The sequence below is a fragment of the Coregonus clupeaformis genome, unplaced genomic scaffold, assembly GCF_020615455.1.
Source record: "Coregonus clupeaformis isolate EN_2021a unplaced genomic scaffold, ASM2061545v1 scaf1680, whole genome shotgun sequence".
Lineage (NCBI taxonomy): Eukaryota > Metazoa > Chordata > Actinopteri > Salmoniformes > Salmonidae > Coregonus > Coregonus clupeaformis.
The window spans coordinates 1-118,737 of NW_025535134.1; the positions used below are offsets into that span (position 1 = coordinate 1).

The 118,737-nt window shown below is 42.8% G+C and overlaps 12 protein-coding genes and 1 long non-coding RNA gene across 18 annotated transcripts; 9 read left to right on the forward strand and 4 right to left on the reverse strand.

Moving 5' to 3' along the window:
• Positions 1-43: 43 nt before the first annotated feature.
• On the forward strand, positions 44-3,313 carry LOC121568906 (TBC1 domain family member 10B-like; the record flags this gene model as incomplete). The annotated part of the gene is given in 9 exon segments (XM_045218609.1): positions 44-151; positions 741-847; positions 982-1,096; positions 1,232-1,297; positions 1,369-1,558; positions 1,637-1,791; positions 1,968-2,496; positions 2,499-2,722; positions 2,724-3,313. Coding segments are annotated over 9 exon segments (1,644 nt in total), but the record flags the coding sequence as incomplete, so codon positions are not given.
• A 3,008-nt stretch (positions 3,314-6,321) lies between these two features.
• On the reverse strand, positions 6,322-10,699 carry mylpfa (myosin light chain, phosphorylatable, fast skeletal muscle a). The gene is made up of 7 exons (XM_041879378.2): positions 10,591-10,699; positions 9,752-9,850; positions 8,136-8,211; positions 7,829-7,933; positions 7,559-7,637; positions 7,404-7,452; positions 6,322-7,287 (listed from the first exon to the last, which is right to left on the reverse strand). The coding sequence occupies exons 1-7, from the start codon at positions 10,591-10,593 to the stop codon at positions 7,183-7,185; spliced, it is 516 nt and encodes a 171-aa protein (XP_041735312.1). The 5' UTR covers positions 10,594-10,699; the 3' UTR covers positions 6,322-7,182.
• Positions 10,700-18,027: 7,328 nt separating this feature from the next.
• Positions 18,028-21,179, reverse strand: pheta2 (PH domain containing endocytic trafficking adaptor 2). Of its 2 annotated transcripts, none has more exons than XM_041879427.2 (4): positions 20,972-21,179; positions 20,608-20,716; positions 19,936-20,242; positions 18,028-19,829 (listed from the first exon to the last, which is right to left on the reverse strand). In XM_041879427.2, the coding sequence occupies exons 2-4, from the start codon at positions 20,686-20,688 to the stop codon at positions 19,390-19,392; spliced, it is 828 nt and encodes a 275-aa protein (XP_041735361.1). In that variant the 5' UTR covers positions 20,689-20,716; positions 20,972-21,179; the 3' UTR covers positions 18,028-19,389. The 2 variants fall into 2 exon arrangements, with proteins under 2 accessions (XP_041735361.1, XP_041735362.1); XM_041879428.2 differs by having other exon boundaries at positions 20,608-20,737.
• On the forward strand, positions 20,191-24,842 carry cd2bp2 (CD2 (cytoplasmic tail) binding protein 2). Its single transcript, XM_041879410.2, is given in 10 exon segments — positions 20,191-20,250; positions 22,532-22,613; positions 22,831-22,963; positions 23,310-23,425; positions 23,427-23,468; positions 23,554-23,997; positions 23,999-24,140; positions 24,260-24,345; positions 24,512-24,592; positions 24,594-24,842. Coding segments are annotated over 10 exon segments (1,161 nt in total). The 5' UTR covers positions 20,191-20,245; the 3' UTR covers positions 24,624-24,842.
• Positions 24,843-25,031: 189 nt separating this feature from the next.
• prr14 (proline rich 14) lies at positions 25,032-36,566 on the forward strand. Of its 3 annotated transcripts, XM_045218610.1 has the most exons (10): positions 25,032-25,381; positions 26,067-26,239; positions 26,394-26,535; positions 26,632-26,703; positions 28,234-28,277; positions 31,596-34,938; positions 35,037-35,186; positions 35,332-35,444; positions 35,603-35,671; positions 35,806-36,566. In XM_045218610.1, exons 5-6 carry the CDS (start codon positions 28,250-28,252, stop codon positions 32,855-32,857), a joined length of 1,290 nt encoding a protein of 429 aa, XP_045074545.1. In that variant the 5' UTR covers positions 25,032-25,381; positions 26,067-26,239; positions 26,394-26,535; positions 26,632-26,703; positions 28,234-28,249; the 3' UTR covers positions 32,858-34,938; positions 35,037-35,186; positions 35,332-35,444; positions 35,603-35,671; positions 35,806-36,566. The 3 variants fall into 3 exon arrangements, with proteins under 3 accessions (XP_045074545.1, XP_045074546.1, XP_045074547.1); XM_045218611.1 differs by having other exon boundaries at positions 26,394-26,703; XM_045218612.1 differs by lacking the exon at positions 26,067-26,239.
• Positions 36,567-38,982: 2,416 nt separating this feature from the next.
• Positions 38,983-41,626, reverse strand: LOC121568944. The gene is made up of 3 exons (XR_006001309.2): positions 41,343-41,626; positions 39,751-39,987; positions 38,983-39,576 (listed from the first exon to the last, which is right to left on the reverse strand). It is a non-coding gene; the product is annotated as an uncharacterized LOC121568944 (long non-coding RNA).
• A 1,144-nt stretch (positions 41,627-42,770) lies between these two features.
• rusf1 (RUS family member 1) lies at positions 42,771-60,398 on the forward strand. The gene is given in 17 exon segments (XM_045218607.1): positions 42,771-42,782; positions 42,866-42,964; positions 42,967-43,011; positions 52,288-52,365; positions 54,017-54,067; positions 54,069-54,132; positions 54,214-54,259; positions 54,340-54,372; positions 54,460-54,565; positions 54,769-54,870; positions 54,969-55,069; positions 55,185-55,369; positions 55,599-55,656; positions 57,090-57,154; positions 57,279-57,425; positions 57,523-57,588; positions 59,957-60,398. Coding segments are annotated over 17 exon segments (1,344 nt in total). The 3' UTR covers positions 60,043-60,398.
• Positions 60,399-69,637: 9,239 nt separating this feature from the next.
• LOC121569520 (circumsporozoite protein-like) lies at positions 69,638-78,105 on the forward strand. 2 transcript variants are annotated; one of them, XM_041880548.1, is made up of 9 exons: positions 69,638-69,802; positions 72,974-73,172; positions 73,787-73,822; positions 73,916-73,969; positions 74,178-74,411; positions 75,281-75,387; positions 75,468-75,633; positions 75,743-75,821; positions 76,747-78,105. In XM_041880548.1, exons 1-9 carry the CDS (start codon positions 69,729-69,731, stop codon positions 77,805-77,807), a joined length of 2,010 nt encoding a protein of 669 aa, XP_041736482.1. In that variant the 5' UTR covers positions 69,638-69,728; the 3' UTR covers positions 77,808-78,105. The 2 variants fall into 2 exon arrangements, with proteins under 2 accessions (XP_041736482.1, XP_041736483.1); XM_041880549.2 differs by lacking the exon at positions 72,974-73,172 and having other exon boundaries at positions 69,735-69,802.
• A 14,179-nt stretch (positions 78,106-92,284) lies between these two features.
• zgc:153292 (uncharacterized protein LOC100003014 homolog) lies at positions 92,285-99,592 on the forward strand. Of its 2 annotated transcripts, XM_045218606.1 has the most exons (13): positions 92,285-92,538; positions 92,828-93,030; positions 93,171-93,203; positions 93,427-93,530; positions 93,659-93,773; positions 93,887-93,925; positions 94,019-94,072; positions 94,247-94,480; positions 94,630-94,736; positions 94,817-94,982; positions 95,092-95,170; positions 98,337-98,780; positions 99,132-99,592. In XM_045218606.1, exons 2-13 carry the CDS (start codon positions 92,875-92,877, stop codon positions 99,257-99,259), a joined length of 1,659 nt encoding a protein of 552 aa, XP_045074541.1. In that variant the 5' UTR covers positions 92,285-92,538; positions 92,828-92,874; the 3' UTR covers positions 99,260-99,592. The 2 variants fall into 2 exon arrangements, with proteins under 2 accessions (XP_045074541.1, XP_041735375.2); XM_041879441.2 differs by having other exon boundaries at positions 92,288-92,538; positions 98,337-99,592.
• Positions 99,593-101,513: 1,921 nt separating this feature from the next.
• Positions 101,514-105,230, forward strand: elob (elongin B). Its single transcript, XM_041879443.2, has 4 exons — positions 101,514-101,620; positions 103,111-103,245; positions 103,594-103,702; positions 103,979-105,230. Exons 1-4 carry the CDS (start codon positions 101,618-101,620, stop codon positions 104,089-104,091), a joined length of 360 nt encoding a protein of 119 aa, XP_041735377.1. The 5' UTR covers positions 101,514-101,617; the 3' UTR covers positions 104,092-105,230.
• A 781-nt stretch (positions 105,231-106,011) lies between these two features.
• Positions 106,012-107,984, forward strand: LOC121568632. The gene is made up of 3 exons (XM_045218608.1): positions 106,012-106,405; positions 106,547-106,787; positions 107,180-107,984. Exons 1-3 carry the CDS (start codon positions 106,094-106,096, stop codon positions 107,899-107,901), a joined length of 1,275 nt encoding a protein of 424 aa, XP_045074543.1. The 5' UTR covers positions 106,012-106,093; the 3' UTR covers positions 107,902-107,984.
• Positions 107,985-110,451: 2,467 nt separating this feature from the next.
• On the forward strand, positions 110,452-116,045 carry armc5 (armadillo repeat containing 5; the record flags this gene model as incomplete). Its single annotated transcript, XM_041879445.2, is given in 9 exon segments — positions 110,452-110,712; positions 110,838-110,868; positions 110,956-111,066; positions 111,194-112,088; positions 112,200-112,954; positions 112,956-113,507; positions 113,611-113,743; positions 113,843-114,244; positions 114,247-116,045. Coding segments are annotated over 9 exon segments (4,227 nt in total), but the record flags the coding sequence as incomplete, so codon positions are not given.
• A 389-nt stretch (positions 116,046-116,434) lies between these two features.
• Positions 116,435-118,173, reverse strand: LOC121570528 (cytochrome c oxidase subunit 6A, mitochondrial). The gene is made up of 4 exons (XM_041881997.2): positions 118,067-118,173; positions 117,417-117,501; positions 116,865-117,007; positions 116,435-116,690 (listed from the first exon to the last, which is right to left on the reverse strand). The coding sequence occupies exons 2-4, from the start codon at positions 117,490-117,492 to the stop codon at positions 116,601-116,603; spliced, it is 309 nt and encodes a 102-aa protein (XP_041737931.1). The 5' UTR covers positions 117,493-117,501; positions 118,067-118,173; the 3' UTR covers positions 116,435-116,600.
• Positions 118,174-118,737: the final 564 nt, after the last annotated feature.

Sequence of the window (118,737 nt, forward strand, 5' to 3'; positions counted from 1 at the left end):
TGTGTATGTCATAACATAACAAGTGTGTGTGTGTTTGTTCCAGGTGAAGTTGCGCTGTAGGAAGGGGATCCCCTCCTCTCTCAGGGCTAAAGCCTGGCAGCTGCTCTCCAACAGCAAGGAGCTCCTGGACTCCAACCCCGGCAAGTTTGAGGTACTGCCGCTAACCCACACCCTTTCTCTCTTAATACTTTCACTATGCGAAACATGTCTATTGTGAAGCACACACTCAAAAAAGACACTCCTATGAACTCTTCACCCATTCAAACTCTGAGGCCATCATTCCTACAAACTCTATTTACGGTCATTGTAGTCAAAATGTCATTGTAATCAAAATAACAGATTTGAATACAGAAGTTCTTCAGTGAACTCTAGGTAGTTCAGACTAACTGGAACAGAAGTTCATGCGATGGGAAGGAGCTGTGGCTCGTTAGACCAATTAGAGCTCCAGGGGTGTTTATTAGGGGGTGCAGAGACCTCCCCAGCTCTAAGCCTCTTATCCTGGGCAGTGTTCCAGCCTGGCTGGGGCTGGGTCTACCTTCACAGGCCTGGGGGTCTGGACAGATCATATCAGAAAACCTTTTTTCCTTCCCTTTCTCTGCTTTCACTCTGACACACATGCTTTTTTAAAGGTCTAGTTATACTCAGTCCTGTTCCATATTATGCTGATCCATCTAGATATGTGCTTTACCATTGCTCATTTAGAAATGCTCTAAACTTTATTTCTCTCTTTATCTCTGTAGGAGTTAGAGAGAGAGCAGGGAGACCCTAAATGGTTGGACATTATAGAGAAGGACCTGCATAGACAGTTCCCCTTCCATGAGATGTTTGCTGCTCGTGGTGGACACGGGTAAATGGCCATGCTGTATTGACGTATAATATGATTTGTTCAGTCCATGTAGAGTACACTGACATGTACAATAAAAATGTACTTTATGAGTGCATGTGTGCTAATTCTCTGTTCTCTTCTGGTGCGGCCTCCAGGCAGCAGGATCTGTACCGGGTACTGAAGGCCTACACAGTGTACAGGCCTGAAGAGGGCTACTGCCAGGCCCAGGCCCCGGTGGCTGCTGTCCTGCTCATGCACATGCCTGCTGAGGTGAGGGGCTGCTGGGGGACACACAGAGAGAGGGAGGGGGACTGTGGAGGAGACTAGGAATTGGGAACAATGTTTGAGAATTATTAAGTAGGGGGATGAGGCCAGGTGTTTATAATGTTTATTCCCAACTTGCAGCATGCCTTCTGGTGTCTGGTGCAAATATGTGAGACGTACCTGCCTGGTTACTATAGCGCTGGATTGGTGAGTAAATGAATGAACACACATGTATCTTGTTCTTTGGTGTACATTGAGGCGACTCATCATTCTTTTAGGAAGCGATCCAGTTGGATGGAGAGATTTTCTTCTCTCTGCTACGTCGTGTCTGTCCCATGGCCTACCGTCACCTGAAGAAGTTTAAGATAGACCCCATTCTATACATGACAGAGTGGTTCATGTGTGTCTTCTCACGTACACTGCCATGGGCCAGTGTGCTACGTGTGTGGGACATGTTCTTCTGTGAGGGTAAGACACACTCACACACAAAACACAGTGCACTTGATGCTGTGGCTAACTGGTAGCTAACTCTGGGTTGTTTTGTAGGAGTCAAGATAGTGTTCCGTGTGGGCCTCGTGCTGCTAAAGCAGATGCTTGGTTCGGTGGATAAACTGCGGGAGGTCCAGGGCATGTACGAAACCATGGAGCGCCTCAGGAACATCCCCCCTGAGTCTGTCAGAGAGGACCTACTGGTGCAGGAGGTGAGCCTGTAAACAGTGTGTGTACACAGACATACGCACACACATACACGTGTTCTCTAAACATACTCCTATTCTGACTCATTGACACGAGTCAAATGAGTCAACTGACGTTTCACTGTCTGTAGTGTCTAGATCTGGTTTGATGACTTCCTCTGTCTGTCTCTGTCTGTGTGTAGGTGGTGTCCCTGGCGGTGTCTGAGGCTCTGATCGAGAGGGAGTGCAGTAATCAGGTAAGGAAGTGGAGGGAGTCCAGGGGGGAACTAAGCCACCAGCCTGTCCGAAGGCTCCACGGGACGCGGGACATCCACGAGCACAAGCGTCGGGCCTCCGCCATCAGCTCCGGGGGAAGCTTCTCCTTCCTGGGGTCCATCCCCCCTCCAGGGCCCCTCAGGGCCTCCTCCAGCCTGCTCTCCCTCCCTGGCTTCCGCAAGTCCAAAACCCCCTTCCGCTCTCACAAGAAGGGCTCCTTCTCTGGGGCCTCTGGAATGGAGGCCATGCAGCTACAGAACCCCTCAGCGGCAGCTTCAAGCCCACCCCGAGGCCCCGCCCACAAACCACCCATGTCTGGTGGCTCTGTAGCTAGGGCCCCGGCCTCTCAGAGTCCTCTGGTTGGGTCTGGTCCAGGCCCCTCTTCTGGCGCTGCCCAGACCTCAGCACAGAGCCAGCCTGGTGCATCGGCCCCAGCCCCGGTACACCATACACCACCTAACACCCTCTCCCCAAAGTCACCTCTGAGCAGATCACACCCACCATCCCCTCACCCACTGCCAACAACACCCCTCTGCCCCCGTTCCCAGACGGAGGGAGAGGAGGAGGAGGAGGAGATGGAGCAGTTACAGGAGGAGAGGAAGACCGGAAGAAGAAGAGGAGCAAGGAGGACAAGAAGAAAGAGAAGGAGGAGGAGAAGAGGAAAGAGAAGGAGAAGAAGGAGAAAGGAAAAAGCAGACAAGGAGAGCCAGAAGAAGGAGAAGGAGCGGGCCGAGAAAGAGAAGAAAAAGGAGAAAGGGGGGAAGAAAAAGGAGAAAGGGGGAGGAGAGGCGGAGGAGAAGAGTGGAGCCACAGCACCAAGAGATTGGGCCTAGTTTCTCCTGTTATTCCTTCAGAAAGAAAAGGGGGAAGGAAACAAAGACCCCCAGAAGTGGGAGGAGTGAGAGAAAATGAGATGCCTCCTGTATAGTGCATCTTGAGGACTACATATAGTCAGGATTATTTTGGAGACAACTGGATCATGGTTTTATTAGCACCCTAGGGCTGTAGCCCCCCCCCCCTACAACCCCCATGCTTTCTTCATCAATGAGTTTGAATAAGTAAGATGGGACATGTTTCCTTTTGCAACTGGAGCATGTGCTGTGTGGTTCTCAATGGATCTCCCAAGATCACACAACTGTTTTCTCATTTAGTTTTTTTGAATTCTTTTTTTATCAGACTAAAACTGGTGGAGAGACAAGCCGTTGGACATAGAGTAGGTTGGAGTGATAGATTGGGTGTCAAAGATTGTGTAAATAGAATATCCTAAGTCCATGTAGGATCCTTGAGTCGTGCCCAATAATGCCCTTACATGTCCTGTTTGTGTTCAGATGTCCATCTGGAATGCCTGCAGAAAAAACAGTAAACAGTTGAAACATTTCTCAAACACAGGCACTGAAGACCGTGATTGATGGTAGTACTATGGTTATTGGATGTCTGGGAGGACCTATTTATTGTAGTGTTAAGTGTTGTGTGAGTGTGTGCCTTAGTAGTGTAGTGAGCTGTGTTACCGTTCATTATTGCCACCCAGTTTCTCTGCTCTTTCTCTCATGTCTTTATCTTCCTTCTTTTTGAGATGCTTCTTTTCTCCCCCCTTTCTCTCATCTCTTGATCTCTAGTCCTCTGACCAGTGACAGAGGACTATAAACCTAACAGGTTAATGGAGAGCTGTACACTGCGATGGGGAGGGTTTGTAAGGAGAGGGAGAAATGAACATGCCATTCTGAGCCTTGACAGACAGACATGCATGGATCAGAATGGCTCCTGTCTAACAACACAGGGAGGGATTTTATTATAATTTATTTTCAAATTTAATTTTTAGAATTGTCTTTTCAAGTCTCTCTTGAGTATGTTTATAGTGGGAGGGTCCTTCTGCGTTCAATGACAACTCTGAATCGGCCCATCAGACCAAATGTCCATCAGATATTTTCTTTGCTTGTGAAAAATTAAATAATATATATTTTATTTAGCCAAATAATAATATGGGTGAGGCTTTCAGTAGATTAACCCATTGGAATGTGATGATCTATTTAGAGTGGTTTCAGAAACTAAAGTTGACCACTCCCGTTTGGTAGGTAGTTGAATCTCATCTGGATAGTTCATAGAGAATGATAGACGCCTCTAGTGGCCAAAAGGCTGTTTTAGCATGGGCTTCCACCATTTTAATGTAGTCAACTGGATGGGACTTCCAACTTCATTGGCCGATCCCTCCTGGTGACCCTGTTGGAGTCGTGCAACCGGGTCATCGGGAGGGATCAGCCAATTTCTGAAGAAGAAAATTGACTACTTCAAAATGGAGATGGCCTCAATGGCTCTGTCACAGATGGCATAATGGCACAAATACAATGAGGCCTCTTTCCATCTCTATGGGATAGTTTCACCTCTTACTCCTGCGCCTTTAGGACCCATAGGGAGCCACTCGGTGCTGGGCGGGTCAGGCGTGCCAATGTAGCATTCATCTCTGAACTCTGACCTTCGGGCTCTGATGTATTTATGTACAAAGTTCGTTAATTTAATCAGATATTATATATTATGTATTCTTTATTTTGGATCTGACTGCTATTTTTCTATGCGAGTAAAGGACACCTGGTTGACTGGAAGGATGGCCGGCTATGTGAGGCCCAGTTTAAGGAGGATCATGTTAAGTATATATTTTTTTTGATACTGGTATGGCTGTTTTGATTTCATTATTGCACATTTGTCCTCATCTTCGAAGACAACATCCTATGTATGTCATTTGTTATTTCAAGTTTACCTTGGTAGCTATGGGTAATGTTAGGTCCACAATTCTCCATTTACCTTATTACAGTATTAAATCTGACAGTGATTGAAGAACAGGGTTATGGCCATCAACCGATCAAATAAGAATCACATGAGTATTTCAGATTTGAAATAATCTGAGTGAGCCGAAGGTCATAAAGTACTGTATAAGATACTGGGAGGCATTTAGTCAACTCTGACAAGGTTTGTAATTGAAGATCTGAAGTTGTCTGTCTTTGTCACTCCAGTATGTTGTAACCAACCACCATAATGATGTATTGATATTGACTAACTCCCTAACCCACTCACACATAGTGTTATGTAACGTATGTATACATACTGTACATTAGATGTATAGTGCTGGTTAGTTACTGTAATGCCATTCCTTGGTGGAAACCATTGATTCTCTTAACACTGATTCTCTGTACTGTTTTTTCAGGGCAGGAGAAGAGGGTATTTAGTGTAATCGTATCCAAAATGTCCTTTGTGTTCACCATATGTCTTTTTTCCCCAACTCATGTTATTTTTTTAAGCCCCTGCTTTCCCCCCTCTTCCCCCACATTTAGCTTCCAGTCGTCTCAGAATCAACTTTGGATCAGAGTAGAGTTGGTGAAGATGACCTGAACATGTCTATGCAAACCTTACTGTTCATAAAGCATGTTGTCAAACAGCAGCACGGACAAACAGCAATGCAGTAGTTTTCATGGCAATAATTAGAAGTTGGAGAACCCTGAGAATGCTACAGAACCAATCAGGATAGAGCAATATTTCTCCAAGCAGGTCCTGGATTCATCCAATTTGGTAGGCTCCTTAAGGTCCTCAACTCTTTGTATTGAGGCATAAAGAGTCATGATAAAATCAACCTGTCATTGCTTCCTAATTTCATAATCTGGAATCAGAGTCCTCACTCCTGAAATAGCCAGGATGAGTCAACAGAGACACTTAGGTCCTGAGTGCATTTCTGCATTGGTCCTGAAATCCTTGCGCTTGATTGCTTTTAATCGGGAGCGTCCCACTGATTAGATTTTTTTTTAAGGTTGTTGCTTTTATGTTTTTCTATTTTGTCATGGTTTCTCTCCTACTGTATGTCTTTTGTTTAAGTTTACATGGAACTGTTATTGGTGAAAAATAAAATCATAGATAATGAAATTCATTCCTTAACTGCAGAAGAAAATCTACACATGATGTATTTAATTATTAATGATAATGACAGTTGTGATTAATAATAAACCATAATATATTAAAGAACCCTGCTCCGCTTTTGCATTCTTGTTTCACATTGATATAGCCCTCATTCTCCCAGTGAGCTGTGCATACACATATTTCAGACAGTGTCTATGGTCCAGCAGGGGGCAGTAAAGGTGTATAATCTGGTATGTTCGCTATCTTTTACAAATTAGTCTAGTCTGCGGATAAGATTTTGGTGGTGTCTCAGAGGTGCACAGCACATGAAATGCACCCACACCAGCCCTGTTGTTTCTCAATCCCACTCTCCCAGACCACTCATGAACAGAAACACTAGTGTACAAAAGATAAGAGCTTTTATTCACAGTTAGTCCCATTTATTCGTTACAGAGGAGTTTCTGACAGACTAAAGCTAGTCCAGGTGCAGAGAACAAGGGAGCTAATAGAAAACAGAGGTAGAAGTAAAGGAGGAAAGAGAGGGAAAGGAGGTGAAGACAAGTGTTTTCTTTGGGTCCTTTCTCTTCTCTCTTTAACAGCCTTTCTCACTTCTTGAGAAAAACGTAGCCGTCACTTTAAGGAGACCATGTTTTTCTCTAGCCTCATTCCTTCTTAGAATATCTCCTATTTTCCCACCTTATCTACAGTAGGTAACTTCTACAATATTTATAGAATGATATCCCTCTGTTTGGTTTATTTGCCCATCTGAGTGTTAAGGGGGAGTGAAAGGACTTCCAGGTCTAACCTCTGAGCTGTTGCAGCCGAGGCAAAGACTGGTGCTCCATTTCACCTTGGGGTTTACACATCCATACCACAGCAGTGGGATACAACTTGCTGTGTGCATTTCTTCTAACAGAGAGACTGGGGAAACAACCAACGATAGATAGGAGTAAGAGATGAAAAGGAGGAAGAGGGTTAAGGGAAGGGAAAGCGGATGAGAAAGAGATGGAGATGTTAAAAGATCATTTTTATTGAAAATAATCCGATATCCCCACGAACAAACATAGACAACCCATGAGCACCCGCTCTCTCACACTAATGTCTTGAGTAGAGACGAGTCATTTAGAGAATTTGTGTGAATGAGAGAGAGCACATGAGTACACATAAAGAGAAGGAAGGTAGGAGAGAATAACAGAGGAAGAAGAGCGGAGCAGGAAGGTAGCATGGCAAGGGAGGCTGTTTTCTTTTCTTCTATCTGTTTCATTACTCCTCCTCCTTTTCCTCTCCGTGTGTGATGACGTAGCAGATTTGCTTGTAGTCTACGTTGCCGGCCACATCTGGGGGAAAGGCGGCCCACAGGTTCTTCATCTGAGGTAAGGAGGGAAGAGGGGAAGAGGGGAGGAGAAGGGCGGTCAGCCACTCACCAAGTCAAGGGACAACGAGAGATCATGATATTGAAACTGAATGATTATAAATGTATTCACCTCCTCTGCAGAGAACCTGTCGCACTGAGTGGTCAGGAGCTCCTCAAGGCTAGAGAGAGAGGGAGACAAAGTCAGAAACATTCATGAAGCTGTGGATTCTGTTATGGAGTGCACTCATTACTACAACTGTAAAATAAGGAAGGAAATATTCTCACAATTCCTTCTTGATGAAACCGGTAGCCTCGGGGTCAAGGACCTTGAAAGCACTAACGATGACATCCTCGGGATCAGCACCTGAGACACACAGAGCGTCAGTCAGGCATGTTACACTGACAGCAAGACACATGCAATGTCCTCAGATATGGGAGTGTACTTAGAAAGCCACTATAACAAGTCAGACAGCGAGTCTAACAGAGTCAAACAAAGAAATGAGGAGATTGAGCAACAGATATAGAGCAGGTAAGTACAGCGAGTTATAGACCCACCCTTGAGCTTCTCTCCGAACATGGTGAGGAAGACGGTGAAGTTGATGGGGCCGCTGGCCTCCTTGACCATGGCTTCCAGCTCCTCATTCTTCACGTTCAACTGGCCTACAGAGCAGGGAGGGAGTGGAGGTTAGCTAGCACCATTATCTCTCTCTCTCTCACACACACACATACACACATATATATAGATATACAGTACATATAGGACTTTGTGGACATACCAAGGCACACTTTTAACAGAGACAAGTCAATCACATATTATGTCCTCTGAGAATCTTAAAAGGTCTTAAATTTGACCCTTGCTCACCCATTGAGGCCAGCACGTCCCTCAAGTCATCCTTGCTGATGATACCGTCTCTGTTCTGGTCAATGATTGTGAAAGCCTGAGAAGGCGGGAAGGAGGGAAGGAGGGAAGAAGAAGTGAGAAAGACAGAGAATGTCTGTCGTGACATGAACACCAGTCACCAGAGTCTGCCAAGTTGTCATCCACAGTGTGACAGATGGAGGAGGAGGGGATTCAGTCCAGCCACAGATCACCTGTGCGTAGTGGGACGTGAGTAGCATGTGCACTCCATACAATTTAGAGACACCTCTGTCAACTATGGTCATTTAAGTGCCAGGTGCTGCGTATTTATGGCACAATGCAATGTAACCCTTGTTAGGCGAGACCTAAAAAGAACAGAAGAAATTGAAAACCATTTTCTTACACGTTCATTTAGGGAGAGCTCATTAAGTTACACCTGTTAAATAAATCCTTCTTCCACTGTCCCAGCCTGTCTCTGGACCTCATCTCTTACTGTACGTCTATGAAACCCAAGATGACCCCTATGGTTGATCTTTAACTTAAAAAAGCAGCTGCTAATCCATTAAGACTGTCCCAATGATCATGTCAGACATTCCCCAAGTGACACTTAAGAAGTCTGTATCACTTACAGCAGCAAGAATTCCCTCCGTCAAGTCTGTGCTCATATCCCTTGTCAACACTTTTGAAAACACACACACCATCATATACAATCTCCCACCTACTGCCAGATCCCTATTCCCTGACCTCATCCATCCTTCCATACACTCCTTCCATTTTTTACCCTCCATCTTTCATCTACATACCGTTCACCTCTCTCCCCTTCCTCTCCTCAATAAACGGGTACACCAACCTGCCTTCCAAAATCTAGACCTTATCAGAAGCTCAAGAAGGACAAGGCTTTCCCCCTCTATTATTCCATATTGACCTCTCGTTTTGTCCCCCCGCCCCCTCTGTTCCCCCCTGTCCCCCCGCCCCCTCTGTCCCCACCTGTTCTCCCCCTGTTCCCCCTCCCCCTGTCCACCCCCAGTCCCCCCCGTTCTCCCCCGGCCCCCTGACTGCCCCTCCCCTCTCCTCTGTGTGCTGCGTGCCAGCCAGGGCCCAGTTGTCCTGCCATACTTAAACATGCAGCCCTCAGCAGCAGAGGACTTAAGATGAGAGGTTGAGTGACAGCTGAAGGCTCAGAGGAGGGGGAGGCCTGGAGAGCTTCAAAAGGTTACGGAAACTTCAGAGCTTCTCCTAATGACATTCTTTTCTTTAATAAGTTGGGAGAGAGAGGGGGACAGACAAAATAGCAACTGGACAGAAAATGTACCCATCAGAGAGCAGCCCCCTAAATCTAATTTGGGGTTCGCTCCATTAATGAAACAAGGAAAAACAGTAAACCATGATTGACTTAAGATTATAACAGTATCCATTTAGCCACTGTGCCTGTCTGGTTCAGCGTTAGCAACTATTTCAGACACTCTATAGCAGAAATAGGTTTCAATGAAACTGACTGGTGGCCAGACTAGAGTCACTCACTCTCAGCCCAGATAGGGAGTTGAAGAGAAATCTGTCCCATTGACATTTTAAGGTGTAAAAGTGATGAGGTGTTGTATTGTGTGTTAAGAAATCCTCACCTCCTTGTACTCCTGGATCTGGCTCTGCTCAAACATGGAGAACACGTTGGAGGAACCGCCCTCTGCTGCTGCTCCCCTCCTCTTGGCCTTCTTGGGTGCCTGAAGGACAAACACGTCAACTGCTTAACAATGCGACCTTCTAGGTCTGTTCACCCTGCAGCTGTAGCCCTCAGGAGGCCAATTAGTGACCTTTGACCTCAGTGTCAAGCTGTTCCTGGTCATGGACAGGTGAGTGGATGTCTTTCTCCTTGTGTGGAGGTCCAGTACAGTGTTCCCTCTGCCATCTACCGTTTCAGTCTTTGATCTGACCTGACTATCAGTGTGATGTGGGGTGAATATGTGTGGTCCACCATCATGTCTGTGGAAGTAAAAATCCTGCCACTATGTCTTAGATGTAGTTTAACATCCCTTACTACCTAGCACGTGAGAATTGCTCAGAAAAGTTCAGGAACAATCTTGCTCTGGCTCAGGACAGAGGAGGATGTTTTTGAATGTGGATGTATTAAAACATTCATTCTCTTCGGGTAGCTAACCTTTTAAAGCATATTTTATATAAATGTTGTTAATAAAGTGTCAACAAAATGTTTAGATCCTGTGAATGATATTGTATATCCAGGAACAGCTTTACACCAAAAATAAATAAAAATGTCACCCAAAAAAGTCAAAAGTACAGTTGAGTTTTAAAAGGTTGTTCCATCATTTTTTTATCTAGCAATAAAGCTTCAAATAGAAAAACAAGAAAATCTGGAAACGCTGTGTTATTCCTGGAGGTTCCCATCGACAGCACACAGAGTAGTGGACAGGTAAACAGGCAGAAAGTGAGGACCGGTGTTACTCACCATCTCGAGACGGTATGTATGGAGGTTTGGATGGTCAACAAGAGAAGAGACTGATGTGAAGCCGCATTAAACCCCTATCCTCGGGGGCTTATATACCTCTGTAGGCCGAGCTAACTTTAGCCACATCCTCAAGTTTGGATTTGTAGAGGCAGAGAGAGAGAAGAGAGAGGGAGGGATGAGTTCGTAGCAAAAGTTAAGCGACAGGCAGAATGAGGGACAAGCTATCACCTTACAGGAGATCAGAAATAGACCCAGGAGTCTTGGAATGAAGTGAACCCGATACAACAGGGACCAGGCCATACGTTTAGTGTCCCACGTGGACAAATATGGACATTCAGGACATAAAAGGCTTCATGGACTGCTGGCTGGACACATCTAGGCACCCTTCCATCCCTACATAGTCTCCATCACCATCACCCTTCAGTGTGGCACATCAACCTATCATTGACTTTAGTTTTTCCATTACAATATTAAAGACTTAAACAAACACATTTTGTGCTCTCAGCGACTTGAAATGTACGTTTTTATATTTACCCTGCATGAGCATGCATAGGTAGATATCTTTCACTGTCCACACTTTCTATATTCATATGTCCAGCTATTCCACAGGCAATTGAAACGGCCTTCTCACATTTTGCACTGTCCTGCATGCATGTGTAACGTCATGACATAAAATACTGTCACTGCATCAATATTTTCAATATTTGGGAACACTCTGGTACAGTGTTTATGTATATTAGACCATGTTTTATGTTGTAGGTAGTTCGATCTCCAATCCCCCTAGAGTCTAAGGGCCCGAGGCTGGGTTTCTACTAAGCTAACATATGGAGTTGTTGTAAGACAGTTATACCAAGGACCATTCAGCTATTTGATTTTGAATTTTAGGACCCCTGTAGTGGTATATATATGGGTTAATAGCAAAAGGCCAAATTAAATGTTTCATTAAATAACAATAATAATAAAATAAAAAATAAGAACATACAGTACCAGTCAAAAGCTTTAGAACACCTACTCATTCAAGGGTTTTTCTTCACTATGAAACCAAAAATCTCAAATTTGGACTCATCAGACCAATGGACAAATTTCCACCGTTCTAAATTCCATTGCCTGGGTTTCTTGGCCCAAGCAAGTCTCTTCTTCTTATTTGTGTCTTTTAGTAGTGGTTTCTTTGCAGCAATTCGACCATGAATGCCTGATTCACACAGTCTCCTCTGAACAGTTGATGTTGAGATGTGTCTTACTTGAACTCTGTGAAGCATTTATTTGGGCTGCAATTTCTGAGGCTGGTAACTCTAATGAACTTGTCCTCTGCAGCAGAGATAACTCTGGGTCTTCCTTTCCTGTGGCGGTCCTCATGAGAGCCAGTTTTATCATAGTGCTTGATGGTTTTTGCAACTGCACTTGAAGAAACGTTCAAAGTTCTTGAAATGTTCCATATTGACTGACCTTCATGTCTTAAAGTAATGATGGACTGTCGTTTCTCTCTGCTTATTTGAGCTGTTCTTGCCATAATATGGACTTGGTATTTTACCAAATAGGTCTATCTTCTGTATACCACCCCTACCTTGCCACAACACAGATGATTGGCTCAAACGCATTAAGAAGGAAAGAAATTCCACAAATTAACTTTTACCAAGGCACACCTGTTTGCATTCCAGGTGACTACCTCATGAAGCTGGTTGAGAGAATGCCAAGAGTGTGCAAAGATGTCATCAAAGCAAAGAGTGGCTACTTTGAAGAATCTAAAATATATTTTGATTTGTTTAACACTTTTTTGGTTACTACATGATTCCATATGTGAGTAGCTCAATTAGAGCGGGCATCCCGGACCACCCATATGTAAACTGGAAGTCTAAAGGCATTATTATTATTATTTCATAGTTGTCTTCACTATTATTAAACAATGTAGAAAATAGTCAAAATAAAGAAAAACCCTGGAACGAGTAGGTGTGTCCAAACTTTTGACTGGTACTGTATATATATTTATAAACTCAGCAAAAAAAGAAACGTCCTCTCACTGTCAACTGCGTTTATTTTCAGCAAACTTAACTATTGACAACAAGATTCAACAACTGAGACATAAACTGAACAAGTTCCACAGACATGTGACTAACAGAAATGGAATATTGTGTCCCTGAGGGGGGTCAAAATCAAAAGTAACAGTCAGTATCTGGTGTGGCCACCAGCTGCATTAAGTACTGCAGTGCATCTCCTCCTTATGGACTGCACCAGATTTGCCTGTTCTTGCTGTGAGATGTTACCCCACTCTTCCACCAAGGCACCTGCAGGTTCCCTGACATTTCTGGGGGTATGGCCCTAGCCCTCACCCTCCGATCCAAAGGTCCCAGACGTGCTCAATGGGATTGAGATCCGGGCTCTTCGCTGGCCATGGCAGAACACTGACATTCCTGTCTTGCAGGAAATCACGCACAGAACGAGCAGCATGGCTGGTGGCATTGTCATGCTGGAGGATCATGTCAGGATGAGCCTGCAGGAAGGGTACCACATGAGGGAGGAGGATGTCTTCCCTGTAACGCACAGCGTTGAGATTGCCTGCAATGACAACAAGCTCAGTCCGATGATGCTGTGACACACCGCCCCAGACCATGACGGACCCTCCACCTCCAAATCGATCCCGCTCCAGAGTACAGGCCTCGGTGTAACGCTCATTCCTTCGCTGTGTAAAGCTCATTCCTTCGACGATGAAACGCGAATCCGACCATCACCCCTGGTGAGACAAAACTGCGACTCGTTAGTGAAGAGCACTTTTTGCCAGTCCTGTCTGGTCCAGCGACGGTGGGTTTGTGCCAATAGGCGACGTTGTTGCGGGTGATGTCTGGTGAGGACCTGCCTTACAACAGGCCTACAAGCCCTCAGTTTAGCCTCTCTCAGCCTATTGTGGACAGTCTGAGCACTGATAGAGGAATTGTGCGTTCCTGGTGTAACTCTGGCAGTTGTAGTTGCCATCCTGTCCCCTGTCCCGCAGGTGTGATGTTTGGATGTACCAATCCTGTGCAGGTGTTGTTACACGTGTTCTGCCACTGCGAGGACGATCAGCTGTCGGTCCCATCTCCCTGTAGCGCTGTCTTAGGCGTCTCACAGTACGGACATTGCAATTTATTGCCCTGGCCACATCTGCAGTCCTCATGCCTCCTTGCAGCATGCCTAAGGCATGTTCACGCAGATGAGCAGGGACCCTGGGCATCTTTCTTTTGGTGTTTTTCAGAGTCAGTAGAAAGGCCTCTTTAGTGTCCTAAGTTTTTATAACTGTGACCTTAATTGCCTACCGTCTGTAAACTGTTAGTGTCTTAACGACCATTCCACAGGTGCATGTTCATTCATTGTTTATGGTTCATTGAACAAGCATGGGAAACAGTGTTTAAATCCTTTACAATGAAGATCTGTGAAGTTATTTGGATTTTTACGAATTATCTTTGAAAGACAGTGTCCTGAAAAAGGGACGTTTCTTTTTTTGCTGAGTTTATATACTGTATCACAGGAGGTTGGTGGAAACTTAATTGGGGAGGACGGGCTTGTGGTAATGTCTGGAGCGGAATAGGTGGAATGGTATCAAATACATCAAAGACATGGTTTGATGCCATTCCATTTGTGCCGTTCCAGCCATCCTCCCCTCAGCAGCCTTCTGTGTACTGTATATACAGTGGGGGAAAAAAGTATTTAGTCAGCCACCAATTGTGCAAGTTCTCCCACTTAAAAAGATGAGAGAGAAAATCCAGAAAATCACATTGTAGAGTTTTTAATGAATTTATTTGCAAATTATGGTGGAAAATAAGTATTTGGTCACCTACAAACAAGCAAGATTTCTGGCTCTCACAGACCTGTAACTTCTTCTTTAAGAGGCTCCTCTGTCCTCCACTCGTTACCTGTATTAATGGCACCTGTTTGAACTTGTTATCAGTATAAAAGACACCTGTCCACAACCTCAAACAGTTACACTTCAAACTCCACTATGGCCAAGACCAAAGAGCTGTCAAAGGACATCAGAAACAAAATTGTAGACCTGCACTAGGCTGGGAAGACTGAATCTGCAATAGGTAAGCAGCTTGGTTTGAAGAAATCAACTGTGGGAGCAATTATTAGGAAATGGAAGACATACAAGACCACTGATAATCTCCCTCGATCTGGGGCTCCACGCAAGATCTCACCCCGTGGGGTCAAAATGATCACAAGAACGGTGAGCAAAAATCCCAGAACCACACGGGGGGACCTAGTGAATGACCTGCAGAGAGCTGGGACCAAAGTAACAAAGCCTACCATCAGTAACACACTACTCCGCCAGGGACTCAAATCCTGCAGTGCCAGACGTGTCCCCCTGCTTAAGCCAGTACATTTTCAGGCCCGTCTGAAGTTTGCTAGAGTGCATTTGGATGATCCAGAAGAGGATTGGGAGAATGTCATATGGTCAGATGAAACCAAAATAGAACTTTTTGGTAAAAACTCAACTCGTCGTGTTTGGAGGACAAAGAATGCTGAGTTGCATCCAAAGAACACCATACCTACTGTGAAGCATGGGGGTGGGAAACATCATGCTTTGGGGCTGTTTTTCTGCAAAGGGACCAGGACGACTGATCCGGTAAAGGAAAGAATGAATGGGGCCATGTATCGTGAGATTTTGAGTGAAAACCTCCTTCCATCAGCAAGGGCATTGAAGATGAAACGTGGCTGGGTCTTTCAGCATGACAATGATCCCAAACACACCGCCCGGGCAACGAAGGAGTGGCTTCGTAAGAAGCATTTCAAGGTCCTGGAGTGGCCTAGCCAGTCTCCAGATCTCAACCCCATAGAAAATCTTTGGAGGGAGTTGAACGTCCGTGTTGCCCAGCGACAGCCCCAAAACATCACTGCTCTAGAGGAGATCTGCATGGAGGAATGGGCCAAAATACCAGCAACAGTGTGTGAAAACCTTGTGAAGACTTACAGAAAACGTTTGACCGGTGTCATTGCCAACAAAGGGTATATAACAAAGTATTGAGAAACTTTTGTTATTGACCAAATACTTATTTTCCACCATAATTTGCAAATAAATTCATAAAAAATCCTACAATGTGATTTTCTGGATTTCTTTTTCTCATTTTGTCTGTCATAGTTGACGTGTACCTATGATGAAAATTACAGGCCTCTCTCATCTTTTTAAGTGGGAGAACTTGCACAATTGGTGGCTGACTAAATACTTTTTCCCCCACTGTATATATATACAGTATTTTATTATTTGATGGAACATTGAATTTGGCCTTTTGCTATTAGCCCATAGAAACGCATTGAATAACATATTCATACATGGCAAAACAGATAGTAAAAAAACACACACTTTCTCTGTTTTCATAGTGCCATTCACAGAAAGACAGACAGACAGCCCCCCCACACACACACACACACACACACACGCACACACACACAGACACACACAGTTTTGCATTGCTATCTTTGTGGGGACCAAAGAATTGATTCCCATCCCAAATCCTATTTTCCCTAACCCTAACCCTAACCCTAACATTTAACCTAACCATAACCCTAACCTAAACCCTAAGCCTAACCTTATTCCTAAACCTCTAACCCTAACCCTAAAACTATATCTAACCCTAACTCCTAACCCTTACCCTAAACCTAACAGTAACTCCTAACCCTAACCTTAATTCTAACCCTAATTTTAACCCTAACCCTAAACCTAACCCCTAAGCCTAAAATAGCATTTTTTTCCTCATGGGGACCAGCAAACAAAATGTCCCCACTTGTCCGAATGTTTCTTGTTTTATTATCCTTGTGAGGACACACACACACATTGCTCTCTCTCTCTCCTCAAGTGCTCCCATCCATCCACCCACTCACACACACACCCACACACACAGACACACATACCCACAGCTCTCTCCCTCCTCAAGTGCTCCACTCCCAATGTCATGTCGGAGGGGATCACAGGGAGGGGGACTGAGCGGGACTGATGGTGCAGGAGGAGCTCTGAGGAGAATATGTATGAGGGACAGCTGAGAGAGACCAAAATAGCAAAGCAAACTTGTCTGCCCCCCCACACACACACACTCATCATCCATTTAAAAACTGTCCATCCATAGTTCATCCACTCATCTAGTTGTTTTTATATATTTTGATAATTTCTATTGTGGCTGCTCTTCCAGTCTGGTGTCTTTGATGTTTGTTTTTAAACAGCACTTCCCACTTAAGCCCAAAGTGCCGCCAGACAGGTGAGAAGCTTCCCTAGTGTCGCGAGACAGCCCGTCGCGCTCATGGTCTTTACTGGTTTCCGTGGCAGCGGGAATTTGGATTAGTGAGGCTTTGTTGTTCTTCTGTGAGACTATGGTAGGGCCTGTAACCTGCCGTCGGTTGTCTGTGTTGTTCTATGACCGCTGCCTTGTTATTGCCATGGTCACGCAGGAATGTGAAGTCATTTTTTATGATCCTTTAGTTGATTTAAACAGGGAAGTTACATTCAAGGATGCCTGGTCATATGGTGTACCGTACATGATCTACACACAGTTCTGTAACAGGACCCCATACTTCCTTATATAGAGTGCCCATAGCCTACTTTATTATAAGACAGGTTACCAGGGGTGTTCAATGTCGGTCCTGGAGGGCCGAAATACTTCTGGCTTTCATCCTCTCCTTCTAATAAGGGACTAACTCAGACCTGGGACACCAGGTGAGTGCGATTAACTACCAGGTAGAAACAAAGTGTTTCGGCCCACCAGGACCGGAATTGAACAGCCCTGGGTTACACCTTATGGCTTGTTTATATCCTGTCACAGTGTGAGGAGGTGTTAATATACAGATGTATGTGCATTGTGTAAGGTGAGACACTTCACCACGCTCCCCTGGACAAATCTATCACATTCTAGATGATTGGTATGAATGTCTGGTATGTGGTGAAGCCAAAGTCTCATCTTAAACTACGACTTTGAGACGCACATAGAAAACCACTTTCACACTTCAACTTCAAAAGTTATCCAGAGCAAATAGCGATACGTGCCTTGCTCAAGGGCACATTAACAGATTTTTCTCCTAGTCAGCTCAGGGATTCGAACCAGCAACCTTTTGGTTATTGGCCCAATGCTCTTAACCGCTAGGATACCTGCCACCATGTGTGAACTTTACTGTGATCTTTGAACTTTACTGTGATCTGTTGATCTGATATTCTTACATTTGTAAATTGTTTCTTTTACCACTGGTGTCTCTCTAGTGTACATTATATTCAGCCTCATAAATGCTTATCTCAGAACCCAGATCCAAATCTCACATCTGTCATGAGGTCCTATTAGTATTAGCTCACTTTTCATCACTTGGTTTTTCAATTGAATGTGTTAGATGTTGGCTGGCGGATGGATGTCCCATCAGGGCAATACCAGAGAGGGCTCTTTGATACTACTGTCTCTCTCTATGACAATATTATGATTGAATTAAACTGAGTCTTGTCACACTTTTTAATCAATGGACATTAATGGTTTCATCAACAGGCAGTGTTTGTAGCACCCTCTGGTGGTACAGCATGGTTGAGCTGCATCAACCTTAGTGGGCATTAAAGTTGCTTAAAATAATGGATACATTTAATATGAACTATATACACCTAATAATATAGAGCTGCACTGTAGTTTATTATTTTGTTAAACAGGGATGTGAAGCCTTAACAACACATCAATATTCATGATGTTTAACACATCACAAGGATGTTTTTACGTTTTACATTTTAGTCATTTAGCAGACACTCTTACAGTTAGTGCATTCATCTTAAGATAGCTAGGTGGGACAACCACATATCACAGGCATATAAAGTACATTTTTCCCTCAATAACATAGCTATCAATAGAATCAGAGCTAGAAGGGGGGAGGGTCAAGTGCTGGTGAAGTGTTGTTGTGTTGTTGTTGTAGGGTTTCAGATGTTTGCGGAAGATGGGCAGGGACTCTGCTGTCCTAGCTTCAGGGGGAAGCTGGTTCCACCACTGTGGTGCCAGGACAGAGAAGAGCTTGGACTGGGCTGAGACGGGAGCGGGAGCTGCCCCCCTTTAGGGGTGGGAGGGCCATGAGACCTGAGGTGGCAGAACGGAGTGCTCGGGTTGGGGTGTAGGGTTTGAGCATAGCCTGAAGGTAGGGAGGGGCAGTTCCTCTTGCTGTTCCGTAGGTAAGCACCATGGTTTTGCAGTGGATGCTAGATTTGACTGGAAGCACTTTGCTTCCATATTGCATAACCCAGATAGCTGACAGAAAGTTAAGCTTCACACTCACCATCAATATTACCTAGAAAATATACCAGGGATTTTAATGATAATTTACAAACAGTAACAGACAAACCAGTAGGAGTGTCAGTACTCTGAAATAAGAAAGTGACTATAATTTGAGGAACTAGAGTGTTTAAGAGGAACCAGTCACCTGTGTGTACAGCATGAGGGGATTATAGTCATATAACCTAAAGTAGCAGGCGTAAAAGAAACACCTGAGCAGAGTTCCCACATCAGGTTTTCAGCGGAAAAGGAAACTAGGTTTAAGATAGCTGTATCCCTGAAAACCAGATGCATCCGGTTGTTTGCAACACCGCTAAGGGTGATAGTCCTATGAGTTTGATGATGAGTCTCTGCTCAGTGACAAGACATTTTGAGGCTCATCATCAACCTGATAGGACTATAATCCCCTCATGATGTACACACAGGTGACTAGTTCCTCTTAAATGCTCTAGTTCCTCAAACGATAAAGTCACTTTCTTATTTCAGATTACTGGCATTCACACCAAAGTCCTCATCAACATAACCAGAGTGGTGACTGTCTGATCTCTGTGGGTCAGTGTTCACTCAGGTCAATAAGATCCTCCTCAAGGTGCTCCTCTTCCTCCTGCCTCCTCCTCAGCCAATCAGCTCTCAGCTGCTTCACCCCCTCTCCATAGTAATCATGTAGCTTGGTGAAATCCTCTAGAGGATCAAAGTCCACTTGTGGCCATTCCCCATATGGTGGTGCTGGTCCATTTATCGGTGTGACATGTGCATTTCTCTTGGGCCAATGCTTAGGGGACCTCTTATTGATCACTTTGCTGGGCATTGGAGGGGCTTGTAATACATTACTGGCACTGTGGCTTCCCCCTTCTCTCCTCACTGGTCCTGGCATGAGGAAGGAGGAGGAGCATGAGTTCAGGGAAGCCATGGATTGGGTAAGGCACTTTGAGCCTGGACCAGTCACAGTGGTTCGTTGATGGGATTCAGCAGGGCCTGCTTGGCGTTTAGCCTCTGCTTAGTGACAAAAGAATACAGGTTGAGAGGCAGGATAGGAACACATCTTTTTGAAGCATGAATACAAGAATACACACACATCACACTCTCTCCACACACTCACCTTCGTATTGCTTCCCCAGGTCTCTGACCAGCAGTGAAAGGTAGCAGTGGCTGGCTGTGAGCAGAGCTTTGACCCAGCTCTCCTGGCCCAGCTGGTCCTCAGCAGCAAGCCTGTAGGTTTTCAGCCCTGACCCTCTGAACACCATGGAGAAGGCAAACAGTCCTCCCTCAGACTCACAGTGCTGGACAGCACAGCCCTCTAGGACAATAACCCCCAGCAGGTGTCGATCTGCCGGACGCTCCTGGTAGAACAGCAGATTGGCCTTCAGGACAAACCAGCGCCTCTGGTAGGAGGAGGTCCTCTCTTTCTAATGTGGTATGTGTAAGAGGAGGATGCCAGGGTGGTGGGGTGAAAGATGGAGAAAGGGAGGAATAAGTTACAATATTTTGGTGAAGGGAAGTTGTAAAGAGTGAGAATAGATAGGTACGGAGATAAATACAGAGATAATTTTACCCAAATGAGTGCCATTATACAAGCCCTCCATTTGGGGTTAACTGAGGGGGGGGGTTGAGTGTGATAATAATAGAAGTGGCTTCAAATATCAGTTGAGACATAATTATTATTAGGCAGGGAAACGCACAAGGCCAAGAGGAGACTGTGTTATAACAGAATCTCACAGCATATTGATAATGTAATTTGGCTCTTGCTTGTGTCTGTCAACTTTTACAATACCTTTTTGTAGAGATATCCTTCTTTATCTACCGGTGAGGTGCAGGATAGGTAATGGGTTAAAATCTTCTCATGGATCTTCATTACAACGTTCTCCAACGAAGATAGGATCCTTTAGAGGATGGAAGGCACCCTTGACAATATCAATACAGTACCAGTAGTACAGACACATAACATTTGAGTCTTGTTTGTCTGTCAAAATACCTCCTTTCTTTTTTACCAGTAAAGCAACATAGTCAGTAACCAGTTGCCATCGTCCTCTATTCAACTAGTCCATTCTTTATGACAATGATCTTAAATCTACACACAATTTCCATCTCTATCTCTTGCCAGTCGAGCGGAGGAGTAGTGTGTTATCCAAGCTTACCTCTCAGGGTCACTCTCTATCCATCCAATTGTAAATGTTTTAGAATTTCTGCCATAAACCTTCACTTGTTCCTCTCAGTCTAATGCTCACAGTAGTTGGTGTTCACTGCAACGCATCTAGAATAAGACAATGTTTAAATATAAAGTTTCAGGTTACGAACACAGGTCCTCCCCTGGGTACTAGAGGACAAGTGTTGAAATATAAATAACTCGACCCACATCCTGGTAACAGAACTCTGACACACAATATTCTCTCTCCCCTCTACGTTTGAGTCCACATCTATTACCCAGATAGTATACATTGAGGGGGTGTTTTTCCTCACTTCCCTGTTCTGTGTAAAATGTTAAGTTAATTTCCTCATTGATGCTTTAGAAAAAAGTATTACTTTATCAAAGTCCATTAAATGTGTTCTTGAAGTTGATTAAATGTTCCTTACTTCCTCTGATGATTGATTCAGAATCAAGAAAGAATCCTCTCATTAAGGCCTAGTTGGGCCCTAGAGCACCATTAAAATGACTGGTAATGAGGGCCAGAGCCACATAAACAGAGCTTTATCAGTGCAGTTTTTATCTTTTGAAATTAAGCAAACATTTTGATGAACAATTAAAACAAAAATGGACTAGAGAACAATGAGAGTTATTTGACCTTGACCAAGGGAAAACTTGTGCTTGCACTGAAATCATAGAAGCCCAAAGAGTATAAAAACATACTCTGTGGCTTACCTGAACATAGTAACAACACAAGGCTCCTAAGAAAAGGAGGAGTGTCATTGGCTTTCATTAAATTGGTATTAGAGGCAAATATTTCCCCCCTTTAAACACCCATGAAATGGCCTTGCGTTGAGATAGATACGTTACAAAACATTTAAACACTTCTACACTAACACACTCTGAATACACCCCGTTCTGGTGCTGAACGTTTTGACCTGTTTAGAGAACTTTTTGAGACCGTGATGACTCTTGAACACGCCCCAGAACGGTACGCATCGTTACATCACTTCCTGTTTAGTTGAATGGCGCTTGCAGACTTTTCATATCGATAGCTGGTAGCTAGCGAGGTACTTTTTGTTTTCCTTAGCTTTCTGTATTTAGATACATGTTGTATTTTTTTCCGAATTATGCTTATCCATCCACAGATTCATGCAAGGTGTTGTGAAGCCAGCTAACTTACGCCCCTTTAACGTTACTTACTAACTCTGCACGTGTCGTTGTTTTTGCTTGGTATCTGCTAGTACTGTAGCAGCTAGCAAAACAAAACTAATTTAGCTAGGTATCGCTGTAGTAATCGCACTATTGTGGAGATAATCATATCAATAACGTAAGTTAACGCCACGTTGAATAGTGTAGTCGCTTAAATATTTATAAAATACTTACAAGATTATCCAAAGGCTTCAGTAACTGGTTAGTTAACGTTAAGTTAGCTCGCTAGTTAACGTTAGCTAGCACAGTAGTAAGCTAGCTAAGAAGAATGCTTCAATTTGATTGATTACAGTACAGTAATATAGAGACAACATTTATACTACAAACATTTCGATTTTTTTTTCTCTTCTGTCATCAACAGCATGTCAAAAAGGAAAGTCACGTTTGGGGACGGCGATGGTGGAGAGTTGTTAGAGTTGGATGAGGACGTTCCAAAGAAAAAGGTGCTGCCACAAACAGCTGTATCAGATCTTAAGTATAGTGCTACATGGATTTTTAACAGCACAGAGTGGGACATAATTACATCTGACAAACACAACACAAAAATGCTTTTTGATGTAAGAATCTTTCAGTTACTTGTGTTAGCTAGAGGCATTTGTTTGTGGGTTTTCTATACTGACCAGTTTGCTTTGTTCTCTTACCCACCTGGGAACTCGCCAGTTGTGTGAGGACGTGGTTGGGCCGGGCTCCAGGTTCAAGGGAAAACATTCTCTGGACAGTGACGAGGAGGACGAGGAAGAAGATGAAGATAAGAGCAGCAAATACAACATATTGGCCAGTGACGATGTGGAAGGTATGTCTTACCAATTTGATTGTCTTCATAACTGAGACCTGGCCATCCAGTTATTTAAAGGTAGACTGCGAATTGACGTTTGCCACAAGCAGCACCGCAGATATTGGGATAAGGGAGACGCAAGACTTCCCTCTCACACAGTCACACACAGTATCTGCGCATATGCACGGGTTCGCCTTACGCTTTACAACGTGGTAGCCACGGGACCAAATCAGCGGAGAGGTTGAGCCTTGCGCTTCAACACTCTTAGTTGTTGCGTAAATTGATCCACTATGCTGTTTAGTTTTTGCATCTGTCATATCGCTGAGGCTACCTTTAATGTCTAAAAGTGCATGTTTTGTTTTAGGTCAGGAGGGGGCAACAATTGACTGTGACGAGGGAGTTCCCATCACACCCTTTAACCTGGACGAGGAGATGCAAGAAGGGCACTTTGACTCAGAAGGAAACTACTACGTCAAAAAGGGATGAGGAGATCAGGGACAACTGGCTTGACAACATTGACTGGGTAACTGTGTCTTTAGTTATTTGATTAGTTGTTCACTGCAGAAATGTCACACACAATGAAGTAACGTATTTGTCTCGCTCTTTAGGTGAAAATAAGAGAGCAACCTACTAAACGAAAGAAGAAAGGTCTGGCAGCCAAGAGGAGGAGGAGAGTTGGGGATGAAGATGAGGCAGAAGAAGAGAAACAGAGAGAGGAGAAGCAGGCAGACAGTGACGAAGAGGAAGACATGGAAGAAGAAAAGGAGCCAGTTGAGGACCCCCTGGCATCCTACAGCCAGCATCAGCTCACAGAGGCTGTGTTGGAGCTGCTATTACCTGGGGAGACTGTTGCCGCAGGGCTTCGGCGGCTTGGAGGCCTAGGGGGGCGGAAGAAGGGAAAGCTGAGGGAAGAGAACGGGAAAGCAGAAGACACAAATAGGGATACTGAAAAACTGGACAGGCTCACGGCACTGGCAGACAGACTGGTTGGGAGTGGGGTGTTTGAAATATATCAGCAGACGTATGAGAAACTGGCCTACACACTGAAAGGGAAAGAGCCAGCAGCAATCAGCGGGGAGGAGTAAACATGGGGAGGATGAAGAGGAAGAAGATGAGCTTGACATGTTTGCAGACAAAATTGACGAGAAACACAGTGTCAAAGCTCCGGACAAAGAGGATCAGGATGATGAGACAGGTTAGTGAGAGTAAATTGGTGTGCAGTCAGCTGGTTCCAAACCATTTATACTACTATTAGAGGTGCAATTTTTGTTGACTGTTGAGATGTATGTCAATACATATTTTGTTTGTCTTAAGTGAGTGACGAGGTGATGTGGGAGTATAAATGGGACACAGAGGAGAATTCTGAACTCTACGGCCCCTTCAGCAGTCAACAGATGCAGGTTTGAATTATATCTCCATTTTCTATTACAGTATAATGGACAAGAAATTAAGGGCAGCAACATCAACACTATCAGTTTATTTTCCTTCTCCCCTTATGATCCTGTACCTGGTTAAACTGGATTAGGCCGGTTCTGTCCAGTAATCCCTATTTTCTGTCTCTTTCAGGGCTGGGTGGATGAGGGCTATTTCAAAGATGGCGTTTACTGCAGGAGGATTGAACAGGGAAGCGCTCAGTTCTACAATTCCAAAGAGACTAGACTTTGATCTTTACACATGACCATGATCAGTCCTTGACTAATAATGTTATGTATTATGTTGTGTTTCGTGTGGACCCCAGTAAGAGTAGCTGCGGCTTTTGCAGCGGCTAATGGGGATCCTAATAAATACCAATGATAGTCTCTCGCTCTCTCACACACACACACATCCAAATTCTCTATTATCTGATCTCTTATTGTATGTAGCCTCCCTGTTTTAAAATAAACAAATTGGTATTTTATATTGTCTATTTCTTGTCTGCTGCTAAGCCTAGAAGCAAGGTCTTGAAACATTGCTAAATGCATTTCGCTAAACATTTTTGGTCTAGTTGTTGCACAAGTGTTAAACTTGGTGTAGTTAGGGGTAGAGTTGTTAGACATGTATGCAGTCGCTCAAGTAATATTTTGTATTACACTGGCTTCTGAACAAGCTACTTTCCGGCTTTGTGATTGGTTCTAATGTACGTCACTCGAGGACAAAGACTGCTTTCTCACTTCTATTGGCCGCCCTTACCCAACAAGATCCCTTCACTAGAATGCAGTTGGTTGAGAGACGTTTATAGCTTTCCTTCATTGGTTAGGTTTTCTGGAGGGATTTGTTCAATGTGAAAGCTTCGCTCTGATTGGTTTATTGGTCGGTGTGCCAGTGGAACTTTGATGAACGGACATCTGTGAAATGGTTCAACTTGGGCGCCGTCCTGTGTCGTGTTTACGATAAAAATGTCTGTACACAATTATAACAGACCTCATGTTTTTCTTAGCAAATAATTGTAACGGTGCGGTAAGTTTACTATTTGAAGTTGGCTACATAAAATATGCATATTTTGAATGTTTATGACAATAACGTTATCGCAGCAGTGCATTGGCTGCTGCTGCTAACGTTAGCATCTTTGCTAACGTTAGCGAGCTACCTAGCTACTAATACTCGCCCTAACCTCATTTTACGTTATCCTCCTTGAAATGATTTTAACAACACACATCTACTACTAGTTAACGAATAACGTTAGCTCTTGTAGAAGTGGCCACCACCGGTGTACCATCCCCATGACAACAAAAATAATGTGCTTTGTTCAAAAGAGAGTGCATGATATGTATTGTCAATAGGAGGCAGAATTATGCATTTTAGCAAATACTGGTAGGTATTAGTGGCTGATTCACGCATTTGTTAGCTGACGAGGTAAAACTAATCAAATCAGGTTTGATTGTTCATTCTAGAAAGGTTAAGCTAGATGGTGAGCTGTGTATGTGTTGGGTTGTTAGCTAGCTAAGTTAGCGCTTTTATTTTCATCCAGCTAACACTTTCAATTTGTGTACATTTTGCACAAACGTTTACTGTGCAATTGCTGAACATATACCATAAGCAAGCAAGCCAGTGCCTACCTAATTTGAAAATGAGATAAAAGCATGTTTATCCAATTTTTCACTTATGTTGATGTCCAGCATGTTTGTTTCTGTTGTCTTTACAGAGAAAGACAGATAGAGGGGAGAGATTGAGGATGTTGACCTAGTTCCCTGAATTGCTCCCCTAAATAGTCTGTCCAATGGAGGGAGTTTCCAAGGTTCCCCCAACCCCTTTCTGTAATCCCTCTCACAGCGAACCTCCACCCCACCTTCTCCCTCTTTCCTCCGTCACCCCCAGGTATAGTTACCTGGCACCTTTTGCTTTCCTCTTCCCCTATTTTGTATTTACATTTTATATTCTTGCTTGTTTGAAACCCATGTTTTTAACCACCATCGCAATTACTGAGAGCTACTGATGAAAAGTCCAAACAATAATTGTTCATCTCCCACAGCTGTGAAGATGGCAAAAAGCCTGGTGACAGGAGGAGGAGTGGGCGCATTCAGAAGACACCGAAGAAGCAGGAGCCCAAAGACGCAGTGGCAGAGTCCAGACAAAATACATCCCCTGCCAAGAGAGGGAGGGAGAGCAGCATGGTAGTTACATGTTTAAGTGTTAATGGTTTCTTAGATATTATAGGCTACCGAAAAGGGTCTAGTTTGGTAATCAGTTCACTCCTCTCTGATCCTTAGGTGCAAGCGTCTCAGTCTCTGTCAGTAAAGCTAATGAGAGTTGATACCCCCCGCAAACAACTACTAAAAAAGGTATGCAGTAAATGTCTATTTGTGCATGGGCACCTTTCTACGGTATCCACTCTAGAAAATATGTCTGTACATCAGTGCTGTTTAACATTAGGGAGGACTATTGTTTTTATTTTATTTGTATGAGCATGGCCTTATTTCTATTACAGCACATTGGATGACTGTCATTCATATTCCATTTAGCCAGCCATGATACCCACATTTTCCCTATACCCATCATGAGGTTGCTACAACCTAGCCTTCAAATTAACGTTTATAACGTAGGTGCACAGGCTGAGAGACAAATTGTAGTAATCAAGGTAACAGACAGTGACACATTAAATACCGCCTTGCACACTTGCCTGCATCTAGCTGATCTAGGTGTAATCATTAGTCCAAACAGTTGCAAACAAGAGTTTCTATTGGACAAATTCAGGTAGGTTTTCGCTCCATTTGCTTCAGTTTAAGAAAAGTGTTTCAACAGAGTCGGAGGAATGAATACACACATGATCACCCGCACACAAGGTTCACTTTCATAGCAGCCACATACAAACATAATTCCTTCTCACATCTACGCGCTCTCCTCCTCTCACCTTTCCCTTCGCTTGTGGTCTTCTGTCGGAATGTAGCCTAATGAAAGAATGTCGCAAATGCACTTACCCAGATGATCAAGATGAAATAACAATAGCTGTTTTGTGGCTTAGCTAGGCTTTGGCTCGCGGCTACGGGAATCACTCACGCACGTTCTTAATCTTTTTTAATCCGTTTTTGTCTTTCAATGTCCTCTTCTGTCCTTTCTGGTTTCTTCGTTCTATATTTCTCCTTATTTCTTTGTCCATTCCTTCCTCCCCTCCCGCGTCTCCCACTGTTCTCTTTTTTCCCCTGTGTGTAATTGCCCCGTGCCTACACCTGCGCCGTGAATAAGGGGTGTGATCGGGGATTTCTGTGACGTCGGCAGGGATTCCCTGAGTGCCCCCGCCCCTCTGACTTACATTGACCTCCACACCTCTGGATGGTTCACAGTAGGCTAATATAACTGATATCTGAGAATTTACCCATTTGTAAATCATTCTGCAACCCTCCTCCTTGAGAAAAAAAATAGACGATACAATCGTATATCAGTGATGTTTGGACAGGACGATGTGTCGTTCCAGACATCGCCCAACCCTAGTGCACTGTGTTTTGGTAGTACAGTGCCCTACACAATGCCGTGGTGGAATCGGGTGAAAGATGTAAATTAATCCTCTTTCACGGTCTGCTGCATCTTATACACACAGCTAGGAGCAATTATTAGTGTCTGCAAACATGACTGACCTAACTAGCCGATAGGCGGACACCCTCAGCGATGTTTACATTAACAGTCAGTTTTGTTGCAGATTGACGCAGTCTCTATAAAAGCCATTTTGCAGCAACAAAGCTATTTTTGCATAAATTCTTAATACCCTTTATTTATTTTTTATGGTCAACATGCGTGATAAAGGCAGAGGCAATTATTGACAAAGTGATTATTCTATATGGATATGTTTATGACGTAAATATTTACTTACTTTGCAGAGCGGTTTGGATCTCAATGTTGCATCAGGATGTCAAATGTCTAAGTGAGTATGATGACTTACATAGAAGTTCAATGTTTTTTGTGTGCATATGACTTGATTTGTTCAAATGTCTAGAAACTAAGTGTTTTACCATGGGTGGAGAAATGGATTGAGTCAGTGGCTGTTTCCATTAACTTGTCCAGTGATTCTGTCAACATGTAGCAAGTTCGCATAGAAAAGAATGCGACATTTGCCTGCTACGGTGCGTTTCCAATTAACTATCTTGTGTCGATTTTAAAAACAGCTGGACGTAATACCGTCACACATTTAAAAAATGAAGTGGTTGAAGTCATTCCATTAACCATTTTAGGTAAATTGTGCGTGAATAAATTGGTGACTGCCTTTATGCCCTCCCACCATCTGTTTTGGGTAGCCTTCAAAAGCTAGCATGTATATACAGAGTTTCCCAAACTAGGGGTCGCCTGATTTGAAAATGGGGTCGCGAGAGAAACTCTGAAATAAAATCACGGTTCATAGAACTGGGGTTACAGTGAGGGGAAAAAAGTATTTGATCCCTTGCTGATTTTGTACGTTTGCCCACTGACAAAGAAATGATCAGTCTATAATTTTAATGGTATGTTTATTTGAACAGTGAGAGACAGAATAACAACAACAAAATCCAGAAAAACGCATGTCAAAAATGTTATAAATTGATTTGCATTTTAATGAGGGAAATAAGTATTTGACCCCCTCTCAATCAGAAAGATTTCTGGCTCCCAGGTGTCTTTTATACAGGTAACGAGCTGAGATTAGGAGCACACTCTTAAAGGGAGTGCTCCTAATCTCAGCTTGTTACCTGTATAAAAGACACCTGTCCACAGAAGCAATCAATCAGATTCCAAACTCTCCACCATGGCCAAGACCAAAGAGCTCTCCAAGGATGTCAGGGACAAGATTGTAGACCTACACAAGGCTGGAATGGGCTACAATACCATCGCCAATCAGCTTGGTGAGAAGGTGACAACAGTTGGTGCGATTATTCGCAAATGGAAGAAACACAAAAGACCTGTCAATCTCCCTCGGCCTGGGGCTCCATGCAAGTTCTCACCTCGTGGAGTTGCAATGATCATGAGAACGGTGAGGAATCAGCCCAGAACTACACGGGAGGATCTTGTCAATGATCTCAAGGCAGCTGGGACCATAGTCACCAAGAAAACAATTGGTAACACACTACGCCGTGAAGGACTGAAATCCTGCAGCGCCCGCAAGGTCCCCCTGCTCAAGAAAGCACATATACATGCCCGTCTGAAGTTTGCCAATGAACATCTGAATGATTCAGAGGAGAACTGGGTGAAAGTGTTGTGGTCAGATGAGACCAAAATGGAGCTCTTTGGCATCAACTCAACTCGCTGTGTTTGGAGGAGGAGGAATGCTGCCTATGACCCCAAGAACACCATCCCCAATGGAGGTGGAAACATGACGCTTTGGGGGTGTTTTTCTGCTAAGGGGACAGGACAACTTCACAGCATCAAAGGGACGATGGACGGGGCCATGTACCGTCAAATCTTGGGTGAGAACCTCTTTCCCTCAGCCAGGGCATTGAAAATGGGTCGTGGATGGGTATTCCAGCATGACAATGACCCAAAACACACGGCCAAGGCAACAAAGGAGTGGCTCAAGAAGAAGCACATTAAGGTCCTGGAGTGGCCTAGCCAGTCTCCAGACCTTAATCCCATAGCAAGTCTGTGGAGGGAGCTGAAGGTTCGAGTTGCCAAACGTCAACCTCGAAACCTTAATGACTTGGAGAAGATCTGCAAAGAGGAGTGGGACAAAATCCCTCCTGAGATGTGTGCAAACCTGGTGGCCAACTACAAGAAACGTCTGACCTCTGTGATTGCCAACAAGGGTTTTGCCACCAAGTACTAAGTCATGTTTTGCAGAGGGGTCAAATACTTATTTCCCTCGTTAAAATGCAAATCAATGTATAACATTTTTGACATGCGTTTTTTCTGGATTTTTTGTTGTTGTTATTCTGTCTCTCACTGTTCAAATAAACATACCATTAAAATTATAGACTGATCATTTCTTTGTCAGTGGGCAAACGTACAAAATCAGCAGGGGATCAAATACTTTTTTCCCTCACTGTTCATCAGTAACCAGTTGTAATAAACCGTTTAAGCGACAAAATATTATGACCCCATCACTGAAAGGTATGACATTGTTTCCCTCTACAATGCCCACAAGCCGCGCAGGACTCATTAGAACAGAGTGGACAATACCAGGCACTAAATATGACTGGGAAGAAAAGAACATCACCAATGACAATATTTTCTACAGAAAATATTGCCGATCTTCTGAACTTTCCAATACCTTTCTAATGCATATCAGTCACTTCAAACCATTTGTAATAGACTGTCATAGTCCTAATGGAAAAATGAACATTGGTCGTTGATTATATCGCTTTATTTACATTGTGGGGTTGTGACATATTTTTTAGAAAAAGGGGTCGTGGGCCAAAATGGTTATGGAACCCCTGTTCATATAATTCTCATGTGCCAACGAATCGCCACTGTGAAACTTGCACTCCTGTAGATCTGAAATAATTGGATGGTGAAACTTGCATCCAGAACCAGAAAAGCAAGGTGAAGCAATTCAGCCATTCTTGAAAGTCTAGAAAATCCTTGTCCTGCAAATAAACTTTATTTTCATAGTTGAAAAATAGATTTAGCAAGCAATAGGCATTTAGAATTAAATGTGGAGTGGAGCGTTTATAGTTGGGTGTTGACATCACGTGCCCCGCTTACCTTCAAAATTATTCGGCAGTCATTTATTCTGAAAAACATAATTTCCATTTTGCGCAATAAAGTTAAACAAAAGAAGAATCCACCCCTGTCGAACGGATACGAATGTTGTCGATCTTTAGAACATTTCTCCTACATCTGCCGTTTCTATTACACGTTACAATGGTTTTTATTGCGACATTGCTTTTGTCGAATAAACCTGGGTCAATGGAAACCTGCCTAGTGAGAGCAGTGATCATGGATGGTGTTGGCCAGGTTGATCTCTTTTGTGAGGAAAAAGGATGGAGGAAAATAGATTAAGGGAAATGGATGGAGTTAACATTTCAGTCTAGGGGAAGGCTTGTCTAACTACGTTCAACCTCTTCATATCCCCAACTGTAGTTTAAGGTAGGGGTACTAGTCAGGGAATTATTTGGTTAAGATTAATTCATAAGCATGCATAAAAACAAGCTGGCAGTGCCTTAGTTTGCATGAATAATACCATCGAACCTAATTGTACTTTGTTAAACATACCTGTATTTTGTACAATAGTCTTGTTTTTCCTCTGTTCATGTTTTCTTTTTGTTTCCGTCCATTTTAGGCACAAGGACACGAAAAAACAATGAGACTCCATCCTCTTCCACACAAGCTTTAGATGTAAATACTGCTGGCAAGACTGAACATGATTTCAACCAATCAGGTATGGAGGCGGATGAAGAGGTTGTTGGTGGAAAGTCCCCTGGAAGCCCGACCTCTGTGAAGCGATGGGTGATTGGCCCATTGTTTCAGTCGTTTAAATCCAAGATGGCCAGTTTCACACAGATTGTCATGAGTCCCGTCCGACTTTTCAAACCCAGTGGCTCCCCACCTGAACCAGATGTAGACATCTCCTCTGCCTCTCATAGCTCTCACCAACAAGGACCTGGATACGGGCTAACCTCTGGCACAGTGCAACACTTTGAAGCTGGAACAGGAGAAGATGACCCTGCCTCTCGTAAACGCTTAAAGTTCAGCATGGATGAAGAAGAGGAGGATGAGTTTTCTCTTGAGGTGAAACAAAATATGATGCGACCTGGAGATGAGCAAAGTGACACCCTTATGTCAACCTGCTCAGAAAGGGAGATGAATAACAATGATTCTTTACCTTGTATGCAGCGTAGTCCCCTACTCAGAAGCCGTATCAAGTGTGGTTCTGAATCAACGGAGTCCCAGCTCAACTTGTCCTCTTCCACGTCCTTAAAACCCCCTGACTCTTCAAGTGCCACATGTGGGTCCAAGCTGTCTCTCATTGTTCAAATGGAGGAGCAGGTGGATTTGACAGGAGCTCAGCGGAGACCATTGCGCCGAAAATGTGTTTGTCAAAATGAAGCTGCATCACAGAGCAGTCCCTCTGCTGCAACTGATGCATCTCAAGCAGACCGCATCTCTAGTTTGCTAGCTGAAGTAGGAATCTGTGAGCCCAAGGCTAAACGGCTTGCCACAAAATCTTTTGTAGGGTGCAAAATCTGGGACTATATTGACAGTGAAACATCTAGTCCATTATCCTCCTCTATCTACTATACCCCTTCTGAGAGTCTATGCCAGGCAGATGATGACTGTATAAAAGCTGTTGGGCTGCCTCAAGACCGAAACATGTTGGTATGTGGTTCCCAGTCACATATGTCTATCCGGAAAAGCCCCAGAAAACCTTCAAATGTTACTGGAAACGAAACACTGAACAACTGTCAGTGTCTTCAAAAGCAGATAGATGAGTGTGAAGGAAGCAAGGCTATATGGCAGGCACAGCAAAGGAAGGTAAGAGGAGATGCAGAGCAACTCCTTTTACAGCGATCAAGAGAGACGCAGAGAAAAGGAAAAGAGTGAAAGTGACGAAAGGGGAGAGATGTGAAGAGGTTACAAAAAAAGAAGACACGGTAGATGTTGAGTTAGAAAGTTGCACATTAACATCGGTAGAGCACACGAGTGATGTAGAACTTGTCCAGCCGGGGGTTGGAACAAAACTGTGTACAACTTCTAAATCTCAGTCTCTTAAAAGTAGGGTGCTGCCTCGGGTTAGCCAGAGTTCTACCGTACACATTGAAACCACTCAGAAACCCTCTGATACACATGTACCTCTGATGGAGGTGATGAAGGACAAAGGTAGAGACGAAGTGGGCGTGTTAAGAAAAATACGTCTTTCACAGTAATGGCCACTTCAAGTAATGGGAGTGTACTAGAGCACAGTAATGGCAGTTTGTGTGACAACAGCATAGCAGCCAGCAATAGTAGGGGTATGACCAGTGCCTTGAGTTATGGTGACACTGACTCTAGTTCAGCATGTAATTTGGAAATGGAAACTACCATGACAACCACTTTGATGAAAGAAAATCATGAACTGCCTGTCTCTGAGCAGCACTTAGATATCAAGGGGAAGTGGCCTCATACGGCATCCAAAAATCAGCAAAAACACATCTGTAAGAAGAGGAAGATTTCCCCTATCGTTGAAGTGGAGTCATCTCAAAATCAACAAAAGTGTCCAAAGTTGAATGAGATCGCTTCAGAAGAGAGTCGTCCACTAAAACCACCGAAACACAAAGAAATCCAGTAGGTCTTATAACTTGAGCTCAACCCAACAGCTTGGCACGTCTTTAGGGCTAACTGATGTTGGTGCCGATCACTTGCACTCATTGAAGCCCAGCAAAGATGACAATGTCCATGTAGATTCCAGATCTTCAAACGTTACACAACAGACTTTACAGACTACCGCAGTCGTGGCTGTCCACAAAGACGCAAGTTGGGGAGCAGAAATGAGTGGGTCTGACTCTTGCAAGAGCCCAAAGAAGAATCTGAATGGATCTAATAAACCTCTGCTAGTGATGCATTACTGGTGGATAAGAGGTTTGTGGAACCCCTTGGTGGACATAAGCGAGTCAGGCGAGGTCCGTCCACAGAGGACAATGACAAGACAACTCAGTCCCTGCAACTTCATCAAATAACAGTTGAAGATAAGAAGAGAACTGTGCCTTGGCCTGTGCGAACTTATCCCAAATGTTCAATAAAGCTGAACAAAAATGTAGTGAAACATTCTATGGCTATTCAAGGAAATGATGTGGCAAGGGACTCTGATGTAGAAGAGGTATTTTCCACTGCCTCTGAACCAACTAACCTTGGCCAGAACAAGGCTGTTGACAAGGTGATGGAGGAGGAGCAGGGGAAGGAAGATGAGTGTTCTGAACTGCGTGTACCCTCTGAGACGAGGCTAAGGGGGAAGGGGGCAAAGAAAGATGCCAAAGAAAGCAGAGAATCAAAGTAGGAAGCGCAGGCCTGTGGTTAGGAAGAGGGGGCAGGAAGAAGAGAGGAGAGAAATGCCGTGATTGGTGAGCAGATGGACTTTTCATCAGATAACAACAAGACACTTACCAAGCGTCTGTTGCGGAGCTACTCCTGCCCAGAGATCCCTACTCTCCTCCACCATGACAGCCACTGGACCACCTCTCTGCACGGCAGGATCCTCTCCGTACCTCGGCTCCACCCCGCCCTCTTTCCTCCTGTCCCCCCTCCTCCCGCACCGTCCAGACGTCCACGGCGTCATACTGTCTCTAGTGTGGAAATTGAGCGGGAGATAGCTCCGTTATGCCTGCGTAAGGAGGTGTTCCCCTCAAGAAGGTCCTACTCATTGGGCACCCCGTCCTACCACCTGTTCCCCAGTGCGCCACTCTCCACTTCCATCTCTGCCTGGGCCTCCTGCTTCCTGTCAAGCCCCCTGGCCTTCCTCTCCAGGAAATTGCAAAAAGGAAGTCTAGCTGCCAGTAGTAGTGCTTGCAGTCATGATACCTCTTCTCCCCCTCCAGTGTTTTCTCTTCCATTTCACCATCCTGCTCTTCCTTACGGCACCTGTTCTCCAGTTCTGATCCCTGTGACCTGACCTCAGACACATCCTCTGCTTCAGTCTCCTCCCTTTGCAGGTAAAACACCACTTTGTCCTTTGTTCAAAAATACACATTTTCCTTTTTGATTATAGGAGTTAAAAATGATTAATGATTTGATTCCACCCTGTTTCCAGTGCATTTGTCAAAGATTCCCTTGGAGAGTGAGACAAGCCAGCAACGTGAGGAGGATGGAGAGAATGTGGAGGACAGCAACCGTTTCAGGACTGAGTTCGAAGCCATAGGGATGAGAGAGGAAAAAAGCATTGTCAGATTCTGAAATTAAGGTACACTCTCACCACATAATATTTAATGTGAACTATGTAATTTGCATATGACATACAGTATGTAATTAGTTTACGAAGATGAGTAGATAAGTGAGTGACTTTAACCCACCTTCACCATGGTAACACTGTGGTGGTGTTTGCACAGTTGGAAACCGGCAAGCATGAGGAACGAAGGAAAGTATCATCCATTCGAATTCGTAAAGCCTTACCCAAACCCCTCCACAACCTCACACCCATGGGCCTGCCCAAGCCTATCAGGTATGTGTATTTGTCTGTTCCTGAGTATTTGAAGTATCTCTTAGTGGTGTGAAGGTGTGCCTGTGTTTATATCGTAAATTTGATACCTGTATTCGTAAATGTGATGACATGGATTACAAAAAACCCAACTGATGGTGATCTGTTATGTGTTACAACAGGGTGAAGAAGAAGGAGTTCAGTTTGGAAGAAATCTACACTAATAAAAACTTCACCAAGCCCCCTGAAAGGTTACTGTTCACTCATGCATCTCATTGTTCATCCTGCAGTACATGTAATCGTCATTGTACTGACTGACTGTAACTTTCACTTTCCTTTTATTAACAACTTCCTTGCTCTGGTGTTTGTTTTTCTTTCGTCCCAGACGGCTGGAGACCATATTTGAGGTGCCACTCAGTCGACGCGATGGGTCTCAGTCTCTCCTTGGCCAGAAGCGTATGAAGCGTTTTGTGGAGTTCCCAGAGGTTGGTGTGGCCAGAAAGCCAAGGAAGCCACTTGTTGGTGCTGGGGCAGGGGGTGGTTTACCCAGGAAAGCTGGGGTTGGCACTCCTTTCGGAAGGCCCAAGCGCGGGGGTTGCCCCTCTTCTAAAGATCACCCCACACTCAATCTGCAGGAGCTTGATTCACTTCTTTGCTCCAAGCTTGACCAACTGGATTCCTGGTTAGCTTTTGACCAGGAGATCTGTTGAAAAATGGCAATCAAAGGGGGTAGACAAAAGCACATTTACATTTTCGAAAATATTCTCATTACAATTTGCCCAGCCCTGTTGCCTTCCACCCAACATCAAGCTTGTCCTCATCTTCTGTAATTGTTTACAACATTTTTATTTTGTGGGTGTGTGTTATTTACCGTCCATTTAGTTGTTTAAAATGATCATTGAAGAATTTTTGTATTTTCATTGTGTACTATTTGTAGATAACGATATGGAATATACTGTTATTGTAATATTTGAATATCTATGGATGTAATGCATTTTTTATAATTGGTTGAGGTCAGTGAGTGTGCATAAGTGTTTGTGTATTTAAAACTGCTATTTCTGCACTCAGTTTTGTTGATAATCTGCATTCTTAATATGCCAGTGCCTCAGCCTTTTAATCATTATTAAACCTTTTCTGCTTTATTAATCACTTGCCACTGAATCCTGACTTTGGAAGCCCACATGCAACTCAAATCTTTGTGGATATTATCCATTGACATCAATGTATTTTTACACAGCAGTTATTGTATGCACATACATCTCAAGTAAGGATTCTTACTAGCCATACAATTTCCAGATGTTAATTCCCAATTGAGCTGTAGGTGCATACCTGTTATTGGCAACTAGCTTCAGTGAATGTAGCTTTCAAATGGCAGCTACTTTCAAGAAATATTGAATGTTGAGAATTCCGTTTTTGGCCAAATTACAGCTGTAAGAAAATCTTTCTGGTTCTGCCAATCACAGCCTTCATATTTTTTTTGATAACTGTCCTTTAATTGTTGCCTGACAATATTCCTGCCAATTTTTGCCTTGTATACACATTACATTGTATTTTCTTAATCTCCGGGTCATAACTATAGCAAATAAAATTGACATTTTCCATTTATACATTTTTGTAAAAGATTCTAAGTCGAGTTGTTACATGTGTAATTGGACATAGAAAGTTCATGACACTCAATTATTTCTATGGAAACATTAGCATGAATCTTTTCATCAATGCAATGTTTGTAATGTTTGTATCATTGTGAATTGTAATATTTATGTTTTGATAGCAAAATGTAATTGAAAATTGCTAGTATATACAAATTACTTCTATTACACAGTTTTTGTTCTATAATTATATTTCTGAACATATTTGTCTTTACTGTGTGGTTTTGCTACTGAATAAATGTATTTGTATGCATTTCTTGTTACAGCTAGAGAGTGACTTTATATTAAGTAAAAGGTATTTGTAGCTATATTAACTTAATGTAAATGAAGCAAATAGCCTGAAAAGAAACTTAATTCAGAGCAAATTGATGTAAATGTATTTTCATTTTATTACAAAATCCTTTAATTAAAACATGCAATGTATAAATATAAAATACAATAAAGTAATGCAATAACATGAATACAGTATCATGTAATCACAATGAACTTTTGTACCTTTTTGGTATTTAAAACCAAAGGCAGTTTTCACTATTACTGTAAATCAAAAAGACTGCCCTGATTTAATTATACCTAGTTCACAATTTGTCCTTTATAATTAGACATTCATAGTTAGCTCCTCACATATACAAATAATAATTTATTTGACAGCTAAGTAAAAATATAACATTGTTAAAAAACTAAAGTTTGTGTTGCATATCATAAATGGTAAAAGTAACATGTCAAAGTTGAGACAGATGGTGGACATGGTAGTGTTTTGGAGTCAGGCCCATGTATAGTGCCTCCCAGATTGTTTTGAATTTATACTGGATTTTTTTAAAATCTCTGCTGTTTTATGCTCATACAGTCTTGGACTCATGTAAGCAAATAGACCTTGTCCATTAAATGCTATATCAAAAAACAACTGGTTATTTTGTGTCCCCTTGCTCATCTCTCGTCTCCTAACCGACCTCTTATTCAGGAAAGAGGTAGTTTGGCTATAGTCCTTACTCGATCATAGTCTGCTGCTGGAAAAACGTATGTGTTATGGCTTTACACCCCCATGCTATAATGTGGATAAAGAGTTACTTGTCTAACAGAACACAGAGGGTGTTCTTTAATGGAAGCCTCTCAAACATAATCCAGGTAGAATCAGGAATTCCCCAGGGTAGCTGTTTAGGCCCCTTTTTTAAATCTTTACTAACGACATGGCTTTGAGTAAAACCAGTGTGTCTATGTATGCGGATGACTCCATACTATATATGTCAGCTACTACAGCAACTGAAATGACTGCAACACTTAACAAAGAGCTGCAGTTAGTTTCGGAATGGGTAGCAAGGAATAAGTTAGTCCAAATATTTCCAAAACTAAAAGCATTGTATTTGGGACAAATAATTCACTAAACCCTAAACCTCAACTACATCTCGTAATGAATAATGTGGAAATTGAGCAAGTTGAGGTGACTAAACTGCTTGGAGTAACCCTGGACTGTAAACTGTCATGGTCAAAACATATTGATACAACAGTAGCTAAAATGGGGAGAAGTCTGTTTAAACGACTAGCACACAGCTCAGACACCCATGCATATCCCACAAGACATGCCTCCAGAGGTCTCTTCACAGTCCCCAAATCCAGAATAGACTATTGGAGGCGCACAGTACTACATAGAGCCATGACTACATGGAACTCTATTCCACATCAGGTAACTGATGCAAGCAGTAGAATCAGATTTTAAAAAACAGATACACCTTATGGAACAGCGGGGACTGTGAAGCAGCACAAACATAGGCACAGACACATGCACACACACGTGTACACATGGATTTTGTGTTGTAGACGTGGTAGTGGAGTAGGGGCCTGAGTTCACACACTTAGTGTGTTGTGAAATCTGTTATGAATGTATTGTAATGTTTTTAAAATGTGTATAACTTCCTTAATTTTGCCGGACCCCAGGAAGAGTAGCTGCTGCCTAATGAGGATCCATAATAAATACAAATACAAATACTCTTAGGTGCAAAAGACTGGTTGGGCTAATGATAAATGTGAAAATATATTAATATTCATGATGTATTTATAGCTGTGGTATCACTTCAATGTTAAGTGTAAACCATTCTGTCAGCGATAAATTCCAGGGTGACACAAAAGAAATAAAGGTGCCTTTGTAAATCCTGATCAGCAAGACATCCTTATCAGAGTGATACTCAGAAATGCTGTATACAGTGGAGTCTCCCTGAGTCACTGGAGGTGCTTTTCCATCTTTCCCACCTCACAGTGTCACGGCAGTCCAAGATCAATACTAAAGAAGTTGGACCACTGTCCTGTATCCATCCTTATGATACAGTACATCCACCTTGGTGGTTCCTGGGAATTGGTCAGTCTATCAGAGTGAGTAGGTATGACACCAGAGCCAACAGTAGTGGGCTGAGTACCAGAATCGCCACCCACACCACAATAGAAATTATCCCAAACTTTCTTGCTCGTTGGGAATATTGTTTAGCCTTTTTTGGAGTCCTCTTCCTTGCCTCTCGAGCCTGTCATAGGGAAAGAAGAGTACATTTGATATGACTCATATTTGAGATATAGACAAGACGTTGTGTAGATTTGCACATTTTGAGAACCAAGATGGTTCCTAAAGGGGCAACACCTTTCATTACATTACAGAATGTTTACAAAAACAGGTTTTTAAAACAGAAGCTTGAAATTACCTTGACTGAGTTGACCAAAGCTAAAATGCCAATGCAGGAGAGTCCACAGATGATGCTGCTAATGGCCAGTTTCCTATAGTCCCTGTCCTTGGCACAGGAGGGAACAGTATGGTCACGACCACAGCAGGTGATCACTTGAAGGCAGGTGGTGTCATTTTGGGCATCTGTTGTTTCACCTATCCCTGGGACAGCAGTCAGTGGAACGTCTCCCCATTGTTGCTGATTGGGCAGACATTTCTGAGGAGAAAGGAGATGCAACATAGAGTTCAGAGGATAGATCTATGGCAGAACAAGGGAAAACAATTATTCAAGTCTGATAGTACTGTATTATTTGCAGTTGTGACATTGTCATAAAGGATGTAGGATATTAGTTTACCGAAACTAAATTAGTTTGCTTGTAATATTCTTTCACTGACATGCCAACAAAATGGTTTGAGATGCTCATTCTCTGCCAGGGTACTTTCCACAGACAGAAGATAGTAATGCACCATGGGATGAGGTATGCATTGCTATCTATCAAACAGGAGCCTGACGAACTGGAATGATTACACTGTGCAGTGTGCAAGTGAATATGTGCCAGAGTGCTAACATTATCATGGAGAAAGAAAACAGCAAGAGGGAAATGTTATGTTGATAATTCGAATTCCTTCATTGTTTATATTGTATGTCCAATGAGTATACCAAACATTACGAACACCTTCCTAATATTGAGTTGCACAGGGATGCTGGCCCATGTTGACTCAAATGCTTCCCACAGTTCTGTCAAGTTGTCTGGATGTCCTTTGGGTGGTGGACCATTCTTGATACACACGGGAAACTGTTGAGCGTGAAAAACCCAGCAGTGTAGCAGTTTTCGACACAAACCGGTGCGCCTGGCATCTACTACCATACCCCTGTTTAAAGGCACTTAAATATTTTGTCTTGCCCATTCACCCTCTGAATAGCACAAATACACAATCCATGTCTCAACTGCCTCAATGCTTAAAAATCTGAATATACACTGATTGAAGTGACATCAATAAAGGATCACCTGGATTCACCTGTTCAGTGTGTGCCATGGAAAGAACAGGTGTTCTTAACGTTTTTTATACTCAGTGTATATGACATTTAAGTGTGTTAGATGTCATTAGATACCATCAACATTATCTTACTGCTGTAATGTTAACGTGAGAACCTTTTTCCTGTCCCAGTTTCAGAACCTGACCTGGTGAATTCCAGTAACTTGATATGTTTTCTTACAGCGAAGATCATACCAATGAATTAAGAATAGTTATATTGATAGTCTCTCCCTTCAGTCTTTGGCAACAGAACATTATAAAGGGCTTTTCTTTAGCACTCCTCATCAACTGATCATAAAGGAGAAGTATTTTAGGGAAATAACTTGGTGTGTCTGTAATGTCCTGATTACTCAAAGCAATGAATCAGAGGTGCTAAGCACTTTCCCCATATGGTCTCATACACTCATTCTCAAAGGGAATCACAGACAGAACAACATAACAGCATTTCTGTGGATTAACAAAGCCCACAGTATCTGAAATTAAACGATAGTATTTGACATACCATAAAAATACCACAGACAATGATTTACTTACTAGTCCAGGCTTGATCTTGATTGGGAAAGTACAGCTCTGTATGCCTCCGTCTACTCTCCAGTCAAACTGAAATCCTCACTTATTTTGGCTGACAGAGGTGTGAAGAAGACAGCTGATCTTTTCTTTGATTTGTTTTCTTTCTGGATTTAGTTATTAATCACAGCTGCAAGTTGGTTGTGGCTTCAGGTTCATGAAAATATCCAAATGTTATCCAGATAGTTCTTGTTTACATCGTTTTCTTGAGCAATCTGTTGCATCTCAGTTTTGGTTGTGGTCACAATGAAAGTTAGTGGTGTCTGAAAAAAGAGAAGGCGGGGAGTGGATTATAACTATTTCCTGTGCGAAACCTCCAGTGCGAAACCTCCACGCCCCTTGCCTCGTCCCACTCCCTCCCACACTCTCAGGCCCTACCTTTATCTATATCTAACTACACTCTACCTCCACTTGAACCATACTTGTTGGTTCTTCACATTCTATTCTTCCAACAATCACACTGTTATTGAATACTGTGCCTCTCAGCTCCTCTTCTCTCTTTGCTCTCTCTGTGGAACATTCCTGAGAACTTGCATAGGTGAGTCAAAACATGCCTTGCCTTGAGGGAAACAAACAGCTTGGTTTCATGTACTCTGTCCTTCCTTATCCTCCTCTGTACATGTTAATAGTACCTTTATGACCTTGTATTCATGTCTGTGTCCCCCTGTATCCCATTTTTAAACTCACACCTTTCATGCACGCTTTGTTTCACACACACATACAATTCCCAATCTTTTTTGGTCCATCTGTAAGTGAGAATGATTTAGGTAATTGGATAACTATGTGTTGAGACATGCCCACTCTCTCACTGTCTCTGTCCTGTTTTGCTACTGTAGTCTAAGTTAATGTGCACACCCTGTTTCAAGACTTCCGCCAAACTACTCTCTGTTCTCTGACCCAGAGGTAAGGAATATTTATTTCAGTCCTTGGGGATACCAGACTGCATTCTTCAACAGTGATGTCACTCAAACACACACGTAACAGGCACACACATGTATTCTGACGCCACACACACACTCCCACACAGACTTTATTTTACTTTTCACTTTTTTATCTTTAACTCTGCATTGTTGGAAAATGACCAGCAATAAGCACTTCACTGTTAGTCTACACCTGTTTACGAAGCATGTGACAATTATTTTATTTTATTTTATTTTATTTGACACACACACACAAATACTACAACTATGTATACATATAGACAGTCAAGTTCAAAATTTCTGTGCAAATTAGTTAAATGATCTGTGACTTCTGGATCAAGCTGTCCCAAAGCAATCGCGGGATTGGTCTAAATCTGCAGGGGCAGTCTCAGTCCTTAGCCAATAGAAAAGCCAGAATTTGTCCAGCTGACGTGGATTGCGAAAACACGGAAGTAAAGCTTTGGTAAGTGAAAACATGCGACATAAAGTACTATTGCATAAAATACATAACTAAATATATTATTTACAAACATCTGTCTAACCGTGCAGGTGGTGTTTCATTAAATTGAGAAAGGGAAAATGCCAGTGGTGGCAACGGAGAGATATGGCTCCCTCGAGTCATGGAAATATCAGTTGAAGGATGGAGTGATGGAGAGAGAAAAGAGAAGCGGGGCGACGGTGGGACAACTGGAAAATCCATCATTGGCGTGTTCAAAGTGAGACATTTTTTACATTATAATGTATTTTGATAAAGGCTCACTGAATATCGTCTCATAAAAACTGCTAAGGGAGTGAACGTTATTTATTATAAGGGTTACATGGAGAAAATTGGACCTCTCTGAAATGAAAATGGATGGCCCTACCTTCAGCAAAATATATTTGACCTAAACCCTCCCTGAACGCTTAAAAAAAACAAGTGACCCTCCTCTATACCCAAAATAATAATTAAAACGTAAAGTGGATAGCAGAGAACTTGCCGACCGTTTACCCTCACTTCTTGGACAGACCAGGGGCCTAATTTATAAACCTTTCGTAAGTACAAAATAATACCCCAAAATGTGCTTGCGCCAGTTTTAACGCAAAAGTTGGCATTTATAAAAGTTTAACTTGACGTGAGAATGTGCTCACCACTCCCGCAAACTTTAGACAAATTTGAACGCACGTCTGCTAGTGGTTGAAATATTGTATTGCAAGTAAATATTTTGTGCAAATGGGGGATATGATGAAAAGCATAATAAAAACTAAAAACAGGAAAACATGAACAAGAATGCAACCATTTGCCATTAGTGAGAAGAACGAAAATCTGTGTTAATATTTAGAAAATAATTAGACATAGGAATCTTATAATTAGACAGGAATATTTTTCTTTTTATTTTCTTAAACATTGCAGAATATATTCCTCACCTTTTTTGGCCGTGATGGGTTCATTTTCCCGAAGGAGCCATAGAACAAATTACCATGCACATCTCTCATTAAATTCGACCTAGTAGCCTAGTAAATAGATAGGTTATAGGTATTTCAAGTTTTGCAATATCATAGGCAGCGCGGTTTATAATACCGGTATACAGTCGAATTTAACAGCTGATCTTTAACATTGAAGTAGGCCTATAAGTTTGAAGTTTGTATTCTCATGTGCAAAAGTAGCGTACTGTGAAATGCCTTTCTTGCAGTAATAAATATCAGTAGTGCTATAAAAAATAAATAAAAAAGTCAAGTAGAACAAAAACACATGAGAAATAGAACCGTACCTACTGAAATATTGTAATTGCATTTTTTTTTTGTAGCCTGCCCTACAATGTTTCAGAATTCGCAGGTAGTCACATATTTAGGTTGGGGGAAAAGTCGATATAAAACATTGTTGAATTCAAATGTTCTGCTGACAGGTCCACGACAATCTGCCTTTGTTTTCTCCTTCAGAAACTGACACAGTTCTTTTCCAGATACAGCATCAATTACTGCTAACACAGTAAATAGGCCAGTAGCTTAGGTAAAATATTTGACAGTATGTATAGGCACAGTATTGCTGTGCGATAGGAGCGCGACATCATTGCCTATTTAATCTCAGAGCCTATACCAAGGCAGGACAGATAAACCCAATAAGCAATTGATAAACTAAATATTTGCATGCCATGGCTAATGCAATAGTTCCAAATTATACAGAAAATAAAGGGTGTTATTGTCATCATAAAAGGTGAATGGAGGGCGTTTTCCAGGCGGTGTTTTAATGCTCGTTCACACCAGTGGAGGCTGGTGGGAGGAGCTATAGGAGGACAGGCTCATTGTAAACGTCTGGAATGGAATGATGGAACAGAGTCAAACATGTGGTTTCCATGTGTTTGATACGTTCCATTTATTCCATTCCAGCCATTACAATGAACCCGTCCTCCTATAGCTCCTCCCACAATCCGCCGCTGGGTCACACGTAGAAACAGTTTTACAACAGGTCTGATTTATAACGGGAAACATGCGTGTGTATGGCATGTGCCAAGTTTATACATTTCAATATTTTTGTATGTGCGCAGACTTCAGAAATAGCGCACACAGAAATGTTGTGTGAAATTTACGGAATGCTTATAAATGAGGCCCCAGAGCATTACATGGCAACGCAGGAATTTTATTAGCGCACAGGGCTACGGGCCAGAAGGTTGTGGGTTCACAGACTACCGTGGACAAGAGTAGGGATGGAAAGATCTCATTTATAGTCAACCTGGTCTCAGTGCATTTCGTATTATTCTTTACGTCAGAATTTGCAAAGCATACAATATGTTACGAATTTGCTAAGCTTATGATATGTTTTACGAATTTACATTTGTTGTGGCTAACATTAGCTAGGTGGCTAATGCTAACATTAGCTAGCTGGCTAAAGTTAGCTAGGCTAGGGGTTAATGTTTGGAGTTAGATTAAAGGGTTAGTGGAAGGGTTAGCTAAAAGGGTTAAGGTTAGGGGAAGGGTTAGCTAAAGTTGTCTGTGATGAGATTCGAACACGCAACCTTTGGGTTGCTAGACGTTCATGATAATTAGTTAAAATGCTAAAGTTGTCCATGATGAGATTCGAACACGCAACCTTTGGGTTGCTAGATGTTCGCGTTATACGCCTACCCATCCACCCAGACTAACCACCCTTCTTTCATTTTTATCTTAAGTAACCTTCTGTATTTTGTAACCATACCAAATGTAACATCATACTAATTTCAGTGTCCCGGATTTACATTTACTATATTACGTCTAGTCTATGAGACCAGGCTGTTATGGTAAAAGCATTGCACGAATCTATCATCATATTTGCAGGTCCGAAAAAAATAGCCTTTAATAAAAATGTCATGCAATTCTACGTCATTGTACAAATTCGCAGAATCTTTTCTAATACCACACAAATTACTGAAATTACAGGCTGAATGGACAGAGAGATAGGCCTATGTGTTCATCTTATCATATTTCTTTAATGCCAAATCCATTGCAACGAAACTGTCCCTGTTTACAAATATTTAAATCTAAGACGTCATTAGGAATCTGAGCATGGTACTTTCAAAGGTTAGGCCTACCTTTCCACCCTAGACAGACATTTACATTTACATTTTACATTTTAGTCATTTAGCAGACACTCTTATCCAGGGCGACTTACAGGAGCAATTAGGGTTAAGTGCCTTGCTCAAGGGCACATTTACGTCATTTAGCAGACGCTCTTATCCAGAGCGACTACAAATTGGTGCATTCACCCTATAGCCAGTGGGATAACCACTTTACAATTATACTTTTTTTTTTTTGTTGGGGGGGGTAGAAGGATTACTTTATCCTATCCCAGGTGTTCCTTAAAGAGGTGGGGTTTCAAATGTCTCCGGAAGGTGGTGAGTGACTCCGCTGTCCTGGCGTCGTGAGGGAGCTTGTTCCACCATTGGGGTGCCAGAGCAGCGAACAGCTTTGACTGGGCTGAGCGGGAACTATGCTTCCGCAGAGGAAGGGAGCCAGCAGGCCAGAGGTGGATGAACGCAATGCCCTCGCCTGGGTGTAGGGACTGATCAGAGCCTGAAGGTACGGAGGTGCCGTTCCCCTCACTGCTCCATAGGCAAGCACCATGGTCTTGTAACGGATGCGAGCTTCAACTGGAAGCCAGTGGAGTGTGCGGAGGAGGGGGGGTGACGTGAGAGAACTTGGGAAGGTTGAACACCAGACGGGCTACGGCATTCTGGATGAGTTGTAGGGGTTTAATGGCACAGGCAGGGAGCCCAGCCAACAGCGAGTTGCAGTAATCCAGACGGGGAGATGACAAGTGCCTGGATTAGGACCTGTGCCGCTTCCTGTGTAAGGCAGGGTCGTACTCTCCGAATGTTGTAGAGCATGAACCTGCAGGATCGGGTCACCGCCTTGATGTTGGTGGAGAACGACAGGGTGTTGTCCAGGGTCACGCCAAGGCTCTTCGCACTCTGGGAGGAGGACACAACGGAGTTGTCAACCGTGATGGCGAGATCATGGAACGGGCAGTCCTTCCCGGGAGGAAGAGCAGCTCCGTCTTGCCAGGGTTCAGCTTGAGGTGGTGATCCGTCATCCATACTGATATGTCGGCCAGACATGCAGAGATGCGATTCGCCACCTGGTTATCAGAAGGGGGAAAGGAGAAGATTAGTTGTGTATCGTCAGCGTAGCAATGATAGGAGAGGCCATGTGAGGATATGACAGAGCCAAGTGACTTGGTGTATAGGGAGAAAAGGAGAGGGCCTAGAACTGAGTCCTGGGGGACACCAGTGGTGAGAGCACGTGGTGCGGAGACAGCTTCTCGCCACGCCACTTGGTAGGAGCGACCGGTCAGGTAGGACGCAATCCAGGAGTGAGCCGCACCGGAGATGCCCAGCTCGGAGAGGGTGGAGAGGAGGATCTGATGGTTCACTGTATCAAAGGCAGCAGACAGGTCTAGAAGGACAAGAGCAGAGGAGAGAGAGTTAGCTTTAGCAGTGCGGAGAGCCTCCGTGACACAGAGAAGAGCAGTCTCAGTTGAATGACCAGTCCTGAAACCTGACTGGTTTGGATCAAGAAGGTCATTCTGAGAGAGATAGCAAGAGAGTTGGCTAAAGACGGCACGCTCAATAGTTTTGGAAAGAAAAGAAAGAAGGGATACTGGTCTGTAGTTGTTGACATCAGTGGGATCGAGTGTTGGTTTTTTGAGAAGGGGTGCAACACTCGCTCTCTTGAAGACGGAAGGGACATGGCCAGCGGTCAAGGATGAGTTGATCAGCGAGGTGAGGTAGGGGAGAAGGTCACCGGAGATGGTCTGGAGAAGAGAGGAGGGGATGGGGTCAAGCGGGCAGGTTGTTGGGCGGCCTGCAGTCACTAGTCGCAAGATTTTATCTGGAGAGAGAGGGAGAAAGAAGTCAAAGCATAGGGTAGGGCAGTGAGCAGGACCAGCAGTGTCATTAGACTTAACAAACGAGGATCGGATGTCGTCAACCTTCTTTTCAAAGTGGTTGACAAAGTCATCCACAGAGAGGGAGGAGGGAGGGGGGGGATTCAGCAGTGAGGAGAATGTGGCAAAGAGCTTCCTAGGGTTAGAGGCAGATGCTTGGAATTTAGAGTGGTAGAAAGTGGCCTTAGCAGCAGAAACAGATGAAGAAAATGTAGAGAGGAGGGAGTGAAAAGATGCCAGGTCGGCAGGGAGTTTAGTTTTCTTCCATTTCCGCTCAGCTGCCCGGAGCTCTGTTCTGTGAGCTCGCAATGAGTCATCAAGCCACAGAGCTGGAGGGGAGGACCGAGCCGGCCGGGAGGATAGGGGACACAGGGAGTCAAAGGATGCAGAAAGGGGAGGAGAGGAGGGTTGAGGAGACAGAATCAGGAGATTGGAGGGAGAAGGATTGAGCAGAGGGAAGAGATGATAGGATGGAAGAGGAGAGAGTAGTGGGAGAGAGAGAGCGAAGGTTGCGGCGGCGCTGCTACCATCTGTGTAGGGGCAGAGTGAGTAGTGTTGGAGGAGAGCGAGAGAGAAAAGGATACAAAGTAGTGGTCGGAGACATGGAGGGGAGTTGCAGTGAGATTAGTAGAAGAGCAACATCTAGTAAAGATGAAGTCAAGCGTATTGCCTGCCTTGTGAGTGGGGGGGATGGTGAGAGGGTGAGGTCAAAAGAGGAGAGGAGTGGAAAGAAGGAGGCAGAGAGAAATGAGTCAAATGTAGACGTGGGGAGGTTGAAATCCCCCAAGACTGTGAAGGGTGAGCCATCCTCAGGAAAGGAACTTATCAAGGCGTCAAGCTCATTGATGAACTCTCCAAGGGAACCTGGAGGGCGATAGATGACAAGGATATTAAGCTTAAATGGGCTAGTGACTGTGACAGCGTGGAATTCAAATGAGGAGATAGACAGATGGGTTAGGGGAAAAATTGAGAATGACCACTTGGGAGAGATGAGGATTCCTGTGCCACCACCCCTCTGACCAGATGCTCTCGGGGTATGCGAGAACACATGGTCAGACGAGGAGAGAGCAGTAGGAGTAGCAGTGTTTTCAGTGGTAATCCATGTTTCCGTCAGTGCCAGGAAGTCGAGGGACTGGAGGGTGGCATAGGCTGGGATGAAGTCAGCCTTGTTGGCGGCAGAACGGCAGTTCCAGAGGCTGCCTGAGACCTGGAACTCCAGGTGTGTGGTGCGTGCAGGGACCACCAGGTTAGAGAGGCAGCAGCCACGCGGGTGTGAGGCGTTTGTGTAGCCTGCAGCGGAGAGGAGAGAACAGGGATAGGCAGAGGCATAGTTGACAGGCTGCAGCAGATGGCTACAATAATGCAGAGGAGATCGGGATGAAATGAACTAAACATCAGGGAAAGGAGAGAGCAGGCCTCCCTCACCAAAAAAAAAATTATATATATAACTCTCCCAACTTCCACCTCAGAAACTATAATTGTTTCACTGAACCACCCGAGTAAAACTCTCCCAACTTCCACTTTAGAAATTAGAATTGTTGTAAACTACAGCAAGGCCTACAGACACAGCAGGCCTACAGACCTAGAGCAGGCCTAGAGCAGGCCTACAGACACAGAAAAATGCTTTAACTGCTGGCTATTCTTCTTCCATGGCTTAACCCAACGAGAGAAGGTCACAGGTGTTTGTTTCCCTAAAAGCTACCTGGGTTTAAACATATTCTATTGTACAGAATTAGATTACTTCCCAAGCAAAGTACATTTTTGTCTCCTCGACTAGGCCTATTTCAGCACGCTTATAGGGAAGGACATTCAACAAGCACAGCACTTACACAGAAAACTGATGATTGGATTTGAGAAATTGATGATACAAATATTGTGGGGGCTGTTTTGTTAGACTTCAGTGCGGCTTTTGACATTATCGATCATAGTCTGCTGCTGGAAAAATGTGTTATGGCTTTACACCCCCTGCTATATTGTGGATAAAGAGTTACCTGTCTAACAGAATACAGAGGGTGTTCTTTAAGGAAGCCTCTCCAACATAATCCAGGTAGAATCAGGAATTCCCCAGGGCAGCTGTCTAGGCTCCTTACTTATTTCAATCTTTACTAATGGCATGCCGTGTCTATGTATGCAGATGACTCAACACTATACACGTCAGCTACTACAGCAACTGAAATAACTGCAACACTTAACAAAGAGCTGCAGTTAGTTTCAGAATGGGTGGCAAGGAATAAGTTAGTCCTAAATATTTCAAAAACTAAAAGCATTGTATTTGGGACAAATCATTCACTAAACCCTAAACCTCAACTAAATCTTGTAATAAATAATGTGGAAATTGAGCAAGTTGAGGTGACTAAACTGCTTGGAGTAACCCTGGATTGTAAACTGCAATAGTCAAAATATATTGATACAACAGTTGCTAAAAATAGGGAGAAGTCTGTCCATAATAAAGCGCTGCCCTACCTTCTTAACAGCACTATCAACAAGGCAGATCCCACAGGCTCTATTTTGTTGCACCTGGACTACTGTTCAGTCGTGTGGTCAGGTGCCACAAAGAGGGACTTAGGAAAATTGCAATTGGCTCAGAACAGGGCAGCACGGCTTGCCCTTGGATGTACACAGAGAGCAAACATTAATAATATGCATGTCAATCTCTCCTGGCTCAAAGTGGAGGAGAGATTGACTTCATCACTACTTGTATTTGTGAGAGGTATTGACATGTTGAAAGAACCGAGCTGTCTGTTTTAAATGACTAGAACACAGCTCAGACACCCATGCATACCCCACAAGACATGCCACCAGAGGTCTCTTCACAGTCCCCAAGTCCAGAACAGACTATGGGAGGTGCACAGTACTCCATACACCTTATGGAACAGCGGGGACTGTGAAGCAACACAAACATAGGCGCAGACACATGCATACACACACATGAAAACATACGCACTATACACACACGTACACATGGATTTTGTGTTGTAGATATGTGGTAGTGGGAGTAGGGGCCTGAGGGCACACACTTAGTGTGTTGTGAAAGCTGTTATGAATGTATTGTAATGTTTTTTAAATTGTATAACTGCCTTAATTTTGCCGGATCCCAGGATCCATAATAAATACAAATACAAATAGAAGGTTGTAGCTCAGCTTCAGTGTCAAAAGACACGAAACAATGTGCATCGGCGTTACGTCTTTCCGGGTGTTTTACAGCTTGTTTCTAGCATAAAGCATCGCGGACCAAAGCGCTGTTATAAATGACTTTATATAATCCAATCCTTTTTATTTTCTTTAACATCTTAAACTAACAAGAGGTAGGCCTGTGCTTTTTGCCATTTACTTTAATAAAAGGTAGGCCTATGTCATACCCTCTTATACCTCCTCAATTGAGTCTTGGTTTTAACTTAACAGCCCTTCACTGACACCGGAGGTAGGCTATTTATAGAGTTCATGGTGGGTGAAAGAATTGACCGACAAATCTATGGATATAGCAGCCTAGCCTAATTTCATCTGTCAAACAGGGACTCCTACCTAATTATTTCTTAAATAGGAAGAAATAGGCTCCAACACAAGGCCCTGTTGTTGTTAGTAAAGTCTAATTAAAATGAATTATGCCTAATTGAATTTGCCTACTTTCAGCACCATGAGCTGTCCATTTCCGATAGATTTTGCCACGGCTGCAGCTTCAAGTTTCAGCACCACAATGTAAGTTATTGTGAGGCTTTTTGTGAGGTCAATAAGTCTGATAAATACATAATGGACAAAAAAACATATTGTTTTTAAACAAATCAATTATAGTAGTAGCAAGCTATCAAAGTTGACCTCGGTTCCTCCTTCTCATATTCGCCCTCTCCTTCTTAAACTAAACAGAACATAGGCTATAGGCTAGTTTGCGCGCAATCAAAAAGTATTTTCGGAAGAAGCCTTTGACTCTCCTGAACTGCCACCGTAGGCCTACACAGCACAGCCATTGGTTAGTCAGCACACAAAAACAGAGTTTTTTGATCAGCTAGAGCAGAGCAGGCCGGGGCTCAGGGTTGGAATATCCATTGCAGTGTGTAATGCAGCCTAGTTTTATTTACCCCATCCCAGCAGCTATCTTAGAAATGTTTTATCTTTATACTTTGCTCTGTGCTTCTCAGAGCATGCACTTCGTAGCCTGTAGCCTAAAGGCTATGGATCACTTGATTGAGACCACACTAAATAGCCTATAGGCACACTTGATATTGCGCGCCCAGCGGAGAATCAGAGATGAGGGGAGGTATCGGGCACACATCGCTATATAGCCTAATAAGCAACTAATTCTAAAACACGGAGAAATATAGAAATGTAATCAATTACAAATTACATGACCCTCCCCTGAACTAGATTTAAAAATGCTAAACCCTCCCCTTGACTCCCCATTTTGCTCCAGGTACCCAAATTCGAGAAAATCCCTCTCTCTCTCTCTCATATCTCTCTCTCTCATATCTCTCTCTCTCATATCTCTGTCTCTCATATCTCTCTCTCATATCTCTCTCATATCCCTCTCTCTCTCTTTCTCTCTCTCTCTCTCTTTCTCTCTCTCTCTCATATCTCTCTCTCGCATCTCATCTGCTTTTGTTAGAGTGTCTTCTTGCCTCAAGGGTATCCAGAGAGTGTCAGTGGCGATTACCTGCAGTATCAATTTTGGGATACTCTGCAGGTAGGTCGTGTGAGAAAGAGAGAGTATGTTGTTGTTTTGTGGATATGTGTGCCATTATTTTAGAAATGTCACATTTATTATGTACACTACCTGTCAAAAGTTTGGACACACCTACTCATTCAAGGGTTTTTCTTTATTTTTACAATTTTTTACATTGTAGAATAATAGTGAAGACATTAAACTATGCAATAACACATATGGAATCATGTAGTAAACAAAGAAGTGTTTAACAAATCAAAGTCTATTTTATATTTGAGAATCTTCAAATAGCCACCCTTCGCCTTGATGACAGCTTTGCACACTCTTGGCATTCTCTCAACCAGCTTCACCTGGAATGCTTTTCCAACAGTCTTGAAGGAGTTCCCACATGCTGAGCACTTGTTGGCTGCTTTTCCTTCACTCTGCGGTCCGACTCATCCCAAACCATCTCAATTGGGTTGAGGTCGGGGGATTGTGGAGGCCAGGTCATCTGATGCAGCACTCCATCACTCTCCTTCTTGGTATAATAGCCCTTACACAGCCTGGAGGTGTGTTGGCTCATTGTCCTGTTGAAAAACAAATGATAGTCCCACTAAGCCCAAACCAGATGGGATGGCGTATCGCTGTAGAATGCTGTGGTAGCCATGCTGGTTAAGTGTGCCCTGAATTCTAAATAAATCACAGACAGTGTCACCAGCAAAGCACCCCCACACCATAACACCTCCTCCTCCATGCTACACATGCGGAGATCATCCGTTCACCCACACCGCGTCTCACAAAAACACAGCGGTTGGAAACAAAAATCTCCAATTTGGACTCCAGACCAAAGGAAACATTTCTTGGGCCAAGCAGGTCTCTTCTTCTTATTGGTGTCCTTTAGTAGTGGTTTCTTTGCAGCAATTCGACCATGAAGGCCTGATTCACACAGTCCCCTCTGAACAGTTGATGTTGAGATGTGTCTGTTACTTGAACTCTGTGAAGCATTTATTTGGGCTGCAATTTCTGAGGCTGGTAACTCGAATGAACTTATCCTCTGCAGCAGAGTTAGCTCTGGGTCTTCCATTACTGTGGCGGTCCTCATGAGAGCCAGTTTCATCATAGCGCTTGATGGTTTTTGCGACTGCACTTGAAGACTTTCAAAGTTCTTGAAATTAAAGTAATGATGGACTGTCGTTTCTCTTTGCTTATTTGAGCTGTTCTTGCCATAATGTGGACTTGGTATTTTACCAAATAGGGCTATCTTCTGTATACCCCCCCTACCTTGTCACAACACAACTGATTGGCTGAAACGCATTAAGAAGGAAAGAAATTCCACAAATTAACTTTTAAGAAGGCACACCTGTTAATTGAAATGCATTCCAGGTGACTACCTCATGAAGCTGGTTGAGAGAATGCCAAGAGTGTGCAAATCTATCATCAAGGTAAAGGGTGGCTATTTGAAGAATCTCAAATATAAAATATATTTTGATTTTTTTAACACTTTTTTGGTAACTACATGATTCCATATGTGTTATTTCATAGTTTTGATGTCTTCACCATTATTCTACAATGTAGAAAATAGTAAAAATAAAGAAAAACCCTGGAATGAGTAGGTGTGTCCAAACTTTTGACTGGTTCTGTACATTTTAACTCTCTTGCTCTCTCGCTTTCTCTCTGACACACACACACACAGGCCTTCTTCAGTTCTCTTTCAGGTACTCTTGCCACCCAGGCCTCATTAATGGGGTGTTGGTGTTGGAAACCAAGAGGCAACAGTTGCTGCTGCAACAATTACCTGGTTGTTACGAGGTTAGTGTTAATGACTGTGATAAGACCATTGTCTTCTTTCCTGTTAAGGGGTTTTATTTATTTTTTAATCTACTTTTTTAGATGGCACAGGCATGCTGGGAAGAATCTTCTTTGCTTGGCTTAAAGGGTGAGTTTGGATTTGTTATGTAATCTTCTACTATTATTAAATTTCAATATTATTTTTCACATTTGGTCTCTGTGTTTTAGGAATAAACTGGACTCTGAGGCCAAAAAATGGAGGTAGGGATGTCAAGCATCAATAGTGGGTTTGTTCATAGGGTGTTATGGAATTATTGAGGATGTCAAGGCTTGTGCTGTTTTCCTTAGGCTTGTCGCTGATGTTCTCAATGATATCGCCATGTTCATTGAAATACTGGCTCCTAACTTCCCAACATGCTTCACTCTAATTGTGTGCTCTGCAGGAATATTCAAGGTAAACCTGAATACCATCTCTCTCTAGCATTGATTTTGCAGATAGCAACCAGCTATTTTGAAGGTTTTACTTGCAATGTTCCTAATATGTGGTTGTTTTACCTACTTTGGTTGAATGGACTGATTGTAATTCGCTCTTAATAAGAGCGTCTGCTAAATGTAAATGGACACTGTTCGATATCTCTCTCTTTCTGTGTTTGTCAGTCCATTGTCGGGGTTGCAGGTGGGGCCACCAGAGCTGCTTTGACTGTTCACCAAGCTCGCAGAGACAACATGGCGGACATCTCTGCCAAAGACGGCAGCCAGGTGCTCCATACATATTTCTCTACCTGATGATACAGTAAGATACTGTAACTAACCCATGGCTTTTACTGTTCTGTCTTGTACTGCTGCTTTAAGATTAGGATCTTATTGTGATGCATGTGTTCTTTGCAGGAGACTTAGTGAATCTGGCTGGACTGCTGGTCAGTCTGATCCTTATTCCTCTGGTCACTGACAATCGACTGTGAGTCATCTATTGCACTGCTTACACTGCCACTGTATGAGATAGGACATGACAAGACAGCTAACCTATTGGTTATTCGATGGAGATCGATCTGTTTTCCATCCCTTCTCCTCAGGCTGACGTTCGTCCTCTTCTTCCTTTTCAACATCCTCCACCTTTTTGCAAATTACCAAGCAGTGCGTTCGGTTGTCATGGAGACACTCAACGAGGCTCGGCTTGCCATTGTGCTCCACCAATACCTGAGAGATGGACTGGTCCTCGGTCCACTAGAGGCCAATCATAAAGAGCCTGTATTCTTGGGTATGGCTGACATTCAGTGAATAATAAACAATGAAATGGCTTGTTGATCATTATGGCTATCAACTGTCCTTCTGCATTGCTTGCTGTTTGGGGTTTTAGGCTGGGTTTCTGTATAGCACTTTGTGACATCTGCTGATGTAAAAAGGGCTTTATAAATACATTTAATTGATCAACTATCAATGGCTTTAACATGCTTTTCTGATGGTTTTTTGTTTGTTTGTTTTTTTAGAGTTCAGGAGGACAGTTCCAATCAAACTGGGAGTGAGGCTAGGGGAATTTGTTCATACGTAAGTTGGTGTCTGCCTGTCTGGTGTCTTGAAAGTGAAGTGTGCTCAGATTTGGATGTTCATTCTCAATGATATACAGTACCAGTCAAAAGTTTGGACACGCCTACTCATTCCAGTGTTTTTCTTTATTTTTACTATTTTAGAATAATAGTGAAGACATCAGAACTATGAAATAACACATATGGAATCTTGTAGTAACCAAAAAAGTGTTAAACAAATCAAAATATATTTTAGATTCTTCAAAGTAGCAACTCTTTGCTTTGATGACAGCTTTGCACACTCTTGGCATTCTCTCAACCAGCTTCATGAGGTAGTCACCTGGAATGCATTTCAATTAACAGGTGTGCCTTGTTAAAATTTGTGGAATTTCTTTACTTCTTAAAACATTTGAGCCAATCAGTTGTGTTGTGACAAGGTAGGGGTGGTATACAGAAGACAGCCCTATTTGGTAAAATACCAAAAGTCCATATTATGGCAAGAACAGCTCAAATAAGCAAAGAGAAACGACAGTCCATCATTACTTGAAGACATGAAGGTCAGTCAATATGGAACATTTCAAGAACTTTGAAAGTTTCTTCAAGTGCAGTCACAAAAGCCATCAAGCGCTATGATGAAACTGGCTCTCATGAGGACCGCCACAGGAAAGGAAGACCCAGAGATACCTCTGCTGCAGAGGATAAGTTAAGTTACCAGCCTCAGAAATTACAGCCCAAATGAATGATTCACAGAGTTCAAGTAACAGACACATCTCAACATCAACTGTTCAGAGGAGACTGCATGAATCAGGCCTTCGTGGTCGAATTGCTGCAAAGAAACCACTACTGGACGCAGAGTAGGTGAACGGATGATCTCCGATATGTGTGGTTCCCACCGTGAAGCATGGAGGAGGAGGTGTGATGGTGTGGGGTTGCTTTGCTGGTGACACTGTCAGTGATTTATTTAGAATTCAAGGCACACTTAACCAGCATGGCTGCCACAGCATTCTGCAGCGATACGCCATCCCATCTGGTTTGCGCTTAGTGGGACTATCATTTGTTTTTCAACAAGACAATGACCCAAAACACACCTCCAGGCTGTGAAAGGGCTATTTGACCAAGAAGGAGATGGATGGAGTGCTGCATCAGATGACCTGGCCTCCACAATCACCCGACCTCAACCCAATTGAGATGGTTTGGGATGAGTTGGACTCAGCAACTCCTTCAAGACCATTGGAAAACATTCCTCATGAAGCTGGTTGAGAGAATGCCAAGAGTGTGCAAAGCTGTCGTCAACACCTTTTTTGGTTACTACATGATTCCAATGTGTTATTTCATAGTTCTGATGTCTTCACTATTATTCTACAATGTAGAAAATAGTAAAAAATAAAGAAAAACCTGGAATGAGTAGGTGTGTCCAAACCTTTGACTGGTACTGTAATTCCTTTCATTTTGTAGGTCAGAGGACCTTCATTTGGCTATGAAAAACAACCACAAGCCCTACCTTATCGGAGTCAAACGTGGTGTGTATAACATCTTTCAGTAATCCCCCCACCAACCATCAACCCAGTTGTGACGTGGGTTGTCATTTTAATAGATGGTGTATGTCATGTGAGTGTTATTGAATGTGCGGTTTCTCTCCCTTAGGCTCTGTGTGTGTGTGTTTGGGACCAGATGCATCTGTATGTGATGAGATCAGGGCTGTGTGCCAAGCTGTGTGCCTCTGCACTGTGTTACACCCTGTCTCGCCACTGGAGGGGGCTCTCAAACAACTCTCAATGTCACACAGCAACAGTGAGCCTTTACTGATCATCTTTACATGACAGTTTAAACCAATGTCTTTGTCAGTGCTGTGTTAACTCTATGCTATCCCTTTTTTGTTTCCCTCAAGATCATTGGGAGCTGGTGCATGAGAGTCATAAGCTTATGGACCACATTTTTCAGCCATTCCTCAAAGGTAAGCTCAGTGTAACATGGTGTGCTCAGTCAGTAGCTGTTTACTCCCACGTCTATGTTGGGATGTTGTCAGTGGCGTCCATTCAGCTCAACCTAGGGTATGCCCCTCCCCTTCAAGGAATTGTTTGGTAGTTGAAGCTCATTTACTGCATCTTTACACAATTTAAAAACTCTCAAATGCTATTTAAAAATAAAAAGGACCCCAGCCATTAATTATCACCGCAATATCGGGTTTAAAGCTCTGTGGAATGGGGTGTAAAATGTCAACCACTACTTAACCTTCATAAATGGACTAATTTACTTGTGAAACAGCACGAACAGTGAAAATGAAAGATGCATAATACACGCTATCAAGTTACAACAAGCCCGACTTCAAATGCCGATATCAATGTGAAAGGAACTGGTGCATAAAACAGCAGACCGCGAATGCAAACTATGCCAGATAAATCATACACATGCATTGAAATAGAAGGCATAGTCCTACATAAAGGACTTACTTAGGCCTAACATCGACAAGGATGCATGAAGACAAACTCGACCAAAGAATGTAAAAAATCACGAAATACAAATGGAAAATCGACACGCCTTTTTAAAAGGGAGCTATGGCCACTTTACATGTCACCTTCGCAAACCGTAGAGATAGATAGGACTCCGCTTTATCTGTGCCATTATAGTGTCTATGAGAGGACGGGCAACACCATTGAGGCAGTCTCCATTTTGAAGGAGTACATTTTCTTCACGATTGGCTGATCCCTCCTGATGACCCGGTTAGACGTGACTCGAACAGGGTTACCAGGAGAGCTCAGCCAATGAAGTTGGTGGAAGCCCTCAATGGCGCTGCCCATGCTAAAACAGCCTTTTGGCCACTAGAGGCCTCTATCATTCTCTATGTGTCAAACCTATGTATTCCCAGTAGTTATATTTTCTCTGTGTGCGCCAAGCTCATTTTAGAATTTCTGCATTATTCGCCATGGAAGGAAAACATTCTACAAATATTGAAGCATTTTATCAACTAGTGGCTCTAAGAGTATTTTAACATTGTGTTAACGAACGAGGCGGCTCCGAGAATATTGATATAGTAACCAACGAAGGGGCGGCTCGCGCAAGTTTTTCCCTGGGGCAGCTTCTCTCTGTCTGATATTAATGTGTTGCCTACACAGAAGTTGGTGCTCATTATATATATATATTTTTCAAAGTGCTACATCCACACTATAGCTAAATAACTTAGTAATATTTAATGTTTTGCCAGCAAGATTGTTAGATTATCTCATTTTAATTCAGGAAGATGGACAAGCAAGACTGATAGAGTGAGTGGTGGAAAATGCATTATACCAGAGGCAGGTAGGCTACAGGTAGGGATTAGGGATGCAGACAGACGATGATGATGATAGATGAAGTAGGCCTACAGCAAGAAGTTGAAAAAAGTTAGCCCAACTAAGTAACCATGAATGATTTGCATTATCTCAATTATCATTCTGTCACTGCATGCCAATGCACATTTGTTATAGCCTACAATTGTTAGTCTTTAAACCCAAAACAGGACGTATATTTAGCAAGTTGTTCAGTTTGAAAGCGAACTTGCACTAGCCAACTGGGTGAATGAATGGAAATATCAATTAGGCCTACAGCTTTCACAACCCATATTTTAATAGCAATAAATGCTTTTGGTTTCGAATGGTCACCAAAAAGGACGGCTCCCCCACCTCCCAATTCAATTATCTCCTGGCTATCAGATTACAACAAGGCTTACAAGGCCGACAGTTAAAATGCCGACATCAAATTCTAAGCAATCAGCGCACTGCCTAAACGGCTGACCGGCAAAGCAAATTGGAACTGTCCCTGCTTTCTAAAAGTGAGCGAAAAGACCGCCGAAGATAGTGGATAAATAATATAGTTTACACAGGCCGTTTACCATTGAAAGAAAATGGTCACGGTTCCTGTCTGTATAAGTGGCCGTTTCCTCTCTCGCGTGAGCAGGCTTTTCCCATGTGAGCTCACGGTTCCGCCATAATATCTGGAATGCTCACGCAAGAGAAGGAACAGCTGTCTCTGGTCTACTTATTGTGTGCTCCCGCCCCGGCGGGGGCAATAAGTAGATCAGAGTGGTCCCGATCAGAAAACATTTGGGAGTGGAGTGTCTCGCTTTCTCTACTCTCTCTGAGGCCGCAGGCTGGCAGTCGCTCTCCGAGCGATGCTCCACATGGTCCTAAAGCCAGCCTTGAATATGCTAAACAGCTGTTGCATTTTAAATCGGGATTGGAATGATTTGAGTGTACTTTACATTTTTGTCTTGAGCGCCATACCCAACTGACGCCCCTGGATGTTGTCACACTGGTCAGTCACCATTGTTTGTGCTTCATCTCTTCTAGCTCTGGAGGTAGCTGGATGGCAGACCAGTCGAACCCTACTGGACTGGAATGAATGGAGGGTGGAGTGGAAGAAGAAGAGCAGTTAGTGGAGAGAGGCAGGGTCTCTGGAGAGCAGCAACTGCAAGGCAATAGGCTGAGCTCTCTGTCGAACATTAATTGTGAGATGCTCAAAGATGAATATGCTCAGATTCATTTAAAGGTTTATGTCCTTTTTTGGTACATTTTATACAAACTTCAGAATAAACTTGACCATAACTTTAACCATCATTTATGTCCAGTGTGATATTACCAGCCCCTGAAAGTAAGCCTCTGACTAACCGGATACATCATCTAGTGATAGCCAGCTAGCTAGTCACAGTCTGACATAGTGCAATACAATAATTGTTTGGAAAGGGTTCTCACAGGACCTCTGGAATATTGAATAAAATTACATTTGAACTTACTCTGCCGATTGTCTGGGGGATTGGTCCTTTTGAGACAAAATATTAAAAAGGAATGTACTGTATTATTAAATAGACTTTCCAAATGTGGGTCCCACTTCTTCTCCGCTTACCTCATGTCAAAATAAAAGTCAGCGACAAGTGATCGCTTCCCACTGGGCACACCATGTCATTTCCACGTGGATAATATTTGGTTGAGATGTTGATCAATGAGATTCCAACCCATATTCACCCACTCAAAAAGACAGCCAAATGATAACCATTTAAAATCACAGCATGTTTTTAGAAATATCTCATTTAGATAATTATTCACAACCCCTGAGTCAATACTTTGTAGAAGCACCTTTGGCGTCGATTACAGTTTTGAGTCGTCTTGGGTATGTCTGTATCAGCGTTGCACATCTGGATTTGGGGATTTTCTCCAATTTCTTTGCAGATTTTCTCAAGCTCTGTTAAGTTAGATGGGGAGTGGCGGTGAACAGCAATCTTCAAGTCTTTCAACAAATTTTAATGTGATTCAAGACTGGGCTTTGGCTGGGCCACTCAAGGACTTTCACATTCTTGTTCTGAAGCCATTCCAGCGTTGCTTTGGCTGTATGCTTGGGGTCATTTTCCTGTTGAAACGTAAATCTTTCGCCCAAGTCTAAGGTCGTTTGCACTCTGAAGCAAGTTCTTATCAAGGATTTGCCTGTATTTGGCTCCATTCATTGTTCCCTTTATTCTTACCAGTCTCCCAGTCCTTGCCGCTGAAAAGCATCCCCATAGCATGATGCTGCCACAACCGTGCTTCACGGTAGGGATGGTGTTAGACAGTTGATGGGCTGTGCCTGGTTTTGTCCAGACGTAGTGCTTTGAATTCAGGCCAAAGAGTTAAATTTTTGTCTTTCACATGCCTTTTTGCAAACTCTAGGCGTGCTGTCATGTGCCTTTTTCTCAGGAGTGATTTCCGTCTGGCCATTCTCCTATAAAACCCAGATTGGTGAAGTGCTGTAGAGACTGTTGTTCTTCCATCTCAGCAAAGGAATCTGTAGTTTCTTTCATTGGGTTCTTGGTCACCTCCCTGACCAAGGTCCTTCTTGCCCAGTTGCTCAGTTTGGTCAGACGGCCAGCTCTACACAGAGTTTGGGTAGTTCCATATTTTTTCAATTTTCCAATGATGGAGACCACTGTGCTCATGGAAACTTTCAACACTAGAAATAGTTTTATAGCCATCCCCAGATATATGCCTCATCACAATTCTAACTCGGAGCTCAACGGACAGTTCCTTGGACTTCATGGTATAGTTTCTGCTCTGACATGCACTGTCAACTGTGGGAACTTATATAGACAGGTGTGTTTCTAAGTCCACAGGTGGACTCCAATCAAGTTGTAGTGACGTTTCAAGGATGATCAAAGGATATTGGATTCACCTGAGCTCAATTTGGAGTGTCATAGCAAAGTGGTGTGAATACTTATGTAAATAAGACATTTCTGTATTTCATTTTCAATAAATGTACAAACATTTCTAAAAACATGTTTTCACTTTGTCATTATGGGGTATTGTGTGTAGATGGGTGAGAAAAAAAAGCAACTTTATCCATTTTAGAATTCAGGCTGTAACACAACAAAACGTGGAATAAGTCAAGGGGTATGAATACTTTCCGAAGGCACTATATGCATGCTATCTTGAACATGCATGGTTTATATGATTACATAAGAAGAAATGTATAGTTACAGTAACCTTAATGTGGCCACGGATGTGCTGTTACTCATTTTAAGGTTGAACGTTACATTAGTTTGTAAGAGCCTTAATTTAAGGCTATTTACTGTATTACAAAAGTAATATTGAATTGTGTTTGGTTGACAACACAACCAAATATCAACATTTAAAGGAGATGTATCTACTGATTGGATAGTTCCATCTGAACCACTGGCTTAATCACATTATTTTACTTTTTTGGGGGGGGTGAGTTGGAGACAAGAATCCAACATAATTTGTTAACTTGTCGACAAGTTAATAGGCTATCTATTGTATTTCAAAAGTTATATTGTGTTTGGTTGTCAATGCAACCAAATATCAACATTTGAAGGAGATGTATTTTCTGGTTGGATAGTTTCATCTGTGCCACTGACTTAGTCTGGCTTTAATTCCAGTTTGTCTACAAATTAATAATTGATATGTTGGTTTCACGTCTCCATCTCAACCAAAATAAACCACTTTAAATAAAAGTTTGATTTGATTTTGTCCTATTCTTTAACTTTGATTTTTGGTTGAGATGGAGAATGTGAATCCAACATAAATTATTAATTTATAGACAAACTGGAATTAAAGCCAGACTACGTCAGTGGCACAGATGGAACTATCCAAGCGGAAGATACATCTCCTTTAAATGTTGATATTTGGTTGCGTTGACAACAAAACACAATTCAATATCACTTAATATCATTACATTTTAAATCAACCAGAGCTTGAAACCCTAGGTCTATTGTATTGTCTATTTTTTGTTGAATTTAAAAAATAGCTGTTGATGACTTTGCATATGCTATATAGGCCTAAATGGCATCATTGATGATGTATGAGTAATACCCTTTTGGAATGACTTCGATAGCAACAGTGAATCTATTTAGTTTTTAACAATCATTCTCACGATAGCACATTGGTAATAGTCAGTGACAAATATAGCTAAGCAGGGCATGGCTAATATCCATTATTTTTCTGATAATGGATATAACGTTGAAGATCTGATGTTGTTTAAAAGCTACAAATTCAACATATTTTATACAAGTTTTGTCCATGTTGAAATTTGGATACCATGATGACATAATCATGTGGTTGAAATTTCACCTCAAAACAACAGTTAATTACTTTTAAAACATATTTTCCACATAGATTCCATGTCACAATACATTGACAAATTACGTTGAAACAACGTTGATTCAATCAGTTCGTGTCCAGTGGGTTGCTTGTGCACATATGGCAAACGTGCAGGACTTTTATTTTGATATAAGGTGAGGTCAAGAGGAAGTGGGTTTACAGCAGACCCACGTTTGGAAAGTCTGTTTAATAATAAGTTCCTTTGGATAGTAGTGCACTGGGCCTTTACTAGTCCTGTATTAATGGACCATATAGCCAATTCGGAGTGCAGCTGCACGCGACCAGATTGTAATGCCCATGGTAAATTTGGTTTGACATTCGATATCCGTATGGTGCTAGTTAGTGACCATGAGTAAATTGCACAATGTACATTGGACAATATTTTAAAAGGTAATTAGCTCCAAATTTCAATTACTTAACAACCTCAAACCAACTATAAATTGTAGAAATCCATTTACAAATATTGAAAGCATTTAATGAGACAACTAAAAGATGTGAAACATTAAAATATTGTTCCATTTACATTGTGTAATTTATTGAGGGTCCCTAACTATCCCCCAGAGATAGGCTATCCAAAGTCAAACTAACACCAGCCGGCTGAAGCTAATTGCCAATTTGAAGCTAATTGCCTAAATAATTTGGCTAACTCTTCCCACCTGTGAACACACACAAGAGACACCCACATCACATCAAACCACACCCCGAAACCAACTCACGTTTGAATTCAGTCATGGACGCTAGCATTTCTTAATGAATCAAATCAAAGATTATGGATATGCATAGCCATCTCGAGACAACTCTGATATAAAGTGTTATTACTCAAAGTTGCCAGGATGTCACGTGTCCTTCTTATATCAGTACACTCATAACAACTTAAGCATTACAAAAACGTATATTAGATCAAATAATCCTCACATAGCAAATAAGCCATTTATTTTTTTGTTGACCAAATTTTACACTCTCATTGACCCCCATACATAAACTCCTTGCTTGATGGGCTAAAAAACGAAAAAACGCCACCTGCCGGAGGGAGACAGATTTTCTGCCGAGTTGGGCCTCTTTCTTGCTCTTCCTCTCTGACAAAATCTAAAACTAGGCCAAATCAGGAAGTTCATTCACCCTTTAAGGTAATGGTAGGGGTTAAGGTAAGGGTTTAGGGTAGGGACATCCCAAGGATTCGCTATAGCATTAAACCCAACAACAGTTGTGCATTTACTTATTTATTTTTAATTATGGTCCTCCATAGGTTGGAAGCCCAAAAGGGCTGACGTGAAAACCATACCACCAAAAAAAACAATATACAAATATAAGTAAAATAAAAAGGTTGTTCAAACAGAAAAAACAACATGTTTGATCAGAGAGAGGGAGGCAAAGTGAGAGCTCCATCTCTGCCCAAAATCTGCCCACGTTAAGCAGATCCTTAATTGTTAAGCAGACGAGGAGTTTTTGTATGGGGGTTAATGAAAGGGTGTCGAATTTAGTCAAGATAAGCATGAATTGCTATTTTGATAAGTGAGGCTTATTTGGTCTAATATAAGTTTCATAATGCTTAGGTTGTTACGAGTGTACTGATATAAGTGTGATGCACGTGAAATACTGGCACCTTTGAGAAAAAACACTTAATATTGGAGTCCCTGTTGAAATTCGAGATGGTCTATGCATATTCATAAGGCAAGCATCTCGCTCTCCATTGAATACACACGGTTGAGGTCAACACCCCTTATCAAAAATTCAAAATAATTATTCAAATAACAAGATGTATCCACCAATCCAAAGAGGAATAGGGGGGGCAACGAATGCCATTGTCATTATATCATATCTCTGGTTTGATTATGGTGTGGTGAGTGTGAGAGTGTGATACTTCCATCTGGTGGCCTCCAGTCTTGCCAATTTAGTGACTTTGTCACTATATTTAGCGAGTTTTCAGAACCCTTCAGTGACTTTATTGGTAAAAGTGTCTAGTGACAAATTCAGCTACTTTTCAGGGTGCCTTTGGGGAGTTTTCACACCGAAGGTTTCTATGTTTTCTTTTATCTAGTGATCCATCAATGATTTGGTTAATTGTTAGCTATAATAAGGTCAACCAAATGCAAAGGATCGAAAAATTTACTTTTTATTGAAGAACACACAAAAATTGTTTTAAAACAAAAAAAAAAGGTCTGGCAGGTACAGCACACATCATACATTCATCAGGTCAGTTACAGTAACATCATCTTTGAATTAGACCATTTTCAAGTACGAAACCCATTTTTCCCAGTATTCCTGGCCACTCTCCTCATGAGTTCTTAAAGCAAAGGTCATACGCTCCATATAATGTATTTCTTTAACAATGTCTAGCCATTGTGTCACGGTGGGAGGGTCTTTTTGTAGCCATTTCCTAGTGATAGCCTTTTTACTGGCTGCCAGTAGGACCTTCAACAGGTACTTTTCTCTATTGTGTAAGTTATTGGGTATTTCACCCAAATGCAAAGAAATGAATGTTTGTTCCATGTCAAAACCCATTATTTTTCCAATGTTATATCTTATTTCTCCCCAGTAAGTATCAGTCGCGGGGCAGGACCAAAATATATTAGTGTGATCCGCCCTTGATAGCCCGCATTCTCTCCAACAAGGGTGTTGGGAGCCAGTCTGTTTTGATTTCAATCTAGGTGTTATGAAGAAACGTATAACATTCTTCCAACAGAATTCTCTCCAAGTCCTTGAGTTAATTGAGTCTCAAATATGTTCAACCATGTTTCATCAGTTATTTCAGTGTTAAGTTCCTCCTCCCATTTCTGTTTAATATAGTTTGTTGAGTGTTTCTTTGAAGATAGAATACCCAAGTAAAGATTTGAAATAGTTTTTTGATACTCCCCAAGTTGTATGCGTTAGTGAATACTTGGATCAATTTCTGAGGTGCCCGAGGGTCAATCACTTTTATTTATTCTAAAAAGTAGTGTCGAACCTGTAGGTACCTGTGAAAATCTTGTTTATCCAAGCCATGTTTTTTACTTAGGTCCTGGAAGTTCTCTAGATCCCCAGATGCCTTTTTGCGTCCACTGTTTAAATCTGCTATCCTGAATTGCAGGGAGGAAGCTGGGGTCATATACGGGCCAGCTCAGCAGTTTGACCTCTCTGTCAAAATGAATTTGCTTAACTACCCTAAACCCTGTCTTAAGAGAGAAACTAATCCACTGATTTTGTCTTTTGTATATTTCTATTGCCATGTCCTTATTACCCAAAACTGACTGTATGGGTATCTCTGTCAAAGTAGTCTCGATGTCTTTCATTTGGATTCATATTCTGAATTGCACCAACACACCAGAGGTCTCAATTGGGCTGACACAAAATAATACACCCCCTGGGTGTATCTTTTGGTAGATTTACTTCAAGATATTGAATGGATGAAGAGGTCCACTGGAAGTTATACCTACTCTTCAGCTCTTGCTGTGGGGTATAATTATATACTAGGGCTTGGGTCTTGTGTATGTTAAGCACATACCCTGAATATGTTCCAAATGTTTGTAAAACATCCATCAATCTAGGTACACTTGAACCTGGGTCTTTAAGGAATAAGAGAACATCATCAGCATACATGCCTCTTATTGTTATTCCCTCTAAAGATGGGTCCTGTCTTATTGCCTGCGATAACGGCTCGATGTACAAGGAGAAGAGTGTAGGTGAAAGATTACAGCCTTGTCTTGCCCCTCGTTCTAAATGTATTGTTCATGACAAATGTCCATTAATCTTTATTCTGGAAGTCGGACATGCACTGTATCACTTCTTTGTTGAAACCAAATCTATCCATAACTTGGAATAGAGAATCCCATCCCACTGAATCAAATGCTTTTTCTGTCCTCCATTATTTTGGGCTATTATTGATTCATATAGTTTATAATCAATGTTAAGAATTGTGATAGGTCTATAGGAACTGCATTCCTTCTTATCTTTACCCTCATTTGGAATTCCAGATATTATGGCTTCTCTCCACGATGGTGGTAGATCCCCCTCCTGCAGAGTCCAGTTAAAACAGGCCTGAAGTAGAGGTGTTAGTTGTTCTCTGAAGGCTTTGAACCATTCCGAAGGGAAGCCATCAGTGCCTGGAGATTTGTTAGCTTTTAGATTAGATAGTGCATTATTAATTTCTTCAGTGGTTATTTCTGAAGTAAGTCTATCATTTTGCTCTGTCCCAATTGAGGGGAGATCAAGTGAGTTCAAAAAATGCTCTAATGTCTATGCATCTGCCTTCTCTGGTTGCTTGTACAGATTTGTATAGTATGATTCAAATGCATTCTGTATTTCAACCAATTTGCATGTAATCTTCTTTGTTTTGGGGTCTTTATTTTGAAAATTGTATTTTGTGCTTGTTTTCTGAGTCTCTACTCTAGTAATTTTGTTGCCTTTGAGGCTGCTTCATAATATCGTTGTTTCAGGAACCTGAGTTTTTTCTCTACTTCTTCATATAAATCTGGTCAATTTCCTGTTTTACCTTTGAATCTCATGTAAATAAGAGGGTCTTTGAAATGACTGTGAAATCGTTCTAAGCTTCCTAATGTTTCCTGTAATTTCAGCAGTTTCTGTGCTTTAATCTTTTTCTTGAGAGATGATGTGGCTATGATCTTCCCTCTGATAACCGCCTGCATCCCACAATGTAGCAGGAGATACTTCCCCGTTATCATTATTCTCCAGATAGACGTTCAATTCTGTCTTTATTGATTCCTTGAATGCTGGATCATTCAACATGCTTGTATTAAGCCTCCATAGAGGATTTATTGGTTCGCTATCGAGGTGTAGAGTTAGGTAAACTCCATTATGATCTGCACTGTACACGAAAAAGTAGTCTAACCTGGAGTACTCAGTGTGGCGGGCTGAGTAAAAAGTAGTCTAACCTGGAGTACTCAGTGTGGCGGGCTGAGTAAAAAGTAGTCTAACCTGGAGTACTCAGTGTGGCGGGCTGAGTAAAAAGTAGTCTAATGTGGTGGGCTGAGTAAAAAGTAGTCTAAACTGGAGTATTCAGTGTGGCGGGCTGAGTAAAAAGTAGTCTAACCTGGAGTTTTCAGTGTGGCGGGCTGAGTAAAAGGTAGTCTAACCTGGAGTATTCAGTGTGGCGGGCTGAGTAAAAAAATTGTCTAACCTGGAGTACTCAGTGTGGCGGGCTGAGTAAAAAGTAGTCTAACCTGGAGTATTCAGTGTGGCGGGCTGAGTAAAAGGTAGTCTAACCTGGAGTATTCAGTGTGGCGGGCTGAGTAAAAAGTAGTCTAACCTGGAGTACTCAGTGTGGCGGGCTGAGTAAAAAGTAGTCTAACCTGGAGTATTCAGTGTGGCGGGCTGAGTAAAAGGTAGTCTAACCTGGAGTATTCAGTGTGGCGGGCTGAGTAAAAAGTAGTCTAACCTGGAGTACTCAGTGTGGCGGGCTGAGTAAAAAGTAGTCTAACCTGGAGTACTCAGTGTGGCGGGCTGAGTAAAAAGTAGTCTAACCTGGAGTATTCAGTGTGGCGGGCTGAGTAAAAAGTAGTCTAACCTGGAGTATTCAGTGTGGCGGGCTGAGTAAAAAGTATATTCCTTATCTGACATGTGGATGTCGCGCCATACATCAAGCAGTCCTAAATCCTGTAATATCCTATTGATCTTTTTAGCAACCAGGCTCATTTTCCTATTTTGATTTGTGCTGTCCAACTTTGAGTTTAAAATCATGTTAAAATCCCCTCCACAGATTAGAGTGCCAGAGGTTTCTGTGGCAATTAAATCAAAGGTAATCGGATGTCTTGTTTGCAAGCTTAACATGATGTTTGCCCTTACTCATTTATACTTGTCTTAACCCAAAATAGGTTTACTACAATCATTGTTTTTAAAATGGCATGTAGGCAAACAAATTGACACATCTTGATTTTTTATTTTTATTTTCAAAATCCACAAGTAAAATGTACACAGTTTCACAGAAATGTCTATTTTTGAAATTGGCAGATCTTTTGCTGATTTAAGATGAAAACCCTGCTACTTTATTTGGCACTTAGGCACTTACTATAGTCATTTATTTACTTAACTTATTTAACATCTTGAGATGAGAACGTGTGTTTTGGAGATGGAGATGGATTTTGGGCGACATTATGCTAATTTTCTCATCGATGAAACATTTGACCTCCGTACAGCTATTTCAGATCAGTGCAGACGGCCGTCGCGCTATCTGACGTGAGGCAATGGAGATCAGATATTGATTATTGATTTTAACAGATGAAGCAAGGAGCAGGTTGATAAGTGATTTTCGGGTAGTCAGTATGAGTATTTTTATCCTCATCGTTTGTCTTTTGGAATATTTTTATTTTCATCCCGCACAGTAGATGGCGGTAATACGTGTTTGAAGTAGTCCGTCGTAAATCCCCAACAAAGAAGAATGCTCACTAAAAATAATTGGCAACACTGCAGGCATCACCTCAAGAGAGTGGTTAGCTAGTTAGTTGTCCCGCGTGTTTTATTTTATTCATTTCACACAGCGACAAAAATGCCAACGCTGTCACTGTGTTCAGCATACAACTGCAAAAACCGCAGTCCCAAAGCTGGTGTAGGATTTTTTAGGTAAGTTTTACCGTCTACCTCGAGAGCCACGTTTGATGCCTGGCTAACAAAATTATTACGGTAGCTAGCTAGCTTAAACAAACGCATGCTAAAGTTCTAGCCAGCTAGCTAGTGAAACAGAAAGCTCCGATTCAAACTAACCGCAGTAACTTGTTTTTCCTTTCGGATATTCGAAGTTAACTCGTCAATAGATCTCCGACGGAAGGTCCTAGGATGATGAGTGATATATCTAGTATCAGATGACGGTAGAGAGCAATTGTTTTTATTTTTTATGATTTATTTATTGCAACAATAATAACAATATTACACATCAATACATGGACATTCCTGTGAATACAAGGCAATGAGACATTAACTGACATTCAGGGACATGACTTCTAATAATTTTTCAACCTTTTTAAGTTTCACAAGTTTGAGGGATTTATAACATTGTAACAGTTAAATGAAAAAAACTACAAAATAAGGAATTTTCCCACCCCATTAGCTTCCTCTCCTCACCATATTTGGTAGTGAGTGGAAACGCCAACGGATGTTTCACATTTATACATTCTGTGAAATATCTGGCTCCTTGATCTGTGGTAAAGTAATCCTTCTACCCCCCCTGTGAGATGTTACCCCACTCTTCCACCAAGTTCCCGGACATTTCTGGGGGGAATGGCCCTAGCCCTCACCCTCCGATCCAACAGGTCCCAGACGTGCTCAATGGGATTGAGATCTGGGCTCTTCGCTGGCCATGGCAGAACACTGACATTTCTGTCTTGCAGGAAATCACGCACAGAACAAGCAGTATGGCTGGTGGCATTGTCATGCTGGAGGGTCATGTCAGGATGAGCCTGCAGAAAGGGTACCACATGAGGGAGGAGGATGTCTTCCCTGTAACGCACAGTGTTGAGATTGCCTGCAATGACAACAAGCTCAGTCCGATGATGCTGTGACACACCGCCCCATACCATCACGGACCCTCCACCTCCAAATCAATCCCGCTCCAGAGTACAGGCCTCGGTGTAACGCTCATTCCTTTGACGGTAAACGCGAATCCGACCATCACCCCTGGTGAGACACAACCTCGAACTCGTCAGTAAAGAGCACTTTTTGCCGGTCCTGTCTGGTCCAGCGACGGTGGGTTTGTGCCCATAGGCGACGTTGTTGCCGGTGATGTCTGGTGAGGACCTGCCTTACAACAGGCCTACAAGCCCTCAGTCCAGCCTCTCTCAGCCTATTGCGGACAGTCTGAGCACTGATGGAGGGATTGTGCGTTCCTGGTGTAACTCGGGCAGTTGTTGTTGCCATCCTGTACCTGTCCCGCAGGTGTGATATTCGGATGTACCGATCCTGTGCAGGTGTTGTTACACGTGGTCTGCCACTGCGAGGACGATCAGCTGTCGGTCCCATCTCCCTGTAGCGCTGTCTTAGGCGTCTCACAGTACGGACATTGCAATCTATTGCCCTGGCCACATCTGCAGTCCTCATGCCTCCTTGCAGCATGCCTAAGGCATGTTCACGCAGATGAGCAGGGACCCTGGGCATCTTTCTTTTGGTGTTTTTCAGAGTCAGTAGAAAGGCCTCTTTAGTGTCCTAAGTTTTCATAACTGTGACCTTAATTGCCTACCGTCTGTAAGCTATTAGTGTCTTAATGACCGTTCCACAGGTGCATGTTCATTAATTGTTTATGGTTAATTGAACAAGCATGGGAAACAGTGTTTAAACCCTTTACAATGAAGATCTGTGAAGTAATTTGGAATTTCACTAATTATCGTTGAAAGACAGGGTCCTGAAAAAGGGACATTTTTTTTTGCTGAGTTTAGTTAGTGGTGCGAGCTAGTAGCGTTTTAGTTATTTCCCTTGCTCTGCAAGAGCTGCAGCTTTTGTGAAGCAATCGGTAACGATGCTTTGTGGGTGACTGTTGTCAATGTGTTCGGAGGGTCCCTGGTTCGAGGCAAGGAGAGGGATGGAAGCAAGACTGTTACATATTGACAAGGGAGGTCAAAGACCTAAACCCAAGTGGTTTTAGATGTATGTAAGTTGGACTGGAAGCTATTGAAAATTAGATCTGTATGTGAATTAATAACCACAGTTGTAATAGGATAAATATTTGTAGAAAATCAAAGGAAAGGAGTTTTGAAAAAGTAATTTGGTTTAATAGAGGCCAGGAACACGCCACACTTGTCTGTAGATCTCTAGCACGTGGATTGGAAGCCATTAAATATTATAATTATTTATAATCAGAACTTTAAAATTCTAATCGGAGTGTCATGGAATAGGGTGATTTTAGCTCTCTAGGTCATGCAAGTAGGCCTTGGGTGCCTGATTGGTGTCAGACTTTTGCCCCAGCCCCAGCTAACACCCAAGTCCAATAATCAACAATTCATGATCTTCATGATGTAATTGTTGTGAGAAAAAACAGTTGGTTTAAGATCTCTAGATCATTTAATTGAGACATAGTTTTCCTGTTAACACCAGGTTTGGCTGATTGCACTTTTAAGACAGTCCTTTAGCCACGAGTGCATAATATTCTCCAATTGAAACCAACTTAAAGTCACTTTTTGAAAATGGAATGGAGAAAGAAAGGCTGTACCTTGCTCTCTCTCTCGTCATCTGATTCTAAATATATCACCTTAATCATCCTAGGACCTTCCATGGAAGAGGTATTGACGAGCAAACTCCGAATATCAAACCAATATCCAAACAGATTTCTTTTTTTTACTGTGGTTATAAAATGTATTGAGCTGTTGTAGACTTTCGACCTGTGTGTGGCGGTAACAAGTGATTTACATTGGAGATGCTTTTTTTGGTTGCTTGTACATTTTTATTTAGACATTTTTTGGAAGTACATACCGGCCGTAACGGGATTAAATTACGATAGTTGCTCAGTGAAACTCTATATTTGGTGATCAACTAATGTATTTTGTCATTATACAGCTTGTAGAGTTTGAATCTGAGCTTTCTGGGGGTTAGAGGGGTCTGGTTCAGGTAACTAGTACAAATGGTGTGCAGGAGAACCTAGCTAGCTGACATCAGCTAGCTTGATAATTGTAAAAAAAACAATCTATGCGCTGTGGCGATGCTGTTCTCTTAGAAATCTAAGTTACATAACCATTAATGGATTTACTCTTCATTTGATAGCTGTTTTTGTGATGCCAATTTGATGATGTATGAATGTTTTGGTAACAGATTCCCCAAAAATGATCCTGAAAGACGCAAACAATGGATTATTAATATGAAGTGTAAAGGGTGGAATCCGCAACAAAACCACCGTGTGTGCTCCGTTCACTTTGAAGACAAGTACATTTGCGGGAGGGACATACGTCGACGCCTCACGCCAGACGCAATCCCGACTATATTCGACTTCCCCAAAAACTTTCAAAAGAAGGTACGACGCAACCTAGCTGAGAAACGCTCAACTCCGTTCTCTTATTTGGGGATGGGCAACTCCAGTCCTCAGGGGCCTGATGGGTGTCACACTTTTGCCCCAGGTAACACACCTGAGTCCAATAATCAACTAATCATGATCTTCAGTTTAGAACGTAATTAGTTGAATCAGCTGTGTTTTCTAGGGATGGGGGAAAAAGTGACACCACTCCGGCCCCGAGGACTGGAGTTACCCATCCCTATCTTATATCAAGGCGGAGTTGAGTTTTGATAGCTGGCCGCGCGATTTGCTAGCAACAACGTTGAGTCACCATCAGTCGATAATTCTGAACCTTACCTGTACCTATGTTTTCCCTGTACAACTGTGGTCCTTCCGCGGGGTGCTGAAATTCATACTTTTAATACAAACTTTTATTGAATACAACCACCGACTTTCCTAATTTGTGTTGCTCAACTCGGCCTTGATGTACTACGCAAACTGAGATTCAATTGGCACATGCTCATTTGCACTGAGTTGAGCAAAACTATTGCTTTGCCAGATATACAGGGATTATTTACTGGGCTTTTGCTCCAAGTAGACATTTTCTCAAATTTTCACCATATTGATCTTTGCAGAGTATTACCTGGGCTGTCAAAGATGTTGCCCCGAAGGTAAGTTGTTTACTCACTAGAATAACCAATAGCTTATGCTACATGCCAATAGCTTATGCTAAGAATTTGATAAACGGTGCACTTTATTTTCAGGTGGCATGTGAGAACATGGAGTTCCAACTTCCACCCCTCAAGCACATAATAGAGGTAATGAAGGATGTATAAACATTCAGTCTCTAATACAGGGCTAGGGATAGAGCCTCCAACAAGTTGATAATTGATTCATTGGCCTGTCTTTTTCTAATTTGATTGTGACAGTCAACCTCTGGATCTAAAACCAAGAACGGTCTGAGGAACATCATCTTTATAAGTGTCATTAAAACAGTACTATACATTGTCTCCCATTCTTACCCAGATCACAGAGGCATGGGAGTGGCTGGTTATAGACATTAGAGGGCCGCTGCCCTTGACATTGAACGGACACCAGTACGTTCTGACCTTGACAGACTTCTACTCCAAATGGGTGGAGGCCTTCCCTCTGAGAGGTTGTAGCTCTACTGAGGTGGCACAGCATGTAGCTGAAGTCATCTCTCACTTTGGTTTCCCTTTTGGAATCCTTGTTCGACTGAAGAAGAACTTTACCAGTAAGGTGAGAGGCTAAATATATTTTGTGTCACATCATACTTGTGTTACACATACACTGTATATACATTAAGTATGTGGACACCCCTTCAAATTAGTGTATTCGGCAATTTCAGCCACACCCGTTGCTGACAGGTGCATAAAATCGAGCACACAGCCATGGCCTTACTAAAGAGCTCAGTGATCTAGGTTTGGCAGATGCCAGGAGAACGCTACCTGCCCCAATGCATAGTGGCGACTGTAAAGTTTGGTGGAGGAGGAATATTGGTCTGGGGTTGTTTTTTCATGGTTTGGGCTAGGCACCTTAGTTCCAGTGAAGGGAAATCTTAACACTACAGCATACAATTACATTCTAGACAATTCTGTGCTTCCAACTTTGTGGCAACAGTTTGGGGAGGCCCTTTCCTGTTTCAGCATGACAATGCCCCCATGCACAAAGCGAGGTCCTTACAGAAATGGTTGTTCAGATCGGTGTGGAAGAACTTGACTGGCCTGCACAGAGCCCTGACCTCAACCCCATCGAACACCTTTGGAACACAGACTGCGAGCCAGGCCTAATCGCCCAACATCAGTGCCCGACCTCACTAATGTTCTTATAGCTGAATGGAAGCAAGTCCCTGCAGCAATGTTCCAACATCTAGTGCAAAGCCTTCCCAGAAGATTGGAGGCTGTTATAGCAGCAAAGGGGGGAACAACTCCATATTAATGCCCATGATTTTGGAATTACATGTTCGACTAGCAGGTGTCCACATACTTTTGGTCATGTAGTTTACCTTGCTACAACCTTGATGTTGGTTCATATATGCAGTAGCGGTCACTAGGTCAGGAGTGGTTCATTAGACAATCATGAGCTGTTTACATTTATTCATGTTTCAGATCAACGTTTCCTTGAACAGTCATCTGAAGCTGAGGGGGTTCTCTCTCTTATACCGCCATCGGCAAGTTGGATCATTGGATCTGGCCACACAGACCCTGATCAGCAGGTTAGTGTTTTAGACACATTCCTTTCTGTGGTGTTTAATTTCATACTCAACTTTGACCATGGTGGCCTTCACCCCAACAGCATGGTGTCTGATCTTGTGAATGACCATCCATACAACTGGGATGTCTGCCTCCCTGCAAAGGTGTTCAGCCTGTGTTTCAAGGAGCACCCCAAGACCAAGCAGAGGCCTTTCTCTCTGCTGTGCTGCAAAGGACCACAGCCGGTCACCACCCCCAGGGATCTGTCTGTAAGTTTACACTCTGTGGTTATAGCTAATAAATGTAAGCTCTTATCATAATGGATTGCATTTCAATTGAATGGGTGTGTTTCTGCCTGTCCTCCTATATTTCCTACAGTTCAGTCCTGCAGAGCTCAGAGAGAGTTCCTTTGCAATCCAGTCAAATCAAGAGGGTGGGCATGACACTGATATGCAAGGTGAGTGAAATCCCTGTACAATAGCAGGGATGTTTCTGCCATTGTAATCATTGGGCGGGTCGCTTATGTGTTTTTTCAGGTCGCCTAAGTCCAAACAGTAAAAACATTTTTTTATATATAAATATAAATACATTTTTGTAATGGAAAAACGCTTTCGGTATAAACTTAAACGACTAAAACCAGATATAAAGTATCTAGAAAAGATAATGGACCTATATATATTTTTTAAACATAATATTTCAGAACTAACAATCACCTAAATAAAAAGTAGACGGGGAGAATTGAAAATTCCAAAAACAATGAATTTGGCAGTATAGATTTTATTATGTTTGAGCAAAAGAACACTGCATTAGCCATGGCTAAATTCATAGGATTGAGGGAAATGAGCTTTAAAACGGCAACATTTTCTTTCAGCTGCATGGCAAACTGTTTAGAATTGCAGTAAGTTAGTTTTACAACTGCAAAAATGTCTCTCAGCTCCATGGAGAAATTTGTAGAATTTCAGGAAATTGGTTTAAATGCAAAAATGCATCTACACTTCCAAAATGTGTCACGCCCACCACCTAAGCCCCTTTTGATCCAGAAAAAACCCTGCTATAAGATATATCACACACTGCATTGATGGTTGAGGGGCCAAGTTCTTGCTTCAGCAGAAGAGGTAGAATGGTATGGTTCCCAGCCAAGGTTGAGTTTGTGCCATTCACAGCTATCCCTTCAGTTCGCTAGCTACAGTTTTACCTCTTCAGACTTCCCGAAAGAAGTTTGAAAATAACTTGGTCTCAACATATCTATTGAGTCAAGTGAATACTTAGTGTATTACATAGCGTGTTAACTGTCCTACATTTTATTGTAATTGCCTTTTATGTTATGTTATTGACATTATAGTTGTTGGTCATATTGTGTTTATGTGCATCTGTTATTACAGACATGGTTGGCATTGAATCTGGGAAGGAAACTGCTGGAAAGAGCACAGTTACGAGGGTCTCCTTTTTTAGGAGCAACACCGAGAGTAACAGTAACACGGATGGTAACATAGACAGTAACCCGAACACCATCAGTAACACGGACGGTAACCCCAACAGTAACACGGATGGTAATCCCAACACCATCAGTAACACAGACGGTAACCCCAACACCATCAGTAACACAGACGGTAACCCCAACACCATCAGTAACACAGACGGTAACCCCAGCACCATCAGTAACACAGACGGTAACCCCAGCACCATCAGTAACACAGACGGTAACCCCAGCACCATCAGTAACACAGACGGTAACCCCAACACCATCAGTAACACAGACGGTAACCCCAACACCATCAGTAACACAGACGGTAACCCCAACACCATCAGTAACACAGACAGTAACCCCAGCACCATCGGTAACACAGACGGTAACCCCAACACCATCAGTAACACAGACGGTAACCCCAACACCATCAGTAACACAGACGGTAACCCCAACACCATCAGTAACACAGATGGTAACCCCAGCACCATCAGTAACACAGACAGTAACCCCAGCACCATCGGTAACACAGACGGTAATCCCAACACCATCAGTAACACAGACGGTAACCCCAACACCATCAGTAACATTGTCGATAACACCAACATCAACACAGACGGTAACCCCAACACCATCAGTAACACAGACAGTAACCCCAGCACCATCGGTAACACAGACGGTAATCCCAACACCATCAGTAACACAGACGGTAACCCCAGCACCATCAGTAACACAGACGGTAACCCCAACACCATCAGTAACACAGACGGTAACCCCAACACCATCAGTAACACAGACGGTAACCCCAACACCATCAGTAACACAGACGGTAACCCCAAAACCATCAGTAACACAGACGGTAACCCCAGCACCATCAGTAACATTGTCGATAACACCAACATCAACACGGACGGTAACAGTAACACCAACACCAACAGTGAACCATCCTCTGAAGATCATTATGCCATGGAAAACTGAAGAATTGATTGGATGAGCGCTCTGTCATGTTGACATATTTTTGGGGAGTAGGTTATTATTATTTATTTTTTATGTGATCATTTTGTTGAAAAACACTTGTCTATTATGGTTCAATGTTTGGCTCCTGTACTGTTTCAAGATTGTTAGCAGAGACATCAGTGTGGGTCAGGAGTTTATGAACCACCAACTGGATCAATAAAAAAATCAGCCAAAACATCATGCATAGCAGCATAGATTATGGATTAGGGAATCGCTAAAAGCAATTTTTTTATTTTGAAATAAAATTGTATTTGTCATGTGCCGACTACAACAGGTGTAGGCTTTACCGTGAAATGCTTATTTAAGAGCCCTTTCCCAACAATGCAGTTAAAAGGTAAGAAAATGTGCAAATAAAAAAAGGAAATGGTAACCATAAAATAACAAGAACGAGGCTATATACAAGGAGTAACGGTACCGGGTCAATGTGTAGGGTACGAGGTAGTTGAGGTAATATGTACATGTAGGTAGGGGTAAAAATTACTAGGCAATCAAGATCCAGTAGATGATAAACTGGCAGCAGCGTCTGTGAAAGTGCGTTTGTGTGAGTATGTATGTGTCGTCTGTGTGTGTTAGTGTCAGTGTGTGCATAGAGCCGGTGAAGAAGAAAAAATACATTATTAAAAAGGTGTCAATGCAAATAGTCCGGGTAGCCATTTGATTAACTGCACAGGACATAGTGGTGTAGAGGTCCTGTATGGCAGGGAGCTCGGCCCCAGTGATGGACTGGGCCGTACTCACCACCCTCTATAGTGCCTTGCAGTCGGATGCCAAGCAGTTGCTGACGCAGCCATTCAAGATGCTCTCAATGGTGCAGCTGTATAACTTTTTGAGGATTTGAGGGACCATTCCAAGCCTCCTGAGGGGGAAGAGGCATTATCATGGCCCTCTTCACGACTGTGTTGGTGTGTTTGGACCATGATAGGTCCTTAGTGATGTGTACAACGAGGAACTTGACGCGCTCGACCCGCGCTACTACATGTGAATGGAGGTGTGCTCGGCCGTCCGTTTCCTGTAGTCCACGATCGGCTCCTTTTGTCTTGCTGACGTTGTGGGAGAGGTTGTCCTGGCAACACACTGCCAGGTCTCTGATCTCCCTGTAGGCTGTCGTCGGAAAACGTATTGATGGTGTTGGAGTCGTGGGTGAACGGGGCGTACAGTAGGGTACTAAGCACGCACTCCTAGTTCAGAAAATTAATCCAAACATGCATTCTTGCAGTACATTCTCGTAGTATATAGATATATTTTCACCTTACATGATCTTGATTACATGAAGGACATGAAGACTAATGCATTTCTAGCTATTTTAATCATATGTACCATATTAAGGGCTGTTGAGGCCATTCTATGATTGCAGTTGGCAGCTGGGTACTGCCGGGCTGGTGGGAGCACAGTCACTAATTTCTGACATGGGTATATCCATTTGAATTCAATCACTATTTGATAGCAACCCTTTTGATTTGAACAAAACCTTCCATACATATACTGAGTTACAGTTCATATAAGGAAATCAGTCAATTTAAATAAATTCATTAGGCCCTAATTTATGGATTTCACATGACTGGGCAGGAGCGCAGACATGGGACAAGGCCCAACTACTTGGGAGCCAAGCCCAGCCAATCAGAATGAGTTTTCCCCAGAAAAGGGCTTTATTACAGACAGAAATGCTTCTCAGTTTCATCAGCTGTCCGGATGGCTGTTCTCAGATGATCCCACAGTTGAAGAAGCCAGATTTGAAGGTCCTGGGCTGGCGTGGTTACACGTCGTCTGCACTTGTGAGGCCGGTTGGACATACTGCCAAATTTTCTAAAACGACGTTGGTAGGGAAATTAACTTTAAGTTCTCTGGCAATAGCTCTGGTGAACATTCCTGCAGTCAGCATGCCAATTGCACACACCCTCAAAACTTGAGACATCTGTGGCATTGTGTTGTGTGGCAAAACTGCACATTTAGAGTGGCCTTTTATTGTCCTCAGCACAAGGTGCACATGTGTAATGATCATGCTGTTTAATCAGCCTCTTGATATGCCACACCTGTCAAGTGGGTGGATTATCTTGACAAAGGAGAAATGTTCACTGACTGGGATGTAAACAAATGTGTGCAAAAAAATACAGAGAAATACGTTTTCTATGTGTATGGAAAAATTCTTGAGTGTTTTATTTCAGCTCATGTAAAATGGGACCAACACTTTACATATTGCGTTTATATTTTTGTTCAGTATATTTTATAATTTCAGGAAGGGATTTTTTTTTAAGGTACTTAGTGTAACTTTGCTTCCTGAATATAAACAACTCTTCCTCGCACCTCATTTCCCAACAACATGGGGGAATCTAGTGCAAACAATTTGGAGTCTTTTACTTTCATTTTCATCCATCACTTTCAAACAGCTGAAATACTATATTTTTCGTTATTTAAAATATATTTGACAGCTATTTAATGGTACAATGATTCTGTACACTATGGATTATCACCCAAAAATATTTTTAAAAACATTGTGAAACACTGTCATTCCACTGTTACTGAAGCTATATTAAGGACATTTTCTGAAAATACAATGCAAAAAGATTACATATAGCTTCTTTAACCTTTAATGTAAATTACCTACAAATATGTACACTTTGGGTCAACTTTGATCTCCTTGGCGTTCAGGTCAAAGAGAGAGGAGAATAAAAAAAATAGGAGTATAAAGAAGGGTATTTCAAGGAGAAAAAGAGTGAAATTCCACTTATGAAAACAAATGTTTTTATGATAGACAAAATATATCTGTTAAGGCTTAAATCTACTGGAATTGATTCCCCATCTGTATTATGCTTTTAGATTTTTTTAAACACTTAAGAATAGCCTGATGTGAACTAAAATATAGACTGACAATTTAAGCAACATTCCAGTTGTTTATTACCTAAACAAATATATAACATAACAACAACAACAACAACAGAAGTGCAAAGTGAACAATATGTAAGGCACAAAATAACAGTGTCAAATGTGTTTGAGGGAAACTGATGGTGATGCAGCTAGAGTGTAGGTGGAAAAGAGAGGCTTGAGTTGGTGGATAGATGGAAAGAGAACATTATGCAATTATTGATGATTTTAAATACATTTCCATTCTTTTTTTTCTATATAATCATAATTTTTCCCAGGGAAGTTAAAAACCCAGCAATAGGGTACAATAAAAAACAAACCCATGCCATGGCCAACACAGTAGTTAAAACACACACATGGAAATGTTGAGACAACTATAACATGAACAGGCATAAATAGGGAGTCTCTCACTGCTGCTGCCTGCGCACTGTCTCCAACCACTGGTCTTTGGAGAGAGTCTGCTTGGGGGCAGTAAACACTGCCTTTATAAAGGCAGTGCCTGTCTGCTTGTTCTTGAACTGCCCAATTAAAAAAAAATGGTATTGCCTTTTGTAAGCTCGTTTTGTGTGGGTGAGTAAGGTTACGGATGAAGCTGCTGTGGGTGCCGGTCTTGTCTGGAACGTCACTTGGGAAACAAATGGCATGAAGCACTGTTCAGGGCGGTTCAGGACTTGAAAAACCAGTCCACCACCACTAGTGCCACAGACAGTTGGTGACACAGACAGCTAGCGCTTTGGCATGATCGGAAGTGGTCCAACCGGGGCTCTGCATTTAGTTTTGGCCTGCCCTGCTGCGTGGAGTTAGATGTTATACATGCTCTTCTTGGTTGTACTGAGGGGCAGCAGGGCAGATTTTTGCAGGCTGCAGAGGCTCTGTGGCTTGTGGGCATGGGGGAGGGAGCTGAATGCCCTGAAGGAGCACTGACACATCCTGGGTTTTCTGCCTGCTGTTGTGCCACTGCACTAAGGTGGTCTGGTTCACTTCATACAGCTGCAGTGTGGTATGCTGCATGACCAGCCTGTTGGTCACCACCAGCTGCCTGATCTTCTTGTAGTCCCGCAGAATGAGGGTCCACATTGTCAGAGCCTCCTTCCCCTTCTGAGGACTAGGGTAGATGCCACACAGTCAGGTAGGTGAACATGGTCTCTACCACACGGCAGTGGTCAGGCCACTGGGCAGATTAACCCCCGCTTCCCTGAGTGCAACTCCTTGTGCTCTCCACACCAGGGATACCGGTCTTGTTTTTTTGTGACTGAAAGCGATAAATCACCTGCCTGTTTTGGTGATGGGCAGCATAAACAATCCGGTCCTTGTCACGCTGGCTCAGCTTCTTCCACAAGGATATTATAGTGGCAGCTGGCTGGTTTGTCAGAGTGAGGCCAGAAGAACTACGCAGCTCTACCAGGTACGCTGCCAGCTTGTCAACATTGGCCATGCCAGTGAGGCCATCCTGATCCACAGCCTGTAATTACATACGTTTTAAGTGCTGTGATAAAATGTAAATCATGTCTTCAACCCAATCAACAACACAACCCCTGAAATGGTGAACTAGCATTTCCATCTACCGCAACAGGGACTTCTGTAGTGTCATCAGGGATGGAGTCATGCATCTCTGCAGGGATGTAGTCATCAGATACTATCTCCGGGATGATGTCAGAGAGCCGCAGAGCACCAACAGTGCATCCTCTGTTCCGTCCCTGAAGTCCTCATCTTCATCTTCCTCGAGAGTGATGTGCTCCAGCATCTCGTTGGCTGCCTCCACCTCTACATGCATATTCTGGAGGGGCTGGCCAGTCTTGTTTTACAGGTACTGAATACCTATGAGCTCTCGTGGAAGGAAACATATAGAACATTCAAAACTCCATTCATTTTCTTTTTTTATCCTGAAAAACTCCTCATTCCTTAAGGATTACAAGCATACTGATAACATGATGCAGCCACCACTATGCTTGTAAATATGGAGAGTGGTACTCAATAATGTGTTGTATTGGATTTGTCCCAAACATAACACTTTGTATTCAGGACAAAAGGTTAATTGCTTTGCCACATGTTTTGCAGTATTACTTTAGTGCCTTGTTGCAAACAGGATGCATGTTTTGGAATATTTGTATTCTGTACAGACTTCCTTCTTTTCACTATGTCATATTAGGATAGTATTGTGGAGTAACTAAAATGTTGTTGATCCATCCTCAGTTTTCTCCTATCACAGCCATTAAACTCTGTAACTGTTTTAAAGTCACCATTGGCCTCATGATGAAATCCCTGAGTGGTTTCCTTCCTCTCCGGCAACTGAGTTAGGAAGGACGCCTGTAACTTTGTAGTGACTGGTGTATTTATACACCATCCAAAGTGTAATTAATAACTTCACCATGCTCAAATGGATATTCAATGTCTGTTTATTTTTATTTTTAACCATCTACCAATAGATGCTCTTCTTTGCGAGTCATTGGAAAACCTCCCAGGTCTTTGTGGTTGAATCTGTGTTTGAAATTCACTGCTCGACTGAGGGACCTTACAGATAATTGTATGTGTGGGGTACGAGATGAGGTAGTCATTCAAGAATCATGTTAAACACTATTATTGAACAAAGAGTGAGTCTATGCAACTTATTATGTGACTTGTTAAGCAAATTCTTACTCCTGAACTTTATTTAGGCTTGCCATAACAAAGGGGTTGAATACTTATTGACTCAAGACATTTCAGCTTTTCATTTTTAATGAATTTGTAAAAACTTCTAAAAATATCATTCCACCTTGACATTATGTGATATTGTGTGTAGGCCAGTGACAAAAATCTCAATTTAATCCATTTAAAATTCTGGCTGTAACACAACAAAATGTGGAAAAAGTCAAGGGGTGTGAATACTTTCTGAAGGCACTGTATAGGTTTTCGTCAATGGGAAAATGCGGGACAATGCTATCCAAGCAAGGGATAGCATCAGCACGTTGGGGCTAGCCTGTGATATAGTATAATAACTAGTACGTTTGCGGTTCAGGAAGCTCAGGTGAAGTGTAACAATTGTGACACATGAGGCTGTGTTTCCCATTTGTGAAACTGTGAGGGAAAACCTCCTCTCAACCTGGTTACTAGGTCTATTGCGCGTGCAAGGATGTCCGAGGGGAAAAAACTGTGTTCGTTGTTGTTGCAGTAACATAATATGCCAAATGGACGTGGCAGTTTCACCAATTAAGGATTCTAGCTTTAAAGGGGCAATTCGAAAAACAACAAACTGGCTGCCCCGCCAGTTGTTTTGGCAAAAGAGCTGAGGGATGGGGCTGGAGAAATTGAACCACTCAAATTCATAGAAATCATTTGATCTCAAATGAAGAAAAAAAATATATAGTTTTAACCATGTTTTGAAGCTATACAGTGTTTGTGTACAATTACATTGTTCACTAACAATTGCGTAAAAAACAAACAAAAGTTAACTAATGTAAAATAGACTGTCTGTAAAATGTATATGTTATGTATAAGCTGGAAGTAGAAGCCTAAGTATTGTTGTCCATTAGTTTACTCCAATTAGGGGAGGGGTGGTAGGGTTAGGGGAAAATATATTTCAAAAATATATAAATAAAATGATATACAGTATATATTTACAAAAAATATATATGGAGGATTGGAAATGATGCAGACAATTACATTGTAGTTTCTATCAATCTATCTGCAATATTAAAGATGATCTACCCCCTAAAAAAACAAAAACATTTAGTTAAATAAGCGTATATTTGGGGTTTGGGTGGGGTAACTAAGCTCATGAGGCATTTATAAGTTATTCAGTAGTGGATCAATATATTAGTAATCAGTTTTATTCTTGCTTGGCAGTGTATACAGATGGTTCGAAAGATCCCATGAAGGGGAAGACAGGAGCAGGTGTATTTATTCCTGAGTTCGATGTTAATCTATGCAAGAGATAAATAATTTGTTAATCTGTATATTAAACAGAAATGGATGAGCTAATTGTTGGATTGCAGTGGATAGAGGAGGTTCAACCAAGAAGAGTAGACAGATGTTCAGATTCTGCATCAGTTTTATGCAGTTTAAGATCTGGAAAATCAGAACGAGATGATTTATGGTTAGAAGTAATGATGATGTTGTCAGAGTTACAAAGAAATGGGATTGAGGTTCAGTTTTGTTGGATTCCTGCTCTTACAGGAGTCAGTGGAAATTATATTGTAGATATAATAGCAAAGAAAGCAGTGAAAAATAATAAAGTGGATACAGGTGCAAGTAGGTAGAGGAGAGTTTAAAGCATTGATCCGAAAGACTGAGTTGGATTGTGGTTTATAGTCCTAAAAAACGGAAATGAGTTAACTCTGGTTTCGTTCAGCCATTCCTATGGGGGAAAGAATAGGGTTTTGGTATAAACGCTGAAAATAAGGTCTGAGGTTAACACAGGCTTAGGAGATCTTATACGTTTTGATATATTAGATAGTCAGTCAGTTAACATGACCTTTCTGAATTATGAAGCTTTATGTGCTTGTTTTAATTACATAAATGCTTCAAAATTCACAAAATCTAACATTAGCTGATAGATTCTCATAGAAAAAAACGATAAGATCTCCTAAACCTGTGTTTACCACAGACCTTGTTTCCTGCATTTATCCCCAAAAAAACATGAATTTCCCCATTGGCTTTGGCCAACGCGTTAGTGCCTACATTACTATTGTGCTCTATTGGATGCAAGTAATAAGGGGAGACATCTTTATAGTACAAGGAAATCTGTACCGGAGATAGTGTCATGTAATGAGAAAAGAGGGGAGGAAGTTATGTTGTGTAGGATGAGATTAGGGCATACATGATTGAATTCCTCTTTGAAATTGGTACGGAAGCATGATACTGGAATGTGTGAGGGGTGTATGGTAGAGGAAATGGTTGAACATGTATTATTATATTGTGAATTGTATGATGTAGAAAGGGAGAGGTTGTTTGATAGGGTCAGAGAGGTTGGATGGGGTTTGGGTGAGGGGGATGGGAGTAGTGAGGTTTGTAGGGCTTTATTTTATTTGATTAGAAATACAGGGTTAGATAAGATGATATAGAATTATGACCGACCTCACACTCCAGTACAGCAGATGGCGGTATATGGACCTTTCAGTTGGTTGTGATCTGCCGATACATTTTTAAAGAAGAAGAAGAAGAAGACGAAAAGAAGACGCCATAGAGCTAGAGGACCTAAAGTCATATCCACAGATAGAACAATGAGACAGATATTTCAACGGTTGGTAGTGAGAGGAAGCCCAGTGGCCGGCAGTGGGAGAAGATGGAACGAGATAGATTTTGGCCAACATTCTGCAAATTTTCTCATTGATTAAACATTTGATCTCGATACAGTTTTCTGTTCCCAAAACTATAATCTGTTATGAACAGAGTGGACTAAGATTTGTAGACTTTACCCTAAACAACCGTTTGCGTTGTTTAGAAAGAGTGCAAAGGCGAATTGAGTTATTGCACACGGGCACTTCACAGAGTAGGCGTTCCCTAACGGAAATATGCAAATGCACGCTAGAACGCGCCAATAGGATCTTGCTAGCTCGTGCTTGGCTCTGCCCACCTCCTTGCTTGTTCTGCCCACTATGACTCACTTGTTCCCATTGGAAACGACAGGCTGTGGTCTATTTTGGGTTAGTTATACAAATCTTTGTCTTATCTGTCCCATTATGGCGTCTGTGAGAGCAGACGAGGCCATCTCCATTTTGAAGTAGTCCATGTTCTTCTTCTAATACTTCTATGAGTTGGTAAACAAACTGAAAGGGTGCATACTGCCACCTGGAGTGTGTTGTTTGAACAGGTATAAAGCCAAGGTTGCCGATTTTACTGTCACCTGCAGTTATGTTTGTTCAAATAATTAATTGGCTGATCCCTCCTGATGACCTGGATGGAAGTATGTGATCCTTCCTTAACCCATAGGAAATCCCACCCAGTGGACTATTTAAAAATGGTAAAGTCCTCTATAGCCCTGCCCATGCTAAAACGGGTTTTTGGGCACTGGAGTCTTCTATCTATCTCTATGGAAGAGATAAACAACCCAATGACTCTAAGCAACAACCCCAACAAGTGGGGCAGAAAGCCCAAGTGTGAGTGATTCAATTGGGTGCCCCCAGTGAGTAGGCCTAGGCCTAAAGAGACAGAGCCAGAGAGGACGAATTTTAGTAATCTAGGATTTGTTGCATTTATTGCTATAGTCATTAATTGTACTTCACAGAAACAACGGAAATCCCAGAAGAGTGATTTGGTGGTAGCAGCAACAGAGAAGATTTTGGATGTCAGAGATTTTAGTGCAGAATAACTACTACAGGGGGTTTTGAGAGAAGGAGTTACATCCTCCCAGGCCGACGGTCTGGTGTTGGATCTGTCAGGGCCAAAGTAGTGGGAAGGGGTGGTGGGTTTGTTGGGGATAGTGGCAGGGTTGCCATGTGTGAGCTTTTCCCGGAAAATATGGCTACTTTGAAAACGATGTCGCGGGTGAAAATGTATTGGTTGTGGGATGCGCGCAGTACGGAGTATGGAGCGCAGTACGCACACATCGTTACAAGTAGGCTATTTAGGTTGTCATTATGGAGACCTATTTCCAACCCCTTTTCCATAAAACATTAACGCGCTAGAATTGATGCGCATCAAGAAATAACGGAGACGAAGCAAAGGAAAACGACTTTAGGAGCTCTAGAGCCCATTAGATAAATTCGTTTGGAGGTGGTTTAAACTGCATTCTTATATCAACTTTGCTTATGGAAAACCATAGCAAGCGAAGGATTTTTCGCATGCTCACTGGAAATTTGAAATGGAAGTCATGGAACGCCCTCGCGTGCTTCTGTTATAGTATAAAGTCCACAATAAAACTGACATTAAATGTGAAGAATGATAGCCTACATGTGCATCTGTTGGCCATCAAGTAGCCTATTAATTTCTATGCCTATGTAGGCTACTGTAACCTACCATTTCATACAATAAATATGTTGAAATGACGATATCACTGGAGTCATTGTAAATGAGTTTATGCCACTTGTGTAGCCTACCTGGAGCTGGCAAACGGATTTAATAAATAGCCTATAACTTCAGTTTATTGTTGTTGTAGCCTTGTGTTATCATGCAATTATTAATGTCCATGTTAAGTTAATGAAATTGGACGTTACCAATTGTGATCATGGTCACAGTTCTATCGCAATTGCTGATCAGCTGTTATTAGATTGAAGGTAACAGTCCGTCGAATTAGGCTACATGTAACAAAACAACAACACTGGCTGTTGTTGACAAGCATAGGCCTATTCGGTTCATATCCATATTATTAATATTTGATTCAGTGATTGAAATTATAACCCCATTATCAGTAGCCTATTCCAGCAGGGCAACATTAGCACTTCCTACCTCGAAATCACCACCATGTTGAATAAATTGTCAATTTGAACAAAGCAAACTGCTAAATCATTCATTTTACATCTTGCCTACATCTTGCCTAGGTTACTGTAGGCTATCTGAAATTAGATGTAGGCCTATCAGGGGCTGTAGTCTACCTGCATCTAGCTAATCATAAACCCAGATTTGAGTCAGTAGGCCTAGCCTTTGCCGATTGAAATGACTAGTCAATCTCCCAAATAGGCCATTTATAACGGTTTGTAGTCTTAACATCTGGCACATAATGAAGTCACAATTGCCCGAAAATTGCCTAACATTCGTTTTTTTAAAGTTTGTCCAAGTGTTTCTTGCATAGAGATTTCGAGATCCTCTGTCCAATTTTCATCCCTCAAACTCTGGGTGGTTCAAGCCCTGAATGCTGATTGGCTGAAAGCTGTGGCATATCAGACCCTATACCACAGGTATGACAAAAAATATTTTTACTGTTCTAATTACGTTGGTAACCAGTTTAAAATATCAGTAAGGCACCTCTGGGGTTTGTGGTATATGGCCAATATACCACAGCTAATGGCTGTATCCAGGCACTCTGCGTTGTGTAATGCATAAAGAACAGCCTTTAGCCGTGTTATATTGGCCATATAGCCTACCACACCTCCCCGGGCCTTATTGCTTAATCATAGCAGTCAAATAGTTAAATCGACATCCATTGATGGAAAATGATCTGGCGATTTTAATGAGGGCGAATTATAATTTATCTTGCGACATATTGAAATTCCTTTATTAGTCACCGTAGCTCTCAATAATTATTGTTTTGATGGAAAAACGAATTTAGCTTCTTATGTCGTTACAAGTTACGTTGATATTCCTTCTTAATAAGCTCGATAATGTTATGGAAAAAGGGTTTATTGGCTAAATGTGGCAACTCCCCTTGCTGCATAATATATATATTTTTTAACTAGATTTCAGGCCATGTGGCCGGGTTTTGTGTGGTCATTGGCGAGACATTTGTTTGACCTGGCAACCCTGAATAGTGGCGTTTATGAAGCGTTAGATCAGGGGTATTCAACAAAATTTAAAAAAGGTCCAGTTAGAGAAAATGTTTTGAAGCAAAGGTCCAGAAGATCATAATGTCTAACAATTTAGTGGTATATATATTTAAGTAGCCTAGTAGTTCTGAATGTAATCAATAACTGACCGTCTAATCAAATTAATTCAGTACAATTCAAAAACTTGTTGACAATATTTATTATCACGAAACATAGAACTGAACATTAGGGTTGTCCTCGACTAAAGAAATTCTTAGTCGACTAACACTTATATGAGTTTGTCGACTAATCGATTAGTTGATTTAATCGACAGAGCTGTGCAAGACTAGAAAAGCGCAATATAAATGTAGTTAATTAACCATCTGTAAAACTGAGTTTCTCCGAAATTAATCCTGCAAAAGCACCACTTTAAATCTTGTGTTCACCAGAAATGTTCTCATAAGTTACTTGGAAATGAGTAATTAAGCATGAATAAGCATAAAAAATGACTTATCGACTAAAGAAATCTTAGTCGACTAAGACCAAAACGACCGATTAGTCGACTAATCGACTAAGAGGGGCAGCCCTACTGAACATATATGTATGACTGTAGATATGTACAATGTGCTCTCATTAATTAACTAAATAAAACTAGGGCTGCATGTCAAAATAAGAGAAAATAAATAAAATGTGAAAATTGTGCATTTTCAAAAAAAAGTGCTTAACTTCAGAAAAATAATATAAAGGGAGGAAAAGTTTGAATTTCCCCTTTTCTGTTTCACATCTTGACTCAACAGTCTCAACCAATTTTACAAATAATACATCTCAACAGATCTTAACAATTGAACAGTTTTAGAGTATCACTTTCTTCCCCTCATATCCCACTCCACCATGTTTTTGCTCAGTGAGAGAATTGAGCTTTAGCCTGTCTTGCCAGAATTTTAAACCTGGGCTTGAATGGAGTCAGGGCCATTCTCATACACATGTGAAGGTGCTCATTGGTGAGCCTGGAACGATATTTAGTTTTAATTATGTTCATTGTGGAGAAAGCTGCCTCGCAGTTGTATGTGGAGCCAAACATGGTCAAGATGTATAGGGCTACTTTCCTCAGACCCGGGAAAGCAGTCTCAGGGACCATTTGGAACCAGAAAGTGGAAGGGTCAGTTCTTACAAACTGCTCTTTCAGGGCCACATCTGCTTGGAGATCAACCAATTGCATCTGGAGAGACCCAGCATTTACCCATTTAAAGTGCTGTGTGACTTCCTTTGAGAACCCCCTGACATCTGTGATCAGAAATGGGTTCTGAATGAACATGGTGAGCTGCTCTCCAAAGCTGAAGCTGTCAAAACGGTTGCTGAAGTTTACAATCAGCTTATCAATAAAATCAACAAAAGAAGACAAATCTCTCTGTCCCTGAACCTGTTCCTGCACTGCTGGGAAGTGTACACAGTCTCCCTGCAGGTCTTCCTTGAACACTTCAAGTTTCCTCTGAAAGGAGCGAACAGCTGTCATCAGTTCACAAATTGAATTGTCCTTGCCCTGTAGCCTCAAATTCAGTTCATTCAGATGTGACGTGATGTCAACCAAAAAGGCCACATTATCCATCCATTTCTCATTTTCTAAAAAGAGAGAAAACTGTGTTGCCTTCTGACTGCTTAGCTCTGCCAAAAAGATGCTAATTCCCTCCTGATGGACCAAAAGCGCTCTAGCACCCTGCCTTTGCTGAGCCATCTCACATTGTTGTGCAGCAAAAGATCATCAGCATTGGCATCAACTTCTCTGAGGAATTCCCTAAGCATGCGATGCTGGTAGGAAGAGGATGCCCTGAGAAAATTTATCATTTTCATCATTGTATTCATCACCTCAGCATGCTCATCTGACAGGGAGGCACAGAGGACAGATTGATGAATGATGCAATGGTAAGATAAAAGCTCAGGATTGTCCCCTTTCAGTCTTGCTACAGCTCCTTTTTCTTTCCCTATCATAGAAGGGGGCTCCATCTGTGGTTATTGAAACCACTTGTTTTGGCTCTATTCCTCTTTTTGTTAACATCTCCTTAATGGCCAGGTAGATATCCTCTCCTCTTGTACTGGTCTGAAGGGGAGTGACACCTAACATGTCTTCACAGAATGTTTTCTGGGCTGTGTTGAAAAACCTGGCAAACACTAACAGCTGAGCATTGTCACATATGTCAGTGGACTCATCCACAGCTAAGCCTACACATGGTGCCTTATGCATGGCTTCATCTAGCTGGGTTAGCACATCCTGAGTTAATATTTCACTTTTCTTTGTGGCAGATGATGCTGACATGGGAATTTGCTTTATTTTATCACAAAGCTCATTTTTTTGTTTTCCCTCAAGTAGTGTTTCAGCTACTGCACTCATGCATTCTTTGACAACCCCTCCATCTGTAAATGGCTTTTTGTGTTTACCCAAAATCCAAGAAACTCTGAGGGAACACTCAAGAGCACGTTGTTGGGCAGTGAATGTGTTGCTCAGGATCCTGGTGGAGTCTGTCCATTCTGGATTAAATGCTCTGTTTTCATTGTCCACTTTTCTTTTTTTGGAGAGTGCCATTTGTTCCTTATTTTCTCTAACTGTTACCCTTTTTCTGCCTCACTCGTCTGTTTCGCTCCCTTTCTCCGTCTCACTCATATTTTCGTCAACTTTCTCCGTCTCACTCGTATTTTCCTCAGCTTTCTCCGGCACACTCGTCTGTATCTCTCCCTTTCTCCGTCTCATTCGTCTGTTTCTCACTCGTCTGTTTCGTTCCCTTTCTCCGTCTCATTCGTCTGTTTTCGCTCCCTTTGTTTTCTACATATATCTCTATCTTTTTAATCCGACTTTCTTTTCCTTGGTAACTTGCCTCTAAAACTCTCATCTGTCTGCACTGTAGAGTCCCAATGTTTACCGCCAGGAATGCAAAGACTTCATTGGCTGAGTGGTATCACGTGGGATCGCTTAACTCACATGCAATTGGTCGGTGAGTTTCCTCATTCACAAAATGAGTACCGTAAAGACTACAAAAGCTGTGCATATTAAAATAGAAGCGCCCCGTCAGGTTTTAATTCATAATCTTTTGTTTTGGTCCGGGTCCGTATGGGACGGCTTCTGGGTCCGGATCCGGACCGCGGTCCGCCTGTTAGTGACCTATGCGTTAGATGGTGGTGCATTTAATTTTTCCCCATTCTACTTTTTTGTGAATACATTTTGCAATTCACACTCCAACCTGTGGAAGGCAGCAAGTCTGCCGGAAAACCACACGAAGAAGAACAAGAACAAGCCGTGTAAAAACCATTAACATCCGGCGGCATCATCACCTTTGAGAGCGGTTAGCTAGCTAGTTGTCCCGCGAATTTTATATTTGTTCATTTCACACAGCGATAAAAATGCCAACACTGTGTTCAGCATACAACTGCAAAAATCGCGGTCCCAAAGCTGATGTAGGATTTTTTAGGTAAGTTTTACCGTCTTGCTCGAGAGCCACGTTAACGTTATAGATGCCTACTACGTTACGGTAGCTAGCTATCTAGCTAACTATGGTAGCTAAAGTAAAAGTTCGCGCTAGCTAGCTAGTACAAATAGTGTGCAGGAGAACCTATTACAAAAAAATCTTAGCTAGCTCGATTCTATGTTCTTTTGCGATGCTGTTCTCTTAGAAATCTACATAATTTTTGGATTTACTGTTCATCATTTGATACTATTGTGATAACAATTTGCTGGTGTATTAATGTTTTTGGTAACAGTTTCCCCAAAAAATGACCCTGAAAGACGCAAACGATGGATTATTAATATGAAGTGGAAAGACTGGAATCCGCAACACCACCACCGTGTGTGCTCCATTCACTTCGAAGACAAATACATTTGCCGGATGGACAAACGTCAACGGCTCACGCCAGATGCAGTCCCGACCATTTTTGACTTCCCAGAAAATTTTCAAAAGAAGAAGGTACGCAGCAACCGAACAATTGATCTAGCTAGCTATATCCCAAAGTCAGTAGAACTAACTACACAAATAACACGGTGTTTTATAAAATATTTAGCATCTAGTAAACGTGTGATTTCAAAATAAATGTGTTCCTTCTACAGGCATCCATCCACCCACAGAGTAGAAGAGCCAGGGTAAGGCACAGGGAGAGGCTAATAACTCATTGGCTATATTTGGCATCACACATGGCACGTTAGTGTCCATCTTGATATTGTATTGCATTTGATGTAGCTCTGCTATGTTTTCACTTGGTAAGTGAAGCATTGATATGGAAATGCATAGCCTAGACACGGTACGTTTTAAAGTACATGCGTCCACGCAGTAATGGTGGTCATTCTCTTTGTTTTTTGCATGCAGAGTGATGGGTTGCCAGTGAAGTATACTGCTGCCCCTGCTGTTACAGTGGCTGAACCTGTCACAACACCAAGCCCCACCATCACATCGACTAAAGACTCTACTAAGTAAATAACCTTGTGAATTTAATCATGTTCTTGCCCTTTTTGGAATGCACAACGTCACTGTAGAGCAGTATGGTTTCTACCTGTGTTGTAGTGCTTGCTTTTTATATTGTCAACTTCTGTTTTTGAAGGATCAGAGCTCCAGAAAAAGTGACCTCTAAAAGTTGGTATATCCACGTAGATGAAGAAATCCAAATGGCTGAATCCCTCCCAGGTTTCTTCCACAGTGACTACTGTCTACCACACGTGAGTGTCTCTAGGTGGTCTGATTGGACTATTGCTTTGCCAGATATACAAGGATTATTTACTGGGCTTTTGTAGTAGACATTTTCTAAAATTTTCCTCATTGATCTTTGCAGAGTATTCGCTGGGGATTCAAAGATGATGTTGCCCCGAAGGTAAGTTCTTTACTCACTGGAATAACCAATAGCTTATGCTACATACCAGTAGCTTATGCTAAGAATTTGATAAACAGTACACATTATTTTCAGGTGGCATGTGAGAACATGGAGTTCCAACTTCCACCCCTCAAGCACATAATAGAGGTAATGAAGGATGTATAAACATTCAGTCTCTAATACAGGGCTAGGAATAGAGCCTCCAACAAGTTGATCATTGATTCATTGGCCTGTCTTTTTTGAATATGTCTCACTCTGGATCTAAAACCTATAAGAATATCATTAAAACAGTACTATACATTGTCTCCCATTCTTACCCAGATCACAGAGGCATGGGAGTGGCTGGGTATGGACATCAGAGGGCCGCTGCCCCTAACACCGAACGGACACCAGTACGTTCTGACCTTGACAGACTTCTACTCCAAATGGGTGGAGGCCTTCCCTCTGAGAGGTTGTAGCTCTACTGAGGTGGCACAGCATGTAGCTGAAGTTATCTCTCACTTTGGTTTCCCCTTTGGAATCCTTGTTCGACTGAAGAGGAAGTTTACCAGTAAGGTGAGGCAAAATATATTTTGTGACATACTTACTGTTACACATACCTTGCTACAATCTCGAAGTTGGTTCATATATGCAGTAGCGGTCACTAGGTCAAGAGTGGTTCATTAGACAATCGTATGAGCTGTTTACATTTATTCATGTTTCAGATCAACCTTGCCTTGAACAGTCATCTGAAGCTGAGGGGGTTCTCTCTCTTATACCGCCATCGGCAAGTTGGATCATTGGATCTGGCCACACAGACCCTGATCAGCAGGTTTGTGTTTTAGACACATTCCTTTCTATGGTGTTTAATTTCATACTCAACTTTGACCATGGTGGCCTTCACCCCAACAGGATGGTGTCTGATCTTGTGAAAGACCATCCAGACAACTGGGATGTCTGCCTCCCTGCAAAGGTGTTTAGCCTGTGTTTCAAGGAGCATCCCAAGACCAAGCAGAGGCCTTTCTCTCTGCTGTGCTGCAAAGGACCACAGCCGGTCACCACCCCCAGGGATCTGTCTGTAAGTTTACACTCTGTGGTTATAGCTAATAAATGTAAGCTCTTATCATAATGGATTGCATTTCAATTGAATGGGTGTGTTTCTGCCTGTCCTCCTATATTTCCTACAGTTCAGTCCTGCAGAGCTCAGAGAGAGTTCCTTTGCAATCCAGTCCACTCAAGAGAGTGGGCATGACACTGATGCGCAAGGTGAGTGCAATCCCTGTACTATACGATATATCACACACTGCAGTGATAGTTAAAGGGATACTTCGGGATTTTGGCAGTGTCAGATGAACTTGTGGATACCATTTTTATGTCTCTGTGTCCTGTATGAAGGAAGTTGGAGGTAGTTTTGCGAGCCAACGCTAACTAAGTAAAAAGGAAATAGTAACACAATAAAAACTATGAGGCTATATACAAGGAGTACCAGTACCGAGTCAATGTGCAGGGGTACAATGTAGTTGAGGTAATACATTATGTATGTGTGGAAAGGGGTGAAAGTGACTAGGCAGTCAAGATTGATGATAAACAGAGTAGCAGCAGCGTATGTGAAGAGTAAGTGTGTGTGGCGTCAATATGCATGTGTTTTGTGTGGGTAGAGCCTAGTGAGTGTGCATATAGCCAGTACAAGGGAGTCAGTGCAAAACAATTAAGAAAAATAAATAATAAAGGGGGTCAATGTAAATGGTCCGGGTAGCCATTTGATTTACTGTTAAGCAGTCTCGTGGCTTGGGGAGTAGAAGCTGTTAAGGTGCGTTTTGGTCCCAGACTTGGCGCTCCGGTACCGCTTGCCATAGAGAGAAGCAGAGCAGAGAGAAGTCTATGACTTGGGTGGCTGGAGTCTTTGAAATTGTTTAGGGCCTTCCTCTGTCACCACCTGGTATAGAGTTCCTGGATGGCAGGGAGTTCGGTCCCAGTGATGTACTGGGCTGTACGCACTACCCTCTGTAGCGCCTTGCGGTTGAGTACCGAGCAGTTGCCATACAAAGCAGTCAAGATACTCTCAATGGTGCAGCTGTAGAACCTTTTGAGGATCTGAGGGCCCATGCCAAGCCTCCTGAGGGGGAAGAGGCATTGTCGTGCCCTCTTCACGACTGTTGCTGCGCTTGGACCATGATAGGTCCTTAGTGATGTGGACAACCAGGAACTTGAGGCTCTCGACCCGCTCCACTACAGCCCCGTCGACGTGAATGGGGGTGTGTTCGGCCCTCCGTTTCCTGTAGTCCACGATAAGCTCCTTTGTTTTGCCCACGTTGAGGGAGAAGTTATTGTCCTGCCAGGTCTCTGACCTCCCTATAGGCTTTCTCATCGTCGTTGGTGATCAGGCCTACCACCATTACATTACTCTTATCCAGAGCGACTTACAGTTAGTGACTGCATACATGTTATTTTTTACTGGCCCCCGGTGGGAAATGAACCCACATCCCTGCCGGCCAAACCCTCCCCTACCTTGGACGACGCTGGACCAATTGTGCACCGCCCATGGGTCTCCCGGTCGCGGCCGGCTGCGACAGAGCCTGGACTCGAACCAGGATCTCTAGTGGCACAGCTAGCACTGCGCCACTCGGGAGTACACACAGGGAGTACACCATGTCATCTGCAAACTTAATGATGGTGTTGGAGTCATGCGCTGCCACGCAGTCGTGGGTGAACAGGGAGTACAGGAGGGGACTGAGCACACGCCCCCGTGTTAAGGGTCAACGTGGCAGATTTGTTGTTGCCTACCCTCACCACCTGGGGGCGGCCCATCAGGAAGTCCAGGATCCAGTTGCAGAGGGAGGTGTTTAGTCCCAGGGTCCTTAGCTTAGTGATGAGCTTGGAGGGCACTATGGTATTGAATGCTGAGGTGTAGTAAATGAACAGCATTCTCACGTAGGTGTTCCTTTTGTCCAGGTGGGAAAGGGCAGTGTGGATTGCAATAGAGATTGCGTCATCTGTGGATCTGTTGGAGCGGTATGCGAATTGGAGTGGGTACAAGGTGTCTGGGATGATGGTGTTGACGTGAGCCATGACCAGCCTTTCAAAGCATTTCATGGCTACAGGTGTGAGTGCTACGGGGCGGTAGTCATTTAGACAGGTTACCTTAGCGTTCTTAGGCACAGGGACTATGGAAGTTTGCTTAAAACATGTAGGTATTACAGACTGGGTCAGAGAGGGGTTGAAGATGTCAGCGCATACTCTGAGTATGCGTCCTGGTAATCCGTCTGGCCCTGCGACCTTTTGAATGTTAACCTGTTAAAGGTCTTATAGGAGGTGATAATACAGTCGTCCTGAACAGCTGGTGCTCTCACGCATGGTTCATTGTTGCTTGCCTCGAAGCGAGCATAGCATGCATTTGAGCATAGAAGGCAATTAGCTCGTCTGGTAGGCTCATGTCACAGGGCAGCTCATGGCTGGGTTTCTCTTTGTGATTGTTTGCAAGCCCTGCCACATCCGACGAGAGTCAGAGATGGTGTAGTAGGATTCGATCTTAGTCCTTTATTGACACTTTGCCTGTTTGATGGTTCGTCGGAGGGCGCAGGGGGATTTCTTATTAGTCGCCGGATTAGTGTCCTGCTCCTTGAAAGAGGCAGCTCTAGCCTTTAGCTCAGTGGGGATGTTGCCTGTAATCCATGGCTTCTGGTTGGGTATGTACGGTCACTGTGGGGACAACATTGTCGATGCACTTATTAATGAAGCCGGTAACTGGTAAACTCCTCAATGCCGTCGGATGAATCCCGGAACATATTCCATCCAGTCTGCTAGCGAAATAGTGCTGTAGTTTAGCATCCGCTTCATCTGACCACTTCCATATTGAGCGCATCACTGGTGCTTCCTGTTTGAGTTTTGGCTTGTAAACAGGAATCAGGAGGATAGAGTTATGGACCAATTTGCCAAATGGAGGGCGGGGGAGAGCTTTGTAAGCATCTCTGTGTGTGGAGTAAAGGTGATCTAGAGGTGACATGCTGGTAAAACGAATTTCAGTTTTCCTGCATTCAAATCACCAGCATCTGTATGAGGATTTTCTTGTTTGCTTTTGGTCCTATACAGCTGGTTGAGTGCGGTCTTAGTGCCAGCATCGGTTTGTGGTGGTAAATAGACAGCTATGAAAAAAATACAGAAACACTTTTGGTAAATAGTATGGTCTACAGCTTATCGTGAGATATAACTCAGGCGAGCAGAACCTTGAGACTTACTTAATATTAGAGATCTCGCACCAGCTGTTACAGTTCAGACTTTCCTAAAGAGGTTTTGGAATAACTTGGTGTCAACATATTTATTGTTCAAGTGAGTACTTTGATTGTTAACTGTTCTATATTGTAGTTGTCTTTTATGGTATGTTACTAACATAATTGTAATTTGTTGATCATATTGTGTTTATCTGTAATTACAGACATGGTTGGCATTGAATCTGGGAAGGAAACGGCTGGAAAGAGCACAGTTACGAGGGTCTCCTTTTTTAGGAGCAACACCGATGGTAACACTGATGGTAACACAGACGGTCACCCCAACAGTAACACAGACAGTAACGGTAACCCCAACAGTAACACAGACGGTAATCCCAACACCAACACAGACAGTAACACAGACGGTCACCCCAACAGTAACACAGACAGTAATATGTATGGTAACCCCAACAACAACAGTAGCACGGACGGTAACCCTAACACCGACAGTTGCACAGACTGTAATATGGACGGTAACCCCAACAGTAACACAGACGGTCAACCCAACAGTAACACAGACGGTAACCCTAACACCGACAGTTGCACAGACTGTAATATGGACGGTAACCCCAACAGTAGCACAGACGGTAACCCCAACAGTAACACGGATGGTAACCCCAACAACAGTAGCACGGACGGTAACACCAACCGTAACACAGACGGTAATCCCAACACCAACACAGACAGTAACACAGACGGTCACCCCAACAGTAACACAGACAGTAATATGTATGGTAACCCCAACAACAACAGTAGCACGGACGGTAACCCCAACACAGACAGTAACACGGACGGTCAACCCAACAGTAACACGGACGGTAACCCCAACACCAACAGTATCACGGACGGTAACACCAACAGTAACACGGACGGTCAACCCAACAGTAACACAGACGGTAACCCTAACACCGACAGTTGCACAGACTGTAATATGGACGGTAACCCCAACAGTAGCACGGATGGTAACCCCAACAACAGTAGCACGGACGGTAACACCAACCGTAACACAGACGGGAATCCTAACACCAACACAGACGGTAACCCCAACAGTGAGCGATCCTCTGAAGATAATCATGCCATGGAAAACTGAAGAATTGATTGGATGAGTGCTCTATCAGTCATGTTGATATCTTTTTGGGGGGAGTAGTTATTATTTATTGTTTTGATCATTTTGATTAGAAACACTTGTCTTTTATGGTTCAGTGTTTGGCTGGTGTACTGTGTCATGATTGTTACACAAGAGCATGCTAGCAGAGATGTCTGTGTGGGTCAGGAGTTTATGAACCACCAACTGGATCAATTCAAAATCAGCCAAAACATCATGCATAGCAGCATAGATGATGGATTAGTGATAAGCTTATCCTAAAATCAATGTCTTTATTTTACACTGTGATCTGTTTTTCAGTAAATGAATCCAAACATGCATTATTGCAGTACATTATTTTAGTGTAGACATTTTCACCTAACATGATTGTAGCATATACTGTAGATATTTTCACCTTACATGATCTTGGAAAAATCCACTTGAACGCCCCTCCGACTGGTAATTAGTAGTAGGAAACTTCTATCATCCATGAGCTCGGACTTCTCCCACATGCTGACCTCTGACATCACATACTAAGGAAATTACCTTGATAACAGCATTTTTGGCAGTTAAATGCAACAAAACATTATTTATAAAAAGCAATCTTGTTATTGTTTTTGAACACATTTGTTTACAGTCATGATAGCTGTACTTTTAGTTTATGGTTGAAGCAGCTTGTTGGCCATTAGCCAATCGGCGAGTTCAAACCTTGTGAATGTATCTAACAGGTATTTATGACTTCCCAACTGGTAAATACCACCTTCCCACTTGGTTATGAACTCAGGATTATTCAAGGTATTTAACATTTATTTTTAAATGCCTTGAATAAGATAATGAATTTTATCTTGAAGCAACATTTGTCGTGTTCTTTCCCCCCAAAAAATGTAATTTGTTTATACAAAGATACTTGCATGCTTCATAATGTATTTATTATGGGTCTCTTCATTGTAGAGGATGCCGGAGTTTTAACAAAATGTACAATTATGAAACATTCTCAAAACAAAGCGAATAATAATATATGCCATTAGCACCTTATCCAAGCGACTTACAGTCATGTGTGCATACATGTGTATGGTGGTCCCGGGGAGAACTTGGCATTACAAGTGCCGTGCTCTACCAGCTGAGCTACAGAGGACCACAGTTTTGACTTCATATAACCCCCCCCATTGGCATTTTGCACAAGCAGCGCTTTCAGACAGCTGGGGTGTATTCATTCTACCGATTCTGTTGCAAAACGTTTCTTAAACGGAATTTACCTGCATTTTTCCAATAGAATTTACATGAATTTGGCTAATAAACTCTTGTTTTGGTTCTTAAATGGTAAACAGCTCGCCAGTTTGTAGTCCTAAAACCGGGAATGAGTTACCACTTGTTGAAAGAATAGGGGTTGGGAAAGAATAGGGTTTTGGAATAAATGCCGAAAATAAGGTCTTAGGTCTTATATATTTTGTTCTACGAGATAATATCAGTCAGTTAACAGGACCATTATGAATTTTGGAACTTTGTGCTTTTTTTTATTACATAAATGCTTACAAATTTACAGAAAGTGACGTAAACCGATTAAGATTATCTCATAGAACAAAACGTATAAGATCTCCTAAACCTGTGTTTACCACAGACCTTATTTTCGGTGTTTATTCAAAACCCCTCAAAATCGCCATTAGTTTCCCCATAGGCTTTGGCTAACGAACCATGGCGTGGTTAGCAAAGATGGTTACCCCTTCTGGCTGTGGAGTTAGTGCCTACAAAAAGACGCCATTACTAGTTCTCTGAATACACTCCACTGAGGTATGGGTATGATCAGAGATATTAGAGAAAGGAGATAGGAATCCTATTGAACAATGAATGGAGGCACGCGTAACGACCCAATCAGCTGACTGTTGACCAATCGCGTTCACGTTGTCATGCTGCGTCACGCTGTTGCTAAGAGAATCGTCACGCAATCCCTTCTCAAAGTCAGGGTATGAGTAGAGAAACGTGCCTTTTTTCCTCCAAAGAACGTAATGTCACGATTCCAAAGCTATACAATATTACATATAGCAAGTTAATTATCTCACATCTCGGAAGAGATTTGTAATGTTGTACTTTTGTTGACGAAATGCATGCTAATGTTGAGTTTTTCAGCTAGCGGCCAATTGAGACTCCTTGAAGGAGAGCTCTCCTTGTCCAAGAATCGTCCAGAAGGCACCGCGCGGTCCATTGACATAGCATAGGCAACGTACACAATGTGCGTAAATACGATTTCAATGCAGTTTCCTATCTCATCAAAAGTATCTCTGGTATTATACACAGCTTTTGGATTAGAGCGTTTTGTGATTCTCGCAGTGCAGCGTGGGATAGCGGAGGCGCAACCGACCGAGAGAAATGGTGAGTGAGGAAGAGGAAAAATAATATATTTTATAACTGTGACTAGACATCCTTATGGCTTTTTGCTACTTTGGTGAAGTAAATGTTGACATGTAGAAACCGTTAATTCCATCCATTAAGACATATGGTTGGGAAACGCTTGATATGGACCCCTTTGTTTCGCAGGATATTAGGCTAACGGTAACTAGCAAGTCAACAAGGCTACAGTAGCTGCTTAACTGCAATCAGCGTTTTGTTTTAGTCCAACTAAACGAGCTAATTCTAGATAAACGTTCACTGTCGGACTTGTTAAAAAAGGAAACTAGCTAACTTAGGCTAGATCTCTCATTTCGCTAGTTATCTAGCCTTGGTGACACTCGAACACACTTGCAATATCCATAGAAACTAGGTTACGTTAGCTAACTAGGTAGCTACTGCCCAGATGGCTAGCTATTAGCTTGTTGGCAAGTGAACGTACATTACCACACGTCAGTGAAGCGTTGAGTGAATGGGCTAGCTAGCTAACGTTGGCTGTCATATACTACTGTAAGTTAGCTAACTGAACAAGTAATTAAATATTAACTGGTTATTTTTTGCTGACTAGCTAGCTAGCTACCCAGACGTTCCATTTGATATTTAACTAGTTGCAAACTAACGTTATACAGTTGCCAGCTTGGTAGCTAGCTAGCATCGATATGTAGTTAGCTAGCGACTAACTTTGGAAGATTTGTAAATCGCTCTGGATAAGAGCGTCTGCTAAATGACGTAAATGTAAGACATACCGTTAACCAGTCAATGTTAATCAACTAGCTTGTAACGTTAAGTAACTTGTGGCAAGTTTAGGTAAAATCAGCTTATAGTCAAAACCGTCAAACAGTTTGTCATTTTGTCAGTCAACAGAAATGTAGCATTTTCCTCTTCAGGTTGAAGGCTAGTTCCAACATCTCGTCGCTGTCTTTTCAAACATGGGTGGAACTGGGATTTACAGTTGGTGGTGCGGTCTTCACCAATTGACTTTCCATGATCCCCCAACCTTAGCCCCAAATTTACTCCCTTACTTTAATAAAACTGTACTTTACCCACTATTCTCAATCCCTACATGTTGTCGACATTATTGGGGGCCGGCCCAGGCCTGAGGCCTTTAATTAGAGAGATGTCTCTAGCACTTCTAATGATGAATGAGCATATGTTGCTTTCACAGCTGCCACCCGGCAGGAGCCTATGGTGGCCGATTTGGCTGCGGTTTTATAAGTTTTCCCCTCTACTGAGATTTTTTAACATCTAACAGTTTCATTGGTTCAAGAAAGGCTTCCACATATACAAATCACAGGCCATTGAGTACTAGACAATGATTTATCAGTCCTATTCCAGTGTTTCTTATTGTTCACTGACACAGGTCTGTTAGTTAGCTAGCAAACAGAGAGCAACGGCATAGTGGTCCCTGGTACTAAAAGTTTGGGAAACTCTTATTTTTATTATGTCTTATCCCCCTTAACTTGCTGTTGTCTTAGGATGTGTTTCTGATGATCCGGCGTCACAAGACGACCATCTTCACTGATGCCAAAGAGTCCACTACGGTCTACGAGCTGAAGCGCATAGTGGAGGGTATTCTAAAGAGGGCACCGGAGGAACAGAGGCTCTACAAGGTATATACAGTGCATACCCCTTGTGGAGGACAGCTACAAAGTGGGGGAGTAAGATACAGGCCAATTAAAGTCATTTATTCTATTATTTTTTTTAAATATTAAAAATGTAATTTCCCCCCCTTCTGATATAGAAATTCCCCCAGTCTAGGAGGAAGTTGATTTATTAAACCAAAACTATCCCCCAAAGTCTGTTCTTCTCTTTTTGTTATTTCTCTACTGCCCTCATTTGTGATGTGTGTATATATATATATATTAGTTGTGGGCATGGATTAAATGGTGAACTGTATGTGCATTCATGATGGTGTTATTACATATCTACCCTCTGTTCTGACATCTCTCTTGTGTCAGGATGACATGTTGCTGGAGGATAGTAAGACTCTTGGAGACTGTGGCTTCACAAACCAGACAGCCAGACCTCAAGCCCCAGGGACTGTTGGATTAGCTTTCCGTCTCGGGGGTGAGTATTCATGTTTCTGTCACGTAGTATCTGTCCCGTGTTTCAAAACTTTCACTCTGTTATATTCAGATGTTGAGCTCCAAGGTATCTGTCCGTCAGAATGGCTGTGGGGAAGAAAGAAAAAAAAAAGTTTGTTGTGTGATAGTGTAACAGAAACACATTGTAACTTCCTTGCACCCCTAAGTTTCTCCCTCTAATAATGCCTCTTGCTTCCTCTGTTTCACTTTGATACTCTTCACTCTCTCCTTATCAAACAAATCTCTCCCTCTCTTTCAGATGATGCATTTGAGCAGCTGAGGGTTGAGCCCTTCTCCAGCCCCCCAGAGCTCCCTGACGTCATGAAGCCTCAGGACTCTGGCAGCACAACCAATGAGCAGGCCGTGCAGTGAAGGAAGCAGGGAGGGAGGGAGGGACATGGGGGGGATCGGGGAAGTGGTGCTTTGGTTGGATTAGGTAGGTGGGCTTTACAGACTGCTGTAGGGTAACATGCGAGTGTACCTGTGAGATCTTTAACTTTGCAGGAAGAACATGAATTCCCTCACACACAGAGGGGAGTATTTTCATGTTATTCCTGAACTAGACTCACGCATGTTTAGATTAACTTACAAGATCCCTCAACAAAAATTTCTGATTTGTCAGGCCACTGTTATTAAGGGGGTTGGGAAAAAAACTAAAATGTATCATACCTCCTAATTTAATTCATACAATTGTTTGGGTTGTTTTTGGGGAGGGTGTTTGTGTGTTTTGGCTTGGTGGGGATTTGAGAAGGGAGTGGCTATTACATTTTTTGAATGCCCTCTTGCTGATTGCATTTGTTTGTTTCTTTATTCAATATTATTATTATTACAATTTAGCATTTTTAATGACTCCTTGGTGTGGTTGTATGTGGAGCAACAAAGGGTTTGTGAGTTTGTTAGTAGCTTATCTAGATAACATGCGCATGAATGGATCTGAAATAAACACACAAAGATGTTGATGCCAGGACATTATAAAATGTATAGCAGAACACATGTACTTACACACGGACGGACACGCACACAGAATGTTGTGAAGATTTACAATCGGTAAAGTTTTTATTTCAGCGTAAAGGGATTAAGCTTTCCCACTATCTGGTTTTTGTTTGCTTGTTTCTTTACTTTTGACCTTTTGCGCTGGAGTTCCTGTGTGTATTGTTTTCCTGATTCTGTCCGTACAAAACTGTGTACCAATTTCACCCCTACCCCCCTTTTTTTTTTGCCAAAGAGGAAATGGAAACCTCAGTTTTGTGTTTTGAAATTTTCAGTGGAAAGAGACAGGAATCACTAATCTTTTGTGATAAACAAGCTTGAAGGTACACATTACTGGTGTTGAATTGAAATAGGTGTAAACTGTCTCAATTAGATTCAACAATCTGACTTTGGGGTGGTTGTCATGCCCTTTTTAAGATATGATGGAAATTGTTCACCAACAAGCTCTTTTAAAAACAGGACTTTATCATACAAGCAACACCCTGTAATTGTCTTGAGTTGACATAAAAAAACAAAACATATTTTCTGTGTGGTATATTGTTAATGCACTCTCTTCTGTGAAATGCTTTTGTGCCATTCCCTTTACTGGGTATTCATCATTCATATGGTGAAATAAAATCAGTTCAGTTAAATTGGAAATTTACAGGATGTTATGATAGTGTAGTGTTATACTACAGCCAAAAGGAGGCGATCTCTTGCACTTGCTTACTTTATTACGCTAGTTACAGCAGGAGAATAATATATGGTTTTAGCAGGCTGAATGAGAGCTAGTCAAAAATATGTAGCTAATTTATTTGCATCAAGGGTCGGGTAGGTAACTTCATTAATCTACACAGTTGAGGACACAGTGGATTAGCGAGTTAGCTATAACACAATAATAGCCCATTTATTAGTTACCGGTATCTTTGTTAGTAAGTTACCTTGGTTACATTGTAGATGGCTAGCTAGCCTGTACTTGTGTGTGTTGGCTGACCAAGTTCTGAACAAGCATGGCATTTTGCATCAACTATTTAAAGGAGTGAATCAACAAAACATCAGTAAATATGGTATTTAGCATATATTTCCGTGGTCTGTCGTTTCGGTGGTCCACTCATCTTTCGTGATAAACAAGCATAAAGGTACAAATTACTGTCTCAATTAGATTCAACAATCTGGCTTTGTTATGGTTGTCATGCTCTTTTAAGATGGAAATTGTTCGCCAACATGCTCTTTTAAAAACAGGACAACCACAAATTCCTTTCGACATACAAACAAATCTTTGTCACCCCGTGTGGTATATTGTTATTGCTTTCTTATAAATAAATCAGTAAATACGGTATTTAGGATACCGTTTCGGTGGTCCTCTATCAAACTTTTTCCACTGTGCTCAGCACCACGCACACGCATGGATAATAATTATGTTGCGTCGGCTGGTCGAGCTGTGCTCGAAATGATGCAGCGTGAATGGGAGCCTCTTTCTCAAGATGAACTGGAGCAGCGATTGGACCAAGCTGTGGAAGATATTCTGGAAGCTGACCTCCTAGCAAAGGTTCAGGCCCAGCCCGGACCAATCTACCTACAACTGTCTCAGCTGGTGGAAGAACCTCAACTGCAAAACCAAATTCGGTCGACAACAGAACTTGCAACACTTTCTCATGTAGAAGAGGAGTCTGAATTTCAACAGTCAACTGATGCTGAGGAAAACGCTGCAGTTCAGGTAGCCTTCAATAGGCCTACTTTTCTTCATTGTTGTGGCTTGATCAATTTTTCCATCCTCACACTAATGCAGATTTGAGATGACACCATTTGCTTCATTTGCTGTGCACAGATCTGATTTATGTTTGTTCTCATCTCTCAGTACATTACAGATCTCCTCCAGAATTCAAACTCAAGATACAATCAGAGCCGTATGGCAGGACGTGCCCGCTTATCCCTGTCCCACACTGTTCTCCTGTCCCTCACCCTCCTCTCCAAGCGCCTCAGCTATCGCTCTGTGTCTACCAGTTTCCGCCTGGAGAAAGGAAACATCCATAGGATCTTCTTTTCCTTTTGTGAGCGTGTGAACACACTTGAGGACCAACAAATTAGATGGCCGACTGGTATGTAGACTTGTTAAGTGTGGATCAATTACAACAGTGTTATACAAAAATGTTCAGCATGGACCCCATTTCATCCACCAGTATTTCTGGGGACCCCATTTTTCCCCCAATAATTTCTTGCTACCCCAAATCAAATGACACAACCTTAAAATCAGTAAATTTATATTTTTACATCAACAAATAACCTTAAATTAATTGTGTTTTTATCTCTGATAAAAATGAAAAGGCATCAATAAATACATTTACTCAAGAACATTTTTCCAATTATCTTTCTCAAAAACGTTTGTATATTGTCCCAACCGATTACAATATCCTGAAATGTGCACCTTCAAACTATTTACACACAATTTACTCCATCACCCATGTTTGTTTCTGGTTCTTCTCTCCTCCAGGCATTGATGCTGTTGAAAACCTCCCCCCCCTCTCCAGCCTGCTGGGGAAAGCCAATGGCCTGGAAGAGAAGGGTGTCCCCAGGGTCCTGGGAGTCTTGGGGCACACCCGCATCCCCATCCGCCTGCCAATTGGCAAACAGGATGTGGAGAGCATGGTGACAGAGGTAAAGAGGATAAAGAAGGAGGCCCATCCCGACTCCTGGCTGAACCTGGAGCTGGTTTGTAACCATACAGGCAGGTTGATACACTGCAGAATCAGCAAGGGATCAGACCTGGACAGAGCCAGTGCTCTGAGGGACAAACTCAAACAGCTCCCTGAGATGATGCCCCCAGAGACCTGCCTAGTGGCTAGAGTTGGATATCCAGCCTCTGTCCAGATATTGACCCCGTACGTAGTGGGCCGTGGCCCCAGGGGAAATCTTTACAACAGGACCCTGGAAGCCCATTTTTACCTCCTGGATCAGGCTGTGGCTGACCTGAAAGCCAGATTCGAAAGGCTCAGGTATTTGGACATGGGGAACTATGAGAGAGCCAAAGCAGTTGTCCTGACTGCCTGCATACTCCACAATGTATTTCTGGACATGGGGGAAGTGGTCAAGGGACAGGTTGAGAGGGAGGCTGGGACACAAGAGGGAGAGGGGGAGTGTGATGAGGAGGGTGTGAGGAGAAGGGAAGCCATCGCAGATCTGCTGTACAAAGAGTTGGATTCTGGAAGTACGTAAAGTGATTTATAATTTTTGTGTTTGTATTGAGATAAACAGCATTTATATTGTATATTTTATTAAAAGGAAGAGTGTCACAGCAATATATTGTATTTTATTCATATGTAGGATTATTTGTATCCTATGGCAGATCTATGTACAATATGCCCTGTGTAGCCTTCTTCTCATTCACAGGTATTACAGGGAGTTTTTGCAATGAACTTCTTTGTTTGTCAAATTGTGTTATTACAGCGTAATAAAAACGTATACAATGACAAATCATGACAACACAAAGTAACTGAATGGTTGAACACTTAAGAAACATTTGCATGATGCAGTCTTTCATGCTATGGACAAGCTTCCATTTATCACACAACATCCAAAGAACTCCTTTGCTCTGGTCTGGTGTGCTGTACTGCTACTCTGGCAGCTGGACACTGTTGTTTTGACTCTGAGACAAACTGGAGATGGCACGGGCTAGATTATTGATGGCCTCGATCTTCCTCTCCTCCAGGGCCTTCTGCTGGGCCCACATGTTCATCTTCCTCTCCTGCAGCTCCATGTACAGCTGCAGGACATCCTGGGGGGGCCTGGGAGCAAAGGCGGCAGCTGTCAGTGAGGGTGTAGGAAGGATGGGGGTAAACCGCTTGCTGGCAATAGCCTTGCCCAGCTTGGTACCGTTGAGTTTGGCCCGGCGCTGTGCTTCGATCTCCTCCCGACTCTTCCCCAGAACCTCATGCATGGCCTTGAAGAACTCCCAGTGGACACTCTGGGCCCCAGTCTCTTGGACCGCTCAGCATTTTTCCTGTATGTGGCCAGCATGTTACGCCACTTCAGATCACACTCATAGGCCTTGACTGTGACATCTGTGCTCCCAGCTGCCCTTAGCTTGGCAGTCACTCTCTCAGCCACCGTCTCCCACAGTTTCTTTTTCTTGCACACTGGCTGGTCAAAATCCTGGTCCATTTCGAGGCGGGTTTGGACAAGTTGCCATGTGGCTTGTAAAGTCCATACAAACTCTGGAGAAGGGAAGTTGATATATATATATATATATATATGTATATAAACAATATACAAATAAATGACATGTTTTGTTAAATTTTGTTTATTTAATTGTCATGTGTTTTCCTCGTAGCCCGTGTGTTTACAGAAACTTTCCCTATTGAGAAACTTTGAGAGCCAATTAAATTGATTCTGCCAATTAAATTGATTCTGATAAATATCAGTGATCAACCACAAACTCATCGAGCTCCTCGCAAATAACGATGAATGCGGTCTGCTGACAAGATGCACTGACCTGCTTTCGATTTATCCGGATCCAAATTGGACACCATTGGAGTTTCATCTACTTCAACGCTCTCTGTTACAACTGTCTCAATAACATCCATTGTGTTACTCAGTGACAATCACATTTGTTTGAAGTAGGATATGACAAGCAATTCTATCGAAGAATTTAACAACTCTGCTATGGTATGCGATGATTTTTTTCCCCCCGCATCAACTAAAACGATGATTATAACAACAACCCCAGACTTGTTTCCAGCACCTCCCATTGAGTGTAGCCGTTGCAGCGTAGAGCAATATGGAAAATGTAGTTTTTACAGTTCTAATTAAACAAGATTTGTTTTGCTTTACCTAACAACAATCCCTGGTTGCTTTAGATATGGCTTGAAACGAGGAGTTATTTATAAATGTTTTGGGAAATGTATTCTTCATAGAGAAATATTGCTTAATTCTGGTAGTTGTAAAACAGCTGAGACTACATGGCCCGTGATTAAATAGAACGACCCACCCCTTCGCACATCCCTCCCCCCTTTTCGTGGCCGCCTCCTGTTTATCGTCCAGCTAAAAGATGGCGTTAGCGGCTAGCTAAGACGATTGTTTTTCGTTTGATTAAATGAATTAGGTCGGTGGGAATAATTAGTCATTGCAAATACTTTATTATTCTTGAGATGGGACTAAAAACATAGCTTATATCACTTGTATTCGCACCATAACGCACCGTAATTGTTTGTTGGGCCTTGTCACATACAGAGGCCTGTTTTTTTAGGGAGTGGACGAGAGGTTTGCAAACTCCAACTCCCGGCAGCATTGCTGAGAAGTGGGGTCAAAGGGTAATATTTTCCACTTGTGATGCCGGTATTTGTAGTATCGTTTGTTCATTTCCAGAATTTTTTGACAAACTTTGGAAATTGATTAAGATGAAAATACATTTAAGGAGATAATTTGTTAACAATGTTTAATACTGTATACATTTATGATGTAGCCTAAGAAAATTGAAAAGTAAAATGCACAAAAATAACTATCCACATTTCTGCCCCTCAGTCTCCCCCTGTCATCATCCATGTCATCACTTTCTGTCTGAAGTGACTTGTTAGTGAGGATAAGCAGAAGAGCAGGTGGGTTGGAGGCAATTAGTGGCATCATGGCGTCAAAGCAAGTGCCAGGGAGCCAGAAACATGGGACATGGGCAGGCAACCCCAGAGAAGTGTCCTTGGCCTCCCCAGAGACCTCACTGACGTGGTGCCTGTCACAGCTCTCTAAACCTGGGAGAGCAGCAGCCGATGACCACAAGCCAGGCAAGCAGGGCCGGACACCAGTGGACACAGAGAGCTGGACAAGAGGGTCAAAGCTGGGCAGTGGCGAGCACTGGTGGCCATCCGCACACAGCACATTAAAGGAGGAAGCAGTGGGATAGCTCGATTCCGAGGCCAGGGTGGACTGCGCACTCTCCTGGACCTACTCAAGCACCCTGAGTGTTCCAGGAAGACTCTGGACCTGGCTCTCAGCATCCTGGCCAACTGCTGCACTGAGAGACAGACACGAGTCGAGGTGAGACAGAATGGTGTAGGACAAATCAGGGCTGCTACACATTGCTTGAATATGCATGTTTAGTATGAAAAGTTGGACAGTGGTGACTTACATTATGATATTTAATGTTTTTCTCCCCTCTAAAGGTTAGGAAGCTTGATGGAATATCTATTGTGGGTAAGTGACTATCAGAATAAGTTTGAATCATTAATTTCACATGATGGTGAGAATTTCAGAAATGTAAGTTTGCTCTTCCTTTCTCAGTGGGTATTTTGAAGAAGAATGTAGCCATGGAGACGATCCAGAACAGGGCAGCCCGGGCCTTGGGGAACTTGGCCATGGACCCAGAGAGTTCAACGCTCATCCACTCTGCCGGTAAGAGTCTGTTGGCTGTCTGTGTCTGTCAGTATGTCACTTTCTGATGGTATTTTTTATTTTGTAGTATAAGTTGAAGATCAGATTTTGTCCCTGAAAAATAATTGCTTTTCGGTCTTCGATACAGGTGGTGTTCCACTCCTGCTCCTCTGCGTCTCTCTCTCATCCGCCCCATCCCCTCCCTCTGATGACCCACTGGAAGCCCCCTCCCCTAAAATTGAGTGTGCTCAGTCGGCTGCCCGTGCCCTCCTCTACCTTGCAGACACCCCCTCAAACCGCCTCTTACTTCTCACCCAGGGTACTCTGACTGCTCTTTCCCCGCTCATTGCTCCGGAGTACCCTCTGGGGCTGAGGAGAGCAGCTCTCCGGACCCTCCATGAGCTCACCAGGGGCTGCGGTGTAGAGTGTGCTAGAGAGGTGTCCCGATCTGGGGTTCTAGCTCAGCTAGGTGTCATGGCTTCGGGAGAGGCCGGTAAACCTTTTGAAGAGCTTGCGTTGAAAACCCTGGCCAACATGTGCACTCAAGGCTGCTTACGTCCTCTGGTGGGTTCCCTGGGAGTAATCCAGAAGTTTACGGAGGAGGTCAAGAAGGACGGCCTGAAGTCTGGAGTGTTCCTCAAGGCTCTCTGCTTATGCTGCAAAGAGGCAGTGAACCGGGCCAAGGTGAAGGAGAGCGGCGGTCTGGAGGTGTTGATTGGCTTCCTGGGTGTCCATCGGAGCCACCCCCTCGACCGATTGGTCATTCTGGCTTGTGTTGACTTTGTCTATGACGAAGCTGCCCTGGAACAGTTACAAGAACTGGGAATAGTCCCCCTGCTAGTTGCTCGGTTAGTGGAGCTGGCTAAAGGTGAGGAGCCATCTGCTGGGAAGATGGATGTGAGCCTCACCTCTACCATGTTTGCTTCAGAGCTGCTGTCTACATCATGTTTCGACTCATTTGACTTCCCTCCCCCTGAGGGGAACAGGAAAGAGGAGATGGGGAAGGAGCATGTCCTTGGGTCATCTAGCTTTCTTAGCCTGAGGTGAGTGAGGTGAACAGACTCACCTTTGCCCCCCTCTTGGTTTGTGCACCTGTGATTTATTTGAGTTTTGTAAAAATTGTTATCTGACCTGTCCTATTGCTGCTCCTCCAGGTCCTGGTTGGTGTCTGAAGGATTGATCTCATCTGAGGGGGATCTTCTTGACTCTCCTGGAGGCACGGAGGGAGATTGGGGGAGTCTTCATATCCCCTCTTCTTCTCCCCAAACCTCTTCCTCTGACTGTCATTCCCCTTTAAAATGCTTATCTCCTACCCGCTCACTACCTTCCTCCACTCCCTTATCCGCACCCAAACCTGGGACTCGGAGTCAATCCACCCCCTCTACCTCAACGAGTTCTCTAGCTCAGGTCCACATGTCATCTCCCTCAAAAACCACTGATCTGTCTCCCTGTGTCCCTCTGCCCTCCTCTACCGCCAACCCCCAAGCCCAGCCCAGCTCCTCTACCTCCACCCCCCAAGCCCAGCCCAGCTCCTCTACCGCCAACCCCCAAGCCCAGCCCAGCTCCTCTACCGCCAACCCACAAGCCCAGCCCAGCTCCTCTACCGCCAACCCCCAAGCCCAGCCCAGCTCCTCTACCTCCACCCCCAAAGCCCAGCCCAGCTCCTCTACCGCCAACCCACAAGCCCAGCCCAGCTCCTCTAACGCCAACCCCCAAGCCCAGCCCAGCTCCTCTACGTCCACCCCCCAAGCCCAGCCCAGCTCCTCTACCGCCAACCCACAAGCCCAGCCCAGCTCCTCTACCGCCAACCCACAAGCCCAGCCCAGCTCCTCTACCGCCAACCCACAAGCCCAGCCCAGCTCCTCTACCGCCAACCCCCAAGCCCAGCCTAGCTCCTCTACCTCCACCCCCCAAAGCCCAGCCCAGCTCCTCTACCTCCACCCCCCAAGCCCAGCCCAGCTCCTCTACCTCTTCTCTCCCTTCCCCCACTAAGCCACCCCTCACTCCTGTCTCTCCATCCAAGTTCTCCTCCCCTCCACGGAAAAGGCCACGTGTCCCCTCAACTACTCGCTCCAGTGTGGTGCCCCTCGACACCCCTCCCACAGTGTCCCGACACCAGGCCTACCACCACCCCTACCACCCTGAGCCTTGGGCCCCAGAGTCTCCCATCCTGCTCCTGCTCTCACGCTTCTCTCACGCCACGGACCCCAGCGCTGCTCTGGTCAACTCAGGCATCATCTCTGGCCTACTGTTCTACCTCAGCCAGCATCAGGACCCCAGCGGCAGGTGCTTCCGCATGCTGTGCCGGCTGAGCTGCAACCCCAACTGCCTGCAGGCGCTGGTCAGGACTGGCTCAGTGGCTCTGATCCGCCACCACCTGGTCCAGAGAGGGAGTGACCCTGAGAGTTGGGGAGATGGAGAGAGGCAGACTGATAGGGTCAAGGCCAAAGTGAAACAGCTTGGTAAGTTTCATTGTTGTACTTGGTCATAAAGTTTTGTTTTTAGTTTGTGTAAATGGTGCTGCTGTAACGTTTTGGGTATAATTTCATGTGCGTATGTCTTTAGGTCTTGCTCTGCTTAGTAATCTACGCGTTCAGTGTGAGTCTGGATTTGGTTCTGGTGTCCTGAGCCATGTGATGCTGTCAGGCTCGGAGTCGGACAAGCTGAACTGTGCCCTGTCTCTACCACTAATAAATGGGTAAGTAAAACTTTCTTGTGTCAGTGTGAAATGGCACTGGTGGAACATTATGAAATGTACACCAACTGTAATCGAACATCAACTTGTGTTCCCTAACAGTAACAAGGTTCTCTTGAAGAAACTTCTTCTGGACAACGGTGGTCTGCTCTTGGCTCTGGAGCCCCTTGGATGTCATGAGGACGAGGAAGAGGAAGATCATCACACCAGTGAATGCCGAAGACTCCTCTCAGATTGTCTCAACTCACCGCAACATGTCTCCGCCCCCCAGCTCCACTCTCTATATTTCTCCCTGCTGATTGGATGCCTCTCTAGTCTGATGGGTTGCCCCAAAACAGTACTGGCTAAAAGAAGGTGCAGGGTACTCAGTCCTATCAAAACCCTGTCAGTCTCACAAACCGGTAAAGCTTCACCCCCTCCCTTAAAAAAGCCTGTCTGGTCAATCTCTGTCCTTACAATGACTCAACCTTTGACCTCCTCTTCCTGCTGGACGATGGGAGCCAGGTGTCAGCCAATAGGGAAGCAGTGGCTGGGGCGGAGGGAACCGAAGTGGTGGGGTCAGAGTACTTCAGGGCCCTGTTGAGGGGGGGCTTTGGAGAGGCTCAGGGGAGAACAGGGGAGGCCATCCCCATCAGGGACGTGAGCCAAGGCATGCTGCTACCTGTACTGCACTATCTGCATGGCTGTCGCCTAAACAAGGATGGAGAGACAGCAGAGGAACAGGGGGATGAGACGGAGAGAGAAGGCAGAGGAGAGTGTCAGGTTTTGGGATCCTTGGCCTCTGAAGGACTGGGTGTCTGGAGAGACGGGGCAGAAGAACCCTCACCAGAGGCACAGGGCTTCCAGAAGACCCCCCTGGCTGAGACTATGATGGGGGCCTGTAGGTTTTTGGTGACAGAGTTGCAGAGGGAGGTGGAGGATCTGTGTGTGTCTTTGCTGTCCTGCTCTGCCAAGAATGCTGGTCGAATTGCAGACACTGGCAAAAAGCCTCCATCTAACATGGACCAATATGGGTCAGAGGGAGAGTCTGCTGACGAGAGCCTGGCAAACCGCACATCTGGACTAGAGTTGAGTGGTTCTGAGGCCCAGACAGACTCCTTGGCCCCCACAGTGACAGCAGGCCAGGCTGAGTCACTACATGGTTCTGGACACCAACCCTGTCAGCAGACAGATGGTGGACGGCACTCTGCCCCTGGACCAGGCCAGAAGGGCAGTGGTGCACCAAAGACAACCTCAGGACTGGAGACTTGTGTCAATCCGCTGAAATCAAGTTCTGCCTCAAAGTGCTGCAAAAGACGTTCTAAACTGCGGAGTGTTTCAAACACACAGAAGGTTGTGGATTCTGCTCAGGACTCTAAAGGTGTTCCTGGTAGATGGACCCTCCTACCCCAGGTTTATTGGTTCTCCCAGCGGTACAGCTACCCTGGACTGGGCAGGGCCTGCCTGTCCCTACTGCTGGGCTCTCAGGGCTCCCCCCAGCCCCGCCATTCTTCTCTGGCTGCAGACTGCCTGCGCAGACTGGCCAGAGAGGCAGACTGTACAGAGACTCTGAAACGTGACCTAGTGAGTCTGGCCACCATGGCCCTGAGCTGAGAGGGGGAGGGCTAGGAGGAAAGAGGGGTGTTAGGTGTGGATGGAGGCAAAGAAAGGAGAGACAGAGGATAAAAATATGAGGATTATTAGGGATGGTATAAGATCATGTTTGTCTTTCAATGAGACTGAAATTAACATTTGCCATTGTGAAAATGTGTATTTTATTTTCTTAAGTCTTTACAACATGATTAGCCTTCCTTACTTGAGAATATCTGTCTTTGTCTCCGAACAAATAACCTTAATTCCAATATTGGTGTTTACAAAGTAATTGATTGAACTCTGAATTATTTTCTTCAGAATAGTACATTTATATTTAAAGGAGTCATGCTGCCATTTAAAGGGATGGGTTCTCAGACATAGAATCATGGGGAAATTAGTTTTTACTACATGGCGCACTGTAAATTTAAGTTGTATTATAATTAAAATATATTAGCTTAACGTAATATGCTAAATACCTTTGTTGCATTTAATGTTTACTTTTTTAATATTTTCTGTTTGAATTTGAAATGTAAACAGAGCTGTCCTATATTGACTTGGATGACTGGAATAATCAGGGTCGGACTGGGTGCCATGTTGTATATGCTGTAAAAAGAGAACTTTAGGAGTAGCTGCGAGGTGAAGATAACAGACACAGAGATTAGCTTTCACTTGCCTCATGTGAATCCATGCTCCTCAATAAATCTGTTTAGACATCCTGTTGTCTTTTTGTCAACCTTGACGTCTGTTTCTCTTTTGTCCTTTCTGAAAAAAGGCATACTGTATCTAAAGGACAAGACAGAATAACACGAATGTTGGCCATGCGCAGTAGATCACCTGCTCAGTGTTCCAACGAACGGTGGTGATTCAACATGTAGAATTGTCAGGGAAATGAACAGAAAATGACAGCCGATGTTCTGTGGTCAGAGGCAATAGCAAGACCACACCCACTGCGCACTGCCAACGTCTGTGTTGGTCTGTCTTGTCCTCAAGGTATGTTTGGTGTTCAGAACTGGAATATACTTGTACTATATGTTTAAATACTAGTTCCATTCTTCATCTTACACATATAATACAATCAGACAGTTGGAGGTAAACAAATGAGAAGCCACCCAGTGTGCGTGATACAGTAGAAAGTATTTTTTTATTTATATCTGACTGGGAGCACCACAGTCAGTAGTGTTGCTAATTGGCCCCTGGGTCAGTAGCATTATGCCAGGTTCATTAGAGCTATTCAGCATGTAGCAATCAGGGAAGGTGGATGATCAGCATGGACACTCAAGAGGTCTCCTTAGTGGCGGGGGCCCTCATAACCATCAGGAAGAGCATTTTCATGAGGGTTGTGGAAGAGCGAGTGGTTGCCATCACCCCAGGGCCATTTCTGAACCAGAGAAAAAGTTGTTTTCATCATTCAGGATAGATTGGATAAAACTAGAGCTATGTTCAGAAAGACATCCCACTACTACTACCAATCCTAACATGTAGATGATTAACTGTGAGTGAAGCTAGTCTGAGGAAGTGGCTGTTGGTTATAAGAGAGGGCCTCCTGTATCACCTTGGTGCGGATGCGAAGGTGTGAGTAGGCCACAAACTCAGGGGGTTCATGGGAGTGCTGCTGCATCTTCATGTAGGCGTTGGCGATGCATACGGCCACACCAGGTAAGGCCAACACAAACGACAGGATCTTCCAGGTCCTAGCTGTGGAGTTCAAACCAGTTCCGATAGATCAGACTCAACTGTTCTATCTGACCTTGAGTTATCAAGGCTTGGGAACACCAGAACACCAGCATAACTCAGTAACAGAGGAGCTCCAAAACACTGATGAGCCAGTCCAGATTTCAGTGACTCAGCCTTGGTTCCTTGTCTCAGGCTCTGACATGCTGGGCAGAAGCACCTCAATTACAATATGATACATTTGTAAGTCACCTGACAGGCCTAAATACAGCAGAGCACAAACATTTCATGAATGTAAGAGGAAGACTGCCAACTTTCCACAAACCTCTGTTAATGTTAAACCCAGAAGCCTGACTAAACACAAAAGGTGCAGGCAGCAGGGCAGAGAGAGACTATAACACAATATGAGAAGAGTTCAGTACACTACACACACCTGATCCTCCCTCATGGCCTGCGTGTGATGCAGCAGATAATACCCTGCGGGCCACCATCGATGCAGGAGACGCCATTCCTGTGGGCTACAGACAGACAACTTTTAAACCAATGGACAGAGAATAGAATTGTGCATTTGTTTCTATGTTTGTGTAGACAGAGAGACAGTAGGCTATGTTCAGATGTGTAGATTTTAGAAAAGTGTTATTATATTTGTAGGTAATTTATTACACCCTACAGACAAGATGAAAAATCCAGGTCTAGGCCCACATGTTATCTATGTCAAAGGTTTGTATTCTGGCTCCTCTACCCCAGCAACGGCACATACAGTAAGTAGGTCAAGCTAAAGCTCTCAATAAACCTTCAAAGATGAGATACCCCATGAGAATGGCTCACAATACATGTTAACTGACAGTAAATGTCTAACCTAGTCATTTTCAAATTAAGTCAAATAAATGTTATAAATGTTGGGTTTTAATACCTAAATTAAAATGAAAAGTAAAGTAAAAAATAACAACAGACAGAAGCCATGCCATAGGCCTGTTGATATTACTGGTGATCTGAAATGGGAAGCATTTGGGAAGCAAAAATTTAACAAATACCATAAATCTATAGAAACTTACTGTCCTTTATCCAAAAAGTTTAACTCACCTTTAATTTTGTTGGTCAATCCTTTGTCCCTTTCTCTTTCGGCACCTTTGTGTCTGTTTGTCCTTCAGCCTGTCCTGGACTGAACAGAACTGTGAGACTCCTCCCCATTGCAACCTGTCTGTCTGCCAAGAAATATCAAGTTTATATTTGGTCAAGTGCAAAAGGCAGGCCGGAAGATCTGTGATAGAGAGGAAGAAGGAATGGAATGGGTGTTTGACATTGTTTTTTGTGTTTTTGTCTCTTTGTAAACTGAATATGAGGTGTGTGTGTGTGTGTGTACTAATAAATTAATTAAAATCTGCAGTAGACTTACCAAATCAGTGCAGTGTACAGGAGTAGGATCATAATTTGATCACCCTGTTGCGGGAGAACTTTCCTGCAATGCTGGAAATGTAAAACTTCTGAAGTTTGTAATTTGCATTTTGAAATGTCAGACTTGATTTTCCCTTACGAAAAATGTACCAAGCCCTACAAAATTGTCCATTAGGATAATTATAATCCACATAATAATTCACAGTTTCTGTTGCTGCAGGATTATTTTCCTGCTGTAGCAAACTGGCTAAAATTAAGATCCTACACCTGTAATAGTAGTAAGGTCCCAGTTTTGTTCAATTTCATTCTGCGCATGACCACATGCACGTGAGATTTCACATGGTTGGCATTTGTAGATA

Coding starts and splice junctions, on each gene's coding strand:
- LOC121568632 (XM_045218608.1), top strand. CDS start 106,094: ATGGATAATAATTATGTTGCGTCGGCTGGTCGAGCTGTGCTCGAAATG. Junction 106,406..106,546: donor AGGAAAACGCTGCAGTTCAG/GTAGCCTTCAAT, acceptor CTCATCTCTCAG/TACATTACAGATCTCCTCCA. Junction 106,788..107,179: donor ACAAATTAGATGGCCGACTG/GTATGTAGACTT, acceptor TCTCTCCTCCAG/GCATTGATGCTGTTGAAAAC.
- prr14 (XM_045218611.1), top strand. CDS start 28,250: ATGTTGCATCAGGATGTCAAATGTCTAA. Junction 28,278..31,595: donor TCAGGATGTCAAATGTCTAA/GTGAGTATGATG, acceptor CGTCCATTTTAG/GCACAAGGACACGAAAAAAC.
- mylpfa (XM_041879378.2), bottom strand. Junction 7,638..7,828: donor GTTCGGAGAGAAGCTCAAGG/GTGGGTCTATAA, acceptor TGTGTGTCTCAG/GTGCTGATCCCGAGGATGTC. Junction 7,288..7,403: donor ACAGGTTCTCTGCAGAGGAG/GTGAATACATTT, acceptor TCCTTACCTCAG/ATGAAGAACCTGTGGGCCGC.
- zgc:153292 (XM_041879441.2), top strand. CDS start 92,875: ATGAAGTGGAAAGACTGGAATCCGCAACACCACCACCGTGTGTGCTCC. Junction 93,926..94,018: donor AAGATGATGTTGCCCCGAAG/GTAAGTTCTTTA, acceptor CATTATTTTCAG/GTGGCATGTGAGAACATGGA. Junction 94,073..94,246: donor CCCTCAAGCACATAATAGAG/GTAATGAAGGAT, acceptor ATTCTTACCCAG/ATCACAGAGGCATGGGAGTG.
- pheta2 (XM_041879427.2), bottom strand. CDS start 20,688: ATGAAGATCCATGAGAAGATTTTAACCCATTACCTATCCTGCACCTCA. Junction 20,243..20,607: donor AAGGATATCTCTACAAAAAG/GTATTGTAAAAG, acceptor ATACCACATTAG/AAAGAGAGGACCTCCTCCTA. Junction 19,830..19,935: donor CCTGGGGAAGCAATACGAAG/GTGAGTGTGTGG, acceptor GTCACTAAGCAG/AGGCTAAACGCCAAGCAGGC.
- LOC121570528 (XM_041881997.2), bottom strand. CDS start 117,492: ATGGCGTCTCCTGCATCGATGGTGGCCCGCAGGGTATTATCTGCTGCA. Junction 117,008..117,416: donor AGGCCATGAGGGAGGATCAG/GTGTGTGTAGTG, acceptor TGAACTCCACAG/CTAGGACCTGGAAGATCCTG. Junction 116,691..116,864: donor ACCTTCGCATCCGCACCAAG/GTGATACAGGAG, acceptor TCTCTGGTTCAG/AAATGGCCCTGGGGTGATGG.
- elob (XM_041879443.2), top strand. Junction 103,246..103,593: donor AGGAACAGAGGCTCTACAAG/GTATATACAGTG, acceptor CTCTTGTGTCAG/GATGACATGTTGCTGGAGGA. Junction 103,703..103,978: donor ATTAGCTTTCCGTCTCGGGG/GTGAGTATTCAT, acceptor CCTCTCTTTCAG/ATGATGCATTTGAGCAGCTG.
- LOC121569520 (XM_041880548.1), top strand. CDS start 69,729: ATGCCAACGCTGTCACTGTGTTCAGCATACAACTGCAAAAACCGCAGT. Junction 69,803..72,973: donor GCTGGTGTAGGATTTTTTAG/GTAAGTTTTACC, acceptor TTTTGGTAACAG/ATTCCCCAAAAATGATCCTG. Junction 75,822..76,746: donor GCATGACACTGATATGCAAG/GTGAGTGAAATC, acceptor CTGTTATTACAG/ACATGGTTGGCATTGAATCT.